The following is a 144,179-nucleotide window of genomic DNA, read 5'->3' on the forward strand; positions in this document are numbered from 1 at the left end:
TTTTATGGTTTAACCTTTTTAATTACATTTAATTAATCATGCCAGTCTGCTCCCAGTGCCGCCATGCAGCTTCACTGCTGCGGTGAGGACATGTAGTGACGCCATGAGAGCGGTCATGGAAGCTAGAGGTCGCAAGCAGCAGAGTTTATGTGATGCTGGAGCAACGCTTGCCCCCTCATTGTGCGGCCCTGCAACAGTGTCAGCTTAAAGTTTTAAAATGTGAAGCACAGCTTCTGTCACTCACCTATAATAACCCACCCCTCCCCTCCCAAAAAAAAAATGTTTTCACCTTGATATTAAAGTGTTTTGTTAACTCTAATTTAAAATGCAGCTGGCTCCAATTTTGGCATAAAAAGCAGGAGAGAATTGCGAAAGCCTAAAGGAATGGTGTTGTGTATACATTTACATTTCAGGGAATTGCAGTGGTCATGATGCACCAAGGCGTGACTTTTCCGTGTGCCTAATTTCCACAGTAAAACACTGTGTTGTCTGTCCTTTTTCATTTGGATCACAGACGTCAGCCATGCTCTATGTTCAAAGTTATTATCAGGATGGTCTGGCTGCGTTGTGCCACTGCAACAGTATAGTCTGTTGAGCATAGTTATAGTTATATGATTAATATTGTTGTAATACCCCCCCTCCACCCACCCACCCGCTTTAGGCTTTTCTCCCTGCACCAAACATTTCCCTGCTTACAAGCCATCATTTATTACAGTCTGCGTCCAGCAGGGGGCAGGACAACTGCAAGTTTGGTCATAAGATACATGCATGCACACATGGATGCACACTGCTGCCCCCAAAAAAGTGTAAACCCAGGTGGGCTTTCTGAAAGAGTCTACTGTCCCCACTGCCTTTGATCCTGACAGGAAGGACAAGTTCCTTCACCTTGCAGAAATCCACAGCAAGTTCTTGAGCTTTATGCACGTTAAGCGCAAGAAAGTGGCACTCACTGCATGCCTCGCAGTCAGCGATCCTGCATTCATCATCAGCTCCCTGCAGTGATAGATCCAACCACAGGAGCCGTCAGAAAATGTGTCCTTGAGGTTGGAGCAGAGTCATTTAGGTGCTAAAAGGCAATCCTGCAGTCTGCATTTAATGATCTGTCCCAAAGAACTGTTTTGTATGTATTCTAATGCTTTTCTTCGTTTGCCTATGTAAAGCACTTTGAGTGGCCTCTGTGTTTGAAATGTGCTATATAAATAGAGCTGCCTTGCCTATAACCCCTTTATAACCACCAAGGCTGCCACTGTACGGCAAGACCTTTTTTTTTAAATTAAATTAAATTCTCATGTGAACAAGTCGGCCACTTGCCAAGGCCTATAGAAGCACTTTCCTTGAGTGCAGCAATGGTTCATTGTCAAAATTTTTCATAATTTCGGACAGCACCTGAAGGCAGCAGTGTTGAGTTCACGCCCCTCGAAACCCCTCCTTCCACTGAAACTTTAAATATGTGGAGTATGTGGCATTGCAGCGTCAGTGTAGTAAAATCTTCCTCTGAACCACAGCAGAGCCGTCTGGATACACAGTGGACGCACTCAGCCGGAGCTTAGCCATTTTCACAGACCATAGCTGTTGTTTTTTTTATTCTTTTTTTTTTTTTTAAATCTACGTTAAGGTAACTTTTTTTATTCTATCACACTGTGCTGAAACTGGATGCTGTTCTGAGTTCAGACTAGTTTACCGACAAGCAACAGGTTGTCTACTTTTAATAACTGAATACATTACATGTATTATATTGGTGTCTGTGCGAATGTAACGTTAGCTAGTGTTTCTTATAGGTTTACAAACTAGCGTAGGGCAACTTTTGCGCAGTTACCTTAGCCGCAGGTCCGAAGTGATTTTTTTTACTGTTGCAATGCCTAATTTGAGAAACGTTTCTAATTTGAATACTGTTGTTTTTTTAATTTTTCATTTAACGTTAGCTATAGCCGAGGAAAATTAAGTTGAAAAGTTAGCTAAAACACTAGTTTTTCATTAGCTCTTAAAGCTTAAATGATCAAGCTAGCAAGTCGGACTGTGCCGGAGAAACTAAAGGGTAACGTTAGCGTAAAAAAAACAAACATGCTAGCCTGAATAAATGCATATTTACAATGTTATAACGGTGCTTTGTGTTTTTATTGTGATTCCAACGTTATATCTAACGTCAGGGGTGACTCACTGTACCCACTGACATGCTATACAGCACAGTGGCAGAACAACATAATACAACGTTTTTATTATAACACTTAGTCAGCTTCCTAAACAATTAAAGACACTGAGGAAAGTGTGACCAGCAGCCACTGTTGGTTCAATATGCCTTCAAGGGTCAGAGAGGTTACTTACTTAAGTTATGTCACAAGTGCCAGGAAAAAAAAAAAAGGACTTCAATTAAAAATCAGATATAAGTTCATTTAATGTCAGTAATGTATTCCAGAGTTTCCACATTAAAAGGGTTCAGTGAATCACTCTGACTTGAAGAGTTCAGCGACTATAAAATGTCATTGATCGTGGTTGAGTGGAACATTGCGCTTGTCCAACAATGATCTCAAAGCTGTTTCAGGGTACTGAATGAAATCTGCCAAATTTAAAGACATTGAATGTCAGCACGAGTGTCTGCCTCTGGCAACTTCAGTCTAAAAAGTATCATCAAGGAATCAAAGACACACATCTGAATCCTAAACCTCGGTGAAGCTCCGTGAAACAACGAAGAGAAATCTCTGTCTAAATACACATCAGCCCGCTTGTTGGTCTGTGCACTTCAACACCGACCTTCTCATCGCACCCGACCCCTGAGGGCAATGTAATGGTAATGTTAGTGGCCTTTTGATCCCCCTCTCGTGCTCAGGCCTGTTCCACAGTCTCTAATCCAGCTGGGACCAGGGTTTAGTGACTGGCGAGATGAATAGTGCATGATATCACAGCAGGCTTGCTTTGCGGTGGTACACGAGGAGAGTCTTAACATATTAAATCTGTCCCTTATGGAACCTCATCAACGCCCTCTTGACACATTTTTAAAGGGGGGGGGGGGGGGGGGGGGGGGTCTGTAATTACAGACAGATGCACCGTGTGAATCAGGGAGGGAATGGGTGCGTCATGTGGGCCCTGTGTGTGTGTGACAACAGTGTTTACTATGTGCTCACACTTCTTCTGTGCTGTTTGTATCCTGCGGCCACGGCCCATCAGACAACAGAAGGTCTAAGGCACGGCGCCCCGAGACATTCCTTTGGGTATTAGTCTGCCCTGTTGTTTAGGCCCACCTCTTTTGCATTGTTTTTTTTGTTTGTTTTTTTCTCAGGGTGGCAATTGTGGCCTGGAGCAGTGGTTTTCATGCTACATTAGAAATCCAGCTATACAGGTTCTCAAAGGCAGATGTGGTTATTACAATATGGTGCAAGCAGCTGTGTGCTTTAAATATGACAAGTACACGCTGAGCTTTCAAAGAAAGGGTATTAAAGCAGCAAATACACCGTCAAAACCTACCCTATCATGTGCTGTGGTCATGGTTACACACATCCTCCAGGTGGAAATGTGTGTTACAATGAATGAAGAACGAATGCATGAAACGCATTTATGCTCAATTCCGTGGTCACCTTTCTTTTGTGAGCAAAGACTGAAAAAGTCCTGTGTTTCCAAAGCTCAGATGAGGACATTGTCAGAGCGAGTAGACGAGGGACGAGACCAAGATGCTTCAGATGCTTCACGCTCTCATATCGCCTCTATATCTCTTCTCAGAACAATGCCAAACTGGGGAGGAGGCAACAAGTGTGCAGCGTGCCGTGGGACGGTATACCACGCTGAGGAAGTGCAGTGTGACGGGAAGAGCTTCCACAAATGCTGTTTTCTCTGCAGTAAGTTCAGCTCTGACACCTAGTTATTTACAGGACCATAGCAGTGTTTTAACCCATGAAGTAGAGATTGACTACATGTTATGACACTCCTAACCATTTGCATAATAATGATAATTTTTTATTGTATAGTTTATTTGTATAGCTCTAACAATAAAATACACAGTAACAGTGAATAAACAGGCAGGCATAATCAAGGATAAATTAAACTTAAAATAGAGCAGTGCAAGACTTAGGTGCAACGTCAAGAATAAAGTACAGTGTAACGCACTGTAGGAATGAAATAAACTTCAAAAATAAGTCTTCAAAAGTGATTTAAAAGATGATATTGCCGAAGCAAGCCGGACTTCCTCAGGCAGGCCGTTCCACAGCCGAGGTGGAAACAGTTAGCAGGGTCCGGCCTGAGGATCTCAGGCTGCGCGCCGGTTGATGTCTTCTGCGGCTGTGCTGGAGCTGTCCAACATCTGAAAAATAACCCTGATGAACATAAAACCTGTCTTTACAAGCTGAGGACATGGAGTTTGAGAGACGTGGGCATTTACCAGGGACGGGTGGTCCAAAAGAGGCAGTCGGGTTGCATTATGGAAAATGTAGGATTGCGTGTTTTTGGAGCTGGGTGGTATGCTGCAGGATATCTGCAGCCCCAACTCTATGAAAGTGCGACACTAAATCACCGGAGTGCCCCTTTAATAATGCAAGTGATGCATGAGTGAAGAGAGACTGTTTTGACATCTCTTTATGCAGTTTTACTTTGGAGAATTGACTTTTGAAAAGCTTCTCATCCACAAGCCATGTCCTCAGAAAAATGAAACCTGGCAGACGAACATTGAGAGAAACTTTTTGAACTGAAAATATGTGAGAGCCAACTCTTTAAGTCTCCGAAGTCTGCGTTTTCCCTTGAACACTGAGACAAACATATTTGTTTTTTTGCTATGAATAAAAAGTCTCAGACAGCTCAGACATTTTAGGAGCTGTTGCCCAACCGTGCCAAAAGTATAATTATGTCAACGGAAGACCTGCCAAGAGCAGATATTGCATCAACCTGGAACCTGCACATATTATTTGTATCTATAATATAGTAAAGGACATCTGTTTGACTGTTTGTGCTGTGCTATGTCCTTGGATCAAGCTGCAGAGAGCCATGACAGATCAGGGATCAGAGGATGAGTCAGGAGAAAGACTCGTGGCCGCTGATCAAAGGGAGCTCGTCCTGACTTTTCCCTCACTGGTCATCGGAGTTCACACTACGCTATCGGCGGTTTGTTGGATGGGTGGCTTGTCCTGCTCCTGAACCGTCCTTGAAATGTCAGTCAAGATGTTCCAGCAGAGGCCGGGATTGCACAAACGCGTTCATTTAGCTGCTGCTCTCTCGAGAGAAGACCAAAGCAATCTGAGCCACAAAAGAAGAGTTTCTTTTTTTCCCAGCGTTTTCCCAGACAAAGGCAGCTTTGTCTGACACTCCTACTGAGGAGGTGATGAGCAGGGGGGACTTGGTGTCCTTGGCTCTCCTTTGCCCTTTCCTCCAGTTTCTCAGTCTGACACTCTTTGACATTCACCACTTTTCATTTCTGTGTATGAAAGAGCCTCGTATGACTGTCCGTACACTTACTGTGTCTTTATCTACTTGATATGCTCTACGCCGTCGTCACTGCATGAAGACTGACGATCCGACTGTAGTGGAGGGGAACTGGAAATACTATATTGCACCAAACAGTTGCAAAAAATATGAGGATTTTGGTTGGACACGCAGAAATCTTCTAACAAGCTGGCCAAGCTTTCATTTTGAAAGCGTCGGACAGAGACGTGTCATGGAGACGTTTGTCTAGACAGTTGTGTGAAATCTTAAACCAGTATCAGACGGTCACACGGTGCAAGCCAGTGTGGGAAGAATTCAACTAATCCCAACAGACAGTGTGCAGTCTTAAGCCACTGCAATGCTTATGTTTTTTCAAACAATGCATTTTTTTACTCTGCCCAAACCTGCCAAAAATAGATTTCTCCAACAGCTGCGGAGTGCTATTGGTGTTAAATCGAACAAGTCCTGCCCTGTTGTCGGAACAACTAGCTATGATGAAAATCTGGATCAAAAGGGAACGTTACAATTTTTAGCATTTTATTTTCCTACAAGACTTCCACTTCACCTTGATCACCACCACAACTCACACCTCAGCTTGACATTTCAACTCCTTTCAGTGCATGACGCTCCACCGAATAAAATCTCCTTTGGCGCACGCTCTTGAATTGACACTTCAGTGCTCACACTTTTAGTCCTTCCTTCATTTTAACTGCCAGAAAGTGTATTTCAGCCGCCACTTCAACTCCTCACATGCAAATCTTGGGCAGTGAGCAGATGTAAATTTTGCCTTTTGTAGTCAATGTAATAATTTGACCCTTGTCTCTGAGAACGTTTCATCCTGAGCACAGGAAGATGCTGTATGGCTTATGTAACTGCTCCTCTCTGTGCGTCCTCAGTGGTCTGCAGGAAGGGCTTGGACAGCACCACACTGGCCATTCACGACCAGGAGATCTACTGCAAGTCGTGCTACGGGAAGAAGTACGGCCCGAAAGGCTACGGCTACGGCCAGGGGGCGGGGACGCTCAACATGGACCGAGGAGAGCGGCTGGGAATCAAACACGAAGAGTAAGGCGGGCTGCACGCCCTGAATGTTACATAATGTGTTTTAGCTGCAGATGCGCACGTTCGAGTCAGTTTGACTAATCGTTATGATAATCATGATCAATAGGATTATTTCAGCCAGCATGATTTTTCATATCCGTCGTTACTGAGTTGAGCTGTGCCTCGGTCTCCCTGTGTTACTCGCTGTGCTTCGTCGGAGCTGTGTTGACAGGGTTAGCGAGTTCAGTGCCGCGCTCTAATGATGTTTATATGCTGTGGCTGCTGACTCTGACAGTGCCATTGTCTCCAAACGGCATGCATTCATGGGGCTGAACTTGAAGTTGTTTCCCAAACACATGAACTTGAAAAAAAGGGACCTGAGAGAGACCTGAAGATAGTGTTAGACTCCGTATACACACATGACGTGAAAGCACCATAAACAGGCAGAAAAAAACAGACACACCCACCCAGAATGTTTACTCCTGCCTCAGACGTCAGGTGATGTCTGTTATGAGAGAGTTTATTATGTAACCAGCAGGATCCTCTCTGTCCTCTGCCACAAAGAGCTTCATTCAGGGGCCACTGGGGCTGGCAGTCACCCTCCGATAAGCACCGATCCGGGGCCCCAGTGTGCCCTTCTCACTTTCCCACCACTGGCTGAGGACAGAGAGGGAGACGGTTGTGTGCCAGGTTGAATGCTGGTTATCGCAATCATTTATAAAGTTATCAGACAACAGATATGAATGAACTCAAGAATTAATGTTTAACTGATAACTAACTGAGGTATTTATTACTGCACGTCAGTGTTTTGGGTCATACTCGCTTCACTATTAGTGAATGAGTAAATGTTTTGACAAGAGGAGGTTCTGGTAGAGCCAGAGTTTCATTCTGAAATCAGAAATCCACCGCCGTGCATTTACATGCTTTTTTTTCACCCTCCTCAGGACACAGACTCACAGACCGACCACCAACCCCAACCCATCCAAATTTGCCCAGAAGTTTGGAGGTTCAGAGAAATGTGCCCGGTGTGGAGACTCTGTGTACGCAGCCGAGAAGATCATGGGGGCAGGCAAGGTGAGAGTGTAAACGTTAAAGCAAAAGTACTCAAATCTGAAATGTCCCAACATCTATTTAATGCATTGCCATGCAATTTGGTACAGACATTCATGCCCCCCCCCCCCAGTACAGTCAGAAAGATGTGTTTGCAGAATAAAAAACCCACTGTCAGGCTGCAAGTTGAGCCATCTGCCAAGATATTAGCCAAGTCAACTGTTTGGCTTCCACTGGCGGAGCCAAGTTGCGAGAATGATGACTCTTGGCTGAGGGGAGGGTGCATTTATTGTCGTGACAACACTGACGTCAGACAGACCGATCATTATGTTCAGTTTCAGCATCGACGGCCCCAACGCAAATCAAACCTCGAACCCAAGCAGCGCCGGGTTTCCGTGAACTCCGCAGGGCCACGGCGTACGTCACAGACCGCGGAGGGCTGAAACTTGTTCGACTCGATTGAACGCACATGTTTTTTTCGTGCCGGACCGCATGCAGCCGGTTTGGTGTGGTCTCTCCTAATGAGAGAACACAAATCCCGCGTTGGAGCTTCCTAACAGCTGGCGTTAATCGTGCGAGGCCGCCTGCACACCGGGGCTCTGGCAGATGTCGTTGTTGACGCACACATTTACAGTAGATGAAGTCACGAGGCCCACGCTCTCGAGGTGCGTCGGCAGGAAGTTTTGTCTTGAAGAAGATAATCAACGAGTCCCAGGGAAAGTAAACCTGTCCACAGAGGAGCAAAGATTTCTGTTTCGCTGATCACATGCGGATTCTCACCGATTTATAGCAGGTGATGTCATCGGGCGGAGAGTTGTTAATGTGTTTCCTGATGGGGGGAAAGCTGTGTGAGGCTCCACTCATTGGCCAGGCCTGTAATTTTCTGTATAATGAAGACATTCAGAGATGGGCTGCTGGAAAACCGAGGAGCTTTGATGGGATTTGATGAAGGAAATGATGACACACGCTCCGACATGTGTCCAATTATCAGCCGCAAATAACTACAAACTACAAAAGTCTTTTTTTTTGGTTTGTTTTAACACTGTAGACGACGGCTGCCACTGCTGGTGTACAAACTGAAATGCTCTCCTTCCCCCCACAGCCGTGGCATAAGAACTGCTTCCGCTGTGCAAAATGCGGCAAGAGCCTGGAGTCGACCACTCAGACGGAGAAAGACGGAGAGATCTACTGCAAAGGTGAGGAATAAAAACAAACAAACAGACCGTGTGTGATGTTTGACGACAGCATTAACAACACAGTGTTGCCCTGGTGGATTACTGTCATTACAATAATACAAAGTAAAGATGATCCGCCACGCAGAGAGGGATCCAGCAGCAACAAAGGCTCCCACTTAAACATCCATTGATGAGTAACGTGCTCAGTTAGTTGGTGCGATCACTGACCTGACGGCCCTGAATGCACTCAGGCTGTAGTTACTCCGCAGAAAGACGGCGGAGACGGAGCAAACTGCCGTCTGATGAAGGTCAGCAGGTACAACAGACGGGGGAATTGTTGCCGCAGCAACACGTTACCACAAATCAAACGGCAGTGAAATGTTGGCAGACATAGCCACAGACAGACAGACACACACACACACAGACGTCAGCAGATGGATGTTTGCTGAATGTCATAATGAAACCTTGTACTGATGAGGAGGAATGTTGCATCTCAGCTCCAAACCCAAACAGGCCAGAAGACTCTGCTGCTGCTATCAATCAGTGGTTTTGTCTGTTTAGTTGTTTTTCTAAAAATCGCTTGCTGTTTGCACCTCTTTGCCCTGTACATGCACCAATTAAACCTTCAAACAAACAAGAAATAAGGTAAACATAAAACAGCTCTGAGTGTTGGAAGTAGGAAACTGTCCCTACACACACACACACACACACAGGTGTTTTGTATTCTGGCAGTTTGGGGGGGGGGGGCATTTTGACATGAGGAGGAGCAGGAAAAGCATTCCATTTGGCTGCTTCAGTTTCAGGGTCCTGGTGTGATTTGGTGAAGTTTGGAAAGCACCAGAACTCCAAAGAACCAAACTCAAGTCAAAAATTCAAGTGAAATTAGTTCAATAGAAGATACGTGTAATATTGATATTTAAGGATTTTTATTTGGGATGAAAAGATAAACAATTGTCTGTCAAATGTGTTAAAACCCAAAGTTGCCTACATTTAGGATGCTAAGATGACGTCGTGCGTCATTTATCTAAGACGGACAGTTCTGTGTGTGCCCAAGGTTGAGATCTGGTGTTTTACCACCCTGTATTTCAAAAGTCTGGAAGAAGAAAAGCAGATTTGTTCAATTTGCCATCTCACTGATATCGAAAATGAGTTTCATGTTTTCATTTTCCGTTGGCAACCCTGCAATACTTTTAGTAGATTAAAAACAGACTTTTTTTTCTTTTCTTTTTTTTTTTTTATGTGGCTGATTCATAAAGACCGAGTTGGCTGATCACATACGAAACATGTTAAGTCAGCCAGACACATGAAGAAAGCCTTTTAACAGCGTTAACTTTAGGCTTGTAGCAATTCTGTTCTGTCTTCTGCTGTTCAAATTTGACATTTTGCACATAAACATGTTAGCTATGTTATTCTTTTGGTTTTATGAGTTGGTTTTATTCACACGCTGTTGAGGTTGACTCAGCAGACCTTCAGTCCTTTTCTTCCTCGTGAGTTCATCGTCCTGCCGTGGGCAGCTTTCTGGCATCACCTTCCAACATTTACCCAGTTTTTAAATGATGGTTTGCAGTAATATAAGGATGCAGCTCTCGGAACAGTAAATTCTGCAGCTTGTTAACGTTTATTCTTTCCTCTCGTTGCCTCCACAGCGTGTTACGCCAAGAACTTCGGGCCCAAAGGGTTCGGTTACGGCCAAGGAGCCGGCGCTCTGGTTCACGCTCAGTGACGGCCGGAAGACGGTCACACCTTCATACATTCCTCTGTCCAACAGAAACACCGGCCGGCCCTTTTCTCGTGTTTTCTCCCTCAAATGCTTTAATGCTGAAATGACGTGCTCGTGGTACAAATAAAAAACTTTAACAAACCACATGTTCACATTTGACTGTATTTTATTATTAAAGCCATTAAAACTGAACCATGCCCATATGTTTACATCTGAAGCGGAGTTACAGTGATGTCTGAAGGTGGGCAGAGAGGCACTGGAAATGATTATGTGCTTTATCTTTTTTTTAATTTTTTTTATGCATTTTATTATCCCACATGGTGAGGCGCGAGGGGAGACAGAACAGAAACTTCTTTAGGCTGCTGGAAGAACTAGTGAGGACTGAGATGGCTTTGAATTCATGTCCTGGATGAGCTGGGAGGGCTGAACTCTGCCCTAAAAACACAAGCCCACGTTTACCTCCTGTGGCTTGAAAAGGCATTAATAGAACGCGAGTGGTTAGTTACGGGTACCGATATGAAATCTACAGCCAAGTCGTGACCTTTGACCTTTAAAAGCACACCAAAAGTAGCTGCTGTGTGTTGCCTTTCTAGGGCAGAAGTGACATCAGTGGTTGGCTAGCGAGATTCTGGGGGTGGGGGTGGGGGGGTGAAACTTGGAATGATGACATAACCGTCCCCCTTCTGATGATGCAAACATGAGGCCCAAAAAGTTTCCGGAGGCCTTTTAATGTAATATAACCTCTCTCTATCCTTAAAACTATTGCATGATCACATTTCAGCTTTTAGAAAACAAAAGAAAAAAAAATTGGCGTCTGCCTTAGTTCTCTAGTGTCTTTGCTTTACAATTTGTACATCCAGTGGTATAACAAACCCAGCGGTATATGACATAGAAATTTGAAAAAAAAATACAATAAAACTTTAGGATGACTACAGAGTCCACAAGCATGGAACATTCAAATATATTACACACTTGCACAGGAGGGCCCGACTGCATATCTGGCGACCTGAAAGAAAACTTCCACTAAACACACTGGATTTGAGAAGGAAACTAATAAAAACAAACAAACAAAACCAAACGGACAAATGAATGTAATGCAGAAAAGTACTTGCAAATACTTAACATTCACTATATACAGACACGTGGCTTGCCGGGCTGTCGCCATGGTGATGACGATGGGGTCAGGGGGGGGTCGGGGGGCGAGAGCCCAGCTGTCCCAAGCATCGTACATGCAGTGGAGTTTCTTGGCAGGGGAAATTTAGGGGTATTCAGGGGTTAAAATGCCTATAGACAGCAGTGTCGGACATCACTAAAAGCTACAGTCATACACTTGAGAGTATAGTCACTTGACTTTCTTCTTTCCGATTGGTTGAGAAGAAATCCCCCAGACTCAAAAAATAAAAAATAAAATAAAAAACAAAAAAGGTCTCCAGGAGCACCTTCAACTAACACTGACGAAAAGAAAAAAAAAAAAAAAAAAAGATAGTTTATGTACAGATGCACATTCTTTACACTTCAGTCCATCCTGCTGCTGCTGAGCCGACTGTGCAGGGTCTCTGTGTGTGTGTGTGTGTGTGTGTGTGTGTGTGTGTGTGTGTGTGTGTGTGTGTGTGTGGGGGGGAAGGTCCAGACAGGAAGTGATGGGAGTTGGCCATGTCTGATGGGCCCCTCCTCCTCCTCTTCCTCCTCTCTGTAAACAATGGAAGCGTCGGTGTGAAGCGGCGCTGCTGGGCCCATGTGTTCAGTAACGGCCAAAAAAAAAAAATCACTAAAAAAAAGATCAGTGCAATGTTGTAGGCAGACAAAAGACAAACAAAAAAAAAACACATAAGACTTAACAGCTCGTCTGAGAAAAACACACATGGAATGAACCTTTCTTGTAAACTCGTCTGTCCTTCTGCTGCGTCCTCCTTCTCTCCACTCTGCTGTTAATAAATACACTCCCTGTACCTGCAGCTCCGTACAGCTTTACGGTTAATGCTCCCAAACAGCTACAGGTACTACTAATCATTTTCTCATAAAAACCTACTCAGTTAAAATGATGTGAAATGTATAATAAAAAAAATGATGGCGCTAGAACATAGTTACTTTATCTATAAATAGTTTTAAAATAAATATACCTGTATCACATTGTCTGTAGGATATTTTCTGTCACGCCTACAGCCGCCGCCGCGGGAGGAGTCCCGATTCATGCGCTTAATCCTGCATTAATACTGCACGGGAACTGTTTTCAGGTTATTACTTTGCGGGGGCGGCAGCTTTATTTCTGCAGGTGAGAAGCTGGGACTCCTCCAGCGGCTCCGCCTGTAACCCAGACACTTTCCTCTGATGAAGTTCAACTATGTTGGCAAATCCTCATCAGCTTCACTCAAAACTCATCGCGGTGCAAAACCAAGACCTTAAAAAGACATTCCCTTCTCTCTGTCATAGTCTGAAACAAATAAAAAGAAGAAAAAAAAACAACAACTTTCCTTTTCAGCTTCCCTGGCCACCACAGTTAATCATCGCAGGATGTTCCTGAACCAATCAAGAACTAAAAAAAAAAGAAAAAAATACATACAGGGCACATCAACAGGGACACCATAAATAAGGATATAAAGTGGGGAGGGAGAAGAACCATACTGCCACTTTATGGCGCTGCTGTCTCTTGCAGCGTCGCGTCTCCGGTACAAACGGAAGGGCTTTTATTTTGGAATTCCTCTCGTCCGTCGGCCTCTCTCCACTCCGCTCGTGCCTGGCAGCAACGCACCGTCCAAAGGGCTCGGGAGAAGAGACGAGGTGGAGGGGTCTGGTAGCGGTGTCGGGAAGGGGGGGTACAGTAATGAAGTCTGATGTTGTAGAATAGTAGTAGTAGTAATAGTAGTAAAGGTGGCGGGGGGAGGGAGAGGGCGGGGTGTGGGTGTGGTGTTGCCCTGTAACAGCATGCTTGTCCTGGCTGATTTTTTTTTTTTCTTCTCCAAAAGTCTTTTGATCGGTGAGGGAGAGATGGTCCACAAAAAGCAAGCGCTCCCGAGAACAGCATCGCTCTGATATGAACGCCGGGGGTGTGGTGGATGGGGGTAGGGGGTGGGGAGGGTAATCCTTCCAAACTTTCTTTCAGCCGGCGATGCTTGACTCCCCCCTGCTTCCATGCCACCCCCCCCCCCTCCTCTTCTTCGTCCTCTACACCAGCTGGTAGCCCGAGCCAGATGTCTGGTCGTATTCTATTGTGTACTGCGTGGTCCAGTCCACCGCCACGGGCCGGATCAGACCGCAGCAGCGGATCTCGAAGAAATCTATGAGATTCCTGAAGCAGCCGTGGCTGGAGGGAGAGAGGGAGAGAGGGGGGGAGATGAGTGTGAGGAAACAGACACTGGAAGGCTAATAACTTCATATTATATTGTCCTTTTTATTCCACATACTCTTCCTCCTTGTCAAAACCTGGCGCCTACATTACCCACAATGCAATGCTCAACTGCCAACAGTCCGGTCTGAGATTCAGATGTGTAATGTAATGCGTGCTAATGTAGCCTCGAGCTGCTAGCCTCAGGCAGATATGAGGTGCAGGCTACAGAGGTCTTTAAGCTCCACACCTCCAGATTTTATTCACCTTCAAACCTGTAGTCTTAAAGGTCCCATATTGTAGAAAGTGAGATGTCCATGTCTTGTTTGATTATAAAGCAGCTCTAGGTGCTGTATAAATACTGGGAAGGTATCAAAACGCTCAGTCCACGGAAATATGCACACAGCCCGTATTCAGACACTTTAAACGCGCCGTCAGGACTTCAGTAAGGTTGTGATTGTCACCACACTCAGCCACGCCCCCCCAGCAGGTCATCTTCTCCAATCACGGCACCACCCACCAAGTACAGGGACGCTCGTCCACCCGCTCAGTCTGTCTGAGTTATCGGAGCGCTCTGCTCAGGAACTACTCTTCAAGTGTTTGGAGGTTGTTCAGTTTGTCTCAAACGGCTTGTTTCAGACAGAGGAGGGGGGGGGGGGAGCTGAGGGGCTGCATGAAGGGCCAGAGGAAGATAAAGAAGGACTTTTATGAACTGTGAATCATGCAAAGCTACTCTAGTAAAGTCCCAGAATAAAAACAGAGCTGAAGTGAGCACAATATGGGACCTTACAATATGGGACCTTTAAGACCCAACGTCACGCAGCTCCCTCTGGAGCCGCAAAAGGCTTCATGCTACTTTTTTCACATGAACAGTAGTACTCTAACCTGAAAACCAATAGTCATCTCCAAAATAACATTATTACAGAGGTTTGGGGTCAAAACCTTCCATTTTTCCTAACTTTTCAAATTTTGAGAATTTAACAGCAACATCAAGATAATGTACATCAAACACCGAGCAGTTTTGATAGGGACTGTTTCCCTGTTAGAATGTAGTTCTGGTGAAAACTGTCCAGAGCATTGTTACTGGTAAGAGGCGATGCTGTTAATTGTTTTTTTTTAATGCGATGAGCCCCATTTGAAATGAAATGCCAGTCTCTGTAATGTGGAGGAAGCAGAGCTCTCAGAGGCCGATATTTTAAAACCAGGGGCAACCAAATTAAAACCATCCGCACCAGAGGTACGCGAGAACATCTGTTTTCTCCTAGTGTGGGTGAACCAACCCTTTAATGTTATTACTGGAACCCAGCTGAAATGATGGGATTCAGCCCTCTGTAGTAAACAAATAAGAGGAGATCATTTACTTGAATGGGCTCTCGATGGACGTGGCTGTGACTTTAAAGTGCTTGTATCTCCGAGCGTTCATCCTCTCGTTGGTGGTGATTCCCAAAGCCGCGATCTACGGGAGATAAAAGCAAAGAGGTCGGCCAACATTTCACAGAGATTAGAGAGCGTCACAAGACATAAACATCGAGTGAAATTCAAACAGATGATAGTGATTATCGGTTCAGGTTTTGTACATTGTAAATCCTAGTTCTCAGTAACGTTTTCAATGTGTCTTATCGGATGCGGAACCCAGACCTGGTAGAGCTGACACATGATGAGCACGGCCACCCACATGAAGTGGAAGATGCTGTTGAGGAACATCCAGAACATCCAGGGGGAGCAGGAGGCGATCTGGGTCAGGTAGAGCCAGAAACCGTCCTTGGCATAGCTGGTGGCGCAGTGGATCCTCCAGTCTGAGGAGGGAAGGGGAGAGAAGTTAAAGAGGGCGGCGGAGAAAAAGAACGAGGGGAAAGACTTCTGAAGAGAGGCTCTTGCACTCACAGGAAATGCAGCCGTATATCATCCAGCAGATCATGCAGAGCAGGAAGAACAGGTAACCCATGAAGTAGCGGTGATTCCCGCTTCCTGTAGAGGAGAAACAAACGCGTCACGTCCCGCTCTCACCGCCAAGTTTGCTGCTGTGGTTCTCGGCCGAACAGTGGATGTGACGTTTAGCGAACGTTCACCACGTTCAATAGAGTAACTATTCAATATACAAATGCATGCCGACGAGTGCAAATGAAGGGGCTTAACAGCAGCAGAGGCAGGAGAGGATAACTGCTGACGTGACTCAGTGGCTGCAAGTCTAAAAGACATTTAATGCATTTTTTTTTTGTTCATTTAAGATCAGTTTAAACATGGAAAAAAAAATAAATAACATGAAGTCCATTTCGCAATGAAAATACAAGGAAGAAGACGACCGCTAGATAGCAAACATGGACGAAAACTGATGAAAAATGTTTCATGAGGAAGGAGACACACAAGGGGTTTTGGTGAGGAACACTGAAGGTAAACTTTTGTTCGTTTACGAGGAAACTTCACAGGGACCTTTAACTGTTGAGGGACCGTCCTGATTAAACAGATCGGTCGCACACTGCGCTGTATATTTATCCTCTAAAACATGACAGAAACCCGTAACTGCGTCATGAACTATTGTGTTCATTATATTTCAATGCTTCTGAAGGACTTTTTGAATCTTTTTCCAGGCCCCTGGTCCCGATTGTCACGAGGGAGGGCTTGTTGTTTGTTCAGACAGTTTCCACACTTTTAAAGCTCTTTCCTGACCACCTGCTTTCAAAACGGAAGTGCTACAACCCCCCCCCCCCGCGCTCCTACCATCCCCACTGTCTCCGGTCTGCTTCACGGACGCCATCTGACTCAATCCTGGACACACTCGCTTCCCTTACAGCTTCGTTTTCCCCGTCTTCATGTCCTGCATCTCGTCATTATTGTAGGATGTTTTGTAGAAGCCACTTGATTCTTTATTGTTATAAAGGTCGTATTTTATAACCAACCAACTAATTACCCACTTTCTTTGTTTTAGATCATTACATTTCCCTTGACATGTTTCTCTGTTGTGTACCAGAGCCAGAATGAATTGAGAGCAAGACACATGTTGCGTCTTAAAGTGGAATCTGGAAGTGATAAAACAATAAAAAGCCACAAGTGTCAGCGTGAGGATGAGAATAATGAGCAGCCGGTTGTTTTGGGAGCACACGTGCTCCTCGTGGTGTTGCTGACGTACCGACACAGTTCCCCACCCAGGGACAGTGGTGGTCAAACTTGGCAATGCAGCGGTTGCACACGGCGCAGTGTTTGGACCTGATGGGCTTCCGTATCTGTGAGGAAAGCAGTAAAAAATTGTCTTATTGTTGCTATTATCCTCTGTATGCATCATCAAGGTCTTGCAAGAGAGGAGTCAAGACTTTACCAAGCAGGTGCTGCAGAATATGCTCAGATCCAGGCTGCCCGTCTCTGCCAGCTCCACAATTGTCTGGAGGAAGGAAACAAGAAACAAAAGCGGGATTTAGCAGACAAGGACATGAATAAACAAAGAAAAATGAATGAACAACTGAGAAATTCATCTCGCCGAGGTCTATTTGGCACTGCAACAAAAGACCTACTGACAGTATACAAGCTGAGGCTGGGATTTCCAGCTCAACAATCATACGGGTGAACTGGGACAACAATCACTCTGGGATTTACCGTTTCATTCAGCCATTAGTTTGTTGTCTGTTTTCAAAGGCAAAATAGTTATCATACGGGGGTTGTTTTCATCTAACCTGCAGAAATACGTTTTTTCTGCTTTTTTCAGCTTATCCTTATGCAAATAAACAAAAGATACAAAACAATCCTAATCTACAACAACCTGGGAGGACAAACATGAGGTGGGAAGGGGATCCTCTGCAGAGAGAGGAAGGCTTTGAACCCTCTGATCCGAGATGGCCGCCTAGCTTAAACAGTGGCGAGTCCTGCGCAGCGCTAACAATGCAGGGTAAATTTAGCTCTTCGTCAATCACAGGGCCTGGTGAGAGGCAGAGCCTCTGTTGTCCTCCATTAGAGTGTGATAATGGGGGACGGAGAGGCTGAGAGGGGGCGACGACTCTGGGCAGCAGGGACAGGAAATCAGGATTTGGAATTTTCATAGCTGATGTAACATCCCACGTGATGTGGGGGGGAAAAGTTCACATTAAAACAAACATGTCCAACAAGCACCTACATCAACATTTAGTAAAGTGAAATACGACAAAGATTAAAAAAAATCAAACCATTCAGAAGGAAATACTTCATCAGGAAGTAGGGACTCAAACATTTCTTTCCTACGATACCTTTTTCTTCTGCTCCTCTGATGCTTTGATGATTCCTGGGTCAGACTTCCAGGACTTGCCAAAGTTGTAGAACAAAGCCAGGGTGTTTATCAGGAAGGGCACGTGGACGGTGGCAAAGGGGAGATGTGCAGCGAGGTTAAGGAAGACTGTGGACAAAGCTTTTTCTGACAGGTTCATCGACTGCTGTCTTTTTTTTACCACAATCAAATCCTGTTCAGTTTAACCACGGGGCTACTGCCAGAGGAGTGATGATACAAAGCAGGAAACCTTAGTTCATTTCATGACACATGAACTGCAGCAAAGCAGCTCTTGAAACTGAAGTGTGAACCTTTAAAAACATCTCGTTTCTGTCACAATTCAGCTTATATTTCAAAACTCTTTAAAAAATGAGACTATGATTCACATTAAAAAGGAGCAGTTTGACATTTTGGGAAATATGCTCATTCGCTTTCTCGCTGAGAGTTAGATAAGAAGGTAGATGCCACTGAATATGAAGGTAGAGCCAGGAGACGTTAGCTTAACAGCCTCTTGAAGGCGTCAATTAGCAAGAATGTTATAGGCTAACAAAAAAATGAAGCCCACAGCTAACTCACTGACTCCATGGCAACATTGTACTTCCTGTTCCAGGAAAAAAAAACAAACACCTGGCTTCTCATGAAGACTGAAAGCAAGGGGGGCACAGACAGCCTGGCTCTGTCCAATGGTAGCAAGCATGTTTCATGTCATTCAAAAATTCTCAGGACAACACTCGGCCTGTCATTTTGTTCTGGAAACACTTTTAAACAAACGTCAATAAAACAACTTCCTGTATGTTTCCCACAACGTCAGCTCACTAACAGGACTAACAGGCCTCTCCACTCACCCAGGTCATTTCAGCAGTCTTGTGTACGACCATGGAGAGATAAGACGCGCACCATGCGACAGCTGGCGAAGACTGTAACTGATTGGCGGCAGAGTCAGTCGTGCAGGTGTGCGTGAGTCAGCCGAATCCCACAGGAAAGCAGCCAAGTGACACCGAGAGGCACAGACTGGGGAAGCCTCAACACTATATGCTGATGTGCGGCTGAAACCTTCGGAGTGGGAGGCACTGAATGACTCCTTAACACACACAAGAGTAGTCGTTTTCAGCTCATACAGTGGACATTATGTTAGAGGGGCCATTTTAAAATACCCTCTTCAGGGTAACTCCACAAAGGTGGCTATGCTGCCTCTTTGTGGATAAAATATTTATAATTCAAAAATGGACATTCCACCAATTTACATGTTCCTTTTTGCATCTTGTAAAATGTTCATATTCTTGCAATTTTCATACTCTTTCAACAAAGGATTGGAGAGGAGTAGCTGGCAGTCGACATGCTGGTTCACTTCTACACCGCCATCATAGAGTCCATCCTCACCTCCTCCATCACCGTCTGGTACGCTGCTGCCTCCACCAAGGACAGACGCAGACTGCAGCGTATCATCCGCTCTGCAGAGAGGGTGATCGGCTGCAACCTCCCATCTCTTCAGGACCTGTACTCCTCCAGGACCCTGAGGAGAGCAGGGAAGATCGCTGCCGACCCCTCCCACCCCGGACACCATCTGTTCGACCCCCTCCCCTCTGGCAGGAGGCTGCGGTCCATCAGGACCAAAACCTCCCGCCACAAAAACAGTTTCTTCCCCTCTGCAGTCAACCTGACAAACTCTCACTGACCCCCCCCCCCCCAGAACACAAACACAATATACGTTATATTAACGTACATCACCCCTGTCCCCACTGCGTTACATTAACGCACCCACCCCCTACTGGACACTTTATCTGGACACTTTACTTTATTCTGGTCACTGCACTGTTGTTATTTATCTTATCTTATTTTTATTTTTATTCTTATTGTTATTTTAGCTTTTATATTCTACTTATTTGTTATCAAAACAATAGCACCTTCAGACCACAGCAAATTCCTTGTAATGTATGTTACTTGGCAATAAACAGTTTCTGATTCTGATTCTGATTCTAACATGCTCACAATGGCGACGCCAACATGCTGACGTTCGGGGTGTTAGCGTCCTAACATTCATTAATTAGCAGTAAACACAATGTACAGCTGAGGTTGATGGGGGTGTCATTAGTTTTGCAGGGCGTTTGCTCATAAACCAAATTTTGACCTGATCATGGCACTAAAAGCCATCACAAAGTATTTTAAGTCTGGACCAAAGTGTTGGAGCGACTGACCAGCAGCAGACCTGTGCTCCTAGCGTGGCTAAAACAGTAGGCTGTTTGCTGGACACCTAAACCTAAATGACCGCAACAACGATTTCTCTTATCATCTCCAACCACAACTGGATCGTCCTCTGAATCATACAGGCCAAGGCATGCTATTTCAGTTTATACTACACGCTCGCTTTCATTCAGACTGAACTCTGGGATCTGTATTGTCAAAACACATTCCATGTGAACACTAGCCGCGAAGAAGTTACACCAAATCCACCATAACAGGTGATACTGAGCTGCCCTGAGGCCTTAACAAGGGTTTAATTAACAATAGCTTTTGTGGACATCCCTCCAGCACACTTGTGACTTCACTGATAAGCACTTTTCCCAGCACTGACAGAGTGAGAGAGGCCTCAACAAGTCTCTAAAGACCACATGAAGCCATTGATCTTTGTAAGTGTCTCCATAAAGAAGTAGTTGTTGACATTATCCCCTCCTGAAATGGCCTGATGAGTAAAACCCTCTCCAGAGCGCCTCGGGTTCAATGCTTCCTCTGGGAGAGACGGGTCAGCACCTCCCGTTAGCACCCATTTATCTTTTCAAAGGCTGAGTGGTGAGGGGTATTTGACGAGGTCCCCCTAGCAGCCGATAGTCAGAGACGGGTTTATCGGTGTGGTATTTGAAAAACAAAATGTATGCTGAAATTGAAACTCTTATTTCATTCCCAACATCATCGTTCAGTTATTTTTCAGACGCTCACCTGCTGGAAATGCATTCATGAGCTAAATCTATTGAGGAAAATATGATCCGAGTCTGGGACAAAAAAGACAAAAAGGGTACCGTCACTCAGCTCCACCCTTGTCATTTGATCTGATTTCAACCACAGGCCTGAGGAGGATAATGAGCTCAGAAAGTGGGTCAGAACTGGTGGACAAATCGGGTTCAGCTGGCACAACAAAGGTTTGCAGAAGACTGGGCTGTAGAACTACACTGCCTAACAGAAATGTGGAACATCAAAATCAAAACAGTAATCTCCCATTTCTGCCTCCAGGCTGCATTTGCTTACCAGAAGTCATTTAATGAAAAGGTCATCCAAGACAGTAAAAAGTGAAATGAGATAATCAGGCCGGGACATTTCAAACCAGATGTTGGAATCTTTTAGCTCATGACACAAATGAAAAGGTTTATATTCTCATCCTCAAATCCAAGTTCAATAAATGTTTAACTGCAGACTCGCACAAAATGGAGAACTCACACCAGCGACCCATGCTGGGCCTCAGGTCCACAGGTTATGTAACCGGGCTCTGAACCCCTGACACCACACACTGGAAAATACAAAGGAGGACATCAGAGGAGGTTCAAGGCGTCAGTATGCTTCAAACGAAGCACTTGTTGGATGCTCGAACATCTTTCGGAAAACCTCTGCCCTCGCAGCTATCTTTCGATCTGCCATGACATCCAAATTTAGCACAATTTTCAGAAAATCTGCAAAAAAAAATGCAAACAAACAAACAAACGTTTCTGCCACTTTTGGTGAGTACAAACAAGATTGTCAAACCATTATTCCCACATTTGAACAATCATTGAGCCCTCTCTCTCTCTCTCTATAACAGCCGGCAGCCTCACTCATAGGTTAGCTTTAAATGTATTATTAACTTCTAGTTAAAACAAGCAGCAAACCATCCAGCCCAACAGTGCCCCTCATTTGCAAATCACTGGATATGCATAAATAAATGCAATGAAAAAAAGGTACTAATTTGTATGTAACTAGGCAACTGGACAAGAACCAACTGTCCACCTGAGTGAATGCAACGCTGCAGGAGAAAAGCATTAGTCCCTGTGCTGTCAGGAACATGAAACAGCACGTCTTTCAACTGAAAAGGCGGGCCAAAGATTACTGGAAAGAGATTCATGGCTTTATGACAGCCCCTCATAGCTGGAGGGCAAAAGAGAAGCCTGAAAGAACTCCTTTTTTGTCTTCGCACAAGAAAGAGCCTGCCTGTAGTCAAAGGGTCAACTTCCAATCCACGTACCAACAGACATTTACCAGAGTACAGGACGTTAAGGCCACCAAACCTTTGCTCTTTGAGGAGGAATTTTGTGTAGCGCAGACACACCATGCATCCAGAACATGCTCAAAACATCTCCAGCTGCATTTTAAAAATAACTGAAAAGACCTTGGAGCACAGTTTTCTTTTTCAATAAGCTCAGGCCAAAGACATCTTGCTCTCCCTTCCCATTAGTGGGGCAGTGAGGCAGAAAATTAAATGCCTTCCACAAACGAGAACTCCCCTTTCACCTCCTGCAATTAGCAGCTTCCGAACAGAAAGGCAATTCTTCCATGAACCAAAAAACAAAAAACGTGGCTAACAGAAACTTTTTGGAGCCGCAGTGTTGTGTTTCAACCAGCAGCTGTTACACACTGAACTCTCTGTTCACAATCTAACAGCAACAAAGGCTGAAGACTAAGCGGCTTGTTTACTTAGACACAGCGTATTCTACTTTTTTTTACTACCTCCTTCTGCTCTTTACATTAACCTCTCTGAAACTGGCCTGTAACCTAATCTCACTGACGCCCCAGCCATCCAACACAAGTACTTTTCCTGGTAATCTTCTCTCTTATTCATCCAAAATGCATCACAGGAAAGCTGTAAAAATGGATTTTTACAAGTCCACATTTTATTGAGATCCTCCCTGCCTGGAGGTCCTGTTTGCCAAATTTACAAACTGGCTTAACAGATTCATAAAAGCTCTTGGCTTATGTTGCATTACTTGTTCAATTGCTAAAAAGGAAAGAATAAATAGCCCATTCCAACCAGCATGTGACACGACTGCAAGGCACTGAATGGGTGTCTTTCCAGTAAACAGTGCGTCCCAGGTCTCGGGGGTCTGATTGTGGGTGAATAGAGCAAAGCCTCATGGGAAGTCATCCCCATTTAGTTTTCTCTTATTTTTGCTGATATACTGTGTATTGACTGCAAAGTTTTAGTCTCTAGTTTTCTAATGGAGACCACCTCAGAATTTGGGAAATATGCTTATTTTGCAAAGAACAGTGACTTCCTTGAGTGTTCGCTGGTTGCCTGGCAACTGCAAGAAACAGTGTGGCACGTATTCCCCCGTTAAAATCACAACGTGATGTTGTGACTTTGGTTTTTGTATTTAACAAACAGGATATAACGTGTTTATTAGTGAGCTTTAGAGGTGGAGGCAGATGTGGACAGAGCCAGGCTAGCGGTTTCCCTTTGTTTACAGTCTTTATGCTAAGCTAAGCTAATTGGCTGCTGAATGTAGCGTCATGTTTCAGGTACAGATATGAGATCTTCTAACTCCCAGCAAGATAAAGGGGATTTCCACAAAATGTCAGACAGAAAAGGATATCGTTCCAGAACCAGTAGAACCAGGTGGCGTACATCCAGAACTTGGTGGCCAGGTAGATTCCCAGAGGAAGAGCACTGTGCATGGAGTGGTCGAAGAAAGCCCTGCAGAGAAAGAGAGGAGAGGAGGAGGGTTGGAGTAATCAGCATATGTTTCTTAAAATAGTCATCTGTTAAGTTCTGTACCCCCCCCCCCCCCCCACCCCCCTCCTTATGCATTCAATACATCAAGGCGCTCCTCCTTCTCACTGTAGCACATACGGACATATGTGAACCTGAGTCTTTGATCTGAATCCTGCAGTGAGACAGCTGCAAAAATAAACCAAACCCTGATGATGACACGCTGCAGTTGGACTCAACAGCACTCGTATTCACAAGTTAGCACTCCAAGAATGTCCGTAACTATAAAGCTAACACACTGAGTAATGTGTGTACAAACTACACCAGCAGGACCAGGTGGCAGTGGTAATGGGGTTTAAGCAGGGGGTACAGAGTGTGTGTGTGTGTGTGTGTGTGTGTGTGTGTGTGTGTGTGTTTAAGGGAGTATTTGTCACTGCATGGTGTGGAATGTTGGAAATGACATGTGTGTTTGCACTCAAGTATATATGTGAATGTACAGTGTAGGTGTTGGTGATACATAAACTGTGTGTGTGGTGTCAGGACATCTAAATCCCACAAATCTGACCAAACCAGCCTGTGACTAAATTAACATAGTGAAGTATTTAGATAATAGATGTCAGGAGAAAGTGTGTGTGTGTGTATATCTGTGGTATTTATGCAACTGAGACGTACTTGGAGAGGAACTGCACGGCGACCCAGACGCCGGCGTACATGAGGCCCTTGATCAGCCAGGAGTCGATGTCTAAGTCAGCGATGAAACCAACTAGCCAGATGACCAGGAAGGGTGTCCCCAGCATCACCTTCTGCCTGAACTCCTGCAGAGGGAGGAGAGGAGGGAGACAGATGGATGCAGATGGCAAATAAGGGGAGATAGATAGGAAAAAAAACAGGAAGGTAGGGCATGTAGAAGGAGAGATGTAATAAACATGGTGATAAAGAAGGCATGGAAAGGAGGAGATCGGTGGGAAAAAGATTGAAAGAGAGGACAAAGTATTGGGAACATGAGATGGATGGAGATAATGTAGAGAAAGAAATGAAGATTGATAAGCACGCTGGACAATAGAAACAACACAAAGAATTTTGTAACTATAAAGGGTTTTTAAAATCTGTTGTAATGACCAGATGCAGTACCCATGTCCAATAGTTTGAAGCTAGAGTGCAGACAAATCGCGGCTAAAGATGCAAATGTTCCTGGTTAAAAACAAGCAACTTTAGCTTTTATGTTCTTAATTACAATAGACACTGCACAATAAACAGCAGACATGGCATAGATTTATATTTGTTGATGAAGTCAAAATGCCAGGTTATAAAGAGTGAAGTGTTTCTTTTATATAGCTGTTTGTATTTTTACACATTTGGCTCTCTAAGCTGTGGAGACACACAGAGAGGAAGGGAAGCAGCAATCCCAAGCAAGTTCGATGAATTCCACAATTCTACAAATGGCCTGTGAAGCTCTACTCACTACAGCACTGGGCCTGACACTAGGAGATCTGGCCTAAAGCCGAGACAAACCTCAGACCTCAGTGTGGTCTATTTGAGTGTAAACTTACTGTCTAGTTACTAAAATTTACCTTAATCAACTAATAACGTCCCAGCAGACGAGTGGAAAGACAACAACACATGTAAGCAGAGTTAAAACAGAGTTATAGGTAGAAACAAGTTCATGCACGCTGGCAGGTAATACAAATACATATATAGTAAATGCCCCCTCCTGTCTTTGATTTCGAAAAAAACAAACAAAAAAAAGTGTGTTCAAGTTTCAAAGCTTGAGTGGAAGATGTTATTTATCGAGACACATGTGATTTACCGCCCACTGTGGACAGACTGGACGCCGTAAAAGTTACTTTGTCCCTGCATTTTCCGGTAGTTGCATTGTTAAAAGTAACCCGTCATTTAAAGAGTCGCCTCCTTCCTGTCAGACTGTCGGATCGGGGCGTTGAAAAGCAGTAAACTGCTGGCAGCTTCAGACTGAAAGATAATCACAACTGAGCATGTCTGTTTGAACTGAGACAGAGGTGGGCGGTCAAACAGGGAGCCGCACTTTACAGCAGAGAAATTAACTAAATGAACTACCAAATTTCAGCAGTAGCCCATAATTCCCATCGCTTGATGGTTTTTCTACTCTCTGACTGCCTGCTCTTGTCTTTTGATGTATAATGTAATGTATTTGAGCGTGTGTGTGTGTGTGCATACCTTGTCCATCTTCAGTCTCTTCAGGTAGGACGGGCTGTCGTAGCCTTTGGCCTGCCGCGCTTCCTGTAAGTGATTGATCATCCAAACGTTCTTCCTTTGCTTTGCAAGATCTAGCGGTGTTTCGCCCTAAATAAAAACAACAACAACAACAGACCGGTCCGTATTGAGCGTCACAAAATACAAAGAATATGGCAGAGCAGGGACACGAAGACGGAGGATCAAGCCATGACGAAGGCGTTACCTTGATGTTCTGTGCGTCGACGTTAGCGTTGGCGTCCAGCAGCAGGCTGATGACAGTGGTGTTGCCGGCCAGCACGGCCCAGTGCAGCGCGGTGTTCTTGTGATATTTGTCGCCCAGGTTGACCGACACGTTGAAGGTCAGAAGCAGCCGGGTGGGATCCACACTGACGTACAGAGGGGGGCGATGGGGGGAGAAAAAAATCAAGTCAAATGAGTTGGACACCCACCTGACAAACAGGCTCGTCACGAGGAGGAAGAAGGACAAAGACGACATGAAGGTGATTAACAGAAACAGGACAGCTGCTGGCTCATATTTAGCACTTTATAACAGAACACCATTCACTTAAACTAGGTCAATAAAATGTCATAAAATAATGCAAAAATGCCTGTTATAATTTCCCACAGCCATGGGAGGACATCTTTAAATGCCTTGTTTTATTTGACCAACAGTCCAAAGCCCAAAGGTATTCACTTTACTATCATGTATGACAACAAAAAAATGCTTGAACCAGATATTTTTGGGCACAGCAACACACTTTAACTGCTAGAAAGCCATCAATGTCATAAGAAAATGATCCATTACCATTATCATAGTACTATTATCCACACAACTTCTTAATCATTACCCCTCTCCTCGTCATGCTACAACTCTCAGCAAACCTGCTTACCAGGGAATATTCAGATGAAGCTGAGCAGCAATATTGGGACTTGTTTCCCTGTGTTAGCAGTCTGTCTGATGAATGATGGCTCATTTATACTCGAGGAAGCTCCGTGTGTGGCTGCGGCCGGCAGAAACATGCTCTAGCTTGTAGGTGGGTTTTAGTGCACTTCTACACAAGTGTCACTGTTTCAGACTTTTGTTTCTAGCATTGGCTCCTTGATTTGAGGGTGGAATTTATTCTAACATTTAGCTTAACCGTGTCAGTAAGAACTCTTGTCAGGACAGTAATTCATTGTAAAGCTGTAGCAGCAACATATTACAAAGATAACACACCTGTGTGTCCTGTAAGCTGCCCACATCAGAGGAGTCATGCCGTTTTGGTCCATCATGTCCACATCCTGATACAGAGGAAAGATACAATACAAGAACTGAAGGAGTTGAAGGAGAATTGAGAGGTGGGGGAAAAAAAAAAGAATAGGGCTCCCCCTTATGGAGAGCATTGGTACAAAAGTGTCCACAAGTGGCTGACAAAACCCAAATGACAGACACCAACAGGAAAAAGAGATGATAAAGCAATGGACTATAGTAATCACACTAAACATCTCCTGTCAGACAAACACATTAGCTGTTGTGAAAATGTAAAAAACATTTTAAGCATTATGTTCTTTTCCAGACAAATCAGCTGCAGTTGTTGGGGTTTCCCCACCTGTCCTTTGGCGATAAGGTAGGCCACAATAGAGGTGTGGCCGAACTGGGCGGCCAGATGACCGCAGCTGCAGCCCTCGCCGTCGATCAAGGACGGGTCTGCGCCGTATTTCATGAGCTGCACCACCATGGACAGATGGCCTTGTCTGGAGAAGACAAACACAGAACAGACATCATGTTAAAAAGAGATACAGAAATTCCCCCACGGTGCCTTATTCCGACATCTTATTCCTCACCATTGTTTGCAGTTGGGTGAAAATAGCCAGTAATATGCAGGAACAAATGACTCAAGTCTTTTAGAGGTTTGGGGGGGAAGAAGGGCAAAGCCATTCTCATTTGACCAGGATAAACATTTAATCCCACTGACGCAGCCTCATATGCTGGTGCGATATTGAGAGAGCGATTCCCTGCCTGCTCTTTATCATTTCATGTTTGTCTCCGCGGTGTAGCAGGGGATTCGTTACATGCTTTTATTGCATACACTATATTGAGGTGTTTTTTTTTTTTTTTTTTACATGTGTTTGTATTACTAACCCTGTCTGCAACCCTGTCTTCCCCCCACAGGACAATAAATATTTGAAAGACTGAATTGGCGAGAGAACTGTGTACTGACACTTTTTCACTGCACAAAAACGTGACAGTTATTTGCTGTGTGTAAACCTGAGCAGACAAAGCCTGTGGCACCCAGCACTTAGCTCCAGCGTGTGTCTAAACGGCTGAATACAGACAGGAGGGGGCTTTTTAAAAAGGTCACTGGCCGGTTGGTGGTGGTGGTGGTTTGGGGTGGAGGTGGAGGGTGATACAGGACTCCTGAGTGTCTGCGTACCAGCGATGGTGCGGATGCCTGTTGTCAAACCCATCAATAATTCAGGACGAGAGCGCTTCATGCTTGGGAGAAGAAGGGAAGGGGGGTTCGTGTGACCTGTCCCTTCTCACTAGTTACAGCATGACTGAGTGATCATTACAATGAGGAGGGAGGACATAGAAGTTGAGATGGAGGATCCAGTCGTAAACTAACAGTGCTGACGAGCTATGAATAATAAAATACTCATAAAGCAGATGATGGTGAACAGTCCGAGAAGTTCACAAACGTGTGTTCGTAGGGGTGGTTTAGACACTGAGGTAGATGGCCTCATCTCCTCAGGCAAGGCGGCCCCTGGATTTTGGTACAATTGACCTTGCCGTGCTTGATAATCTCATCTCTGGTATGTACAGTGCAATAATAACTGTAAAATGTACAGGCAACCAGAAGCTCTTTGACTCTGTTGTTTTCTGTTGTAACAGAAATTTGAAGGAATGAAAAGAAACACTGTATTTTTGGCTCCGTGGATTAAAATATGTCCACCAAAATGGCAGACATGTCATCTGTGGTGAGTGTGCGTTACCTGGTGGCCCAGTGCAGAGGTGTGGAGTTGAGGTCTCCTCCCAGCTGGTCCACGATGGCTCCCTTTGATATGTAGTACCTGCACACACAAACGCCATCATCAGGTGAAACTTCATACTGCGTCTACCCATGAATCTGACCTCTTGTTGCTGATCTAATCCAGGAGGAGGCTGGTAATAACTGGTAATTCAATAACTGGTAATTAACTAATTCAACAACAATCGATTCATAGTTTCAGTCAAAAAACCCCAAACATAACCGGGTTCCAGCTTTGGTTTTAGGTCGTTGGATGGAATGGAATATATTTGGGTTATGGGCAGGATCGGATAATACGAGCAATGTGAACACGTCATTTTGAGCTCTAAGAAAATGTGACATTTTATTTGAGAAAATAATGAATTATTAATGACAATAATCCTTGGTTGCAGTCCTACACATGGGGGTCAGCTGTGCAGCACGATAGGCTCTTCATTTGACACCATATATGGAAGTCTGTCTCCCCAACCAAAGTGAAATATGCTCATAGTTAATTGATTGATAATACTGTAACTTTAACTGCAGACAATTAATAATGAATATCCACAAGTCTTGTACCGCATTCATGTGGGAACAAATGATATAGTATGTTATGAGTGGAGAACAATAACAAATGAAAATGTTTCCATATGCAGCGGTATGAATCGTGTACCATGTCGGCCATCTGCATATCACATATGATATTGAAATGATTCTGGTGGTGGTTTAACTTCTGTTATATGAATATATAGAATATGTTGCAGGACTGTGTTTGACTGGGGAGCTAAATATTGGCTCCTGACCCCTGAAATCCTGCAACTTTAAGCAGTAAATAAAGAAAAGTACAAGAGGGGCTGGAGCGGTCCAGACACTGTCAGCAGTATTTACAGAGGAGGAGAACATTTATTTTGTCTTCCACGCCCGTAACATCAGCCATACGTTAACCCCTTTTTCTCTGAGCAACCTGAATCATGGTAGGTGTGTGGCTAAAAGCAGGTCAACTCTTGGTTGATGGTAAAGAGCTCAGTGCAAAAGGGTTATTAAAGCCGTGCAAGCAAAGAAAATGGAGAAATGCAGCTGCCACATTTATTTTTGCCCATACCATCTTATATTTATGGCAAGCTGGCTGAGCACACTTTTCCCAGTGATCTTCTCTGGCATCTAAGCTCACGTCTCTAACCTCTTCACCACCAACTTCATACAAAACATGACTGGACTCACTTGACCAAGTCTATCCTGTTGTTGATGGCGGCCCAGTGGAGCAGTGTTACGTTTTCTTTGTCTGGCTGCCGAACATCGAAGCCCGCCTCCACCAACTCCCTGCAGCGCTCGAAGATGCCGTACCTGAGGAAGGGGGGAGGGCCGGAGAGGGATTAATGTTTCCTCACACACCAATAACCGTGCAAACACAGATAAACACAGGGTCAAACACATACAACCCAGACACACTGACAAAATGCACACATACACAAAAAGTGACAACTTAAAAAACAGATAAACGACCATGCTGTGGCATAACTTGGCACGAGCTGTCTTGAAACGGATATTGCTAACCTCAAAACAAAACAACGTAAATCTGTAGTTGTCAGATGTGACAACCTCCCAGACCAAGCTGTTATCTTATCAGGCACATTTCTCCTCTTCCTCCCTACGTTCCCTCATCATATTCTGAGCTTGTCAATGACTTCTTTGGAATGTGCTGAATGAGTAAACCACAGTTGAAAACATGGCGGTGTTAGCTCCGGATTTAAAATCTGTGGCATCTTGATAACAGAGAGAGAGACTCTTACCCTTCAGTATAGCCTTTATATTTTCCTGTATGGTGTCATACAACTGCACTAACTCTGTGTCTTCAGTAGACAGTGAGACGAGGTTGTACAGTTGACGCCCTTTTGTGGCGCCTCAACTGCCTCGATCAGCACAGGCTCCTCCTCAATTTCTACTTCTTAGCTTAGTCTACTGATAGGTCAATAGGTCAAGCAGATAGTGAATTTTAAGAGCACACATTTTGAATTCGAACAGGTCATTACAGTTCATTTTTTTCTCCCAGGTTCAAATATGGAATAAAAAGTGACACATGAGACAACAACATGCATTTTATCCACTCACTGTGTGGCTTTGACAATGTCCCAGGTGCTGTAGTCATCCACATGGTTTTTACGACTGACATTCTCACTGTAGCCGTGGTTGTAATGACTCTGGGGTTTGATTTCCTGAAAAGAAAGAGACAGACACAGAGGTGAGGGTCATGCTGCTTTCAAAATACGCTGGTGGTGGTGGTGGTGTGTGGGGGGGTTAGGTAACATACATCAAATCTTCTATTGTAGCATATATTGTTTGTTTATATAATTGTTTTCACAATATTGATGGAAATTCAATTGCAAATGTGTTTACATAAAAACCCTGTAAGTCCTATAATGCCATAAAGCAGACCTGCTGGATGATATGCAACATTTCCCATAATGGTTATATACACCTAGACCTGCCACAATTAGAAAATGTATTGGCAAGATAATAATTAATCAATGATTATTGTATGAACGTTGAAATATTTTTCTTTCTCACACGACAGTAAATTGAATATCTCCATCTTTCATGGACAAAACGCTGAATCGAGAAAATGATCAGCAGATTAAACGATAAGGAAAGTGATCATTAGTTACAGCCCTAAACCCAGAGATATTAAAAGGAGATAGGTACCAAAGTATAAACAGTAAGGCAAAATCTCTGACAGTAGACAAGTCTCAGTATACCCTTCTACAGAACATCATATGAGAGGTTTAAGGAGAGGATGACATATTCTGTGTGTGTGACTGAGATCAAAGACACCGCACATTTCCATCGCATGTCAAGAAAAGTCAGAATTGTCAAGCGTGACATGGGTATGATAGGAAATCAAGTTCAATGCCTCCCTGCAATATCAAACATGTAAAAAATGTCAACACTGGGGAGGCAAACTGGGAAGTCGCTGTAGGTTTACATCTTCAAGACACTGCGAAAATGTTCACTGATCGAGGCAACTTCTGCTTGGCTTTGTCTACCATGGCTGAGGAGACCTCCAGTCAGGCTGCGCTGTTGCTGCTGACGATCTCATCTGTCACACAGATGTTTGGCGGCTGTGCTACTGACATTCAATTAGCCTCCATAGTAACGCCAAGGAAACCACAATTAGCCTCCATCACCCGGAAACGAGGGCTGCATCTGGTAAACACGGAGCACCCACATTGGCTTTTTCCATTCTGACTCTTCACTTTGTGAATGAGAAGCTAATGTTAAACCACATTAAGTCGCTTCTAATTTACCGTCACAGAGAAACACTAGTAATTGAATTTAGTTTTATTGCTAAAACATCCCAAAATTGACAGGTAGACACAGAGATAACAATTTTGGAAAACTGTGATGCCTTTAGTGACACCAACCTTGACATAAAAAAATCGTGGTATTTCAACATCACCACCACCTTAAAAAGCTCAATATTTAGTTTTCAAGCCTCCAAACCTTTTTGGCTGTGCTGCTGTTGCATGCATATAACGCTGAGGTGTGGGGGGGGGGGGGGGGGGGGGGGGGGGGCTTGTGCAGAGCTGCTGGGTAGCCTGAGGCGAGAGGGCCACAGAGACTTAGAGCTGTACCATGACCATCTCTCCTGACTTCAGTTTGGGCTTCCCTACAAAGCTGAAAAGGATGTGCTGAGCCAGCATTTCTGCCACCACGGGGAATCGTGTTGGAGAAACAAGATGGAGAGGGTGTATGAGGAAAAACTGAGAGATTTTGTTTTACACTGACTCAGTGGGGCTGAACAATTTCAGGAAGTTATATAATTCTCATTTCTTCTGACCAATATTGTGGCCGCCAATTGAAATTGTGATTATCTCCTGTAAATTGAACTAAAAGGCCTGTATTTGTGGTCTACATAGCATTAAACAAGATATGACGGTGCCAAGCATGATCACAAAACACTGACCAATAGGCTTTTTTTTATGTCACAGTAGGAAAAACACAGGTGAAACTAACGAAATGGAAGATGGCTCAGTTCCATTTGGCTGCTTCGGTGTCAGGGTCCTGCTATGGTGCATGCTGACTCACTGTTACTATAGTGGAGCCGTCGTTCATGTCATTAGTAACACCTGCGCTTTTCAAGTCATGACAAAAAGCCCAATTAAGCTCACATTTACTCTTTTACATTAGTGGTATACTTAATGTTACTCAATAATATTAAAATATAACAGGGACATGGCATTATATTCATTGATAATTGGCCAGTTATGGTAATCAAGACAAACTGCTGACAAGTCAAGTCTGACACATAGATCATTTATGTGAAAAAAAACACAGCACAATCCTTTTTAAACATCAAAAATGATGGAGTGGTGAGTCGTTTCCCACAAAGCCATCTTTGGCCATGTGTGAATGTAGAGACACTGGCATTCAATTTGCATATTTACCAGACAACAGCCAAGATTTCCTCTATCTTTTTTTGCTAACTCGCAGAACTAATGGAAATCTGCTACAGCTGAGTAAACGTGCCACCGACAGTTGTCATTCTAGCCGGTGAAAATGACAGTAGCAGACTTAAAGATGCCCTGTGGAGTTTTCTTGTAAACCAAGAAAGGTTATGTTTACATTCAGTGTCACTCACAGACCTTGAGGTCTAAACTAAACGCGGCGAATGCATTTATGCTAATAAAACATTCTGCAATTGTTCATGTTTGAAACCTGCATTGTTTACATCCACGTTTACTAGCAAGCAGTCTTCTTCTTTCATGCCTTTGTTGGCGCACTGCTGCGCTTCCTGGTGCATTACCCCCGCCTGTAGATCAGTGGAATAGTGAAGACACCATTGGCACTAGACAAACAAAAAGGGGATCTCAGAAAAACTGCTCCATAGCACTACTAGAGGTCAAAACCCACAGCTCTTGCAATTTCAATGTAAAAAAATTACTCTCATATGTAATAATATAAATAAACTCCATTTATCCATATCATCACATACGGGCACACATGGGTAAATAAAGTGCAACAAATCTACAGTTCTTTTTTACTTTAAATTCTGGAGAACTGTATTTTTTGTTGCTTCTTTACTTGGTGAGTATAAAAAATGTAGCCAAACTAAAAATATGTTCACGCAATCTTCCCGGTATATTCATAACAGTTCCTGTCTGAGTCGTGTGGTGTCTCAATATCCTGTTTTCACAAGAAAGTTTGTGAAATGACACAACACAAAACTGAACTATGGTTTTCTTGGGGCTTTAAATAAATACAGCCACATTAGACGTATAACCAGCAACCACGTCTGGATATACATCACACATGCCTACAGCGATGTGATAATGTCAGACCCCAAAACCCACCTCTAAATGACACCAACATGTCACAGTAAAATTAATTAAACAAACCTGGTCATAGATATACATCCTCTTCACATTTTCTTGTGCTTTTATCCAAACATAATGCATTTACTTTAAAAGCACATTATGGTTTATTTAGGTGTGACAGAGGGGATATGATGGTGACCATTTCATATTTTTATTCCTGTATTTTTCAAGTGTCAAAGCCGCAAGGAGGCATTTCACTGCCAACTTTTGGTCATTTACAAATACTCCATCCATCCATACGATCTGTTTCAACTTCCCCCAGAGGGTGAGAGTCACTCAATTGTGATCGTGACTGTCCTGAGCCCCCCCCCCCCACAACGGACTGACAGAAGCCCAGGAAAAAATATCCTTCATCTGGATATTGAATTGAGGGAAAGTGCTCACAATTCCTCTGCAATCCCTACCGTCAGTCGAGGGACAAGCGGGGAAGAGGGCCTGCCTCTAAATCCTCAGACACCATATGTTAAATAACTTTCTCCATCTCAACTTTCCATGGAGATAACCTTTGACCCCCTTTACCAGTCGCAGCAGCCCCTCTCTTCATTCCCTCCTGCCATCTAAAAAGCTGATGATGGCATTTGTAACTGTGGTGATAATTGCAGCCTGCGCATTTTTTCACCTCTTAATTATGTACCTGCTCACTGGTGATGCATGCAGCAACTAGTCAGGCAGCAGTGATGATATTGTCAATTAAAACATATTTTCCATTTCACTCTAACCATTGATTTTTAGGCTGGAATGTCATCTGTTTGGTGAGGCAGCAGGCTTGGCTTTAGTCAATGGAGCAGGTCAGGGTGACATATGGCAACCACTCCTTGGGGTGCTGGAGGTCACGTGCCTTGAACTAACATTGTCAAACAGCACCATTTCTGAAAATGCATGTTTACTGGTTTACAGTAGACTCAACAGTAGTAGTAATAGCCACTGCAACAGTACAACAAAGGTGACCAATTCTCAGCTTGGGACCAACATTTAGATTTTAATTGGGAAAACATATAGCAGAAAACAAACAAACCAAAAAAAGGAATAATTGTTTTATTCACTGCCTCTGCAATGACTACTTTGCTGATTGTTATTGTGTTCTTCCTCTTGCTGGCTGTAGTTGTCGCTCACAATCAGATTTTATCTGAAATGAGAGCCATTTAGAGGGACTAATTCAATAGTCATGGCACAATTTATATCCCTGGATCAGGAGGAGGTGGAGGGGAAACGCTATTTTTATGGAGGGAAATAATGGGAATGCTCCAAGGAAAGTGCATTTTTCCACTTTGCACTACATGTGAAATATCAAATCAAGTGGCTGAGCATGTCCTGCTACCTTTATGTGCCTTTTATGGGGGAACGCTCATTTGCATTTTCAAATGAGATCGAAAGCTGAGGACATTTATCCCTTACATTCCTCAAGAGGAAATGTTTGGATTCGACATGTTGAACTGGTTCAAAGAGGGAAAAAAAAGGTGCATGGCCCCTCTGGGTGAGAAACTAAACTTCCGATGTTCTAACTCAGGTGCCTCATACTTTCAGCATAACTCTGCTCTCACTACAATATACGACATGACCCAGATTCCAACCTCCTGAAAAGAGGAGCAACTTTAAGCCAACCCTGTGTAGGCATACAGGAAAATAAATTGTGCATTTATGATGCTGCTACTGTCAGACATATTCCTTCAATGACAGGTAGGTGTGCAGCCAAAAGGTCATATTGTGAAAACTCCAGTGCAATGATTTAAATGAGCTGGAGGCTGTGGCACCTCTAAAGTCAAGGCAGACAGTTTGCTTGCAAGATTGGAGAAAAATAATGCTGCTACAAAGTGCAAGCACAGTTGTGGGCAACATAATGCCATATACTGTTTCTCTTATGCACAATTCAAGTTTTGATTGACAATAGAGTATTTACTGCATCTCCTGCACAACAGAGGTAAAAACTAAACTTTCCAAGCTCTACCATGCCGTGACATTGGCTGCATTTTCCCCTCTTTCTATCTCTGCCACCAGTGCCAAGCACTGGCTCAGCGTTCCAACACACTCGACTAAGTTGGTCTGAGGTCTCTCAGACTTCCCAGTCACGTCAAGCAGGGACATCCAGAAAAACAAACAAAAGAGGGAATCACTAACAATTCATTGTGTCAAGGGAGCAAAGAACAGAAGGTAATTACATTTCCATGAATTATGGGGACCCTCCCTCTTGTAAACCTGATCTTTCCCAAGTGACAAAGAGGAGAAATCTTCAACAGTCATGAGGACTAACAGCAGGATGATTGTATCAGTCTACACCTGAATGTAATAGTGCCACAGAGAGGAAGCATTTTATCTATAATACAGAAGAAAACAGTGCTGTTTAAATGCAAATTTGTGGACTAGGTGTGCACGTATGTAACAGGAATAACGCAGAGTAAACTGATCAATAAAGGCATTTCAGATTGCATTTTATCCATTTAGGAAGAGCTGACTTGAATGTGTGTTTCTAAAGCCTTTAGAACACACTGCACATTTTGAAGTGTAAAGCCTGTTACTCAAGTCTGTTTGCAGCTTGGAATAAGTCCTCTAGGCCATACAGCTTTCACACAGAAAATGTGCACATAACAGGGTCTTCTAAGCATGTTATGCATGTTCAACTAGTGTTCGACCCAGTCATGACACCGCTGTCACAGTCTTCAACTGTAGCTCCATAAACCCCACTCAAAAAAAATGACATACCAAATACATGTATGTTTCAGTTGTCTCAACACCATCAATCTCATTTCCCCAACTTGCTGGTCTCTGTTTGCATGTCATTATTTTCAGACAAGTCAGATTGTAATGATAACATTAAATCAAATTATCTTTTCTAACAGAGACATTGGTTCAAAGCCAAGTAAAGTCCGACCTTCATTCAACCTAGGTTGGGAGGGGTGTTAGATTCAGATCACCTTATGTGGGCACAAGTGGTATTAACTTTAAATGCAGCAGTTAAGGTAGAAAAATAATCTCAAAAGAAATCTCTAGTCATAATCAACAGGCTTGCTAAATCAAGAGATGGAGGATAACATTACAAACTGCTGTCTTCCTTTACACAAACCAAAACAAAACTGACAAACACAGGATTAACATACAGTATTTGCCTTCACAAATACAACCATTCTGGTTACTTTGACCACATTTTGCCATTATGGGGTCATGTATGAACTGGGATTTGTGGCAATGTGACTACTCAATATGTAACAGCATTACCACAGAAGATGCATATTAGCATAGAGTATAAAGGACTATTACATTCAGTGCTTTAAGTCAACTCTTTTTGGATCACCAGCCAAAATGGCTTCTGGACTTTCAAGACACTCTCACCTTACAATAGCCAATAAATCACTATATCCACTTCAACCTATTCTCACCACGTACACAATTGGGGACTGACTGGACATTAAAGACGGGAATCATTTGGACTGCAAGCTGCCAGGATTAACAGTTACTGGCCAAGCATGAAGGTAAATTAGCCCACTTGACCTGCTGGCTCCAAATCAACAAAAGCAAAAGAAGGCTGCTGAGAGAAAAGCAAGCCAGCTATCATTGTGGCAAACTACTGTGTCTATCAAACGGAGCTCTTCCTGGTGATAAGATTACCTGCCAAACAAAGATGATGGAACAACTAATAACCAGACTGAGTCCAATATGCAACACTATTACTGGCGCACACATGTTTGCTAGTCAGGTGCAGCAATGTATGCCTGATGTAGAATAAAGAAGGACAATAATAGCATGATGTTAACAACCACCCATATAAACTCTATCCTCGTTTAAGTTCCATGTGGCTGTGCTAGCTATAATGTATACAGTGAAGTCAAAATAATGAAGATGGGTGCCTTGGGCTTAAATAGGTTTACAACTGCAAGCTAGCTAGGTAAAGAGAAATACATTAAACAACTATGTTCTCGCCATGTTAGCTACAATGTTTAGCTAACAGTGCTAAAAATGATTTCCAGCTACAATGTCCTTTATTTCTTAAGTCACTGTTGGATAAATATGATTTAGACGTTGTCTTTTTTTTGTTCGTTTATAAAACTAATGTGTTTATCTTGATATTCACAACGTTCTTAATTCAAACATACCAAAACATTTCCAACGATATTAACGTTAGATGACAGAAGCGACGGATGCTAACCTACATGACAAATTGACAGACAACGTTACTGATAATCCCAACAAAGTGGTACTGCTGTGGGTTAGTTAGCTGAGGGGGACTACAAAATGCCATACTCAGAATGGAATATGGTTTTCAAGACAAATAAAGTCGATAGTTTTTATATTCGTGGCTGTTAACATTAAGTTTTTATGCCTGCCGACTGGACTGGACAGCTTAATATACCGATAACGTTATACACTTGACCCCAATTTACATCATCGCAGCTAAACCAGCCAGCACTACCAGTTTAGCAACAAAGCTAACGCCATTTGACTGCAAGGATTAAGCATTAACGTTACATTTCCCATAACATACTTAAACACACCGCTTACAATCTTGTTTGCAAGCTGCACGGCGTCACTACCACGGAAAGCACCACCTAGCTTAGCGTTAACATTTACACGAACATCTGCCCAGCGTTTGCCTGCTATGCAGCAGGAGGAGGAGGGGGCTAGCGTTAGCACCTTTAGCATCGTTAGCTACCTGCCACCCCCCACCGGTGGTTTTGCAGGGGGTATCGGAGTTTCCAAAAAAAAAGCACGGTAAAACCCCACAGCCACCCACACGCAGGCTGGTGTAATATGTTTTGTGTATGTTCATGTGTCAGTGCAAGGGCGTGAAGTCCAAGGACCATACCTCGGGGTGGAGAATAGGGACGCAGCCAGCTTCTTTCTCATATTCCTCCATAGCGTCGGCCATCTTGGTGGTGATGTTCGCTGAGCATTGTGGGTAAGACGAGGTTGTGTAGGGGGGAAACAAACAGAGGAGGAGGAGAGAGGAGCTGTCAAAAAAAAAAAACACAGATGAAGGACAGGCCATATCACACAGAAGGTCACATAATTAAATAACCAGTGAGGGGGGGTTGGACAGCAAAAGACATATAATATCAAATACAGTTACAGTGCATTATTATTACAAACGCTACCTCCAAGGTTTTAGGTAAGAGTACCCTGCTGTATGTCTCTTGCCCCTATGGACAGGCGAATATAATTTGGAAAAGATATATTCCCCAGACTTTCTTAAGCCTCATGGGTCACAACCTTAAAACCTTCATTAGTAGGTGTCCATAATAAGATGTAGAGTTTACACAGATGATCTTGTTTCTCATATTACAGAAAACCAAGCCACTAACACAAGCACATTAGAAATATTAGCATCTGCTATGCCTCGATTACCCACAGTTTTGCTCCTGGGTTAGCTGGTTAATTTGACAACTGTAAAAGTGTTGTCTCCTCTGTTTTCAGGTGTATTGTGTGTCTGTCTTAATTTCATTCCAGGGCCATTATAATTCCAGGGATATTATCTGCAAGCAAAAGCGTAAGCCCAGTTGTTTAACTGCTCTTCTGCGATTATTTATAAGTGTTAACACACCATTAAACCATAAAAATGTGTTGCTCCTATAGTGGCCGGACACGAGACACGTTCAAATACATGTAGGTCTATTTAGTTTTGCTTGAAAGAAAGAATAAGGACAAGATTCCCTTTGCAGACTCAGAGATTTACATCAGAAACCACAAATTTGATTTGTAATTTAAGTAACTCAATTTCTGCCAGCAACCCATCATCCTTTCAAACATCAGCTATTATCAAGTCATTATGCATGCATTGTTTCTTTTTTGTTTGTTTGTTTCAAATCTGGACAGCTTCAGAGCAACTGCATGAGTCGAGTATGCATATTCATACAGCTTGATGATGATTATGTGTACTAAGTAAATATGCATTGTATGCTATGTGTGTGCACAGTGTGTACATGCACAGTGTGCACAGTGTGTGCATGTACTGAAGCTGTTGTAGCAAATATTTTGGGACAAAATGTCCTTATATTTCTTAACATTTACATCACAAAACATTCCCTGTTAGAAAAGGCTCACAACACCAAGACTGATTCAATTATTTAAGGAAGGAAGCTCCACAAGAGGGTATTTTTCTGATAAGAATAAAGAACAGAACAGAATACCATGAATAAAATCGGCCAGGTTCTCCAGTGTATATGGTCATGAGGAAACCTCCACAAATACAAACATGGAGGACTATGACTGGATGATATCTGACATTTCAAAAGAAGGCCAGAAACAGCCAATGGAAAGCATGGACAACATAACAGTTACTCATTCGTGCCTCTAGATGTTCTCCATGTCCTGTCACACGTACACTAAACCTGAACCTCCATCAGCCACTGGATGTCACTCTTTACCCAAGCATGCATGCACCTCCCTGATTGAAGATAATTGTACTGTTTATAAACCTAGAGATTTTACAGTGTGTGTCCAATATTATCATAGTAGTATCATATCAAGTACGTCTATGATAAGATCATACCACATACCTAGAGATAATAGAGCCTATTATAGCAAGTTGACAACAATGACTCCCAGAAGCATGCTAGACATGGTATTTACCCCCACATACACGAATATAATTTTAGCAAACGTGTATTGTATTACACTTAATACTTAAAATTACTTCATTAAATATATGCATTGCATACATAGACCATAATGCCATACGTGACATACATAACTAAATGATTTATCTAATGATCTATTAAAAGATTTTAAGTGTGCAGTTGGACTGCGTTTCGTCTGCGAAAGTGGACTGAACTGATCACATCTTTTCAGTGCCCTGTCCAGCCAGGCAAATCAGATGATCACCGAGCAGAAACAAGGGAGGAAGTCTCCTGACATTGGGTCAAGTTACCCCGTTATAAATCAGACACCGGATATTGAGTGTGTGGCCTTCAAAATAAAGTCAGGACCAGAGCGTTGGTACAAAAATACAACTATATTACTAAACCACTGCCATTAATACTACTACCAAGCATAATAAGAATATATGTTTCATTCATATGTAAGATAATTAATTCAGAATGGGCTTTGTAGGTAGAAAGGGAGAACAATTGAATAAATAGTGACTAAATACTACACCGCTTATACTCAACCACAGTAATATCATATGTAGCAAGACTAAGGAAATAATATTCATACAAACATTGTTCTATTGTATAATAGAGGAAATTTAAGATATGATGGTAAGAAACCCAAATTTTTCAATACGCACAGCAAAAGAAATATCTTGCCACATTTCATATACAAGTTTTATGATTTAGTTTTCTATGTGTGCAAATGTATGTCTCGGTGTGGGGAAAACCTTTGAAGACTTTTGGGTGTTGACACAAAAGGACACTAGTCTGTGGACATTGGAAGGATTTTTAAAGGCAGCCAAAAAAAACAAATTCTTTAAAACCTAACTTTTATCTGTATGATTTAAGATTTAAGACTTTATATATTTTAGACCATTATAATTAAAGACAAGTAATTCATTCAATCAAATAACAATGAAAAGCATTAAATGAAATCATACTATGACTAAAAGTCAGTTACTGTATGAACAGACGGGGAAGATTTTGCTGCCTTTAAATTTGGTATTTTTGTAGCTTTTAGTGTGAAATTTGTAACCGGAAACTTGGTGCATTCCGGCTGCTTTAACCTTTGTCCCCTCAAACCCACAGAATCGTACAGGCGGGCTAATAGCTAACAAGTTGACTGAATGTCGGTGGTGCATAGACAGTAGAAAGCGTAATAGGAATTGTGAAGTAAATTTTCAACTGTCCAAACTTTAATATTGCGCCAACATGACACCGCTGGGCTGAGGAGGACGCGAGCCATTCCTGGAGCAGCGGGTAGCTAGTAATAACCATTAAAACGTCGTCAGCTAACAGTTAGCAGACAGACAAACGTCCCCGAGGACTGCCTAAATATTTACAGCCAGCGTTTCCTTCCGCGAGCCAGTCAGACAACCTACCGGGAGACCCCAACGAATCAAAGGTAAGTGCCACGTAAAAATATATCCCAAAAAATATTTAAAACACAAAATGAACGCCGCTTTCACTTTGCTAATGTTGATTAAACACAGCTAGCTTAATTGCTAATTCGCAGTGTGTGTTTCTGTGACGAGTTGACAGCCGTGACTCTGCAGTCGAGCAGTGCGTACTATTATGTAATAAACCAGGGTTAGCGATAGCTGAGTTGTAAGTCTAGCGGCTCCTCCATCTCCATACGCCTCCCTCAACGTCCTTGCGTTGGTCCCGACTCGTTACTCCGGTGTGAACATTTTGAGGAATAGTCCTCATACAAGTGTGTGTGGTTACCGCTTGTTCGCAGTCGTGCAGTCGGGACGCGGTGTGCTATGCAGCAAAGTGGTGACTGCTAAGGCGTGCTTCATTTTAATTTCCTGAAATCACGCTGGGAGATTGAGGCTTTCGTGTTCTGTGGTATGTTTCAGCTGTGGACATCAGTCCTGAAAATGCTGCCGATTTTCTCACCTTACCACTCCTGCTCTACATATTACTACCCCCCCCCCCCCAATCATACACAAACATACGCTGCCCGTCCAAAGAAAAAGTCGCACATTGTAATATTTCGTTGGACCGCCTTTAGCTTTGAGTACGGCAGGCATTCGCGGTGGCATCGTTTCGATAAGCTTCTGCAATGTCACAACAGTCATTTCCGTCCAGAGTTGCATCAATTTTCCGCCAATATCTCGTATTGATGATGGGAGAGTCGGACCGCTGCGCAAAGTCTTCTCCAGCACATCCCAAAGATTCTCAATGGGGCTGAGGTCTTGATTCTGTGGTGGCCAATCCATGTGTGAAAATGATGTCTCATACTCCCTGAACCACTCATTCACAATGTGAGCCCGATGAATCCTGGCATTGTCATCTTGGAATATGCCCGTGCCATCAGGGAAGAAAAACTCCATTGATGGAAAGACCTGGTCATTCAGTATATTCAGGTAGTCAGCTGACCTCATTCTTTGGGCACATAACGTTGCTGAACCTAACACCTGACCAACTGCAGCAACCCCAGATCATAACACTGCCCCCACAGGCTTGTACGGTAGGCCCTAGGCATGATGGGTGCATCACTTCATCCGCCTCTCTTCTTACCCTGATGCGCCCATCACTCTGGAATAGGGTAAATCTGGACCCATCAGACCACATGACCTTCTTCCATTGCTCCAGAGTCCAATATTTGTGCTCCCCAGCGAATTGAAGCCTTTTTTTCTGATTAGCCTCACTGATCAGTGGTTTTCTTAGGGCTACACAGCTGTTTAGTCCCAATCCCTTGAGTTCCCTTCGCATTGTGCGTGTGGAAATGCTCTTACTTTCACTATTAAACATAGCCATGAGTTCTACTGTTGATTTCTTACGATATGATTTCACCAAACGTTTAAGTGATTTCCGATCACCATCATCCAAGAGTTTGTTAAATAAGTTGTTGCCAGCTGAAACATATTCATCACTACAGTAATTATCCAATGGAAGGCTCTTACCTATTTGCTTAGTTAAATCCAGGTGGCGACTTTTTTTTTGGCCGGGCAGTGTATGATCCTGCTGCAGTGTTGCATGTCTGCTGCCTCCCGAGCCCTGGTTCTCTGTTACCACTTTCACCTGACAAGAGTGAAACAGAAACAGGAGACTGGCCGGCAGTAAGAACTGTTCCTAATTGTGTGAGACAGCTGATGCATCCCGCAGATCCTGGCCTGTTATCAGATATCTGATATCAGCCCATCATGTTATACCCCTAGTTTTCACGGAGCTTGCTCCCTCTATCCTACTTGTATTTGTTTGCATGATTTGTACATTTATGTAGATCGTTTTATAGTAGACGGCTAATTATTTTTTTTGAAGGCCTCGAATATCAGTTTTCCTGCCCTTTAAGTAGGAGAAATGAGAAGCATGAAATTCTGTAAAGTAATTTTTGGCATGACAATGGTCAGATTTAAAGGTGCTGAATAATGGATCTCAAATGTGGGCCAACAACTCTGTTCTTGGTTGTCATTGACAACTGCATATACTGTAACAGTCTAGATCATAGGACTTGCAGTTGACCGCAGGTGATTTGCGTCAACGATGAAAAACACCCGAGAACACTGAGGTCCCACCGCTCACATGCTGTATTTCCATGTTTCCCTTCCTCCACTTATTTGCATGTCAGTCCCAGACTTTCCATGCCAAACTTCTGCTGAGGTGAGGCTCGCAATCCAGGGTCACAAGCGCGACCAGCTTATTTGCTAGCGAAAAGCCAGCTTGTTGCCTGCGTACTGCCTAGCTCTAAACTTGAATGTGGGATCTACTTTGGGAGCACCAGCATTGCTCTATTAATATGCAGTATGACATGCAAAGGAAAACAGCGATAGAAAATTGTAAGAGGGTGTCCTATCCGAATCGAGGGTGTGGTATCTTGTACAGATTGTAAAGCCCCTTGAGGAACCCTCTGTGATATTGGACTATATAAATAAAATTGACTTGACTTGACTGAAGACCGGACTCTAATGTGAAGCTTAAATGAAACACTACCGCACTTTGACAGTGAATATTGAGCAACAGCTTGCCAGTTTAAAATCTTGTGTTTACAGTGAAATCTGTTTGCAACTTCTATTAGAAAGTCTTCATGGAGTTTGTAGAACTATGGCTGTGGAAAATAGGGCTTTGGTGGAACATTTACCTTGGGATGCATGGTTATGTTAATGAATCTGACTAATTATGCCAAATGCTGGGCTGGAGGACTAACTTGTTTAACAAGGCCCTGTCTGCACAAAGCATTTTGAGCGGGTGTTATGTCCCTTTTTTATATAAATAATTCTGCCCCACAATACATGCATACAATTCCAAGCATGGATAAATGAATCTTTTAGCTGTGAGACAGAATACTGGACATCGCCACCTGTTTTTACAGAGCTAGAGGGTGGAGTCTTGTGTCCACAGCAGGCGTCATCTGTTTTATGTGTTTGCACATGCTTGAGAAATCAGATAATGTGGGTGAAATGGGTTGGACAAAATGTGGCAAGCAGGTTAGACTGATTCTTTTATTTATTTATATATTTATTTATTGACTCTTGGTGCGCTGTTGGTGCTTATCTTAGCTGATACGAATAAGGTCTAAGCTAAAAGCCCTGTGAAGTAAAGTCCTTCACAGCAGCCACATTATGAAACAATAAAACAGCAAACTGCAGTCCCTCACTGAGCAAATATTCACCTATCAGCAAGGCACAAGTCCCATAACAGCCTTGTCTCTCTCTGCCTGCAGACTAACACTATTAGGAGCTATAACAAATGCTGGGTTGCTCATGAAGTTATTGAAATGCCAAGGCCAGTGCATCAGCGTGGCGTAATCTGTCCCAGCTGGGACACTCAGGCCACTGGCTGTGGTTTGGCTGATTGAATGCATTTGCTCCGACAAATGCCAGATGTGGTCGAAGTGAGATAGTCGCCTCTCACTTCTTGTCAGCGTGGATTTAACCAGCAGTGTTGCACAAGTCAGGATTCGTTTTGGCCCGCTTTTTCTCAGCATGTAGATCAAATTCCTTTTATTAGCATTCGTGAGAGGGTTTGCGAAGGCTAACCAATGAAAACAGCTGTGTTTATTCCAATGAAACCATATTACTTTCATTATATTGTCTCAGCCTTAATTATTTGGAGAAGCTCGACTGCCTCTGGCTCCCATACGTCAAACAAAACTGAACATGCATTTAATTTCCACCTGTCTCCAGTGATGAAAGGGTTCAGTTAACTGTGGTTTCTTGTGTCGGACTTGCACCAGGTCCACTGCTGTGTGGGATTTGTTATTTGATAAAGGAGCGTGGGCGTGTCAAGCCCTTTATTAATGTCCCAGCCTATTAACTTCAGTGTCCACCCTCGTCAGGCCCCCTGAGCATAGCTTTGGAGGTAGGGAACCTTATTACTGCCCACCTGAACTGCAGCTTCCTCCTGTATCACAGAGAGATCTGCTGGCTTCAAAGCTAAACATAATGTGTACAATCCAAGTACAAACAGCTATAGATGCAGTATTGGCTTAGAATCCCCTGTACTTTAGATTTACAGTAGCATCTCTCCAGTTTTTTATGTCTCGCTGACTCAAACCAATAACAAATTGAGAATTAAATCATGTCAAATGTGCGTCTTCATTCATCTTGAGATTCAAGGACCAACCCTTTGGGAGACTGGTTTAAGTGACCCAGTAGATCACAGCTGATTTGTGATTATGGATCAGTAGTTGTTGTTTTGTTAGAGACTTTAACCATAGAGAGGACGGGTTCGACTGAATCGATCTGAATCCTGCTGATGTAGTTACTAGATGACGTATTAAACAATCCCCTCACTCATTAAACATGTATTTGTGTTTCTGCCATGTCTTGTTTCCCCTGAACCATAAAAAGCCACATATTATATTTCATAATAGTGTAATCAATTCTTACTCTCAGTAACCTTGCTCTGCGCAGTATCGCACTTGTGTGTTTGGTATGCAAGCAGGGTTGGGGTGATATCTGCCTTTTGAATTAAGTAGGAACATTCTTACAAAACAGTCAAGGTCTACATGTTCCTTGGAGATTAATGAATTATTTGTTAACTGTTGAGAGAGATTTCACCTTCTTCATTCAACTTTTTCAATGTGAACTAAGCGAACTAGTTGAATAAATCAAAATTGTTTTTTGCACTTTGGTTTAATCATCATGAGAGTCGTATTTGTTATCCACAAATGGTAATATGAAGATTACCCTCACGGAGGAATCTTGTTTTGCTGCATGACTTGTCATTACCAGCTGCTAGACATGCAGAAGACTCCACTTCCGGTCCACCTCAGAAAACCATTGTGTCTGAGCTCATGAGTTGAGTCATGAAAGCATGGCTGGGGTGTAGCTTTTGGCCACACCTAGCATTGTACTAAGGGCATTTCAGCTGTGCCACAGAATATCTGCAAGAGGAGACAAGAATGCTGAATTGCACTGGTTTTTATGTGCGCAGGTTTTGAGACTCCATATCTGAAGGTAGCATTTGTCCATTTTGTTGGTAATGGATCTGGCGTTGGTGCCAGATGCTGGGTAGCGGTGGTTTGTGAGGTTGACTTATGTGCCTTGAAGGCTGTGAAATATTTTCCTGCAGGAACAAAGGCAATTTACATGTAGTAAACAAAAAGAAGAATCATCTCAAAGAGATGTTTGATCAGAAATGCAGGCCCAGCTATTTTAGGGACTGAACAAGTTGCTGGTTCCCAGTGCACTTGATGTTTTAGTTAACACTCCCAGCGGGTTGCTACATTCCCATTTTTCACAGCGTGTCTTCTTTTTGTCTCTATTTTAGAACAACGTGCAACTATTGTGCATGTCAGACAACCCCGAGAGCTTAGTATGCTTAAAGTTTTCAAAATGAAAAGTGCAAAATATGGCCTTGTTTTTCACAGGTTAGCAATTACCAAACAGCAAAAGTCATGATCACGAACCATTTTTCACTCAGCACGTGCTGTCAGCTGCTTGCTGAAAACACTGGGATGAATCAAAGAAAGGTGGTGCTGGTGGCTGCTCTTTTAGGGGCGTCTAAAATGCACAGTTTTAAAGCCCGGACATGAGCTGGTCGCGGATACTGTTACAGTCTCTACTTGGCTCAGGCTTTGTTGTTAAGCTGAAGGAGTTAACAAGGGCTGTACATGCTCTGCTTTCTCGTGTCTTAATTCACTCATTCAGACTCTGGAGTCCTGTGCACAGCTGCAGCTCTTTGAGGGATGCACAATGCATTGCTTTTGATGAGCCTGTTTGACACAGAGGGATGGTGATGCTTTGTTTTGCTGAGCTCATGCTCAGAGAGAGTCTATAGTGTTCAACAAGGATATAATTTTATGTCATAACCAGAAAGTTACGGTCAACAAAACGGCACCAGCTTTGAGCTTTTTGACGGATCCTGGAGGAAGCTGAACGACTAGATGGCAGTTAGTTCTAGTAAAGTCGGTGGCTGTCCTGTATCCTGTATCAGTGATCATATTACTGATTCCCCTGAAGTGCTGGGATAGCAAATCAAGAGAGACCTTAAGGCATCTTAATTTCCATCAAAGACTTTTCCTCGATCTCTTGGCTGAACACTATTCTAAACTTCTCTTTTGTGATGAGGTGTTTGAGATAAGTTTTACTTTTGTCTTATCATCCATTCTTATCAACATTATCAACATATTGTTTTCTCACAATTCCTTTAACCTGTTTTGTCGCTGTTTAGATAAGTTATCTTTGCGGGCCCATCTCTCCGCCTTGTGTTCAGGTTGGGCAGGCTTTACTGAGTCTCTGGGCCCGGATTTGGGCTGATAATTGCTGTTATTTGTGGAGAAGAATGCCTCTTTCTCCAACAAAGAGATTTTTAACTTTGAGGTATTGTTGGAGAATTAAGCCTTTGGCTATGCTCTGCCCTCCGTCTCATTTAAACTCTAGCAGAACTTGCTCCAAGTGTGTGTCACACTGACTCCACATTACAAGTGTTTGGTCTTTGCCACTGTCTGCATTCTCATTAATCCCCTTGAAGATGACTTTTCATTGCAGTGGGGTAATCTCCTCACACGGTCACAATTTGTGCACCATCCAGCAAGGTCAGACGAGCTTCCCCGGTCTTGCATTCAAAAGCGGATTCGCAGACAGTGAAATGTTAAGAGTAGAAATGAATCTGCGTATCTTTGCAAAACACTTGCTTCTTGAAGCTTGGTGACGTGGTGACCATACTCGCAGGACTAGGTGGTGAACTGCTGTGGCCGACCGCTAACTTGCTAGTCAGCTGGGCTAGCACTAGTCAGCTGCAATAGCTTCCGGAAATTCTCTCTCTTTTTCTTTTTTTTTTGTACTTGGGCCCCTACGAGTGAATCTACTAATCGCAGTGATTCCATTGGAATGAATTGAATTCCCTTGCGAAATGTCGACATTTTAAAGGATGGTGTAACCAGGGTTTTATGCAGGTAACTTGGTTTTAGCAATGTCCTATTGCATTCGAAGACAGACTACTAGTTGACAAATGGGTTTTGGCAGCCTCTAACTTTACAAGCAGGTGCAGTAATCAAGTTACTAGTCCTGACCAGCAATTGCATTTACCCATACCTGATATATTCTGGTTATTTTATGCTATCTTTCTATTAAAGTAACTTGAATCCATTTTTAACTGAGCAACAGTAGTCCTGCATGTATTTCAAGAGATGGGGGTCCATATGCCTTGTGGATTTATATGTTGTCTGCTCTGCAGTCTCAGATTAGCCAGTTAGGCAGTTGCTGCACCCTGCTCAGCAACCTATTTGCCACAGGCAAGCAGATAGGCCAGTCCAGGCTTTGCTCAGACTTGATTATGAAAATGAATTGAAAAATCATGGAACACCTATGCCACAGGTTAACGGTTGTCAGGAAGGGTGACGGGCTCTATTTGCTAAAAAAAACATGATGCATTCCTCATGATGCTGAAAGGTGCTTTTGGTCATTTTATCAGCCTACCTGGTGAGTTCACTGACTCCATGTTTTAGCAGTTGTTGTCTTCATCCAAACGCCCATGGCTATGCAGTGCTATGATATGGTGAATGTTTATTGTGCGCGCGCATGTTTTGTGTAAGTGTGCAGTGTGGAGTCTTTTTCTGGTATTTCTTACACACCAACCTCAGCTCTGACCTGCATGTATTCCCTTAAGGAACGCACTCACAGCTGGGTGCTTTTGTCAGTAGCGTGTTTCCCTTGCAGCTGGATCAGTACATACACACACCAAACTTAATAGTACAGGAACACGTACATCCTGCATGTTGCACACACACTCATACACCATACTCAAGCGAGACAAGCGAACAGACTGCTTGAAGACCGCTCATGGTATTGATCTTAAAATATAAAACAAATGCTACGCTACCACAATGTTCCCACAGAATTCTTCTAAAAGTAGCACCTCTTATGCTGTCAGACTCATCATAAGCATTTTTGCAGATTAGTGCACTTAGTGCCACAACAGAAGAAAGCAACCACCGGGTCAGAGCCTTATAACACTCCTGTGGCCATAGTGACGCACCACAATAATATGGAAGGTTGGAAATAGGACATAAGGGAAAAGATAGGCACAAGATTGAATTACCTGTGAGTTTGGGATAAGCAGCTTCCTGGTGGCTCTGTGAACCTGAATCCACTTAACCAGGAAATTTGAAATCATCACAGTGTGTTGAACAGGGGGCACCGTATGTTGGAGTTTTGTCACTGCCTGTATAATAAACACTGTGGGGAACATAAATGTTTATATCAAATTGTAATTTGGAAAATCGTGACACCTAGTTAATACATAAAGACGTTTTTTTCACATGCCAAAGTCTTAAGCAAATTTCTTCTTTTAATTTCCAGCAGATTAGGCTGCCTCCCGCCAGTTAAAAGTTAAAAACAACAACGCATTTGGTCTTTGCTATCAGAAATGATGTACATGTTTATGTGCATATAGAGCGGGGAAGTGAGATCCGATCACAAGCTGATCACTTGAGACGCATTCTTATGCCAGGTGTGAGCTGTCCACTTGCGATCGGATCACCCAAGATGCCCGTTACTGCCAGGTGTAAACGGTGTCTAATACAGGCCACATCCAGCAGGGAATGCTTATATGCAAAAGCTCACTCCTCTGTCATTGCACACACACAGAGGGAGCTCTCGCTGCTGCTCCGCCGCCGCCGCTGGCAGCCCTGCAGCTCTAGCCTACATTTCAGAGGAGGAGGAAGAAAAATATGGTGATGTCATCTCTGTGTCTCTCTCTCTCTCTCTCTCTCCCTCTCCCTCCCTCTCTCAGAGGCTGTGTTGTGAATGTAATGGTGCTTTCTGCTACCCGAGCTGCATGAGGTAGGTCCTTCATTCACCCCCTCCCCAGCGCTCTCTTGCACATGTGCATGCTGCATCGGTCCAGTTGCCTCCATGCTTCTGTGTTTGTCTGGTAAAATGTACCTGCCCTCGATCTGGATAAGTGTACTCTGTTTATGTGCCTGTGTGTCGAATAATCTCACTCTCGAGGCTTCTTTTGGGTGTTTTTTCACGCTGTGTCTGTGTGTAGGAAGGCTCCGTTTGGGTAACAGATGCTAATACATTGAGGTCACATCACGCGACATCCCGATGATGTGTCCTGATACCCGGCTAGCTACTCAGAATGTGTCTGGTGGTGTCAGACTACAGATAGCTGTTGAAATCCCAGGCTGAGACAAGGAGGTGAATCATATTCATCCAGCTTCAGATCTGATCAGCGCTGATCATGTAGAGATGATGACCATGACCCTGTGTTCCAGCCCCCCCCCCTCTTTTCTTAAAAGGTCATTCTCGGGTCACAGAAATGTTGTCTGCTGCTGCGACCTTTGCGCTTGTTACTTTCTTGTGATGTCTGCAAATCCTTTTACAACATAAAAATATGAATGATGTTTAGGCTAAATGTGCTAGCATCTCAGCCTCACATCTATTTTCCCTTTTCTGTTATGCAAGAGGTATCACACACACACACACAGACAGACACATATTATTCAACTCGGGCTGTGTGCGTCATACACATTTTGCAGCTCTGTAGTGGAGCTGTGGCTCTATTCTCTCTCTGTGATTTTTTTCCCTCTCTGTCTCTGTGGCAGGGATGGTTTTGTGCTGTCCGATGTGAGCCAAGCAGCCGCAGTGTTTCTCCAATAAGGGGACTGAACGCTCTGAGGTCGCCACAGTCTCCTTGACACCACAGGAGTTCAGACTCTTCTCAGCGTCCTCCTCATCATCAGCATTCCCATCCACATGTCGCTCAGATAAATGGATGTTAGGGAGCGCTGAGTCCCCTTGTCGCATTTAAAAGCGTAATACAGTTTTAATTTTGCAAGGTGAAACACTTGCTGCTGGTGCTCCCACAATAAAGGGGGAGGATGTTACAGAAAGAAAAGAGATTCTCTGTCATGTGGGAATTTGCTGTCAGATATGATATTAAAGCACCACAGGAGCACTTTGTTTTTAGCATAAGGAACCAATAATAACACTCATTATATAATTCTGAATCAGGTTTATTTACATGATAATGGTCTTGTCTCTAGTTGAGTAGTGCTCCTTTGGCTGTGCTGGTGTGCTGCACGTTATGTAGTGGCAAGGGAGTGGGAAACCGACTATAATGGACTGCATGTGGCACATGAGTCAATATCACCTTACATGTCTATCAGCTGATGATCAAACAGTGGCCGGAAATGTGGCAGCAGATGCTGTTAGAACAGCTATTATTGAGGATATATATATAGCATCAAGTAGGGAAATATAAACATGTTAAAAGACATGTAGACACATTTATCCTACTGACAGGCATTGTTTGTGTATGTGAAGGCTGATATATCCAATTCCTCTGGGAAATCAGCAACATTTCTTGGTCACACTTATATCCCTATTGGATTTTTTTTTTAAACTCTCCAATATTGATGTCCGTATTGGCCTCAAAAATCAGTATTGATTGGGCTTTTACATTTGGATTCAGTGATGCCAAACAACACGAAAGATATGTGGTTGCTGGTGGGTGCTGAAATTAGATAGATTAGACATCATGCCCATCCAGCACAATCTGGCACAGCGTGAGTCAAGTTTTGGTGGGCAGCCACTGTCTCTCTCAAGGGAGGGGGTGGGGCCAACAGTACTTTTCTAGAAAGTATGGACCTTAAGACTATTTTCCACATTTCTGTTATTTCTGGTCAGATTTGGCATAACTGAAGCCAACGCAAGGCTTCAGAGTGAGTCAACCTGCTTTATAAAGACTGTTTTTATATAATTTGTTGCTTTGGGATGCTCCCAGATGCTTTGATGCGGAGGGGCCAGGAATTATGTAAAGGCATATTGTATTTGTGAAAACAGGAATGAGATTTCATCTGTGCTACAGGAATGGCTGCCAGATAATATTTAATTGTGCAATGCCGCAAGATCAAGTCTTTATTATTTTTCCAAACCAATTGAAAGTGCTCCTGCTTCCTGTTTTTGAGTCTCTGTATTCTTACATCAGAATAGAATCAGAAGAATCAGAAACTGTTTATTGCCAAGTAACATACATTACAAGGAATTTGCCGTGGTCTGATGGTGCTACATTTTTTTTAACATATAATCTGACATGTAAAAATATAAAGGCAAAAGTACATACTGCACAGTACCAGATTTCTATACATTTTTCACAGACATTTATACATTTCTATCTTGATTCTTATTCTGGAGAAACAGTCCTGGGATTCTCTGTGGTCTAGCAAGGCAATCCTCTGCCTCTACTTACATGGTTGATTAATATTCCTCACTCCCTGACCTACATGGATTAATTCTGTTAAAAGATGTCTCCCCCTGAGCACAGCGCCAAACTGGGACAGGCAGAAGATTACATTGGACCAAGTGACTTGAATGTCCCCTCTCCACTCTTTGTTCTGTTGTTTTCATTTCCATAGAGAGCATTTTTGGCCACCAGCCCCTTATTCCTGACAAGCTGACATGTCTAGTAAGTAAGTAAGTAATTTATTTTTTTCCAGAGTGTCATGCACAAAAAAAGTGCCCAGCCCGCATGGGCTTACGAGACACTACAAACAATAACACACAAGAAAAAGGAAAAGGACAGATATAATACACCTCTCTACATGTCAAACAATATCAGGCCAGATTTGAACATAATCCTGTATATCTAGTATAGCCTCGTGTTTGATACAGGAAATTACATCTTTTTTATTGCGAGGTAGTTATTAGCAAACAATGGGGATATTTACAGGTGGTTCAGTTGTATGGACAATATTCAGACAAATAGATGATTTCAGGATTTTTACAGCATCACAAACTGACAAATATATAATATATGTTATGTTATTATTTATGGAAAATTTGCACTTTGCTTATTTAAATGGTCCCTGAACATCTCAACACACCATTGCTATCTGAAGCAAACAACTGTACAGTAGCACATCTTTTCCTTTTCAAACTCTTGAAAAAAGAAGCCTTCGCTGTGAGAGATTCTTATTGGAGATTATCTTAAAGGCTTCATCATCACTTAGCAGGAGTGGAGGCCTTGTTCAGAACTGTCAGAGTGGTTGGCTTTCGTTTCAAGGAGTGTTGATAAAGGAGAGATTGAATCTTCAGACAAAAACATAGAAATGATATACAAATGTCTGTCTGGGCTGTTACAATCTCATCCTTTGCTGCTGTCAGTCATCTAGCATGGTAGCACACCCTATGTCTCACTTAACCACCTGGTAATCATTTCCCAAACACTCAGCAGTGAGAGCAGTGCCTCTATACATCTGCCTCTCGGGCCGTCAGAGAGCTGCCTCCTGTTTTTGAGAGCAACATCACTGCAATCAGCTTAGGATCCTGAAATGATTGCTGTCCTTGCTTGCCCTTGAGCTGAGCTCTACTGTTAATCTTAAAAAAAACCCAATCTAAATCAAAGTATTTCACTGCTGCGGATTCAATCCAAACAAATGTTTTCTGGTTTGCTCTTATTATTTTCAAACCAAGCATTTTCTGTAATGTATGTTTTTGGTGAAAACATCCTGCTTTTAAAAGCAAACTTAGTCAGCGTGCCTCATATTTTGTGATATTTATAATATTTGACAGGTTAGTATCGTGCAGCCCTAATTAAAAGCAAGTTGTCACAATAATTGGATCATAATGGCTCTGCAAGGCAATCAACACCCATTCAGAAAGGTTTATGTGAATATGTTTTTCTGAAGTAGTGTTCAAAGAAGCAAGGTGGAAAGTATCAACTTTCTAGCTTCTTTATCAAAAAGGCTGCGTTGGTTATTGTGGTATTGTCTCATAAATCCACCACTTGGCCATTGTAGCCTTCATCTCGCAAAATATGCAGCTCCAGGAATGGTGAAAAAAGGCTTGGTGTCCATTAGTCAAAGTTTGTTGTAGCACCGGTTTTGTTAACAACATATTGTGTATTTATGCTCTTGAACTGGAGTAGAAAGGAGAAACAACAACAAAAAAACATATTCCCAGAGGTTCCTTGCTATCTTTTGGCTCCGTGGAGAAACCCCTCAGCCAGTGTTTCCGCCTTTTGTTTTGGGGCCACTGCCAAGCCACAAGTTTAGGATTCCCTGTGCGTTTGCCCTCTATCTTTGGCAATGATTCATAGGTCTTAGCTCTCAGACTGCTGTGGTACGTCTGAAACAGATTGTTGTGTGCCAGCTTGTGTGAAGGGGGCAGAGTGTTGGTAAAGTGTGGGAGAAAGGGAAGACAATAGAACCATAGCAGAGTGGATTGTTTGTCACTGGCATTGTTTATTTGTTTTTTTAAGTGAAGTCTCCAACATTTGCCCATAATCAGAGTTTGGTATGGAAAATGAAAAAATCTCAAATAGGCAATAATAATTAGATAATAAAAATCAAGATTAAGAATGTACAGCCACACTAGCGGCAAATTTGGGCTATATAAAATAAATTGATTTGACAACTACAATGTTAATATACTGACGTTTAGCCGGTATAATGTCTTCATTTCGGGTATTACCATGCAAACATTTGCCAAACACAAAGCACAGCGGAGGCTAATGGCTAATAGCTGTGCACGTATTAGACAAATGAAAGTTTTATCCCTGATGGTGACACTACACAAAAAGTTAAGGGATCTCCAAAGTGATTAGAATTCATCCTGAGGGGAACATGAATGTCTGTACTAACATTTGATGGCAATCCATCCCGGCCATGTCTCCATAAGGGTGGCTGCAAATCGAGGGCAGCTTCAGAGCTAATTTGTATTTAGTCATCCAAAAAAATAAGCTGCAGCAGAAGCTGAAGCATATGTTGCACTGAGAGAGTCTCTCTGGTAAAGAGTGTCAACTAAATACTGAAAATGTAAGTCAATGGCAAAAAGCTAACTCTAGACCCAGAGATAAGGTAGGACACCATGTATCCCAGAGGGGAATTCAGTTCTACAACTTGATTTCTGTGTCCCCCCCCCCCCCCCCCCACCTCAGCTTCGTGGCCGCTGCTCCAGGATGAGTCACGGGCTGATTGCTAAAGCCGGTTTTGAGAACGAGTGGAAAGCATCTGTCTCAGTGTGATGGGTCCTTGAGAGTCGAGGCCAGATGAAGTGTGTGTGTGTGTGTGTGTGTGTGTGTGTGTGTGTGTGTGTGTGTGTGTTGGCTGGAGCCAAGAGGCCATTTGGGCGCTGGAGCATTACATTAGTAGAATGACTAGTAGGGGGTGAATTTAGTGACCTTCTCTTTGTCAGGATTGCCTGTCCTCAGTCTGATATTAGGCGCTGTTTGTTTCTTAGCAGTCTAAAGCTGCTTCCATCCTGCTACCTTCTACTACCTTCTTGGCACGATATCGGATCATAGTTTCCCCAAGAAATGGCCTATGTGGGTAATAAAGGTTTTATAGGGGTTGTGTTGAGTGTGTCGAATAGAATTTCATTGAAACACTAAATTGAGTTGAATGATTTCAACCGCAACACCTTTTCTCGAGTGTTGGTTACACAGAATCCTGCTTTCTCTGCTCTGCTTCTCAGTACCAGTCTGTGGCCTTTGTGATTCAAACTTGAACTTTATGTCCCCATAAAGCCGTTATTTACCTCACTGTTTCAGAACTCTGATTGGTCTGGATGAGATTGCCCTTTTCTCATGATCACTGGTCTCTGTGTAGTTGACAAAGGCAAGCAGGGGGGGAAAAATCCACAAATCCATTAAATCCAAAGTCATCTACTTGAGGCCACCGAGTCGTACTAATATATACCTGTCCAAGCCAAGGACAGAGTTTTCTTTTTGTCACACAATCCTTGCATCTGCAGCGTCAACACCCTCAAGTCAATAGCACTGCTTCTTTCTCAAGTGGCCTCTTGTGGCCTCATAGTCTGATAAAGTGTAATCTCAGTCGGGACCACAGGGTTCATACCATTTAAAACATCCACACAAAACAGCAATCAGCGTAAGTGGCTGCCTTCTGTAATTTTGAAAGCATTTTTAGGACAACCACGTGTTGGCAGGCAGCTGCTCCACCCAGAATAATCTCCCCGAAAGCAGCGCAGAGCGTAATTAACAGATGGTCCCACTTGTTCATGAACTCATGTTGAGGATTTAGCTGACAGTGGCATTACATTTGCGAACAGTGGCCTGTATTTTATTGTGTGCAGGTACAGCGGACTGCATTTAAAACAAATAGGTAATTCAAGGCCTTGTTGACAGGTGGGTGGGGCAGGGAATGTTAAAGGATAGGTGCATACAGATTGCTTTTGTGTAGCTCACCTTGGGCCTGTTTACTCTGTTTCCCATAAATCACATGATCATTTTTGTGTTTATTAGTTCATCATATTTGAAAATGTATGACCTTTTTGTTGCATAGTGTTAGTTTTCATCCTTGGTATTAGGGCTACCCTTTTGAACAGCTGTTTTATTTGTTGTTTCTTTGTGCATTAGAGGTTCTGAGTGTCTTCTTGTGTTATCCCTTTGTAGACTTTTGGTCAAACTGATGAGTACATTTCTGAGTCTTAAGGTTTTACCAGTCTTTATTTTTTGAAAAGCAAGGGGGAATGCTGAGCCAGGTTTCTGCTGCATTTAGTGTACAAAGACAGAAATGAGAAATGAGTGCTTCTGTATGGTAAACTGGCTGTTTGTTAGAGATAGTGGGCATGATGTGGGCATGATGTTGCAAATAAGTCTTGCAAACTAGCCGTCCCACATGAGGTTAAAGATCACTTTGAAAAAGTGCTATTCCAAGCTTGCTTTCAAAACGACTCAGATGTTTAGAGGACTGAATTTTGAACACATTGTACACTTAGAACCTGCAAATTACTAATGGAAAAAAAATGGTACACATATCGTCATGAAGTGGTAACACATTGTTTCTCCCTCCCAACAGATATGCAGTCGTCAGAGCAGCGCTGACAGGCCTGACTCTGGATTGAGACGACCATGGAGCCCTCCTCTGAGTCCCAGCAGGAGCCTGAGAAAACTTTGGTGAGTCAACGCACTTCCATGTGTGGGTACAGTCCCCCATGAACATGCATATGAAGACCTCCATCCCAAAACTACGCTATTCCAAAATTGCAATTGGAAAATAATTTGGAATGAAGCAAAAGACTTGCTTTTAAAGGATAAAATGTTACTGAGGTCTTTGTAACTGCAATATTTGAAAGATTCTGACTGATGAACTCAAGAGGACATTTGTTATTGAGCATTTTGGAATGAAACTCTACATATACTGCACACAAAGCATGCACCATATTCTGTATGCTAGATCAAGGAAGTAATCTGAAATCCACCCACCTTGCCTCATTGCCTCTTAGACGCTGATAATTGTCCCTCCTAATTGGTGGTCTTCACTCAACCTCCATGTATAGTCTCATGTCGGAAAGGGTTCCTGTTTCTGTGAAGCTTAATGATTAGCTTAAGGTGCTAATATTGCTAACCTGCCACAGGCTTGTCAGGCTCCCAGTGGCAGTCACTGCACTTTGCTGCCTGTAATTAAACTCGTGTCAGGGTGTGTGTGGGTGTGTGTGTGTGTGTGTGTCAGTAGACAGGCAAGACAGCTAAAGTCACTTCTGCAGACAATTAAAGGTCACACAGAGGTGTGTGTTTTTCAAAGTCCTCTTTCCTTGGAACAGAAATGGTGATGAAAACAGTTCGTTTTGCACTAAAATATAAAGTTTTTGCAACTTCCTGTTGTGTGTTGCAGGTTAACAGTGCCCTACTTGAGGCAAATCTGCCCTCAGAAGTCAATCTTCTCGGATACAATTTGATTGAATAGCCTGTAGTTCCTCATCATTTGAAGATCTCTTTTTGTGTTTTCTGTTGATAGTTTGGTTTATGGTTATACTCCTAACAAACCACACAGCAGGCCTCCTCTCAACCATCTGTTATGGTCATAAGAAGAGTACATGCATTTTGTGTTTCAATTAATTTCATTTATTTGGTGTAAAGCACTGGAAGGCAAGTTCAGTATTTACTCGTGGGGTATCAAGTGGTAGCCAGTACTGAGATCTGGTCTGGTGATCGGTGGTTTTAGATTTGAGAAGCATCAAAACCATATCCTCACTTTGTATCTTATAAAGAAACGTCTACCGAGCAGTGGCACCTTCAGTCACCACACACACACATTCACACACCCAAACATAAAATACCAGTTCCCTCCTCTCAGCTCCCAGGATTGTGATTCTGCCCTTTCATTTCACCTTAATCATAATCCTCAGTAGCCTTTTTTTTTTCTTCGCAGCGAGCTGGAGGGCAATTATAATTGCAGATAACTGAGGTGATAACGTTGCCGGCCATCTCTCCCACGGGCCTCCACACACAATGACATACAGTGGGATTGTATGGGAGCAGCGCTAACATCCCTCTCTTGCTTCTTTTGAGTCTTTCCTAGAGTGGGAGTTTTAATAACACTCCATATCTGTGGTGTAGTGCAAGCTAATTTCTCACCCCGCCTTCTCCAGAGCCTATTTCAGTGGCTGCATAATTAAACTGCCGATGCATAAATGGGTTTGAAAGCCACGTCGGTGTATTTACTGTTTCTTTTGAATGCTTTCTTTTGGAATTGAATTCAATTTGATGAGCGCGTACCTCTCTGCGATTTAGCAATAAATCGTAGAGGCTCCAGGGCAGTGTGTTATCCCTTGATCACACATTATGAGCAGTGCCAGGATGGTGTGAGACTTCGACTGCGGGACGATATTGTGTTGCTGGCACGTCCTGCTGTTCACTGAAAAGAAGGGCCCGTTTGGTGGAGAGGATGGCTCCCAACGTGAGATGAAAGGCTCTGGGACGCACGCCAGGTGTCTGCCACTTCTCCCCTCGCTCTTACATCCTCACAGTCAGGAGACGCTTCAGGAAGGTTTATGGCAACCAACCCCCCCCACCACCACCATTCAGTCTGCTGTCATTTGCATTGTACATACTGTAATGAAAGAGCTGGTGACCTGCTGTTCAGAATAGGCAGCAATGAAAAGGCACATGGACAGCCATTATGCACTTGAACAATGGTTTTGAGGTAGCTTAGAGGTAAGAGAAGAGGATCTGTGAGTAGAAGATCACTGACTGGGGGGATTTGAGCAGCTGAAATGAATGAGAAAAAAAAAAGTATCCTCTGTGGCTGTTGAATTGTCCTTTGGCAAGGCACCTCACCCCCCAGTTGTTCCAAAAGAGCTTTACAGTTGCCAACAGTACAAGACTGGTCCCAGGTGTGAATGCAAGGCAGGATATTGATAAGTGTAATTGTCTTTCATAAAAGTAAAAAAGTGTATAATAGTTGTCATTCCCATCTAGAGCAGCCTGACATTCTCGCCACAAGATGGTTCAGAACTTGAGTTTGATAGTCCGGTATTAACGAGAAAATAAGTCGAGGATTCTTGCCCAAGTGTGCATCTGTTCTTGTTTACTGCACGTTAAGACCTACATTGACCGTCTGGAGGCCAAGATTACTTTCATAATAAAATTCGACAAATGGTGTAACCGCTTTATATCTCAGTGAATCATCAACATGAAAATCCAAACCGATATGAAAGATTGCTGAGTCTAATGTTTGCCCAGATTAATGGAGTCAAGTGTATTCAAAGAGCACTTTAACTTTAAGGGCACTTTTCAGCCACACTGGTGGTGTGGGTCTAGGGGTGGCAATGTTGGTCCACCGCTGTGGTCCAGACTTAAGTATCTCAGCAACTACTGGATGGATTGCCATTCATCCTTTCCTCTGTCATCATCCCCCTTATTGCTAATGTGGGTTCACTGGCCTGGCGGGTACTGCTGATAGAAAGAGTGTGGGCTGCTGTCTATAAGTCTACAGAAATGTGCTACATTTGAAGATATGTGGCTAACCTGGAGTCTGAAGGAGAGTTTGTTTGTAACAAATCATTCAATTTTATTGTGAATCAAAGTAGATTTCATGTGACTTTTTTTGTATACTGATCAACAGGAAAATACTTTTTAATATCAAAGTGAAAACTGATCTCTTCAAAGTGATACCTCTGCTTCAAGTAGTGTTTTCCTACATTTCCTAGAATGCTGTTTGAAAACATCAAGAGAGTGGGCATGGACGTGTTGCTTTCAGTGGGTTACTGAATGGCCATATCATTTTATTGAATCTGACCATTTAGCTAGCCGTTGCTAGCTTTAATGTGGACCACACCCCTTACTTAATGTCTTGCGGCTGCATTGCATTATGGTCAATTGAGACGTCTGTTGTGGAGAAGCTTATGTCTGTTTCCTACTGTAATTGATGTGTCCTTGTGGTACAGAATATAAAAAAACTAAGCAAGCTCACCACTGATGTCATAGATGACATATGATGACTAACGAAAAAAGTATGCAATGCAGATATATCTTCATGTAACTTTTAATATTTCTGTATTAATTCATCTTGAATTCTTTTTTTCTTGTTAAGAACGAGCTAGGTACAGGGTCTTGGTTCTTAGACCTACAATGCTACATCATGTGACAGGAATAAGCTACAGGAGGCTGCAACAAGCCAGAGTTATTGGCTTCAGGCTGCTCTTAGGGAGTGAGAAAACGATGCAGTATCAGCTTCCGTACATTTGCGGTCGGACTCCGGGCACTGTTGACAGAACCGAGCTGACAACCTAGGCTGATGAGACGCGTTCTCACCACTAAAGTAAATAGGTTACAGTAAACAGGAAAAAGCAAGCTCATCCTCCATGGCTTTAGTTTGGCCTCCGATGCGGGAAAAACTGCAAGTGAAAGTCTGAAAATATACAGTGGGTTTCAAAAGACTTGAGAAAGTGAACTTGAGATGATGTGGGGGAAGTTGCAGATGTCAACATTAAGGATTGAAGTCAGTGCACTGCAGTGTCTCCTGCCAAGATTTGTTCAGTCCTGACAGAAAAATCAGTCTTTTAGCTGGGCCGAGGTTGTGGGTGGGCTGTTGATTTGAAGGCAGTAGTTAGGTCAGTACGAATTTATTAACACACATTACAGACTGGATGATTGGTAGAAACGCTGTGTGTGTGTGTGTGTGTGTGTGTGTGTGTGTGTGTGTGTGTGTGTGTGTGTGTGTTACCAAAGTAGTGCTTTTAGGGACCCATAGGACCCTTCAAGAATTGTTCAAAACTCATTTAGCTTTTTGTTTTTTCGCTGGTGTGAATTGATCAGTGCACACATGAACTGACTGGTATACACACACACCCACACACACACACACACACACACACACACACACATCCCTCTTGGAGTATCCAGTTCTTCTGGCTCGAGGAGGGTAATATACTGTGTGTCAGATCACTGGCTGCAATTATGATGTATGTTTTCTGCTGGCTTCAACACAGAGAAGAAAGAGGAGTGGCCGCCATTCCTCGCAATCTCTTGTGACATCATGTATTGTGCGTGTCCCCTTTCACAAATGTGTCCTGTAGCTATTATGCACGGGCACTGTTGTATACAGTCTTACATACAGTGATGCCCATTGTTGAAGTCATTCAAGCATTCATGAATTTATCCTCCATTTTGTACAAAGTATACCGAATGACAAATGCTATAGAAGCTCTAGAATAACGTACCTTTTCTTTCAAAATGACTGAATTGCAGCATTTTCTCAAGAAAACAGAAAGTAAACCCAAATTACTGCTCAGGTTTTTTTTATGCTGCTGCCACAGTCACTACCACAAATGGGTGCTTTGCTATTCCGTCTTCTTTGAGAAAACATTGTCAAAGTCACAGGCTGAATCACACGCGGCATGACACACGAGGAGTTTCCTGTCTGCAGCTGAGCTCTTGTGTCTCATTACAATGACCAGTGTTCTATTGCAAATGAGCTTTACATTTCTGAATGTGATTGATACAGTTCGTTTGTATGGTTGATTCTACTTTTTCAGTCTCCTTGGAGGAAGTTTTGTGTTGTTTTCCTTCCTTGTCCACCGCAGTACATGTGAGGAACAAGGAACAGGCATTTGTTTTTGTCAAGATATAAATATGTTCTCTCATCTAACCCCATGATGTGAATCATGGGCATCTCTCTCAGCAGATTAGATGTAGTCTGCTTCGTTACAGCTCTTCTTTTGTACACCTATTAAGAAAGAATTAGCCAATTTCCTCTATCAGGACAGAGCATGTAGTTGTTTTTTCACATGTATCACGGCCACAGTTACCTCCTTCCCGGTGACATCATGCGTGTGACAGCAAGACGCCAAGCTATGATTGGTCGGGGACCAACGCCATTTATTTGCTTTCTTGCCAAGAGTTAGATGATCTGTCCGTCCAAAGCTACAGCCAACAGCCGGTCAGCTTAGTTTAGCATAAAGACTGAAAGCAGGGGTAAACGGCTAGCCCGGCTCTGACCGGAGCTAACAAAACCCGCCTATTAGCAACTCTTTACACACTATGTCCTTTTTGTTTAATCCAAAGTACAAAAACAGGTTGTGGTTTTATAGTGGGGTTGTGTGCCAGACTATTTCTTGGCCATCCTTAGTCACTTTGTGGAGTCTAGCCTGGTTGCCTGGCATCCTCGCGCTGATGACAAGACCCCAAAGAAATAGTCTGGCACATTAGCATATTCCCAAAATGTCTAACTATTGTTTGAAAGAATTTTCCTGGCAACGGACACATTCATGTATCTACTAACTGTGTCAAAGCAGGCGATGGCTTTAAACTGACTTGCCAGGGAGGTTTTTTCACAGTACATTGTACTGTCACCGACCTTCTTATCAAGTGCTAAATCATATTTCTAGCAAGCTGGTGTCAAATTTGGTGAGACCCACAGCAAGCTGCAGTCATGTAGTGCCATTTCTTTGAGCTGTTATTGTTGAATGTAGAACTACTTCATTGCCTGAGGAGACTAAATGTGTTCGTTGATGACATCGAAAGCCTTTGGCTTGTTCGTTGAGTCTTGTTTTGCAGATGATTTACTCTCATGGACGATGAGACTAAACTCTGATTGAATCCTGTGTGTTGCTACATCCACAAACAACCTTTGGTTAATGCTACGTATATGTTACATGTGGCATTGTATCTTTAAATGGCCTCCGTGCTGTGGTGTGTGGAAAACAGTTAAGCAGGTTAATGGAAACGGCAGCACAGGAGACTGCATTAAGGCTTGCGTTATTGGGATCATAATAAGTAGGGGGGGGGTTGTCGTCCTCTGGGGTGATTTTCCACGTGGCCGGGGAGACTGCTCGGTCGCTTTGGTTTATTGGTGCAGAAGGGCCTCAGTCAACAAGAGCACGAGGAAGAGCCGTGTGGTTACAGTAGCTGCGCTCGAGGGCGTACACGGAGCTCTGACTTGCACTAATAACTGCCTCAATGACACTAGATTCAGCCCTTTAGAAACAGCCTACTTCCTTGTTTTGTGGCGTTGTGGTGCTGGTTTGTGTGTCAGATGATGTTTGTCTGAAAAAGAGCTTTTTTAAAAGAGCTGTGTTGTAGTCAAAATGCCTGATAGGGGGATCATAGAGAGAGAACACTTAGATGAAGGAAAAGAAGGAGTGAGATGGATGGATGGGGAGATAGCGACAGGGGGAGATCATGAGTGAGCTTTGAGGCCAGATAAAAGCAGAGGAAGAGTAAACACATACTAGTGACGTAACAAATTTACAGAGTAAGACAGCAAGGAAATTACTGAAGTGGAGAAGAAGAAGAAAAAGAGCAGGAAAGAGAAGAGAGAGCACATTAGAGAGACAGAGGGAGGCTCAAAGCCTCTCGTTCTTTCTGCCTTGTCTCCTCCCTTCAGTGTTTAATGTGTGTGTGTGTGTGTCAGAGAGACAGGGCTGAGCTCAGTGGCTTGTCGTACCAGGTTTAGTCTGACCAAGAAGCGGCAGCCACGGCGACGAGCTCACCTCCCTCGACTGACTGCCACATGGTACGCATTTCCTCTCTCACTGTAAGTAAGTGAACCTTAACACTGTCAAAACGGGAAACGGGAGTGGGCGGATTAGAGAGAATGTCAGGCTGGGTTCAAGTTGATCGCACGGTGTGCTGTCAAGAAGAATTTCTGTTCTGCAATAAGACGTAGACATGTTCAAAAACCTGGCTATCAGTCTTAGAACATATGTTGTCATATGGTGTTGCCGTAAAAGTTTTTTAAGCTTTAGACTCATCTTCGTGATGAGGTTTCACACTTGGACACAGAGTCTCCTGTGTCGTTTCCTCTCCATCTCGTCGTTTGCTCAGTTATGTTGTCACTGAAAGAAGGCCAACACTCACTGCCACGTTTTTGCTCAAGGGCTATGTGTACGGCTAATACAGATCACGCTGCTTGCTCAGTATTTGTTCTGTATTTCTTCAGAGAGATCCTTGCATGTATCTGAACCGGGCGATAGCCAAAGCATGGATCCAGTCGAGGCTAATGACAGAGCGGGGGGGGGGTCTCTGGTCTCTGGTTGCTCGCAACCGAGGAAGGAGAGACAGTATAGAAACATGATAGCTCCTTAATGAAATGCTCTCAAGTCCAGTTAAAATCCTGATGAAGCTTTCAAGTACAGTTTTACAGTAGTACAGTAATCAAGATTCCTATTGCTACCTAAATGTCTGACCATGTGCGTAGCTCGTTTGAATGAGGGCAAATCAACCAATTATCTATTGCTGGGATGCAGTTACGTAACAACAGTTTTCCAGGATTGTTGTTGTTTTGTTTTTCATTAACCCCCCCCCCATAAAAGAGGCAGGAATCTTGGATGCGGCACAGGGTTGGCAGGCAGCTGGGCCGGGGTGAGTGTAATCAGGTTGGTAGTACTAGCCGAGGCCTGTGTTCATTCATTCTGAACAGCTGCTGGTGTCTGGAGTTTAGCTTGATGCGGCTTCCTACAACAGGACAAGGGAATCAAGCATTCAAATGGTATTACACAGCAAGACTTGCAAAACACTCATGTGTAATTATATGAATTCATTATAGCCACATAATCACATGAATTGCCATTTTGTTTTCATTTCATTATTCAGTCTGATATTGTGTTCATGTTGGCTGTTTTCAGTGGGTGAAGAAGTATTGAAATCCTTAAGTAGCAAAAGATTAATGAAAAAATACTCCATTATGAGTAAAAGTCCTGCATTGCGTGTTATATTATTGGATCATTGTTAGTGATCCAATGATTATGATAATAATTAGCATGTTATGGTACTGGTTTAGGTGATGTTAATCTCAATTTATATACAACATATGTGTTTTGTTGTCATTTTCAGTTTACACTGAAGTTTACACGCGGAGTGTCAGGAGCATTTCAATTACTGTTTGTCCTATCTGTTGTAGAAACATGTCGATTTAAGAGTTGCTATTTCTTTAAGTCGAGTTACAAAAAGTACAGCTGCGTCTATCTCACCCACGCCTTAGTTCCCGATGAAATACGAGGTATACAGCTTTTAATATTTCAGCAGCTATCCAGGAGCTCTTGCAAGGAAACGGCACCAAACTCCGTCTCATGCCCTGATGAATTAACACACACAGTTGTTGTTAGGAGTCCGCATACAACACCTCAACTCAAACCCTTAAAAATGTAGTGACATTTTTCCAGTTTGAACCTCCTGCTGGACACTTCAGCTATCTAAATCCCCTAAACAAGAAAGAAATCCGGCTGTGATCAGCCAGCAGTTCAATTTCCTCACTGTTGAGCCAATCCTCGATGGTGGTGTGAGGTTTAAATTTCAGACGGCTAATGGCCTAGCTCACAGCTTTGCCATGCTGAGACCGGGCCAAATAGCGTCTGCACTGCTTTAATCAATAGGTATTGTACTGATATTATGAAGGCCAGCTCATTCCCACTTTGCCTGTACTAAGAATGTATTCACTGACACTATTGTGAGGTGCTTTGAATGAAAATAATCACAAAATAGCATTTGACTCTGTTATTCTGTAGTTAGTAAGTTTAGTACTGCATCTTCAATATTGCTACCACCCTTCCTCTTAAGGAAATGTACCTTGTCACCTCCATGCTGTCCCTGAGTCCCCCCGCAGCGATGAAACCGAGACTCCCCTCTATGGGAGGCCCATGGACCCACCCAGCTAACTCCCCACCCCCCTCTTTTTTGGAGGCTGACGTGCTGAAATGTTGTAGTGTAATGAAATGCTGTCTGCAGCCGGTGTGAGGTCGAGCCGAAGCCCCCCTCCTGCTCCCTCCTCATGAAAGCTAAAACATGCACCAGACACAATTGTTCAAACCACAGAAGACGCTAAAACCAGCAGGTTTAATCAACTTGGTTTCCCAGTGGCCTGTGAGGTGACATCATTAGGTTTCATGTTAGCAATGGAGAGAGAGAGAGAGAGGATGACAAACAGAAATCCTTTGGGTACGCTCCTGCTACTCTAGTATCTGAATATGCCCTGCTGCTGAGAATTATGTCTTTATGGATTTCCTGTCAGGCCAGACAAGGACTCCGATTTCCCTTCTGTCCTCCTCCACCCGTATCTGCAGCAGAAGTTAAATACTTGTACAGTCAATTTGTTGGGAAATGCTGGACTACAATTAAATGTAATGTTGCTCTCAGTGTGACAGTATTTTCTTTTTTTTTACTTTGATGTCCATCAATAAACGTCTATAAATCAGCTTAGAAATCATAGAAGAAACTTATTATAACTCCAGAACTTGCCTGAGAATCATCAGATTTTTAAGTTTTCTTCAGTATCAAAGTAATCCAGTGATAGTTGTTTGTACACCCATGGGTGCATTTCAAAGAGGAACTGCTATTGGCTAATTCGGCATACTTAATGGTGCAATGGCGAAATTTACTTCCTGTTTACATCTCCATAGTTCCAAAACTTAAAGCATGATCATCCCCCAATTAGAAGTAAGAAAAAGAATAATAATAGGTGTGACAATATCCATTAATGTCCCTATGGCATTGACATTTATCAGACTTCGACCTGTATCAGTCTGGTTAGACTTTAAGGCAGCAGACTAATATAGGGACTGACACTATTATAACACACGTTCAGTGCAGCAGGTTCATTAACAGAAGCTGTTTTTGAGCTCACTGTCAGATGGCACACTGCTTCAGCTCCTCAGTGATGGCGCCATGTTCTCCACACCTGCTCCCCAGCACAGTGGTGAAAAGCTCCACGGAATTCACTAATTCTTAGATTGTATTAGTGAGACTGCCATTGTATCCCAGTGTTCATTGCACATCCATCAATGTATATGCCCACAGGAGGAATAAATGGCAATACTTTGGCCATGCTTAACAAGTGCAGACGTGGTGCTTGTTGTCTCTCTATATAGTCAACACAGACACTTGAAAACACAAAACACTTACAGGCTGCTCATTCTGATAGATTAAAGATTGTAGCTCCTACCTTTCTGCCTACTTGTCAAATGAATGAATACCTTGGGTCTCACAGTGACTAGTGTTTACTGCCTTGGCTCAGGTCTTAGTCAGAATAGTGTCTTGGCCAACTGAGTCAGCTCTGGCCACACTCTCTGGGCCCATATGATTAGACATTTTATTTATGGTGCGTGCTGCAGTCCCACTCCAGCTGTAAATCTGCCACCATATGGGCAGCTCCCAAGATGTGCAACTCATGCAGTAGCTCCCCGCCTGCCTAAACTCAGGCTTTGACCACGGACCTGCCTTGTGCTGACAGATGTGTCAGTTCTTTGATGGATAAAGCCACTGTGACACTACCGCATGCTGGGCCGGACTCTGTGTTTTCACACTCGGCTGGTGCTGCAGAGGAGGATGGTTTGGGAGATGGTGGATTGCAGTGCCATGGCTGTTTGGCAAACACTGTAGAAATGGCTGCACAATTTTGTATTACCTTATTTTCCAAAGTATTCTTGTGTTTATCTTCAAAATTCTTTTTATTTTAACAAAACAAGCCAAAATATGAGGGTGTCAGATTTTGTCTTCACACAAATGGCTGTACAAGAAGTAAGAAGACTAAATTGAGTTTAAAACAAACAAAATTTGGATTTAAATCAGTTTACAGGGTGTGTTTGTGTAGAGGTCGTCATTCGATTTGATGTCAGTTCTTAGAATAATCATGTGTTATTCTTGGGGGTCGGAAGAGCCTTTGCAAATTCTCTCTAATCAGAAACATTGCTCTTACCATAGAAACCTGACATTAGCTTTTAACTGGTTGTTACCTGAACTCGGCTCAGTTTAATTCTACAATTACTGAAGATGACTATGAATGCCCCCCTATTGCTGTGCTGTAACCAGTGGAAGTTCCTATCTGCCTTGTTGTGATGTAAGGAGTTTACAGTTAGTGCTTATCTTCATGCAGGAAAGCTACATTTTTCAGATATTTGTAGCTTGCATACACAAGACAGTCCATTCCATTAGACCAGTATTTAGGTTTTGCCTTCATAACAATCTGTTTTGATCGTAAGCTGAATAAATGGCGAAAGGTGCCCTTCAGATATAGAAAAAAGGAAAACAAGCTGTTGTTATCGCTTCTTTCCCTGCTACTAAAAAGAAACTGGGTCAGGAATCTGCTGCGAGTGATGTTTAAACATTATGTAATATGTCATGGCATTTTATCCTGCGTAAGCACTCTTTATATTTTCAGGGGCAGAGAGAGCGGTCTGTGTTTGAGGCAGTGTTTCCTGTAGAGCTTTGGAAGCTTTGAAGGGGATGGGGGTAATTTCTGTTACAGCATGTGTTTCAGTAGAAACATATATATATATATATATCATTTTTGTGGTAATTACTTTATATAGATTGGCTAAAGACTAAATTATGGATCCTCAGTATACTGCACTAAAGCAAGTGTGGAAATATGGAAATAATACCAGTTCAAGCCAAGCAGTTGAATCTAACTACTGGAAAATGTATGAATGCTGTGTACGTTTATACACAGTTATAATTTACATTTTATTATATATTTTCTACCAACTGTAACTTTCACACCTGGCAGCTACTCCGTATAAAGGAAGTGAAATCAATTAAAGTCAATGGGATCAGGGAATTCACTCGTGGGGGTCAAGTAAATCTACAATTTCTTTGTGTTGAGTTCACTTTTGTGAACTTTTTACCTGGAAATTTACACTGTTGACCAACAGCAAGCTGTCTGGCGGTGCTGATCCTTGAGGGAACAGAGAGCCTGGGGAGTCCAAAATGGAGGAAGCTATTGTAGCTTATTATCAGAGTATAAACAGCGCAACAATATGGAATAGTTTTTAGACAGTTAGCAGACAGGTGTCGATAGTGCAAACATGTCTTTTGAATACTTTGAATGAACTGGTTGAATTTACTGTCCCAATTGCGATAAAGCAACTAGCAGGCAGTTAGCACGCTTGTCAGCTCAGATGGCTTCTTCCCCTCTTCAGTTAAAACTCTTTATTGAATGAAATATGTATATCGAGTACAAAGAAAATAGAAAGATGCCGTGGGGGTGATAGTGACTAACCAGCGCTAGCATGTTCCCTGCTGGCTAGCATGTTAGTGGTTAGCTCGTCAGCCACAGTTGTTCACTAACTTGCCCCACGAGCAGTCACTACGTCACCAATGATTTGCACGGTGCCAAACAGAAGCAAAGCAGGAACAAAATGGCTATAAAATATGATGATAAAAACAGCAAATTTGCTGTTTGTGCAGGTAAAATAAAAAAAAATATATAAAACCTCCCAAGTGTCCCACAAAATCAGCTTCTCTCGAAAGGGAAAAAAAAGAAAACGGTTTTGCACCATTACTCCCCTCTCTGCTTTTGCTTTATGTCCCTGCTTCAGAAGAACTTGAAATATTTCTCCCCTACTGTCCTTGTATATCATCTTATCGACACAGCAGGCAGCTGGCTTTTGTCTGAAAGCCACATAAAAGATCCCCTCAAACTCAGACAGCAAAATTTCACCTTGTCCTAAAATACAGCTTTTCCCTCTTAAGGAGAACTGGACACTACACCTTTGAGATGATGGTGACATTGGTCTGTCATTGGTCTGGGAAGGTTGTCTGAAATCCATGCCATGATACACACATTCGACTCGAGGTGGAGAGGTGATGCAATAATTGCAAAGGTATATGAATAGATCTGCAGTCAAGGTGGAATTATGGGCCTTAAATTACATATCTATTAGGTTTTGTCCTTCATGGTAGAACAGACCACTCGTGTGAGCCGTCATGGTGAGTCTATTTGCTTTGAGTCATATCATATCACATTGCCCTAATCAAACACATTAGGCTAAGGGTTGCTCACAGCCCTCCACAATAACACCTGCTGTGTCCAGCCTTCTTTTCTGTAGTTCCAGTTGTTTATATCACTTTGGAGTCTGACAGTCGTACATGTATATCTTTCTGTGGTCATGTTCACTAACATCCTGGTATCATTGATCACTCAAGCCCTCTGGGTTATCTAAGATTTGCTGTTTGGTTTACACTTAAATGAAAACTGGCTCACACTACCTACAGGTAGTAGAAGTCCAACTGCTGTCTAACAAAAGAATGTGGTTGTATTGGGCAGCTCACGGAAATTCATCTAGATCTAAAACAAACAACGCGGTTGTCGGCTGTCATCTTTCCCAGTGTCTGTCACCAGCTTGCTTGCTTGCTTGCTTGTGTGTGTGTGTGTGTGTGTGTGTGTGTGTGTGTGTGTGTGTGTGTGTGTGTGTGTGTGTGTGTGTGTGTGTGTGTGTGTGTGTGTGTGTGTGTGTGTGTGTGTGTCTTGGCAAAGTCATATTGGATCCACCTTTGTACCAGAGTTAGTGCAAAGACGATATGGGAGGCAGCTCTCAGTACATGTGTTTAATTAAAAGTGTATTTGCGTAGGCACTGCATTGGACTCTGCCCTTCAACATGGTTCGCATTGATTTCATTACTGTCAGAGGAAACAATCATGACTTGATTTGCATTAAAAGACATAGCAGGTTTCCATGATGTATATTTACTTCAAACTACAAAAATGGAACAGTGTAGGCTGGGACATATGATAATATATTTTTTTTTAGGAAACTTAATTTGATGAGTTTAGAGAACACTCAGTAGTACATTAATTCAAATCATTATTTCAGGTCACTAGACTTCAAGTTCAAGTTCTGAAATGGGTCTGAAAATGAAAACTAGAAATTTTGGAAACATTTCCAACTGTCTTCTCTTAACAAGCCCCGTTGCGTCTAACCACCTTTTTATCCCGTCCATGCAGGATGTAACGTACCAGGACTGGCACTGAAAATGCATAAAATGCTTCAAAGGCCTGTTCATAGATGACAGCTTTGCCTCATTGATCAACTCTCGGGGGGGGTAACCTGCCAACTGGCCCATTTCTTTAGATATTTACAGATCAGACACTTTGTGCAATCTCAAATATCCGGCTTTCACAAGTTATCTGACACCAATTTTATCAATCTGGTCTATGCCTTCAATCCATTAACCATAGGATCAGTATCGGTTCTTTAGGACTTAATATCAGGCCTGAAATGTTTCCCTTTAATCAAACTAAAGGCAGCTTTGGTGCTCAATATAGGCCACTCCCTCTTTGACGACATATCAAATGACATTTCCAAGCAGGTGCACTCATTAATTAAATTTAATATAGTCTACAGAGCCCACACCAAGACAAATGATCTAAAATGTATCCCGAAGTCAACCATAGCTGCAATAAATGTAAGGGTGCTAATGCGTCATCGATCACAGAATGATTAAAAAATGAGAAGCGATGAAGAAGAGATCAGAATGACCAGCGGATAAGCAACACATTTTTTCCCATGGGTGTTTCTTGGACATGTCTGCAAGTGTTGAATAAGTCCAACTTAAGCCAGAAAGGACACCTTTTGATTGGTCTGTCATGCATTTAGATCCACTCCTCCACCCCTACAGCTGAGTCACCCACCAGCCTCCACTGCTTGATTGTCGAAAGCCTTTCAAATGCTAATACAGGCCTGCCACATGTAGCGATCTAACTGTGTCTACTAATGAAACTCTTCTCAGGCTTCCTGTCACAATTTAGATTTTTTCTTAGTGACACTTTGAGATTATTCATAGCGTTCACTTTGTCTTTCTGTCACTCTCCACCCCACCCCACCCCCCCACACTCATCTCCATAATTAATCAGCACTTATCATCAGGTGAGGCTTTTTATAAAGAGCATCCATGCCAGGCTCATGCGGCAGTCTGTCAGTCAAGAAACCTGACGACAGTTGCCGTGAGTTTACCTCTTGTTGAACCAAACAGAGAATATGATCTAGACGATGATTGATGGTGGGAAAAACAGAAGATTGTTGATTTGAATTCTTGGACTATTTAGGAGGAACCATCTGGGAATCCTCCCAGACTTCCTATCCCAAATTCCTCTAACCGCCATGCCCCCGTGGCTGAAGGTCAGTGTTTTGCAACCCAGGGGGAGTGGCCAAAGTGTAACTGTGCTTTCCCACTGTGAGACAATGAGCTGAGCCAAGATTAAATTAGAAAACCACTCTGTTGATGCCTCTCCACAAAGCCTTGTTAATCGACCTCTGACGTTCAGTGACAGTTTCCTAATCCATTTGCCTTATTATTGTAAGCAGCTCTTAGTGTTGTCTATCCTCTCAGATAGAGGCTCTACAATTTCGAACCAATCAGAACTTAGTGACTTGATTTCCCCTTCCTGATTAACTGAGCAACATCCAATCAGGGGCATTGTTTTCTTTGTCTTTCTCCTCACTGAGCCGCCTGTGGTTGTGATTCGCCTGACTGGGGATTAGGTGCAATCCGGCGTCGTTCCAGGTACGACCGTGACGTCAGTTTACCATGCTATCCACTGCAGCCGTACGGATTGCCATCATGTGTTAAATGGGCAATTCGGCGTAAACCTTTTATGAGAGCCAAATGTTCTCCTAATGGTGGGGAGATTAGGAAAAGTCTGCAATGTGTTGACGTTTTGTGTGCCTGAAGGATGACTGAAGCAGTGTGGTTACTGCTTAACTTGCAGGATAGAGGATAGCCGCAGTGAGCAAACGTGATTGGAGCCCGTTTTTTGGCTAGCTGTTAGGTGCGTCCACCCTCTGCTGTGCACAGGAACAGGTGGAGGGAATTGTGTGTCGTGCCAGAGGTCAACATCTGGTTAATGAGAGCACCTATTGCTGCCCTGTGGGTTGGACTTAATACATTTTTAGGTGACACTGTGCTCTTTACACCTCTTTAAATTAAATGAGTTTATACATATAGAAAATGAAAAGGACAAGTTAAAGTAATTTATGTTGCTTTCTTGTATTACCCAACCCCCTATGTTATCCCTGCCATTGCCCTGATATGTTGCCAGCTATGTGTCAAGTTTTGTCCTCCGTTAACATTTTGGTTAAACTAATGTCTGTTTTTTTTCTTTTGTTTTCTGTCTCTTGTCTCCTCTTTTTCTTTTTTTATTATTTGTTGTCGTCCTGTGTGGCTGCGGCTTCTCCCACTGATGCTGCTGTTGCTGATGCTGCCACTATCGCCCATCCTGCTGCACGCAAACCTACCACTACCAACACCTGGCCAACAACACATGGTGGACGCTCCTCTCCCTCCCCTCCTTTTGATCTTTATCCAAAATCTCTCTGAGACACCTCTCACTCTCTGTTCCTGCTTCTCTCTGTGTTCCCCCACTATCACCTTTTGTTTTTCCTCCATCTCGTACTTTTTCTTTTTTCTGTCTCCACCCTTTTTCCCCTGATAGCACCATGCAGAGTTGAGAGAGCACCATGCCACCTCCGGTAAGCCAGTGACCTTTGAGAGGAAGGGCTAAGGGCAGTGCACACAGTCAGGGGAAGGGCCAGCGCTGGTATTTAGGGGTCGATGGAAGATGAGGGAGTGTTTGTTTAAAATAGGGCAAAAACTGAAAGTAATGCACACAATTTCCTCTAACAAATGCTCTTTTAACTGTGTTTATTTTTCAATGGCATTGTGTACTTAAACTGTCCTTAGGCTCCTAATAGTTATTTCAATTGCTCTGCCAGCACCTTACTTTATCCAGCAAAGGTCCACCCTCATTAATAAACCATTAACTGCAGTTTGTCATGGAGCAAAATTTGCATAGTCTCTTTGACTTTCATTTAGCTTGAAGCTTTCTTTGTACTTGCAGCCTTTTCAAGTTGTATAGTCTGTCTGTAGCACTGCTGCCTCCTTAAAAAACGCCTAGTACCTTCTCTTAAGTGTTTTTACCAACTGATATCTTTAAATTAAATAATTCCAATCTTTAAACTCCACTGTGACACGTGTGAGTTAGCAGTGTATCTTGGGAAAAGTGTGTCACCATGTACAGGATATGCGGCTACATGTGCGTTTCTGTCTCCATGGTTCTTTCTCGAGCACTGTCCGTTTTGCTACCGTCACCGCCAGTCAGTCTGGTGTCTGTTGATAAAGTGTGTTAGCATTTATATACTGTAGGGTGTAGCCATACCCACAAGAGCACACATGAATGTACACAGCTGCATTTACACTACACGTCACGTCCACACACACACAACTCAACTGCTTTAGGCACGCTGCAGTCTGATAGGATGGACACGCACTGACACACTCACTGGATTATCATCTGGATTATATAGTATCTTTGTCACCATATGTGTTTGTGTATTTACACAGTATACACATTTGTGTAAACACACAAATGATAGAAGTTGAAGCTATGTGAGACTGATCTTTAGTATATTTATTATCACAGGAAGCACAATAAACCAAATGCACAGGACAGGCCACCAAACTGTCTTCACTTGTGGGAAACTTTTTCATGTTCTGGCTACTTGATAAACCCATGTCAAAAAATAATTCTCCTCTCAGCTCACTGTCGATGTTTTCATACAAACGTGAGCTGTGTTGAGATATCTGTGGAGTGCTATTAGGAGACAGTGTAAAAGAAAATCAGAGTGTCTCATTCAACAAAGATAAAAGTTTTAATTTCATACATTTATTTTGGTCCTCTGCCAACCAAAGTGTGCTCCCATTGCCTAGGAATAACATGCCTGCTTGCTTCATTAGCATCAGGTAAATAAGGTGGCGTGATAAGGGACAAGCACACATATTGATGTTACCTGAACTCAATCAATTCCAATCATAAGACATGTATGAAAACAAATGTTATATAAATTCTCAAAATGTGTTATGAAACAGAAGGCTGCACCTGGCAGATTCTCCACAAGGGGGCTGTCTGTAGATCTGATCTGAAGTAAGATGGCAACATGTCTGATCTGTCCTCTCCTCTCCACCTGTAGCTGCCGTAGTGTGCGGTGATGACACCGTCCTTCTGACCCCAGGCAGGATGAGCCAGCGCCAGGTGAAGGAGCGGGACAAGGAGAGGGAGAAGGAGGCAGGCCTCCAAACGCCCAACAGGGAGCACGTCGCCACCCCCTCTACCCTGAGCCCGGGGGTCAGCTACAGCCACGGTAAGAAGATTCAGACTTCCTTCGCACTCCACGTTTACGCGGGAAAAACGTCAGCGAGTGAGGGAGGAAGGAATACGAGGTTGCCGAATTATACTCAGTAACCTAATTTATTATTAGAGGACCTGTTTTCCTAATTTCCCTGTTTTGTATTTGTTTATCCTCTTTTCTCATTCACTCTCATTTGCCTTGTTAATTTTCCTTTGTTCCACTGTTCAGGCAGAATCAGTACTTCCTCCATGTTTACCTGCGGTTGTGGTAAATTGAGCATAGTATGTACATATCCACAGCATTTTTTACATACATACAATAACTTCGTCATCAAACACTCCACTGCTCTTGCAGCTGCAGCAGCAGCCACGCTGCTAAACTCCCACCTGCTCACTGAATGTGTGTCGCTCCAGATAAGAACACTAGCTACATGCCTAAAATGTAAAGACCCAAACACACACTTACATACACACTTACTCACCATATGCACCACTGAACTCTAAACAGACTCACATGTATGCTCATATATGTCGAGCCTCTTAACTCTTGTGATCCTGCTTCCTTTTATCTTTCTTTTCTTTGGTTCATGTTTTTTTTCAGATTTAAGCCAATTAAAAGTGTACTAGTGACATCGGACGTTTCTGGCCTCAGGACAGCTGTCAGTGTTATGTTAAGCCGTTACCTTTCCTGGACTCTCCTGGTGGAGAAACAATGACTCATACTCTCTTGATGAGTGGTTCTCAGCCTGCCTGTCTACTGATGTGCAGCCATAAACCTGCAGGGTGATCGGGTTTATATCCTCTCTTTTTGTGCTGCTTTTGCAATTCTGCGATATTGAATTTTTTATATGCAGTAAATCACTTTGTGACAGACCCAGATGAATTATAGCTGCTGTGTGTATAATACGGAAACCTTTTAAATTTCCTTTTAATATCCATTTTAATGTTTTTATGCCTTTTTTCTTTATTTTCTTATGTTTTTAATGCATCATGTAAAGCACTTTTGAATTGCCTTTGTGTATGAAATGTGCTATCCAAATAAACAGACCAGGTTAGCTGCCTGATCCTCAGGCTCTTGATGTTGCTCTACAAAAGCCTCAATGTTTGAGCGCTGTCATTTTAAGAAGTCATCAGAATCTGGCTGTATTGTTGTAAATGGTCTCATTTTGTTTTATTGACAACTCATTGTGGTCTAATGGCAGTCATACTGCTGGAGATCCGCAGACCGTAGATTCGGAACAAATCAAATAGAGGATTTGTAACCGTGGAGAAAGAAGCTCAAGGGTAGATCTGGTTAGGGTCTTCGTCCTGCTTCTACCCTGGTCTTGTGTTATAGCCCCCTCTTGTGGATTGTCTGCTGCGGTTAGTGAACTGCATGATTTTGATGCACATCTTCTCAGTATCCGTTTTGTTCAAAGATTCCTGTAGTTAGGTTTTGTTTTAGATAGAAATATTGATTCTTGTGATGGCAGGGCAAGAAGCTTCATAGCTTTAAAACAGCTCACCATCTGGGTTTTAACATTTTAACCAAGCAGCCAGTATCACAGGTCGCATGTCTTTTGTTTTGATTTGATGAACCATGGGAATGTTGCAGTTTTGCAAATACATGACCTAATAATCAAAGTGTGTCATTGCAAACATGCAGCTCATCAATACTCGATTGTTGCCTTTTACATTTGATTGCTCAACTGTTGGGGAGCTCAAGTATTCCCATTTAATTGTCACAAGAGGCTGAATCCATGTGCATGAATACATTTGAGACAGCTCAGTGAGTTTTTTGTAAGCCTACTTCTCACCACAAGAGGGAGTAAGCATAACATGGAAATAAATACACATCCCTCTTTTTTGACCTCCACACAACATAAAACACACATTATTCTGTTTGACTCCCCATCACACATTTGTAAGTGTGATATGTGTTTGTGCATACAACAACATCAACAATCTCTTGTGATAGCTTCTGTAAAATCTTGTTCTGCTTAACTGCTGGCTTCTGGGCATATGGTGTATCAGACTTCTGTGTGTGTAGTTATTTTTGTTCATGTCTATTTATCAAGAATAAGACATGTCGTCATGCACTCTACACAGACAGAGCTGTCGAAAGCCGACTTTGTGCACACTGTTTTGTCCAGTTGAATCATGTTAGTATAATGAAATTAAAAACTTCATTTTTTTTTCTTCATTCCTTGGCAAATAGCATCCAGAGAGCATGTTCTGTTAGCAGCAAACCGACAAGCATAAGAGGCTATTCTCTGACCAGCCTCCTAACCAGAACTGCGTCTGTGAAGCAGGAGTCAGTAAGAAAGCATGAAAGCTTTTTTTCTGACCCTCGAATCCCTGCAGCCCAAAATTGGTATCCATGGCAACTGATTTTACTTCGACTAGCCCTTGGTCTTGCGTCAAAGTGATGACAGTCTATGCCTTGATGTGTTTTATCTTGACCGTTGTTTAAAGATCCAGTCATTTCTTTTTTGTTTTTAGTTTGAAGGCTTCAGTCATAAATTATGAGACGTTTAATGTGCCGTTCAGTCGTATGTTTCACTAAGAAGCACAGACTCCAGAGTCACAAGGTGATGACTGTTGCAGTGACATAGAAGATTGTGGGAGTGTGAAAATTCACAGCTAAGGTGTGAAGATTGATTATGATGTGTTATTTTCTCCTAGTAATTTTCCATAGCAAGTTTTTTTTGTTGTTTTTTTTAATTGAAGCTCATGAATTCTGTTTGGAACATAATTACATTTGATTGAACCCCAGGAGTGAAGTGTCTCACCTCTGACTGACCAGTTTGCTATATTTATGCACAAGTAATCACTCTCTGAAACCCTTGTTTACATGGAGTTTGGTCAGTAATCAGATTCTCTCCAAAGAAGGACCTGACATCTTCATTATCAGGTTTGCACATAAAGAAAAAAGGGGAGGTGTAGAACCCAAATTGTGATTCTCATATCTGCAAAGGCGTTTCAATATACCATTTAGCGCATCAACTCTTTCTGACAGGCTCAAGCAGGTGCAAAAACTTAATTGCGCAATTGAGGAAGCTTTATCGAATTTTGCCGTCCATACAGCTTTTCTAATGCTGCACTTCAAAATGCACATAAAAATATCTTTATGGAAACAAGGCTACTCACAGGACACACAGACACAGACAACCATTCACGCTTGCATCCACACCTGCATGTCTTTTGACTGTGGGAGGAAACCAGAGCACCCAGAGGAAACGGCGAGAACATGCAAACTCCACACAGAAAGGCCCAAGCAGGTTCGAACCCCAGAACCCTCTTGCTGTGAGTGCTAACCACAGCACCATATAACTCTTAAAATGTCCCGCTCAGTACATATGTTGGTCACAAATCTGTAATAACCAAATAATTATGGCATTACATCATTATCAGATTTTCTTTTAACTCTCAAATATCATTGGCCTCAAAAATCCAGCATCCAGTTCTCTAACAGAGAGTAACAAAATGTATAATAAAATGTTGTATATTATAAGTTTCTGACTCAGACTGCTTTCATAATGTCGTGTTGTTTGGATTATTTAGTTTAATCGGAGTTTTGTTGCATCATCACATACACGCAGACAAACTCCGGTGTCCGTGGTCTGGCTGCCAAGTGAGCCTTCTTTTCTTTATGACTCACCGAGAACAAAAATAAACCCGGGAGGTTGTTTGACAAGGCTTCTTCAATCGGCTTTGAAGCCACTCTCACTTTAACTGCCTTTCACTCACTTACCGTCCTCTTTCCAGGTAAACAGAAAGTCTGTCTGTACTGGAGAGTGACAGAGCGGTGGAGAGTGATGTAATGAAGAGGATAAGAGTGAGATTAAAAACAAAGAAATGAAGGGAGGACGGGGAGGTGAAGAATATATACTGTAAATGGAAGGGAGTTGAACGGAAGGGAGAGACGGAAAGCAAGGGAGTGCAAGAGCGAGAGAGCAGGTGGGGTCAGCATGGATTTAAGCTCAGCCGCAGGGATTATACTCCGTCAGACGGGGTTAACAACATGGAGGGGGCAGGTCTTATCTGCACCCTCAGCCACTGCCAATCCAGTGTTCCTCCTTCCGCCCACGCTCTCATCCAATGAGTGGATGAGTCCCGGGAGGCCCGAGCGCTAAGAGGGACGAGGCTTGACAGCGGAGATATGCACTGTAGATAGCGGAGAGTCTGTGGAAGTAAAGGACGAAGGTGATGGAGGATATCCTGGCCTTGGGGCCTGAGCTCTGCTCGGACAGCCGAAGGCCTGTCTGGACTAACACAACCTGGATCTAAAGCTGGGGGGTTTGTAGCATGATTTGGGCGATAAGTGTCCTGTCGACACTTGACCTTGGTACATTTTTCTTAAAGTTTTAGCCTGAAGGAAAGCAAGGTACAGTATGAAGTAGTACCAGTTGACATGGTAGCGCTTGTTAGTGTTTCAGCTTGACATCTCTGTTGTCCTAGTTGTCCCTGCTCACATGAACCCCCCCCCCCCAACGATTTACAACCAGTGCTGTCTCATGGCTTTCTGTATTGTGCTTTTGTATGTCTGCATTGTCTTGCGTGAGGTGCCTCTCATGAGGACAGAATGAAGATCACGCCAACATAAAATGGCTTTTACTCGCCAAAGTTGTCATGTGGACAGAAACAAGACCATTGATTCTTCTAGTCAAGTGCGTGACTGTGAGACTGGGACGAGAAGGATACAGCAGAAGATGCCTGTAGGCCAGGGTTCAAAAAGCCTCTTTGTTGCGGAGCTAATCCCAGGTTTACAGGGTCTCCTTGTAGCCTTTATGTAAGACTAGATATGCCTGTCTGCATGTGACCTGCTGTCTGCAGTGGATGTATCACTTGCACTGCATGGTGTCAGATGTATCGCAGCCCGTGGGTTACTGTGTCAAAGTTTGTCTGCAGTGTTGACGTGGTTTATTCTTGCCTGACACGTGACTTTTAAGGCAGTTTCCTTGAGCTTCGCTGTTCTGTGGAAAGTATTTTATTCACTCTAAATTTTATGAAGCAGGATTATCGTCTGTTCTGACCTTCATGTTCCCATCGGTGCGATGAAAAGGTTTCTTGCTGATATCATCTGAAAATGAACAAAACAGAGTATCAGGTCAGAAAGCTTTGTTTGGTTTTCATGTCTGTGGTGGTATCTTTTCTTAAGAGAATTCACATCTGTAATTTATTTAGGTAGTAGCAAGTTTATTGGATAAATAAGTCCTGCTCGTGGCATTGCTGAGGCTCAACTTGGGCACAGCAATGCTTTGAGCCAAATGCTAACGTGCTCACCATCTTAACTTAGCATGGTAGCATGCTAACATTTGCTAATTAGCCCTCAACAAATAGTACAGCTGAGGCTGATGAGAATGTCCATTAATTTTACAGGTATTTGGACAGAAAGCAAAGTATTGGATAAATGAATTAAAATTGCGACCTCACGATCGCGCTAGATGGGAAGCGAAGATCTTCAAAGTTTTTACAATAAATCCTCAGGGGAACATGAATGTCAATACCAAATTTCATGGCAATCCATCCAATAGTTGTCGAGACATTCCACCACAAAACCACAAATGTTAAACTCATGGTGGCACTAGAGGAAAAATGAGTAAGTCATTAGGATTCATCTTCTGGTCACCATGGATATCTGAAGCAAATTTCAGTAATCCAGTAGTAGTCTAGGTATTTTGTAGTGAGGCAGTCTCAGATCATGCCGTCTTTGAGGATGCAAATCTGGCAATAACAATAACTTTGGCCCCTTCAGTGAGAGTCAACGCCTGTGTTGGGTTACTACTCCACAGGGCAGCTTTAGATCACTTCACCTCACTGTCCTGGCCTGTTTGGCATTGCAGCACCCCCTATACCTGACACCAGCTCACCTGATACTTGCGAGACATAAAGTGCTGGAGCAGTTAGACGTGATGCACGAGTAACTCCATCCGGCCAGTCAAGCCAAGGAGCTGATATTCAAACAATGCTCACATTTATACGCTTAATAGTTCTGCACGTCCCTGTGACAGGAATGCTTTCTAGAGAAGGGTGGTTAAAACTTGAAAATGTGTTGTTAGAGTCAGTGTTTTTATTTGTGCCTGTTTGAAACATATATGTGAAGCATATATTAACCAGGAATGCAGGAGTTTGTAGGAAGACAAGAGGCAGGGCTGAATGTTTACAGTGGCTTAAAGCCATGGTTGAATATGGATTAGCTCTATTTGCCAGAATCAGTACTCTGTAACAATAGTCAGTCCTTGCTTTACTGGAAATAACTTGGAAAATGACCCAGATGATGACTATACTTAGCAAATGTTTCTTAAGTGCCTCTCAAATGCCATTGGACCAGCAGAAATTGACTTTTCCTCTGCAAGCGGGTTAATTAGGTCTGGGATGTGAATTATACATCCAGAACATCCTAATTACCTGTGTTAATTAAAGCACATTTGAGTCAGGCCGGCAGAGCTGCAGATCTATCAGTTTTTAAGATTCATCACTTAGCTCAGGGACAGTTGTTTTGGAGGGGATTACGCTGCTTACTTCTCCAAGCGATCTCGGATGACATGTCTCCATGGACAGTTGGCAAGCAAGGTTTGGTATGATGTCAGCAGAATGCCTAAGTGTTTTGAAGGGCTGAAATGAAAGAGTAATACAGGACAGGTCAGCTGAAAGGAAGATGAAGATGCCAGCGGACTGTGGAGGGATCAACAGCAGACAATGTGCCTCGCAGATTGGCTTTCAAAGATGAGGCCCAATGCCAAACCTATTCATTTCTGCAGAGATACAGTAATCGCTAGTGCCCTTGCAGAATCCTTTTTCAAGGCACACTATGTTGTCACCTGGCATGAACCTTTCTGATTACCTTAATCATCTTTTACGCCCTTCAGCATAGCAAATAGACAATTTTTATCCAAAACTACATAACAAGGCTACTTACAGCAGGCGAAAGAACCCCATTTCTGCAGGGGATCTGAAAAATATCACAATACATCAGCTTTTCCTCTGGTCCATGCCACATTTGTTCCCGAAAATACAGTTGGATTTGCACCATTGAGTTAACATTTCTAGCAAACAAGTGTCCGATGTCTGCTGGCAAAGCAATTTGCACTCAGTGTACACCACCGCTACACTGGAGCATTTTCCATCTGACACTTTGTGAATCTGAATTCTGACTCTCCAGCTGTAAAAGCTGAACATAGTAAAATATGACAATATGTAGATGTAAATATTGGATTCAATTACAATTTTGATTGATCAACTTTCCTGTAGTTGTTTGTTGGTCTGATCAGTAGCCTGTGAAAGTCATCGGATTTTCTTGGTTCATGTCTGGGGAAAATAGTAATACATACTGGTGTGACACTTCCTTCTGTCCTCAATAGAGCTTACCTTTTGTGGTTGTATGTGCTTGTGTGTGTGTGTGTGTGTGTGCAGTCAGTTTACAAGCTGTATTAACTGAGTGATGAGGACAAGAGAAAAGCATGATTACAAAGAGGGAGAGCATGCACATACAATGTCTTAAAGGGACATTTCACAGCTATTAATGTGGATATTCATGAACAACTTGTGATCTATGTAGGCCATTAACACAACAACCTCTTAAGAGCCTTTCAGATTGATGGATTGGTCAGAATTCTTCTGTACAGAGCTTAAACCACATTGCCTACATGTACCAGTATGTATTGAAAGCTCTGCCTTTCTACTCCCAATGGCTGTACTGTTGCCACACTAGCTGGCAGTTGGGCAGTCCACTGGACAGCCACACTAGCTGCTACCTGGCTGTGTTAGCCACTCGCTGGAAGGCAGGGATATCAGTAGCAGCTTGAGCTTATGCCTCTGCTTGTTGCATTTACTCATCGGTTTCATCTGTTTTAGACTCTGACAAGTGCTGTGGTTATGTTTACTACATGTGAAAATTTGGAATTTGTTTTTGTCCAAAATGTGGTTTTCAATTTCTATAGCTGTTGTGAGAGAATAAAAAGATATTTATCTTAGTCAAGTCCTCCCCTTATTTTTTCCATCATCTACTGTTGTCACAGTGAAACAAAATCTGCCCGGAGCAATATTTAGACAATATTAACAGGTGTCGTAGACGCCATAGACATGCCAGCCCAATGACTAATCCATTCAAATATGTTTGAAAAGCTGTGAAGTGTTCCTTTGAAACTAAAATCATGAATTAAAAATGTAGCTGACGTAGAGACCGAGCAGAAGAGAAAACTGAGATGTGGAACATAAGTGCTATTTTCAAGCTAAGATGCAGCTCTCCCACCCATCCGGAGGAGAGGGAGTAGGAGGGGCTCAGCTTATTCGTTATTAAGTACTTACAGGCTGCTGCTTACATACACACTCGCCGAGCAGAGACTGAGAGTGTGTGAGCGTGAGGGAGGAAGGGAGCAGTCGGCTGAAGGAAGCGTAGAGGAAAGCAGCATACTGCACTGGTTCAATGCCTGTTGTCTGAGCTACTCTGTGTGTGTGTTGGTTTTATTCGCTTGGCTCCCTAGCTGCGTGGGACGGATCGGACTGTTTCACGACCCCCCCTCGACCTTCTGCCCTTGAGTTACCTTACCACTCCCCCCAACCCACTCCCTCCTTCCCTCCCACACACCAAGGGAGCTCCCGTCGGCCCCATGATGAAGGAGGAGGGCCTGCTAAGTCGTCGCCGTTTCTCCACGTGCGGCGGGACAGCATCGCTTCGACCTCCACACCCGGACGGACGCAAACTCATCCGCAATGCCTCCTTCGGGGGCTATAACGAGCTGTCACCCATCTCACTGCCAGGTGGGTTTATGATGGTGTGGAGACAGTGTTTTGTGGACCTCCATACTGGGAAGTGTTGCTGGCCCGTTAGTAGACCCTGTAGTTTCACCTCGTGATTGACTCGTACTTCTGTAGCAGTGGATGTAAAAAGTGAGCTCATGTAAAGTTTGGACTGATAGGCTGGGAAGAAGATGTGTCAGATAGTTCTCTGCTGTGGCGACTACGTTTTGTTCAGATGCACTGTTGTCCATCAGTAGCTTGCATTTGAGTTCTTGTCATCAGTATACTGTAAGCTTGTTTGGACTGATTCGTGTCTGCTCAGTCTTTCTTGGGCTTCAGTGAATGGATTCAGACTGGGTTTGGATGAGATGACTAACATGTTTCACTACTCTTAAGCTTCTGCAACAAAAAGGACAAATTCTTCACGTTTACAGAGAGAAAGGAACATAAAGAATGTTTATTTGTGTGCATTGCTGTCATAAACTCAGCCGATGGTCAACTTTCTCTTACTGTAGGTATTCTGTATACAATGTGATAATTTCTTACAGATACACACACACAGAAGTAATTGTGAAATAGTCATTTAAAGTCAAACTTAAATATAAATTCTCCTCACAATGATACTCCTGCTATTATGCATAATTTTCCCTTTTTTTTTTTCAAAAGAGGATTAAATCGTTTTGGACATATTTTTGGAAACAGTGTCTAAGCTTCAAGCCTCTGGGTGGGAGTTTCTCATGGCAGCTGTTGAGTGACATCTAACAAGCCCACAATGTTGCCATCAAGTGTGGTTTAAGACATCTGTTCCACTCCAGCATCCAACATTTGGGTACTGTTGAGTTTGTCTTCTCGGAAAGTGCAAGCTGGCAAGTAGGCTAGCTTGTTGACCTTAGAACTGATTCTCACTTTTCGTTCATGGTATTTCAACATCTACTGAGTCATCAGCAGCTGTGGTTACACATTACAGAAAGGAGGGGCTTTTAGCGCCCACCCACAAAAATATTGCACCAATCAAATTATGGTACTGACATTGTTACTTGCCACCAAAAAGATAATGCCTGCAGGAGAACATTAATGTAAGTATAACAGCAGGAAAAAAAAACATTCAAATTCCTTCTAACAGCTAAAAGTCAGAACAAAGAGAGGATATATGTACTGATTCTTTAGCAAAACTAAATTTGAATTTTCAACTTTAAGTAAAAGAAACTGGCCATTTGTTAAATGTCATATCAATATAAAGAATCTCAAGCAACAGGATATGTAACAACGATATCAGTTTTAAATGCTTTAAGTCAGGAAACATACTGTATCTGTGTCTAAATCTAAATCTAAGTGCATATATATTTCTTTGGAGAATTTTGCTTAGTCACAGCTGTGATATGTTTATTAGTGACTCCTGACTTCAAGGGCTCTCTCTCCTCTTGTCCCACAATTGCAGAACAAAAGAACCTGTCAGAGTTTTAACAGGCCTGGTGCAGACTAATGAATCAGGGAAGGCTGGGGCCTCGGCTCAGCCGGCTTGTTTTTAACTCCGGTTCCGATGATACCCATATGAGAGTGCAGTGATGATTTTCGTTTTTAGAAGTACACCAAATCCCGCGGAACATTTAGGATTAAATCAGTCTAGTGTTCATTTGTAAAATCCCTCCCTCTGATCTTCCCTTTGTCTGTCCTGCTGGAAAGGACGCAAACCTGGAGGCAGACAGCTGGCAGCCACTGGAGCTTTGGGAGAGTGGATGTTCTCTGTTCCACCTTCGCAGATGACTGTTTTTTAACCTTTATTAATCTGACTATGGCTGATTGTGCACTAACACTGCAACACTTTCATGCCGTAATTCAGGTTTGTGCAACCTAGTACAACCTCAGTGCGCTGCTATTTGCCAACGAGCAGCGCAGTCAGCTAAGTGCCTTTCTCGAGGGCATCTTAACAGCAGCTGCTGAGGGGAGGGAGATTGTTCGTCATACTCTTTCTCTCCTCAGACCAGGCTGGTGACCTTTTGGCCACAAGCCCAGTTCTTTCCCCTCTAAACTAGCACCTACTCCAGCAATACAAATAACTTGAGCCGCGAGACATGGTCTGAGTCATGGTGTTTTTCTCTTTTTTCACTTCTCAGTCTTGGCTCCATTCATCCTTATTTTAGACGTTCTGCGAACATGCACCAGCTTTAAAAAAGAATGTAGGAGGCAGCTGGCACAGTCGGGTTGCACTTACTCACTTAGTTCATAGTTTGTCTATGTCCCTGGTTTTTTTTTACATCCACATCGGCTCCACAGTGGAGTCTGCTGACACTGATTGTGCCTACTGGTCTTGCGTAGCTTAAAACATTCAGGATTTGTACTTTTTGAGACTTTGTCTCATTGAAACCAGCCTCACATGGATGGTCGATTACTCAGTTTTTGTTCGTATGCTGGCAATATGTATCGTGTCAGGAGCTCTACTTTGTGGTTATGATTGCCAGTCAACAAATTTTCTTGAGCTATTTAATTTCCTATTGTGCTTGGGGCTGGGTATCTTTTACAATTTTCATTACTAGTGCAGATACAATCAATGTTCTCCAGGAGGCAATGCCTTTCTGTACCAATATCCAAGTTTTTCTGCTACCTTACTAGAGAAATATAGACTTTTCACTATCAAAAGCAGCACTAAGATCCAATAGTACCAACACAGAACGCTCTTCCTGCGTCACCGTGCATCACAAGATCATTTGAGACCCTGACCAGACTGAAACTTGTGTTGTTTGTGTTGTCCCCGTCTAAGACAGCTGTAAGCTGCTTAGCAACCACTTTTTTCTAAGACCTTAGCTATAAAAGGTAATAGGTTATAGTTGTGGGGCAAAGAAAGGTCAAGATTTGTTTGAAAAAAGCTTTGACATGACCAGATGTCAAATAATTATTATTGAGATGATAATGAGAGGACACAAGGACCAATGGAGCCAATGACGCTTTTAAGCCGAGACATCACCTTGGAATCTGGGAAACCGAGATGAACGTTTTTGCATCTAGTTGCAGCTCTACTCAGCGCTACTCTGTCTCTGTTTTGGCCGGTACAAAAGAGTGTTAAGGTTCTCTACCAGGCTACTAATTGTGCCAAAAAGGAATCAGTACCATACTGTCTTTCAGTGTGTAAAATACATTTCACTTGAACTGCTTCGATGGCCAATCATTTTCTGGTGTCATTTTCTTAGAACATCTCTTAAAACATTGCTGTTTGGCTCTCTTAAACCTTCCTCTAAATATCAGAAGATGGGACACCGGGTCATTGCCTGCAGTTTCTACCAAGGGCCAAGGAACAGGCCAGCATCTGACTGTGCTCATGAACTCGGGTAATACAACCTGCCTAATGCCCTCCACTCTCATCCAGACACATCCTGTTTGAAATATCACCGTGTTTTTGTCTGGTCAAGCTGCCTGCGTGCAGACAGAGTAAAAAGTACAACCCTTTTAATGTGGATTGGTCTGCTTCATCTCAGCAATTTTGTTTTGACACGCTGCATAAGGAAACAGGTTTGAAGGCCAAGAACAAAGCCTCAGAAACGTTGATACCCCTACAAACTACTTTTATAACCCACAAATAGGCTTAAGTAATATCATATTATTGTTGTATTGGATTGGATTATTGTTAATTACTGCCTAATATTGACTGGATGCACCCTTTCATGTAGACCGGCCACTTTCCCCTGTGTTGTTTGCTGTTGCTTTCTCTGTAGCCAGGGACTAAGTGTGCGGGAAATTGATTTGGAGGTTGAAAATGGGACTTTTTATGAGGCTAATTCGAGAGTGGAAAAAGCTGTACCCTTGTGGTCAATAATTAGATGGGATCATGGCTCATCTTGAGGTCAGCATGACTTAGCATAGTGCATGTTGGAACATTCAGTGCAGTCTCTGACCATAAAGATAATGTAAGATGATTTGATTAGCAAAAGCAAAACACAGGAGAGTTTACATTGGATAAGAAGTACCTAAAGGGATGTTTAAGTATCTGAAATAATGTTTAAACATTTTTTAAAGTTTTCTTTTACACACGAGGATCAGTTTACTGATCTCACAGAGTACTGTTCAACCTATGAAAACAGTTGGATAATGTCTTCTGTGGCTGTGGAGGAGCTTTCTGAAGTCTAAGAAAGGATATTTTTGACCAAAAAGTTATATTACTGTGTCCAAAATAGGCAGAATAAGATGTAGTCTCAAAATCAACCTCGTCTTTACTTGTACAACTCGTGCAAGCTTTTTCTTTTCGGTAGATGTTTGAAAGATTATCCAAACTATCCAAGCTGCTCTGCAGAGGTTACACTCCACACTTGACACTTGAAACAAATTGTTTTCCTTCACTCTGCATCCATTCAAATTTGGGGAAACCATATTGCTGCTTTGGTGCGGCATTCCCTTATCCTACATTCAGTCCGAGTAGCAAAAGAGTTGTGTCGGCAACTAATGAATTAAGAAAAACAACTCATCAACAACAAATCCCTGTGCCAATGACCCCACAACAAATATCTGTACTTTGTTTATACTTGACAGACAAAGTACAAATACTGTGTTACTTTAAGTAGATGGACGCTGCTGAGTTTGATATAGGCTACTAAATGGATAGACATCTGAAATCAAAGAGTATGGATTAAATGTTCCCATTTGTATCTCTTTTCCCTTCGGCGCTCTGGCCACCTTCCAGTTTTCATGATTTTTGAGCCAAAATAGTAGAGACACTGTTGCCATGGCAAGTTTTTCACAGTAGCAAACACTCAGGCAATTTGCTTCCTAAAATTGATGTATTCTGAAGAGTAACTGGGCTGACAGCTTTTCCCTCCATTTTGTTGCTCTCGGGTCGCCTGTTGCCATGGTAGCCTTCACATTTCCTACAAATTATAGCAGCATAATTAAGAGTTATACAATTTGCTTTTGAATCATGTTTTAAATTAAAGCATAGTGTTCTACATAGCTACGTTATTTATCTAGTTTCCCTAATATGGGCTTTGAATAAACTTGCCTTTAATGAACACTGCGTTGGGTGGAGAGGCAGCTTCAGTGTTGCATTAATCATGATTGGGATGAGATGGTTTCAGGGTCGAGGCGCAGAATGTCTAAAATGCCACAACCGCAGATCATGTTTCTACCGTTGACCGTGAGCCATGATTATTTCAGTGCTTTCTGCGGTTATCCCAGCAGAGGCACTGGCTCAACCAATCTCCATGGGCATGAATATGATAAAGACCATTCTCCCTTGCCTAGCAATAGATTTGCTCCACATTGAAACGTCACATAGTTCTTGCCATTTTTGAGACTGAGTAGCAGAGACGGTCAGTAAAAGGAAATCTGACGTCCTGTTATACCTCAGTGTTTGAGGTATATGTCCCTTCTTAGAATATGTGCTTTGTATAGCAATGAATTGAATGGAGTGTTGTCCTCATATTTCTTTCCCTTACTTTCACTTTCTTTTGTTGTGTCCAAGGCAGTTTATTGTAATGCTTTGGGTGATCTAGACTGTATTCATTTTGTGAGGAGGAGCGTTAATGTGAAAAGACATTCAGTGTAGCAGCGTACAGCTCTTCCTCTCTCAGTCTCTCCACTCTCTCCAGTTCTCTTCCTCTCTCCTGTCTATGATCTTTGATGCAGAGTGAGATCACTGCAGCTCTAGTTTTTTTTCTTTTTTTTTTTGTCTGTCTGCAGTGGCGCGTGAGTCTTGTACAACTTCAGCTATACACAAACACGCACTAACTGACTTAGGTTTGGCAGATTTGCAAGCTGAATGTTGTGAAACGATGTACTGTAAATTTGTGCCATCTAAAAAAAAAAAAAGAAAAAGAGATCAAATTAAAATAGACTCGTCCTGTAAATAACTTAATTTGCTTTGATCCAGTGAAATCTACCAAAGGATGTTCACTAAGCAATCTTACATAGACTTGTTTCATGTTGAAATTCTCATTGATCTTCATTCCTTTGGACTTCCTTATTCATTTTCTTCCAAATTAAGTGGTATCTTTTTACCTTTTTTCATATATTTGTCGGCTTTCCATTTTAGAGCCATTTCCAAGTCGTTTGCGAGGTTTGGAATAGACGGTATACTAACTGGATAGGGTCTTTTTACTGCCACACTTCGGCTGCAAAGATGGTTGTATTACAACAAAATGATGCATTTTGCAGCTTTTTAACAGTGCAACCGTGTGGCAGAGCTCTTGACTTCTCACATAAAAAAAGGTTGCTATATTATTTGTGCATAGGAGTGTCGGGTAAATGCCAAAAATGTAAAACATGACATGAATAATTTAATTCATAGGTTACATAAATTACAAGCATTCATCACCAGCTGTGGGCAAAAAGAGACGTCCACCCCTCGTCTCTACAAGGCCACAAAAATAAAGCAGATGAGGGGAGCAGCATCCGGGAAGTCTGGAGAGACTGGACTTTGACTGGACTTTGACCTCAGCCAGCCCTGGTGGCATCTGTCAACAGTGTCACCATTATTTTTGTGGCAGATTAACAACTAAAAAAACTAAAAATCTTTGCCAGCTGATCTTTGCTCCTCCTAGTCATTCCTTGAAGAAAGAAAAACATATTCCTGCTTTTTATAAATCATAGCATTCTCAAGCACTTTTATGTGAAATTCACACCATAAAAACCCTCTCTACCTTAAATCTCCTGGTGGTGCCACGCAATGATTGCTTCCCTGCTCTGCCATTGTTCTTAGCGGAGGTGACGCAAAATATTCTGTAACCCATTTCTAAGCCTAGCCATTGTCTTTAACAGTTTGCATAATCCAGAAATTTACCAAAAAGGTTTGTGTGGATTAAGATGACACGTGAAAGATGCCACATACCCAGGTGGATTATTTTAGGAACTAACCTTTTCTAGTAATGAAAGAGAGGTTTAGCCTGAGCCCTTCCAAAAAGGGGCATCTGTTGATAAACGTGATAAAAGCGACACCTGAAATGAGTAATTGCACATGATTCGAGCAAATTATAGTCCTAAAACATCTTTGGATAGCAGTGGCGGCATTAGCACACACAATTTCCTTCCTTATTTTAGACATACTGATAAATTGAGTGTGCTTTGGAAGCTAAATATCCAGCTTCGTTATTTTATTTATTATTGTCACCCAGCCATATTTATTCAACAAGCTGCCTTAAGCCTTACGTCTAGCTCCTCATACTGTAAGACTTTCATTCTTTTATTTCACAAGATTTTACTTTATTTTTTTACTCTGTTTCCTGTTATAGTACAGGAGCTTTTAGAACATGGGAGATGTGTTAAAATTCAGCTTCTCTGTTGCTTTAAGAACAACAGAGCAGAAGGAGATGCATTTATTTATAATGATACATTTAATCAACTCAGTTATTCTATGATGATCATCCAGTTCCCCCCCTATACGTTGAGATCGAGGGAAGGGCATGATGAGTTATGTAACCTTTTGTGGCTCGCCATAGCGGGTGAATTGCCCTCGAGTTGTTTTCCAGCTGATGTTGGCATGGAGATGCGCCTGTCAAGTGGACGCAGATGGTCTGGTGGGACATCTAATGTACTGCTGAAACTAGATCCGCATTACAACAAAGGCAGCCCTCGCAAGGCAAGAAAGACAAATGCATGCGCTCCTTTCCTGATGTATATCACTGCAGTTTCAAGCCATTCGAAGTTTGTTTACTTGCTAGTTAAAGGAAATATCCCCCTGAAACACTAAATATGCCTGTGCCTTCCATTTGTAGGTGCATTTTGGTTTGGAGTTTTCCTGCTGTCACAATCATTATTGCTTTATCTGTGTGCACATAATACACTGCCAGCTAGCAGCTAGTGTATAGTGGGTTGTTGAAAGGCATTACTGTAAATTGAAGAGGCAGGGTAGAAGAGGTTAATAGAAAGCGGATATGAACAAAAACATTGCTGCACAAAATCACCCCAGTAATGCCCTAAACATCACGTTGTTGTTATTAAAAGTATCCAAGCGTGGAGTTTGAAACTTGGAATTCAAGATCCATCATGTCCGCAGGACAAAATTAAAGTATGCAGTAAGAATACATAAAAAGGACGCCTATTTCGCCACAAGTACAGACACACAGTGTTTTATTAACACAGATGGCGAGTCAAATAAGATGTGACTCCTTTCCAAATGATACATATCTCATTGGGTAATGAAACTCTGCGGCGCTTCCTTCGTTCTCACGGCTGAATACTGATGGCCTGTGGATAGGAGACGGAAACTATAAAATATTTACAGGCTCTCCGTCACCTTTAGACAGCCAGTATCAGCAACTGCCGGGATCTCAGTGGGGAATCTGTTGCTGAGGAGACACTATTGAACAACAAGTTTCAGTTTGCTTTTGCTTTGGTTTGTCATATATATATATATATATATATATATATTCATTATTGCCCAGTTTCGTTTCTTTGTTTCCAGTGCACTTTCCACACCCACGTTGTCCCAGCCAAACCATGGATTAAAACAGGGAACCTCCTTTCACCTGCCAATTTGATCTAAATTTAGAGCTCAGTTCAGATTAGGGACTTGCGGCGGGCGCCAGCTTGTTGCCATCCAGATTCTGTGGCTTGCTTCCAGTTGCTTTGAAGGACAGCATGCTCCCGTGACCAACATTATGTAAAGAGATTCCTTTTGACTACTTCGACGTTTGGACTTGCAAGCCCCGCGAGTGTTTTCAAACACATCTCGATATCCGACGGCTGGTCGATTTCACCAGTGGAAGCTGGAGGGATCACGAAAGTGGAAACGACAACACCAGGAAACAATCAGCATGAAGCTGTATAGAGCAAACTGGCAATGCAACAAATTTTTTTCATTGTCAACAATCTGATTGGCTATTAATCATTGATAAATTATAAAAGAATAATGAAAAGTGCAGATCATAGGTTCTTTAAGTTGCTTTTTTTGTTCAACTGATACACACTCTGACTTGCGTACAGTGAATTTGTTGAGTGTGAACTACATGGTGACTGTGGTACCAGAATCCAGTCCCGACACCAGATAAAACCAATCGGGCCATTGGGCGTGCTTTGTTTTTTTTTAGCCATGAATCAAGTGTTCATTCATTTACAGATGCAAATACTGATTATTTGCATTATCGATTAATCTGCACTGAAAATGGAAAAAGGTTCCCATCAGTGTCCTAGAGCCCAGGGTGGCATGGCCCTGGGATAACGTAGGTTACCTGGAGAATGATGCTGGTCTGAGCATTTCTTTATGCTGTTGTGTTTTGTTTTTTTTTGGTTACAGGTTTTGAGAGAGGGAAGGAGGATCTTTTGCCTCTGCCTTTGAAAGAGGACTCACATTCCATATCTAAGAGCAAGGTAAGAAGAACCCCTACACTGAGTTGATGTTGGTGGGTAGGATGCTTTGGTGTGTGTGCTGTAATGAGACAAGAGAATATGGGAATTACTGTGCGACTTCTTTCCTTTTCCCAACCTTGCCTCGGGCTTCAGATAGCCTACATTGAGATGACTCACACATCACATACAGTACGCTGTACACCATCAAACGTTTATCAGCCCAAATTCAAACTCAAACCCTCCTTTCATGGGAGCTCAGTGTGGAGGAGGCCCGTCTGGTTTATCTGTCGAGGTCCACATCAAATATGCTTGTGAGTACAAACGTGGGTGTCTGAGTCTCCCTCTGAGTCGCAGCAGAGACGCTTTCATCAGGCAGGAATCCTATTAAATGTCTCTGATGATTTTGTGAAGTATGAAGACGTGTGACAGGATACTCATTTCCGAGACTCAAAAGCTCTCTGTCAGCAAGGCTTCCCAAAACCAAGACGAGATTTTGATGAATCCTTATCTGTGGACTTGGATTGATCTTTAGATATCAAGAACTTCCACCATCTTAGAAAAGCTATGGGCTTGAGCCTTGGCCATGAAACTCTACATGGGTGGCTGAATAGAAGAAGGATTTGAAAGAGAAGATTTTTTTAAGCTTTGGTCCTTGTCATTTTGTACATTCCATGTTTGTCCAACTCTGCTTGTGGGCGTTTAAGGCCTTAAGTAGCCCTACTTTAGGATCGCCACACATCCCCGTCTGTCTCTCCACATTAAATCGCTCCAATTGGCTTGCGAAGGGAGCTGGCAGAGACGCACCTGCACTGGCATTTATAGGCTTCATTCGGCTAACTGAGCTAAGTTTGGGCTACCAGGGAAGCGAACGAGCTTGAGAGGAAAAAAGGAAAAACACTCCAGGATGCCGTTTTCATCACTGATACAAAAAATATAATGTGACGTCCTCATTTCAAGGAACTCTGTCCATTGTATCATTTCATGGGAATAGATTTGTCATTAAGAGGGAACACTTTGTAGCCAAGATTACATGTAGTCATTTAGTGGATGACTTTATTCCGAGCAGCTTACACGGAGTGCAGCGGTAAAACAAGCTGATGATTGTTAAGTAGACCGCACACATTTTGTAACACAAATCCCCACCGGAAAAGCTTTGGCTATAATCATCAGACGTGTTTGAGTGGTGTTTTCTCAGCTCAACATGAACAGATGAATGAATGATGGCTATCATATTTGATATTTTGAAGGTACGAGGTTGAGAAATAATAGAGATGCTGATGTCTTCAGAGATGATATGTATATTTTCTTTTTATATTAAAGCCTACTTTTTTTACCTCCCTGTGTGTTCGCAGTCGGAAACAAAACTGTACAATGGCTCAGACAAGGATGTGTCGGCGTCTGGAGGGAAGCTCACCAAAAAGGAGTCCCTCAAGGTAAGTGAGCTTAAATCAGCTTAAGTCTTGCGTATCCGGACACTAAGTCTCAAGACAGGCAGGAATCTTAAAAATACCCTCATATTGACTGTTACATGTAGCCTGATTGCTGATGCTTAACTTATATCACTTGGTGAGTCAATAGGCATGAAATACTGTGTATTAGGTGGGTTGGCTCTTTGGTCTGAAGGTAGCAGGCGTTAAGTTAACAGGTACACCGAGGAGTGCGACTCCAGTCTTATTATTTGCTGCCAAAGGCAATTCAGTGAGAAAAGGCAGGTGTGGAGTATTAATATTCACAGTTGTGTAAATTGGCGATGGTAGCGTTGTCTGTCTCTCTGTGCTCCCTGTAGGTGCAGAAGAAAAACTACAGGGAGGAAAAGAAGAGGGCAACCAAGGAGCTGCTCAGCACCATCACTGATCCCTCTGTCATCGTCATGGCCGACTGGCTGAAGGTGGGAATGTCTTCCGCCCCGCAGTCAACATTTCTCTCTGCTCATGTGTATTTGTTGATTGTACAGTATACTGTATTTTTATTTGACCATCCTTTCAAACGATAGTAGGTAACTGTGTTTACTAGCGTTCCTGACAACCACTCACTAAACCCTCAGTTCAGGGAGCGTGCTCGTCTTTGTGTCATTTCTTATTTACAAGCGTTTTCAAGTTATCAAGAGAAATGCCTCCACAACACACTTTATTTTATATATGCAAATAATTACCTAATGACATCATACATATACAAATCAGCATGTGACGTAATCTGGCAACTTCTGGAGCCTTTTCTGGTAGACTTTAGCTGCTGTACACTGAAAAGAGTTGGCAACACTGTCCCTGTTTTTGTTTTTTCACTCCAAACCACATTACAGTTCAAACAACCCAAACATTTTGTGTAAGCCCTTCAGACTTGTTTACTGCAAATGCATTTCTTTTTTGGGTAATTTGAATCTTCAAGTTCCTCATGCAGCATAATAACAAAGGTCATTTTGGTAAGGTAAGGCCTTTGACTATCCGACATTTGTCTGTATTCCAGATCCGTGGCACTCTGAAGAGCTGGACCAAGCTGTGGTGCGTGCTGAAACCAGGCGTCCTGCTCATCTATAAAACCCACAAAAACGGCCAGTGGGTGGGAACGGTGCTGCTCAACGCCTGCGAGCTCATCGAGAGGCCGTCTAAGAAGGACGGCTTCTGCTTCAAGCTCTTCCACCCGCTGGAGCAGTCCATCTGGGCTGTCAAGGTCGGAATATACCATAAGATACAGGATCTGCTGCCATCAGTGACTCTCTGTCTGGAGTGTTATGGAGTATTTAGGGGGTGCATTCCAGGCTGGTAAATGGGGGGATAGGAGGAATTTGCTGGGAGAATTTGGATATATCTGGGATTTTTACAAATAGCAAATATCCCAAGATTTTTTTTTTGCATTCTTTTTTATATTATTGAATTAGATTTTCTGTGATTTTCAGTTTCAGTGTTAGAGAAAACCAGACACCTGTATAGAAAACATTAACAAACAAGTGAGGACAAATATGCACAGGCAATGCAAGCGGCCTGACTTATAAGAGACAGAAAAGTCATGGAAACCTCAAACTACTTTGAGATGTTTAAGAGGTTGTTGGCGACAGCAGCAGAGGATAGAAGTGTCGGAGTAAAAGGTACTATCATGAATAAATGAGAGGCTTGTAAAGGATCAAGTAGAATAGTAAATGCAAAAAGGAAGCAAGTGGAGAGTGAATTTTGGCTCGCTGTTCAAATGCCCTGCCTGATGTTTAGGTGTCGATGTTAAGGAGAATTTTCACCACTGAAAAGACTTGGCAGCCTCTTCCCCCTCCATAATGCTGTTGAGCCTAATTACACGGCACTATTTTCAGGCTTGTAAAAGTTGCCCGTAATATCCAATTCCAACTTTATATCATGAAACTACAGAGGTTTTCCTCCAAATACAGTATACTGGCATTTTGATATCATATAAAAAGGGTGTTTCCCAATATGTTGAACTATTCCTTTAAATCTGCCGTACATTACCGAATTTATCCTTTATACTGCAGTGGAAAAAGTCTCTGACCTTAAAATCCCATTATTTATCATCATAGAATGTGGAAAGCCAGAGAAGGAGAATACTGCCAAAGGGTTGTTAGGCAGACGGATGAATTTGAATGCAGCCTGATTTTCTCTCCAGTGATGAACAAAAACATAATGAACACAAATGGATAATCAGGGGGAAAAGGAGCTTCCATTAAAAACAAAATCCTTTGTCCCCTGCATTTAAAACAAATGGTTCACCAGATGTGGATGTTAACTGTATAATTAAGAGCTCATCTTTGTTTAATTCAGGCCATTTTCATATTTAGCAGCGCACATTTTCCATTTGTTCCTGTGTTTGTTCAGCTCCGTTCAGTCGTCCACTCCAACTGTGATTTGGTATTCATCGCTGACCTCGCATTGCAAGTGTTTTCCCTTTTGTTTGCGCCATGAGAAAGCTTGAATCACAACAAGCGGCCTGTGTTTTACATTACAGCGCTCCAGCTCTCCACATTGTCCCTCTCCACTATGGAAATAAACACTTCACTCAGTCAGCTTCTGTCCCCTCTCATAGCTCATTCGCATAATGACGTACTTGGGAGTCTAGATTTCCTCTGTTTGCACACATGAAATGATTAAAAACTGGGGAAAAAAAGAAATACAAACTCTGTGGCTGAAATGAGGAAACCACAAAAAAAAAAACCCGCCTCAAATGAAAAGAAGCAAAGATCAAAACGACTAATGACTCAAAATAACACCTACCTGAACCTTAAACGCTGAATTTGATGTGTAACGTGTATTTCCTCCCTTTTATATCTTCTTGTCTTCAGGGTCCTAAAGGAGAAGCAGTTGGCTCCATCACGCAGCCATTACCCAGCAGCCACCTCATCTTCCGTGCTGCCTCTGAGTCTGACGGTAAGCGACAGACTGTCAGTCACACTTGTCAGTAGCAACATACACTGAGTGATAAAGATGAATCCATAAATTGGCATCACGTTGGTGTCAGCTTCATAAAGCGGTATCAGAATTGGTTCAACTACTTTTGGGTGTAGTATTTGGCCTTTTGAGGAAGTGACACGAACCCTAATCCTTGTGATTTTAAACCAATTCATTATCTTAATATAGGCATGTCTGAACAACCTGACCTATTTTACAGCTGCGCTCTTATAAGCCGATATTGGTGGGAAAATATCAGACATTCACACGTCAGAAAACCATACTAACACATCTCTACTGAGTGCATAGGTGTTTTCTAGGTCATTTGGACAGCCGAAATGGAAACTTGTGACTTTTCAGTCACCCTGTGCACCTGCTTGATTGTCTCCGCCGACTGATACACTATAAACTAAACAGTGTTAACTTTACATGGCAGTGCCTGGGCACAGCTGGTAAAATGTAATTAAGAAGAAAGTTTTCGTTTTTAAAAGCTTTCTTGCTTTTCTCGCTTTCTCTGATGCTAGCGTGGCTATCTTGCTAGCCTAATCTTTTTTAGTTATTTCAGCTTTTTTTGTTAGTAATTTCCCCCCAGTACTGGTAATGGCTAATCAGTTTATGCAGGAGCTGGAGACATGACTTTGTTAAAGAACCACTGGTATAATCCGTTACACAGAATTATCCACATAGTGAGGGAATCGTGAACCAGGTTTTAGCCACAGCCCGTCTTGCTCTGTGTCTCTGTCCATGGTGCTGAAACATCCAATCCAGTCTCTCCCTCTCCGAGTGTCTGTCCAAAATGTGTTTTCTACCCTAGTGTACAATATATACTTTCCTCTGTTTTATTTCAGGGTATATTGTGCCACCAGAAACCTATTTCTTTCTGGGGGGGGTTTAAGTTACAACACAGTTGGCCCTCTGTAATGATATAAACATCCAAAATTAGAAGGTCTTTAAAATGTTGCACTTCAACTAATCCTGGTATGGGGGTGGTTGTGGGTACAAGAACCAATATTACTGAAAAAAAAATAATTCTATAATGCAGTTTTTGCTCAATAGAAGGATAATTAACTCACAGCCTGAAAATATATGCTGCAGCTTTTCCTGATCAGTCTAAATCTCTTCACCAGGTCGATGCTGGATGGACGCCTTGGAGCTGGCCCTGAAGTGCTCCAGCCTGCTGAAGAGGACCATGATCCGCGAGGGGAAAGAGGACATGAGCACAGTAGCCACTGGTGGAGAACACTCCATTAATTTCTACAGCCTCCTCCGGGCCCACAACATCCACGGTTTCCAGTGAGTAGCCAAATATAACCCAAGCTACAGCTCTATTTGTTGTAAACATCTTTACCACACAGTCCACCCTTCTTCCAGGTTCAACGACAGTGACCATTTGAAAGACCCAGACCTGTACTCGGACAAGTCTGACAGGGAAGGCGAACAGGACCATGAGGAGTCGGACCCAGAGGGCCTGGAGAAGAGCGAGGAGAGCGACAGCGACACGTCGGAGCGTCAAGACGACTCGTACATCGACCTGGACCCCAATGAACACCTGCGGGAAACCCCGTACCTGGAACAGTCGCATGAGGAACTTGGCGAGGTAGGGGACAACGAGTTTGATTCAAGTCCACCGTTTTCATACAGCAGCATTACACCATGTTCTCAGATGATTTCCAGCAACCATTTTCATCTTTAGTTGAGTTAAAACTCCAGCTAAAAGCTTTTTTTTCTTCTTTTTTTTTTCCCTTTCGTTCCTGTATAATGAGGAGAAATGTTCCTTTGCTGGGGCGATTAAGAAAGCTGTTAACATGGACAGGCTTTGATCACAGCCTGTGTGGGCGTCTGCAAGAGACTGTAGTGGTGTGACGCCAAGTGTGAAAGTACTTGTATGCATTTCCATACTGATGTACTGAGTTTGACAGCTCACTAATTAAACACCTACTGAAGCTGAGGCAAAATGTTTACAGTTAAAAGCTAATTAAAACCTCCTTTTGCAAACAGTCGCATAAAACCTTGAAGCACGTGGGGACTCTGTGTAAATCCTTCTGTTTGAGATGTCTGCAGTATTATTGCCGGCCACATGTAATAAAGATACGTAACATCTCTACCCTTGTGTGTGTCTCCTCCCCCAGGCTGGCGAGGCTGCCCAGACAGAGACGGTGTCGGAGGAGAATAAATCCCTGATCTGGACTCTGCTGAAGCAGGTGCGACCTGGCATGGATCTGTCCAAGGTGGTGCTGCCCACCTTCATCCTGGAGCCAAGGTCCTTTCTGGACAAACTCTCCGACTACTACTACCATGCCGACTTCCTGTCCGAGTAAGCCCTTCTCTCCTTGCCAAGAGTTAGATGACAGTCAGATCTTTGTGATTAAAAATGAAGTTAGAGCTAGCAGGCTATTGACTTAGTCTAGCATAGACTGGAAACTGGGGGAAACAGCTAGCCTGGCTCTGTCCAAAGTTCTAAAGCCCGCCCCTCGAAATTTGACTAATTAATAAATGTCTTGTTTGACTTCCTGAAGGTGTGTTGCCTCTTTAGGTAGAGAACTCATACCACTGAGGTGTCTAGCGTCTGTAAGGACAGAACATAAAGCCGTTAGGATAGCAAAGGAAACTTGACAAGGTCCAACAAGTACTTAGAAATGGGGGGGGGGGTACAGACAGATATTTGCAACTTTTTGCAAAATATTTAATGAAAGAAACATTTTTCATATAATTGTGTATGATGTGGTCCTTTTTTCTTCCTCAGCAATGAAATAATTAGGTATTTTCTAATGTGTCCCCAGTCGTTTATTTAGTATTTAACATCATTTGGACACTTTCATTGAACGTGAAAGCAAAAGATGTTAGAATATGTAGATAAAGAATACGGGTGTCTTGAGCTTTTTGTTTGTTTCTGTTTGTTTAATTCTCAGGGCTGCAATCGAAGAGAACGCCTACAACCGGATGAAGAAGGTGGTGAAGTGGTACATCTCTGGATTTTACAAAAAGCCAAAGGTAAGGAGAATAAACGTGCACAACCGACTTCATGTTGATGAGCTGCATAGAGTAAACATGCTCCTCTGTGTGCGGCATATCATGCGTCATGCTGGTGTTTCATCCACAGGGGTTGAAGAAGCCTTACAACCCCATTATTGGAGAGACGTACCGCTGCATGTGGCTCCACCAGAAGACCAACAGCAAGACCTTCTACATTGCAGAACAGGTAACAGGATTGGTCAAGAGCTCATCACACCTTTATCAGATAACTCCCATGAAGCAAGTAGCTTTGGGTTGGGTCATTTGAATACATCGGTTATCTGTGATATATAAATATATGGCCGATGGTTGTTGCTTTGACACATTTAAAATCACCAAAATAAGTTCCACTGTATTTCCTCCTTAGTAGGATTCAAGCTGACTTCATCAGTGTGTGTTTTCCTTCAGGTATCCCATCATCCTCCGGTGTCAGCCTTCTATGTCAGCAACAGGAAGGACGGATTCTGCCTCAGTGGCAGCATCCTCGCCAAGTCCAAGTTCTATGGTACGCATTCGCTCGCATGCCTCCGATGTCACCCACAGGCAAAGCTACAATTTATTCTGCCGTTGTTGCACATCCGTCCACTCACTGCTGCTGTTTACATTTCAGGAAACTCCCTGTCGGCCATATTAGACGGGGAGGCTCGGCTCACTTTTCTCAACCGAGGAGAGGACTATGTGATGAACATGCCCTACGCTCACTGTAAAGGTACGGGGGCCAACCTGCTCTGTCTCACACTCGTGTGTGAATGTGTGAACTCTGTTGCAGCATCGATCACTGCGAGTTTGATCCACTGTCCACCATATCAAACTCTCTTGTGCTTTTTCCTATGGTAAGGCATCCTGTATGGGACCATGACTCTGGAGCTGGGAGGTCAGATCACCATTGCGTGTGAGAAAACAGGCTACAGCGCTCAGCTTGAGTTCAAACTGAAGGTAGGGCTGTGTTTTCTAGTGTAAAATAAAGGCACTTATTTAAGAGGAGTGGATCATTTCGAGCTTGTAAACGTCTTACGAGAGAACTCCTCAAACCCTTCGCAGATAAAGTTTCTCACGTGACTTTTCTGAATCTCTCACTCCCCCCACGCCATCACCCACTCCACCATTCCACCATTCCACCACCCCCCACCCTTACCCCCCTGAAAAACATCCCATCCGCCACACCATAATTCACACCAATCGACTGCATCATCCTATCGTGAACTAGCGACAGGTACATGTCAACAGGGGAATCAATACATTTCCATTTAAAATGCAGATCATGATAGGTGCCTCTATGTTCACCATTCAGTGGTTTCTTTTTGCCACATCTAGATTAGTGGAGAGAATGAGTACTATTGAAATGCAGTGCACAAGTTCAGAGGTTGATGGTGGTTGCTAGCTTAATATTTCTCTTGTCTTAAATGATGTAGCATTAAAACGCTTTTTAAAACGTTGAACCAAACAAACCACACCACACTACACCGTCCTGTTTTAAATTACTACAGAAACACATGCAGATACCATGACACAAAATAAACCTCAGTATTATTTTTGCAATTGCAGCAAGTAAACTGTGCGTGCGTGTATCTCTCCTTCCTTGCCCCCCCCCCTCCACGGTCTCCTCACCTCTATCCTTCTACACCTTTCTTTATATTTCCCTTGCTGCCCTATCCTGCTCTTTTCTTTCCCGTCCTTTTGTCCTTTCCTTTCCTTTCCTTTCCTACTCTTTCCTCACCTCTTCCTCCCCTTCCGTCTCTCCTCTCTCCTCCCTTCCGTCTCCCTGCCCCTCCTTTCTCTCTTCTCTCTCCTCCAGCCATTCCTGGGCAGCAGTGACAGCGTCAATCAGGTCTCCGGAAAGATCAAGCTGGGAAAGGAGGTGTTAGCTACGCTAGAAGGACACTGGGTAAGACACGTTCTTCTGATGACTGCTCGTTGTATAATAGCCCTTGATGTACATACAATATGCAACATGCAGCGTTCAATTCATGCCTAGCACCTGTGTTACATTTTATATTTGTTTCACTGTTGCTTGTAGGTTTTTTTGTTGTTTTGCTAATAGGGCAGTTATCCCAGACCAGCATTGTAAATGAAAAAAAAAAATAAAAATTTTCACAATAAATAGTTTTTGTTTCATGTGGTATAAATGCATCAGACGTCCTACGGTGTTGTTCATCAAAATGTTGTCAAGTTCATACTGTTAAGCTTCATATCGATAGTCATACGGTGCGCTGTCTTTAGGCAAATTAAGGAGAGCTTTTTGACCCCCCCCCCCCCCCCCCCCCCCCACAGGACAGTGAGATCTTCATCAACGACAAGAAGACGGGGACGTCGGACACTTTCTGGAACCCGACACCAGACCTCAGGCAGAGTCGATTGACCCGCTGCACCGTCCCTCCAGAGGAGCAGGGGGATTCTGAATCAGAAAGGTGGTTATTTATGTATATTTTGATTTAGTTTCAATGCTCAGATTTACCTCTGTCACCCTGGATATATCATTACTCCCATAGAATGTCTTCTTTCTTTCCCTTTTGTGAGTGCAACTAAGCTTCATGACTTCCTCTCTATCCGTCAGGCTGTGGCAGCACGTGACCCGGGCCATCAACAACAAGGACCAGACAGAGGCCACCAACGAGAAGTTCCTCCTGGAGGAGGTTCAGAGGAAGTCTGCCCGCGAACGAAAAGCCAAATGTGAGGAGTGGATCCCCGCCCTGTTCGAGCAGGACCCCGTCACCGGAGAGTGGCATTACAGATATGCCGAGTAAGTGACCCCTCCGCTGCCTGTGAGCTCATGTGATTAGAGTACAGTGACAGGCAAAAATAAGGTGGTGACACGTGGCAATATAATTTGCGTGCTCATAATGTTCAATGTTATTAGCCTTCCTATTCATTGGTCATGCTCCACCAACATGTAGGAAACAAATTAACATTCAATTATTACAAAAAAAGAGTGAAACTAAATTAAGTTTTACTGGATATCCAACTGTTTTTAGCCCTTGAATGATCATAAAATGGATAGTAGAAGAAGCTCATGTTGGTGGTTTTTGTCAAACATTTTAAAGAAAACATTGTGCTTGTTTTTGGTGAACAAACAACAAAACTTAAATGTCAGGTGATAATGTCAAAAAGCATATAAAAAGTGTAGCTGCCTTAAGCAGAATAAAACGTGCTAATATGAGGCTGTTTAGTTTAAAACGTCCCCCATTTGCTCCCCCATCTTGCGTGTTGAATTGTCCTATGTGACAGGGTGCCATCTAGTGTTGATTCCCTGTAACTGCAGGAGTGACGTGTGAAGATCAATGGATTCTGCGAACAGCTTTTAATGTGTTGTGTAATGGACAGGACAGTCCTCTGGGTGGCAGAATGTGATGAATGATAATGGTTGTCACTGGTAAAAATTGTCTGTTGTCTTCCTTCTTCTTACTTCCGTCGTCTGCTTCATTCTTTATCTGCCTCTCCATTTCACATGTGTTTCATTAATGTATTTCTTTGTCCCCCCCACCAGCACAAGGCCGTGGGATCCGCTCAACGACCTGATCCAGTTTGAGAAAGACGGCTGTATCCAGACCAAGGTCCGACACCGCACCCCTATGGTACGTTCTGGCAGTCTTATTAGTCTGAGTAACCAGGGGCCGCGGAGGGACAATTGCAAGTGCCAGGTAGGTTGTCCCGATCGAAAAACGCAAAAAAATGCAGCTCGCCGCCTCAGCCACCTTCCACGCAGCACCCGGTGCACCGTCTTCATTGTCGCTTCTTCTCTGTGTGTCGTCGTCGCTGTGCCGCCATCGCCATTGTCGCGTCTGCTCCTCTTTTGTCTTTTTCTTTCTCTTTGTCTCTTGTTTTTTTTTTTTTTGTTGTTTTTTTTTTTCTCTTCCCACCCCAGCACCTGCTGTTCTCTCTGTATGGGAGTAAGGATAAACAGGTCCTCTCCTTCCTTTTCTTGCCTTGTCAAGAGGAGAAGGAGTAAGGTGTTACACAGGTCTGATTTGGAAATGTTGTTTTCCTGCTGCAGCAAGGACAAGAACTTCTACACAAAGTTTTCAAACATTTGGGCGAGTGTGTGTATGCTGCACTCAATTTACTGTGATTTACCACTCATTCACACCTTGTAGAACACAAATTGAAACAATCTTTATGAGTAAATGCACATTATTTAACTCTGATTTTGCCGTTTGAAATGTATTGAAATGATTTAGAATTAAATTAGATACAGATAGCCGTATGCAACATTTGTTTTTTGCACTTTATTTCGTTCTCTCCCATACAATGTCTGAAAGAGAGAACAGCTGCATCCATCACATCAACACACCATCAGGGTGCTTCAGGGTGTCCGCCCTCGCCCTCCTCACCCACCACTTCAACTGTCCTCGTCTTCACTTTGTTCGTTTTTTATGTTATGTCTTGTTCAAGTCATGTTGAGAAGCTAAAGTCTGCTGTGGTGCAGTCGGTGTGATTGCTCCTATATGTCTGTTAAACTGTTTTGTGTGTATGTGTGTGTGTTCAAAGTAACCACCTGCCAAGTGCCCATGTTAGTGAAGTCCCAGTATCTGTCACCATGAACATCATCATTTCAGCTCCTTTCTCGATAAATTATTTGTGCACTTTTTACATTTTGAACATCCGGTCTTTGTCAGGCAAAATCTGAGATGTATTTTTTTGTGCTGCCAACCTCAAATCCACCTTTTTAAAGCTGTTTTGCCTGACAGAGACTCCAGGCCTGAAACATTTCATCACATTAAATAAAGCATTAAGAATAAGAGCTGTAATCCAGTCAGTTTAATCCCTTTGAACTAAATTATTTTAATGTGCCAGCTCTTGGCGGGTTTGGTTAATTTCGGATGCTGGTTGTGTGTCATTGTTGAGTGTTTTTAAATGGATTTTGCTGACTGATGTACCAGCATGCCAACGCCGACTAGCATGTTTGTGTGGGAGTGTGCTTTTGGGTGGAACTCTTGCATCATAACGCCATTTTGTTGTACTGATGTGTATGTTAACAGCTCTGTTTATTTTCTGTTTTGCATCTCGTAGTCTGTACTGGATGCTAAGAAATGTTTGTGTGGCCTCTTTGTTTGACCTGTTTTTCTTTGTGTGTGCACTTATGTGTGTGTCCGTGCGTGCGTGCGTGCGTGTGTGTGTGTGTGTGTGTGTATATATAGGTAACGGTGCCAAAGAGGAAACACAAGAGCGACAAGCCCAAGAGCCCGGAGAGTGGCTGCTCTTCACCCGAACCCGACCGCCAAGACTCGTCTGGCAGCGAACGTGAGTCACACTCGTGTACACTCGCATACAACTGCACACACTCACACACAGAAGCTAACATGAGGAAAACAGGCTATTTTGCTGAAAGATTGGTAGCATTGTTAGCACATTTGGTTATACTGACTCAAAATTTCAGATACTGTACAATGTTATTATTACAGATACACAACAGCCCAATAAGCAGGTAAAAACTGGGATAAAGCCAATAGATCACCATATATTATATATATAAAAACATATAAAAATGCTGTTGAAACACTGGTTATATGTGACCAAGTTTAACCCAGTTTTAACCTAGTTGTATAGATTTGCAAAACACATAACGAGGGCTTAGACTACACTGAACAACCTCTCAAGTCACCAGCTGTAAAATGGTGCACGTCAGTAAACAGCACACTCTGGTGGTGTCACGTATTTCTTCTGTTTGTTGTGGGGGTGATGGTGCAGGAACTCGTCCCGCAGTGTGAGACGATAAGTAGAATCGGTATGATAAAGTTATAACGTTCTACATCTCTGAACTGAAGTGAGACCGGTGGGACAGTGGATCAGGAGCACAGGAGGCTGTTGAATCCTTTTTTTGTGGAATCTGCAGTCGGTGCCATAAAACCTTTAGCATACACCTAAAACCTCCTCCTAACTTCTGTTGCTGATCTAGGTCCAGGTCCTGTAAAGATTATATTACTGGGAATTGTTGTTCTATACGGCTGGGAAGCACTGACGAAAATATGATATAAATGTCAATAAATGAACGTGCTTAATAAATAATTGTAGGCCTCATTTTCCCTGCTGGTTTTCCCTCATTAAACCACGTTTAACACGCTTTTTTTGCAGGACACAAAAGCAAACATAACAGTCGGATGAGGAAAAAAGGAGCAGACCTCAGTGAACTTCAAAGTGCCATTGAATCTATAAAGCAGACGCAGGAGGACATTAACAGGTGAGAAGGGCACTAGCCACACTGTACCGTGAGCGGGATGCGATGCCTACCTTTTTGAGCGTCTACACATAATTCCTGTGTGTTTGCAGGAACATCAGCGTGCTGCGGAGTCGCGCGGCAGGCCGGGCGGAGGGCGGCTCTTTCCTCCAGCAGCGCGACTACGTCATCATTGTTTTCCTCATCCTCCTTCAGGTCCTAATCAACTACGTCTTCAAGTAGCAGCCATACCCACACACACACACACAGACACACACAAACACACACTCACACACTCTCTGAACATTAGGCGTCACAGCGACGTGAACTTTGACCTCTCACAACAAGTGACTACAACTCTCTTCTTCTCTGTCTTTATTACATCCAACGACACACACACACGTCCAGAAATGTGGAGACTGCCACACAAAAAGAGACTTTCTTTTCTTCTTTTTTTTTTAAAGAAACTCTTGTTTATTTTTAACCAGTCCATTCCAAAACTCTGGGGAGATCCACAGATTTCAAAGCGGAGAGGAGCGGCGATAAGGAGAAGTTGTTGGAGGTGAGATTTTGGTGCGAAGAAGTCTCGACTGCCACTCTGGAGCTTATTGATTTGCCTTGATGTAAGAGGCAAAGACAGCAGCCATTTTTAGCTGTTGATTGTTTTTGTTTTTTTCTACTCTGTCGATCCACATTTCACCTCAAACGACAGGGAACCTTTTAACATGGAGCCGAGCACCACGACTCGATATAAAAAAAACAAAAACCTTTAATTTTAATGTTTTTTTTATTGTTTTGGTTTGTTTTTTTTTGCTTGGTGTGTCCTACGTGAATAGTGAATCTGCTTGGAACAAAAAGCGGTGATAAGGGAGGGAAAAAGTGGTCCAATCTATGTGACTTTTATTTTTTTATTATCAGATACTTTCCTACCGGCTGGGGTTTCCACACGTGGAAATGGACGAGGACGATAAATAAAACAAGTGATATTGTCAACAGGAACAGAAGCTATAATTTCTGCTGTATAATAAAACTTCACCTTTTGCATACAAAAGTCAACGTTTAAAGAAAAAAATAATCCGATGTTTGACACAACGTCATTGTATACTGTAGGTAGCATGTACAGACAGAGGAGCGTTATTAGGACATTAGCCCTTTGTACAGTATTTTGTCTTAAGGCACAAATGCACTGGAAACATCAGATGTTTGTTAATACAGTCATTATTTGTATCAGTTCAACTTGTGAACTTTGACATTTCTGCTCTGAGGAGGTTTGGAGAATCATCAGAGGGTCAAAAAAAAAGATGTTTTTTTGTGATTTTTCATGAACGTCAGTGACCACTGCTGTAGTCTCTGGCAGTCCTTCCAGGAGTTGGTATGTTTTTAATCCAAGTCAGCAAAGAGAAGTGATGTAGTCTGAAGACGGCCTTCTTAGACCTAATGGCAAGTTAAAGGAATAGGAATAGGAAATACCCTTATTTGCTTTCTTAGCTAGATGAGAAGATTGACACCACTCCTAACCTATATATGTGCGTTCACTACAGCCAGCAGGTAGTTATTTTAGCTTAGCATAAAGACTGGAAATTGAGAAAAACAGCTAGCCTGGCTCTGTCCAAAGGTAACAAAATCAGCCCACCAGCACGCCTAAGGCTTATTTAACAAACAGGACACAACAATGTGTTAATCAGTGAGCTTGAGAGGTGCTGGTAGGTGGATTTTGTTACCCGTTGGACAGAGCCAGGCTAGATCTTTAGAATCTATATGCTAAGCTAAACGGCTGACGTCTTTAGCTTCATATTTATTGTACAGACAGACTGGTATCAGTCTTCTCATCTATCTTACGACAAGACAGTGAGTAAGTGTATTTCCCCAAATAAACTCTGATTGTTCCTTTGAAAATTTCTTTTGCAGAGTTAAGTTGGGCAGCCATATAGACTTGCTGGTCTAAAGAATGGTCTCCAAATATGAAAACAGACTCCCGACCAAGACGTGGAAGAGAAAACCTTTCACACTCCCCCTCATGGTAAAGTCAAATTTAGAGCATCACTCATCGCTTCCAGTGCCTTTGCGCCTCAGGTGAAAACTAGAATAGACACTTTAGTAAGCCATTAGTGGGAGGAGAAGATAGACTTTTTCTTATTACTTCTGTCACCATAGTAAACCATTCCAAATGTACGCAAGTACCAGCCAAACTCAGTGTGTAGAGTAGGAGTCGGCCCTGTTCACTGTGTAAATATCCAACGGGACGACTCGTTCCTCGCGTGTAGCGCGTGGCGTTTCAACACCAAGGTTCGCAATACAGACACTTCCGCGCTCTGTGCACAAGCCAGTCTTTTCAACCTTGTGTGTCTTTCTGTCCACTGCTCTGTAGATACACATGGACGTGGGCGAAAAAAAAAAAAAAACCCAGATAAGTGGGGTACACAATTAGATTCCCAGCGATAATTTCTCCAGACGGCCTCCAGAAGTTGCTGTTACTCAGCTGTAGTTGCAGCATTAAAATACTGGATTTTAATTGGAAATTTGGAATAATGGAATTGTTGCCTTCCTCTTTGGAAACGTGAAACTAATAAATGAAACTATTTGTTTTCAGTATCAACCAAGGATGAAGGCAGCATATCAGAACCCATACCTGCCCCTTTTACCACACAGTCTGTCAGGATTTTATCCTACGGTGCAAGTAGCCTGATTGAGGCAACAATTCAAAAGATCTAAACCACTTATGGACCATATCTGAACATTGATTTTTGTATATCTCTTCGCCTGTCATGATGTTAGCCTTGTCGACGTTTACACATCCGATTGCCTCCGCCGTCAGCAGACTGTTCAGCGATGAAAACTTTGTAACGCTAACACAGGTATTAAAAGAAAGATTGGTAGCATCGTCGGGAGACAGCTGTACCCCCATAAGTTACCCGGCTGGCCCGTGTGTATCTGTACGTGTATTTTTGTGTATCCTCATTGCCTCGATTGCTCATCTTAAATAGAGAAACCAGATGTTAGAATGTGGAGAAATAAGTATATACCAGTGCCTTCTAGAGTCGGACTGGGGAGGGGGTAGATAGGGGCTTTAGCGGAGGTGATAGGAGGTCGGCGGGGATGTCGGGGGGGGGGTGTGGTGTGGAGCATACAAACGTAGCCAAGTCTCAAGGTGAACCAATAATGAAGGGAATGATCCGTGATTGGTGGGACGTGGACTTGGGACCCTGGCGATGGCTGCAGTCACCGTAGTGTTTTTAGAGCGGACGTGCCATACGAAGCCTTAGAAACGAGTCTCGACTCCGGCCCCACAGCTCACCGCCCCGGCCAGCTCCCGCCTCCCCTCCTGAAGCGTCGCCATAGTAACTCGCCCGTAGGTTTCCAGATGCTGATTCCTGCCACAGGAGAGGGAGGGAGGGAGAGAGACCGCTCCTCTCCATTGTCGTCCTTGTCCCTCTCTCGCTCTCTCGCACACCAAATTCAGAGGGAAATAAACATCTCTGCTGTCTGTTGTTGTTGCTGTATCTGTAAAAGAATACGTTTTATTTATTCCTCTTTTGTATGTGGGTTTATGTTTGGGTTTTTTTTTCTGCTTGTAGCATTAGATCACTGTTCTCTTTTCTCGTTGAACGTTTTTTCAAGGCTGATTTTAAAGTCACACACAGTTGGTTTTACTCCACTCCTCGTTACTTGACGTCACACACAAGCGACTGTCCTCAACTTGTGCACACTGTCAATGTCAAACAGACCCTAACCCCCACCCCCACCCTTACCCTTACCCTTCTCCCTATCTGAGTACCTGAATATATTTACTGTATCTCCATGGCAACTATAACTTCCTAGAAGTTTATGGTCACATGTAACATAACACAGAATAAAAACAAATGACATCCTGGGGGTCTTCTGTCGGTGTTTGGTGTAAAAACCATTGTCCAAAGCAACTGTAATTTTCTGTATTTAATGATGCTGTACGAGGGGGTGGTGACTGTCATCACTGTTTGAACGATCTGTCCGAAACAAGTGTCCATTACAGTTGTGTGTGTGCTTTTGTAGCTGCAAAGAGGTGTAACATGGATTCAAATCTAGACCACAACGTGAGCAAGGTATCATTATGCAAATTGCAACAAAGTGTAGGTGAGGTCAAAGCAATTGCAGATGGAAACATGTCACTCTGAGAATCAAACACAAGTCCGAATCCGGGCAGAGGCTCAGCCGGATGGGGAGAAAAGAATCTAAATAACATCAGAAAAACCAAATGGAGGAAAATAAATGAATAGCAATAAGATGAAATGAAAATCGATTGAAACAGCCCGGATACGTGGAATGAAATTGTAGTGTGAATGAGAGAGAGAAATGGGGAAGAGAATTGGTTGAGGTTTTTTATAGATTTCAATCTTAAATTTATTTAAGTTTGTTTGGAATCGTTTACTTGGTTGCCATCTTCTCATCAAATAAACAACTTCATACATTTCCAGTTAAAAAGTAACTGGAGATTTTTTATCTTTCATTTTGACTTTTTTTTTTCCCCCCAGCCATAACAAACCACATTTCACTTCCAGCTGATAAGCTCGTGCACAGTAATTAACATGAAAAATCAAATAAGTCTTACATTTCTTTCCCCTCTTTTGATGCAGATGGTCCGATGTATAAAACTAATTTTAATAACACCGGAAAGGCCTTGAAGCGACCATTTTGAATGTTACAACTGAACCAACTTTCATTCATCGTTTGTCAGAGATCTACTCCTGCACTAAAGGATTCAAAGGTGTAGTTATCATATAAATACGTACATGTATATATATATATATATATATAAATGCGAGGTGGCATACTCTTAAGGCTATGCTAAAAGACTAGTGTGCAATGAATGATAATAATTGGAACAACAATTAAAAAAAATAAGAATTAGAAACAAGAAATATAAGGGATAAAAGTCATAAATGAAAAATTCTAAATGTATGTAACGTGAGTATTAAAAACTGTGTGTATATTGGCCCCAATAATTATATATTGACCCCAATAAGCTAGTGTTATTAAAGTATTCAAATCACCAAATGAAATAATGGTTATAATTTCATTCGCGGTTGGCATTTCAAGTGATGAAACCACTATGAAAAAGTGATCATTTCATTGTTTGAAGACATTTGGCTCACTGTAAAACAGCTCAACCGCCATTAGAGGGCGATATAGAGTCTTCTTCAAGCTTAGCAGCAGTTTGAGCTGATTAGACCTGTCACTGTGACTTCCTGAACCACACATATACCCCAGCTGTGACCCCATAAGTCACCATTTTTTTCCCCCCTGATAATCTGACGCTTCCTAGGTAGCCTGGAGGTTACAGAGGGTTGAGGCTGGACTATTGCGGGGTCATATCCATGGAGGAGCCCCCCAGCGACTGTTAAAGCGCCCCTGAGCAAGGTGCCTAACCCCCAGCTGTGCAAGAGGTAGAAGACTGTGGTTGTGCTGCAGCAACATTAAGGTAAGAAAGATATTGAAGGCTTCTCATGAAATATATCTTTAATTCAGTACCACAGAGGACAGAATGGAAGATTAAGATATAGATAATTACAAGAGACAGGAGGACACTTGGCCTGTTAAGGATTGCAATATCTATGAAGTTCTCTCATAATTCCTCAAAAAAGTATGGATATTTATTCAAAGGTTTTTCCCAAGAATGAATCCTGAATTTAGGAAAACCAGGAATAACACCCAATTTCACCAGACTGCACCGAGAGAGGCTCGTGATGCCCCAGTGAGCTCGAGCAGTCTACCCAGACAGCTGTCTGAATCCATTGGCCCGGCATCCCCAGTGTTATTTTCCTCAGCCAAGGACGTTGACGAAGGTTGATAGAGCCGAACAGTCCTTCCTGTCCATCTCGGATAACGGCACAACATCTGATATCAATCCCCACTCTGTCCCTTCTCTACTTTGCTCCGCTGCTTTGCGTCAACACCCCGGTGCTGCTGTGGAGGGGGGGGAAGGGGGAGGGAAAGGAGAGAGTATGAAAAGGGAAGACAGGAGGGATAGAAAGTGATTGGCAAGACAAATAAAAGGCAGAGGAAGCAAACAGGAGGAGGAAGTAGCCAATCCTCTCGGGGTACATTATAGTCAAATCGTCCTGGAGAGAAACTCTGCTTTCCTGAGACTGCACAAGAGGACAGTCTCCCATCATCAGACAGGATGAGACGGGGATTTGCAGTATCAGGATCAGCGTAGTGCTGGACCCTCTTTAGTTCGGCATCAGCACACAGCTTTTTCATCTCTTGACTGAGTGGCTCTCTCCGTTGAGCCACAGCTCTCCACACTCGCATGATGAGTAGTCTCTGACCTTTTTTCCAGTGTGTGTGTGTGTGTGTGTGTGTGTGTGTGTGTGTGTGGAGCAGGGTTCAAGGGCGGGAAGCTTTGGAGGAGCTGGAAGTGTTCTTCAGCGTTTCTCCCTATCAGCTTTCCACTTCCAGCTCTTTGATGACACTTTCAGCCTTTTTCCTCTTGTTGTTTCCGCTTTTTGTTCGATCATATCAATGAGCTCAGCCAGCCCTCTCATAACAGACTGAATCAGTGAAGACCCGGACGCTGAGCTTCACTGACTGTTTGATCTCCCGAATCTTCAGTCGTCTCTTCCTGGATCATCTGCTGAACTTCAGCCTCTGTCTTCCCAAGCTTAGCTTTCTTACCTTCATATTCATCTTTCAAAGGAACAACTGACACACACACACACACACATCTGGTCAGTCTTGGAGAACAGCAATGCTTCTTACACATCCTGCCTTCAAGGTCCTTCACGGGATCAAACAGCTCATGTCTTTACAGGCCTGTGATTCTCTGTTGAGGCTCCAGGTGAGTCTCACAGCAGGAGGCCAGACACACCAGACATGACCTCGGGGCCTTCGGTTTGGTTTCAGTGCAGACATCACAGAGAACTTCTCCTGGTTTGGCTCGTTGTTGCTCTGAGCTCCTGGTGATTTCCGTCACACCTGGCTGTCTGGACTGAGCAGCCACCTCGGATATGAAAGTGTTGATGTACGGCTTCAGTCAAAACGCTGGCAGCGGACGCTCTGTGATGCAGCTCTTGCACAAGTTGTGTCCGCAACACCAGAACTGATCCGCACACTGAGAACAAAAGTAAAAGTGTGAAAAAATATATATATGTATATATAAATTTAGCATGTATTTAAATACAATATATTAGAGTTTGACGAATATGAGACAAAATCATCTTGAATAGTATAGCAAGTTACATTGAACCTCGAACGTGTTGAAAATGAAAACAACTTCCTTTTTAGATACAGCTCCGTTTTATTCAAATAGAGAAAATATCGTTGCTCTACTCTCAAGTGTATATTGTTGAGAAAGTCCAAATGAATGTTTTCTACTTTCAATTTCACTTGAGTGAATTGATGAAAACTCTTCACCTCTTACTGAAGTCATGTTTTGTGGTCTCTCCCACGGGTTTGGTGATGATTACAGAGAGCAAGTCAGTATTTCACACTTAAATTACAAAATAGAGTTTCAGTTTGTCCAAAAATGTTGGCGCAGTGTTGAAAGAGATCATCCTTCAGGGTTCATTCCACTTGTTTATTCATAAGGACAACACACATTAATCATCATTTCTGTAAATATGCCAGCGTTAGCCAGCCCGCTAACTTTCAGCTGCGGCCCCAGCCACGTCGCAAAATCAGTGAAGTGGACAGTTTAAGAAATGCAGGCATGAGGCGATGAGTGACAACAAATGCAACAAATCATGCAGAGCAGGAAGCAGCTCGACACTGATGCAGCAATACAACGGCCGCATCCACTATTCAGTCCATGTGGCCATGCAAAGCCATGCAAAGCAACAGCACTTTATAAAATCTAAATGGATAAATGGTGCATTTATTTTTATTTCAGTTGGTGAGGGATTTCACATTTGAGAAGCTCTTACAGAGAGGTAAGACTGGGTATTAGAGCCGGTCTTGTAGGGGATTACACAACCCCCTCTAAGAGCAGACCTAGTAGGCCCGTTGTCGTGGGAATTTTAGGAAAAACAGCAGACTGGCAACAAGGGCGTTGTTCCTGTGGTTTATTCACGTCTGCAGACGGACGGCCCCCGACAGCAACTCCGGCGCCCCTGCCCGGCTGACCGTACTGCATCTCAGAGTGGTCCGCTTTTATACAGCATGTACAGCAAAGAATGTGAACGCTAGTAAGACATACGTCACTCTCTTTGACAGTCGTCACCTTGTAAGGATCAGCTGAAAAATGCACCACTGAGAACATGCAGAAAAGGCTACGGTTCCTTGCTAGGGTCAAAAGGGCACCACAGCAAATACCTGTGACCTAAAATAAGCTCTTCAGGGTGTGAAAGGGATGTGTTGTATTTTCCCACTACACCCGCTGTTTGAGCTTTTCTGCTTAAGAAAGTGGTGGGGGAGCTTTGCCATCTAAAATCTTAAACATCAGGCAGGCATCAAAGTATTTCATAAGGTTTTCCAAATGAAGGATGCCATGTTTGCTAGGAACACTTCCAACCGCAAACGTCCACTCTGATGAAGTATTCTCACCAAGGTGCTGAATCCACATTGGGTCCAGAGGTTCTGTTGCTGACCTCAGGAACCAGGGAGGCGAAAATGGATTTCACTCGTCTTTTTCTGCAGTATTTATGTCTTTTTTTTCATCAGTGAGGCTGTTCAGACAGCACCAGCCGGAAAGAGATATGAGCTAACACAGCTTTCACTCAATATGTATCGACGTAGCTTTTGCCTTGCGTTCCTTTTCGAACATCTCCAGAAAGAGACATTTTCTTTTAGACGGATCTGAACTTGACGCGTCGTTCGAATGAGTCTTGGGCGGCCTCTTGTTCGTACTCAGAGAACGTGATGCCGTTAGTCGTGAGGAAACTTCAGAGGTCTTTATCCCTCGGCCATCGTTACACGCTTTTGTTTTGGAACGCGTGGACAAGGTCTCCAGAAATCCATGCAGCGCAGTTAGTGTTTGTTGTTTAAATGAATGCTGTGTGATTGACGTTAGGTACAAACTGTACAATTAAAAAAAAGAAAAGGGAAAAAAATGTCTGGTATCAGCTGATGGGTATTACTGTTCCTCACCCCTTTTCTTCCTCCCACTTTGCCCAATCACAATCTCTCTCCTCTTCATCCAAAAATTAAATTTGGTTCATCCTGATGCTGAATGGGCAGAATGTCGCTGTTGCTAGGATACATCATCCCGACGACTGGCTGGCTTTCCTTCAAGGCTGGAGAGGAACGAGGGAGGAGGGAGGAGGGAACGAGGAGGGAGACGGGGAGGGGCGGACGGAGGGTATGAAGCGGGGAGGGATATAACAAGAAAGGGAGTGGAAGGAAGTGAACAAGTATGTTGAAAGCGAGGGAGGGAGGAAGAGAAGAGAAGGTGAGAAGCAGATAAGGGCAAAGGGAGGAAGGAGAGGGTGGGGAAGGAAAGAAGGTGGAAGGGAAGAAGGAGGAAGAAAGGAAGGGTAGGAGTGTGAGGAAAGGTAAAAAAAAAGAGATGACAGGGACGAGTGAGTGAAAGGAGGAAGGAAGGATCAATAAAAGAGAGAATGGACATTGAGACAGAAAGGAGAAAAAAAGAAGAAGATGAGCAGATAGAAAAGGAAAGGAAAGAAGGAAGGAGAGAGAAAGTGAAGGACGTAGCAGACGAGAAGGGAACCACCTCATGTTTTGTTTATCATCACGCAATCTGCCCTCCTCGCTGTGTTCCCGTCGTCCTTTTTCCGCGGACCCCTCCCCCTTGGCATCGTCCTGGCAACGGGCCGCCAGACGTGATGTTGCCGGGGCGCGACTCCACGGCAATGCTTTGCATCAGTGGACACTGAGCGCCGTGTTACACTGTATTAAAGACAGTCAGTTGAAAATGCTGGCACGTTGACACACACCGACTCTGATCAGCATGCACATTGCTTTTGTTTCACATGAAGACGGTGTGCGTTTCTTCACCCAAGGTTTTTATTTATTTATTAGAGGAGGCTGTTAATATTTACAGCATATATACTGTGGTTGCATGAGTTGTTAGTAACCCTGCAGCCCGAATCACTGTGTGGAGGTGATTCAGTGATGGACTAGACACAAATGACAGACCTGATATGACCAATATTTGGCTGGCACTCTCCAGAGTACGTCACCTCATTGCACGCTCTTCTTCTGCAAATGGTTTTGCTGGACCCTCTTTAGGAAGGGGTTTCTCTTCACGCTCGTTATTCATTTGTATCCCTTCCCATACAACACAACATCCCATAAATGTCATGAGTTAAGGACGTGATAGCGAGGCTTTAATGTGTCATAAATCTCCCGTTGTATCATATGACGGCCATCTTGGCTGTGTGAGAAAAGAGAACAATTCTGGCTGGAAATTGTGAGATGAACAGAGAAGACTTGAGGTGTAGGTGGTAGCATTATTAGTAAAAGTTAGTTTTAACATTGGAGGTTTAACACCAGACAAGATTCTATATATCTTTATTGTATATATATATATATATATATATATATTGATATATTGATAATAAATGCTGTAATTTAACATCTTTGAGCAGCTAGAAACATTTTGGGTCACAGCTCCACTTAACAGAACTGTAGGTGAAGAGTGGAGGACCTCCAGCATGGCCGACAGAGGGGGTGTGTGTGTAGCCCTCTGCCCACTTTGGCATCTGTAGTCGCCAGTAGGCTTAAATGGGTTAACGGACATAAAAAATGAGGTAATCCGCAGTTCTTGCAGTGCAGCGGGGTTGGTGAGGTTGCGCTGGGTGCTGGCTCAGCGTTGTGTTTATCTCCCAGTGGAATCGACAGAGCATAAAAGAACTGCTGCAGCGAGCCGCTCTCATTCACGGCCGGATTAGTGGAGCATTTAGTCGTCTTTTTATCACGATTTTTCTTTTTTTTTCTTTTCTTTTTTTCCCCTCTCTCCCCGCCCGCCCCCCTAGACAACACAGACTCGAAACACACCGTCGAGCCACCTAGCTGACTCTCAGGGCAGCGTCCATGTATCCAGCTCTTTGCACTCCATCCCTGCCTTCTGTTCTCCTCCGTCCTAACATCTGGGTCAGAGATAAGGAAAGCGTGACATGTAATTTGGGCAGTGCCTCCAAAGTACAATACAAGAGCGAAAGCGCCGTCACCATCATTTTCTTTGGGGACATTCTTTGGTCTAGGTTATTTCTCAAGTATATATATGGTGGTGAATTTGTCTCTCTTTCTTGGATATTTTATGACCATCAAACATTGTGTGAGCTTTAGTTTAATGAAATGGATTTCACAACATGCCCCTCTCCCTCTCCCTCTCTCTCTCTCTCTCTCTCTCTCTTCATTTGAATGCATGCCTTGGATCCTGATGGGGTTTTTTTTTTTTTTGTCCAGGTTGGCAGAGCTGCAGCTATTTTTAGAAAGAGGAATTGCTTTGGGGAACCCCTATAAGTACAGCTGCCTGCCTCTCTGTCTCTCCCCCTCTCATGCACACCTTAAATACAGACGTGCCGCTGCTCAGGGCAACCCTGTTTTCCTGGGGCTGTGGTGCTTATGCAGCTAGAATCCCGTGAAAATGTCCATTTTCTCTTGAAAAAAATAGAACGGGAAACGTGTGGCCAGTGCAAGCAGGTGTGTCGGTTTGGGGAAACATATGCGTCGCCTGAGGACCGTCTGTTCGCAAGCACAGACGATGTTTATCCTTTGAATGTGACATTTTGAGCTGACATTAGCTGAGACAGCTGACGAGGGAGTGTGTCACTCCGACGTTTGCACTCGGCACGTGGCTGCTGACGGACACGCGGGATGCTGTTGTTGCTCTGACATTCATGTCGGCTGCTCGCTCAAATGGTATTGGACTGCAAAATAGCTAATATCATGTAGATGCCCCAGCATTTCATTCACATGCCAGTGTGTGTGTGTGTGTGTGTGTGTGTGTGTGTGTGTGTGTGTGTGTGTGTGTATGCAGTTCCATCTGGTTTTGGCCAACGTACGTATGCGATTGTGACTGTTATATTACCACTGACAAACAAAACCAATCCTAATTAACCAACTGAGACTAAGAGTCTGCAGCCACGCTAGCGCTTGTCTGCCATGTTCGCCATCTTTGTTATGCTCGCTAATTAGCGCGCAACACAAAGTATGGCCAATGCGAATGTATTGGAGAAATGAAGGTTTTGACCCGACGGTGGCGCTGGATGAAAAGATATTGGGATCACCAAATTACAACTCATCGTGAGGCCAACATGAATATCTGTGCAAAATATGCACAGATGTAATGTCAGTCCAAGTTTTGACCTGCTGTTGGTGCTGGATGAAAAGTCAGGGGATCACCAAAACCCTCTGGGGTTCATGAATGTCTTTTCTTAGATTTCGTGGCAATCCATCCACAAAGTTGTGGAGATATTTATGTCTGCTCCAAAGTGGTGGACGGGCCGGCATTACCATTCCTAGGGCCACTAGCTAAAAGCCCTTCCATAGTCAAGAGTGGACAAGTTATTGCATACATTGCCCCTCTCTGTTTCATTAATAGACTCCCAGGCCCTGTCTCAGGTTTCCTTCATTTGGCTTTGCGTCGCCATAAAAACAAAAGCCGATCTAAAGGTGGCGCAACACAGCACGCTTTGTTCAGATACAGTTTCACCACAGCAGCGTTTTCAACAGAGGACTCAGACAATAAGTGCCGTGGGTCTGTGCGCCAAAGGTTTGACGACCTTTGACCTCTGAAGGATGGTGGAGATCCACACAGACTAGAGTGTGTTCGAAATCGCACACTAACCCACTGCGTACTCACGCTCACACTCAGCATGTTCTGCGTACTGCGCACTAAAAGAGATCCGGTGGGTCTGTTTTCTATGAAAGATGCTCAGAACCAAATTAGAGTTACCGCCAACACTATAGTTGGGAAATATTAGTCCCACGTAAACAACCTCTCTCTGCCTCTCTCCCTTTATCGTCTGTCTTTTCACTTGGCAGTCTCAGGCTGCATCACTGGAGCGTGCCGCTATAAATAGAGGAATCACTTTCACACGGGCGAAAACTGATTCCTTTTGTGTTGGAGTGTGTTGGACGTCTTTTTGGTCCGTTTTGTGATCGCGATTGGGATTTTTTTTGTGTGTGTGTGTGTGTGTGTGTGTGTGTCTCACCTGCACTGATCTCACCTCCTGTATCATCTCTTATTATTCAGCAAATAATCTAAACCTTCCAAAAAAAACCTGTCCTGTGATTTCACATTCAGCTCTTTTTTGTCGTCATGTGACCACGGATGTAAAGACCGCCACATCCTTGCTCCCATCAAATCCCCAGTTTGACCCCCCCGTCCACTCTCTACCCGCTAATGAAACTGAAGGGTCCTAACTGCTGTATTTGCATGTGCCGCCGCTGAGGCTGATGGCTGAAACGACAGAGGAGAAGGAGAAGTGGTGCCGCCGCTGGTGAAGGAGGGCAGCAAACCGAAGCGAGCCAGGCGATGACTCAGAGATTTTGAAGCGCTGCCTCCTGCCTGTCTGTGTGGCCGACAAACTGCTGACTCCTCAGCTCCTTATCAGACACCTCTGTTGGTCTCTGCTCGGTCTGGTTACGCTCTGTCCTGACCCAGACAAAAACATGTCTCGAGGATTGGCATTTGGGCCGGTTTTAGGTGACAGGCTTACTCTGTTGCTTTAAATACAGGAACACGTTGTTTATATTTTTATCATGCATCGGAAATTCACAGTTCATTTAGCCCCTCCTTAAATGGAAACGTCGGGAGGTGACGCATTTTAGACATTTTTGCGCTTCAACCAAGAGTGACATTTAAGAGTCTCCTGAGCAACATTAAGTACATGCCTCATCTAGACAAAGCGGATTTGCTTTGCTCCTCTCATCTGTTTTCGGTTTTCGCTACTATAAAGCACCACTGAGCCACCTATGTGCAGCGCGCAAGAACAACTTAAAGGAATGGCTTGGCATTTTGGGAAATATGCATATTCGCTTAGCTTAGCATAAAGACTGGAAGCAGGGAGGAGCTAGCCAGCTAGCCTAGCTATTTCCAAAGTATAAAAATACAGCGGTTTGCAGGGACTACCTGGAGTCCTTACTTTTGCCAGGCCAGCTGTTTCTTCCTGCTTGCAGTCTTTATGCTAAGCTAGGCTAACCGTCTCCTGGCTCTTGCTCCACATTTAACATGAGTGGCATCGATTTTCCCATCTGGCTCCAAGGACGCGCCAAGGAAGCGAAATGAGTGTTTTTCCCAAAACGATTCCTGCAATTGTAACTTTATTATTACACAAGCCAGCATGGCTGAGGCCATTTGGGAAGGTGCAGTTCTTCTGTTGGCCTCTCGATGCTAGCTCCAAGGAACTGCACATGTATTTAACTGAAATGGTGAACTCCTAGTCTGCCTAGTCTGTTCCACTGGACATTTGGACAACGACGCATTAGGTCCAATGTAGAAATTTCTCGCAAATGTATGATTTTCCAATCTCTGAGAATATTCAAGGTCACTGTCACTAACAGAGTTATGTTGTCATATCCAGCTTTGTTTTTCTGACCAAGCTGACAACCTGTGAAGGCAGGAAATGGTGTGATTCTCAGCTCTGGACTGAGGTGTGCCTCCATCTGAGGATTTCATTCCATTCTGCCGTCTGTGCTATTCAACAACAAACAACAACAACAACAAACCAGCCTGGCTCTGAAATCATCGCTATTTTAGATACGTGACTGATCAAGCGACAGGGAAAAGGCAGTAGGTAGAAATGAGTGGAAAACGTGTCCGCCAGTAACTCCTGCGGTAGAACCATAGTGCCCGCCTCCTGTTGCAAACGTGACGCAGGGTGATGCTGCGAAAGAGAAAAGTCTTAACTTAGCTTTCCTTTGATTCAACTTTTGTGTTCGTGTTAGAAGTGGGTTGAAAGAACACGGCTTTTGCTCTCTGACGCTCTGCAAATCCGGTGATGTCTTCATGCAATGTGATGACAACGCTGGAGAAGTAAGAGAAGACAAGACGTGTGAGAAATGAAGACCCTCGAAAAAACAGTCCACAAATGAAAGCGAGGGTGGGAAAAAAAGGACTTTGAACTCATCTTTGTCACATCCACTGATGTGTCGCTTGTGTATTATTAGCAGCAGACAACACCGCCTTAGAAACTTTGGGGCCAAACAATTTAAAATGAGTCAAATTGTGGACTCACATTTAAAGCCCTGGCTCTTGGCAGTAATTACCTTTACATTATTATGATAGTCACATTGTTTATTCAGCGTAATAAACACACGTCAAACAAGCAACTTTAAATATTCTTATAATATATATAATAAATAATATCAATAAATAGCAGGTATTTGTAACTCGCAACTAGCCTACAGCCATAGACAGATGAGGCCCCCCACCCCTCCTATAGGGGCTAGACACCCAGACTGAAAAACCAGCATTTTCTGTCTCTTTGTGGTCCTTTTGTGTCATTTTGTTAACAGTCCCTTCATACAGAGGCTCTGGTCCTTGGCCTGTACCTAGTAGACCCGTTCAGTAATCTATCTATGATAACAAGCCAACTACGCGTCACCTTCTGACTCTCACATTACGGACTAGATCTCTATATTGTTGAGGTTTTGCGTAGGTCACACAGCAGGATTAAGTTTATTTCCACATACAAATGATAAATGCAATAAAGGACAATGCACTTCTGGATAAACACGCAGCCAGCCCCGTGCCTCAAATGCGGCAGCAAAATAGCATGGCAAAGACAGGGAGTGTCGGATGACAAGAAATCGGACGAGGACCGAAATGCATCTTGATGCTGCAGACGGATAAACAGATGTGATGTAAGATGCAGAAGGCTCTGCCGTTGCCAGTGGAGCACTGAAAGCTAACAATCAATGGCAGGATGACTCAGAGAGAGTGGACTCCGTGTGTGGGAGGAAAGGTTAAGAGAGGACGCTGCTGAGAGCTTTCGGACTGGTGGGGGGGGGGGGGGGGGGGGGGGGGGCTTTTCATTACCGAAGCTCCAGATGCTTCTGTGGTCCCGTGGAGCGCAGTGGCTAGATGCTGCAGTGCCGGTGTCGGGATTAAAGAAACAGAAGATTATTTTTGATTGAACTGTGCCTTCGTTAGACCACGGTTGGTGGAGACCGTCAGGAAATATGGTTCGATAGATTGAGGTTCCAGGTTTCCATATTGCCGCCCCAAAGGAAGAACTGATTAGAGGAAAGGTGATCTTCCCCTGTGAGAGAGAGAGCATAGACCCCAAAACCATTCATGTGTCCCCACGGGACGGTTGGCTCTGCTGATTCACTCAACACAGCATACGTTATGTTCAATATGCCAAAAAAAACAGGTAGCAGAAGCTCCAGGAGGTAGAGATACAAAAATGGCATTGTGTTTTGGAATTGCAGGGACTATTTTTGAGGTAGTGGGTGATGAGTGCGCAGCTAAAACTCCCTTTGTTGCAGATGAATACGTGGGTTCTCGGCTGAAAGAGCTCCGGAAATCAACATACCTGCTTCTATTATATTGATTTAATGGTTGTGTACTCCACACCAATGATAACGGTGATGAACGCCCTCTCAGGTGTTGTTTTTCATAAAAGAAAAAGCCTTGGTGGACAGCGGTGCCATCTGTGACTCATTTTTTTTTTCCCCACTCTGACACTGGCCTGAGATCTGCATCACTGCCTGCGTTATGTCGCTTTATTGTTCGCGGTGTAACTTTATTCTGTTTTACTACGCCCTGCTTGATACACCGTCCCGCGGCCTGCGGGTTTGCAGTGTTCAGCAGGGGCTCTGGATGTAGCGTGAGAGCCAACCACATGCCTGCAAACGGCCCCCTGACAATGACCTCGCTCTACCCAAACCAGCCGATGTGGCGCTTTTCATTGAACCTGAGGATTAGGAGCCCCCCCCCCCCCCCCCCATCCTCGTCTCCTCAGAGGCCCAGCCCCGCTCTCCCCGTGGACAACTGCTCACACGCCGACATTCAATGTTGCAATGTTGCAGTTCATTTCAGTTCACAGTTGTATTCGTCGAGTGAGGGGAAAGGGTCAAAAGCTTGACGTACAGTTCTACCAAGAATAAGAGTGTATACTGAGTCACTGACAGGTACATCTGCGTAGAAATACCACAAAAGTAGCTCATTTAGGCTAATTGGGTGATGTAGCGAAACAAAGTAGCGCTGGCATGGCTAAAAAGTCAATAAGATGTAGTCTGGCGTTTTCCCAATTTTCAAAGCTTTGCGTCCTTTTGCTTTCATGTTTGCTCATATTTGTCGCGGACGAGATGACGACGTGATCCGCGAATTAGCCGCAGCCAGGTTAAAACAGCCCAGCTGCTTGTTGTCATTGTCTGGGAGGTTATGAATGGATTCATGTGCCTGTGAAGCTGCTCATAGATGAGCCTTGGCACTCCACCGTTCGCGGCTAACGGATTCACGAGTGGCTCCGTAAATAGGCCGGGGCCGTGAATAATGCATGGGGGGGAAAATCAAAAAAAAAAAAGACTTCCGGCTTCAAGGAAAGGCTTCACTGAAACTCAGCCGCTTTTTGGAGGAAGTCAGAGGCAGATCCTCAAGGTTTTCACGAGGGCCGGAATAGTTCTGCTCCGCCCGTCCTTCAAAGCCCTTCTGTCTTAAAGCAGTTTGTGCAACATGCCTCCCTGGGTCGTGCCGTCAACAAATTATTCCTGGCTTAATTTTACTCCTGTTCTTTATTTACACTGATGCGTGAGGGCTTCAGGGAGTGACAGTCGTCTGGAGACTGAACCTCCAGAGCTTTTTTTTTTTTTTTTTTAATCCTCCCTGAATATTTGTGACTCAACGGTTCTGTTACATCTCCACAGCGCTGATACATTTTATGCATCACATTAAATGAAATGTATTCTCATTTCCCTTGTCATTTTGGGGATCTAAAGCGGTTGTAGAATGTTTTCATCGTGTTCTATTCTTGACGTCCTGTGGGCTGTGTTCACACTGCAGCTGGAAATATCCCAACCCCCCCCCCCCCCCCCCTCGTTTTTCAATTCCTAACTTTGGAAGTCAATTCGTAACATGCGCACACGTATTTTTAGGCATAATATTTCCAGAGTCCTCCTGGTCAACTTGTGTCACAGATTACTGTCAGCGGAGCCGGGCTGGGGGGAGGGGGGGGGGGGGGGTTTAGGGGAGGGAGCAAGCGGGGCCTGTTATTCCACTGCCCAGCGAGTGTGGCGACACATTGTAGTGACAGTGGTGAATAGGATTACAGAGCAGCTTGACGGCACAAACCAGAGCTCTGGAAGAGAGGCTTTTTCATTTCACTGTAGAGCTATTTTTAAGCACCGTCAAACCTGCCTGCAGAGAGAGAGAGAGGAGTATTTTAATGATAATGGAAACGCCATCGTTTGTTTTTTTCCTCATATAGTCAATCTCTGCATATAGAGAAATCACATAAACAAGTGTTTTTCCCTCTCATTAAGTCAGTTGGAGTCTGTAGCAGGGCTCCTGTGGAGTATCTATATCCACTTTAGGGCCTACAATGAAACCTGATGTCATCTTAAAACACAAAATAGAGGCCCTGTTACCTATTTGTCGCCCAACAACTTCAGCTCTGTGACGCCCTCTGCGAGATGCCATATCTTTAAGGTTTCAGTTGAACGGAGTAATTCAGCTTAAATGTTCATTCTTAGCCCTGGAAACAGAAAGAGAGTCGGAGAGTTGATAAGGCAAACAGTTAGCATTAGCAGGCGGTGGCCTAGTTACACATCCAGCAGATGTGGGCAAAGTATTCTCTCTCCTTTTAGCTCCACCAACTGAGCTGAGGCAAATATCGAACTCTCTAGCTGCTAAATGGCCGACTAGCTTCGCCTACCTCGTGGCTAACTGTGCCTCTGCCATTTATACGGAGCAGTTTATCAGAGCTTCTTCACGGAGTGCAACTACCTGTTGCTGCAGGAATTGAGAGTGATGAGAGCTGTAAGAGTGGCCCAACACTCCATCCTTTTGTGATTGAGTGGTTGCAGCAAGTAGTAGCTTGTGCTCTGTCTCTGGATACAAGTTTTGTTGGCATTAAAAAAAGAATCATTTTCTATTTCTCATTTAATATCTAGTGATAGTTTCCTCTACTTATTTTAAACCAGTCTTCACCTCTCTACCAAACTCAATCTCTTCTTCCTTGTCAGTTTGCCAAAGAAGAGATTGCAATGAGTTGACGTTGACGTCTCTGAAATACCTTATCATTTTGGATCCAAGCCACTTCATTACACTCTCCTGTCTCTCGTAAAAAAAAAACCCAAAACCCTACTTTTCATGCTCGAGAGAATTGGATGGCACATCATCCAGCAACGAACATGAGGCTGTGACACAACACCAGAATAATATCCAGAAGATCACAGCTGGAAGCTCCGCACTGACACAGACAGAGGGAGGAGGGAGGAGGGGGGCGGGGGGGGTGGGGGGCTGGGGGTGTCACACAGTCGCTGTAGCCCCAGATACCAATACCACCCGGCCCCCTCCGACCTGCACCCCACCATCAGCCTCCCAAGCCTTATTCACTGCCTGTTACGCAACAGGAGTTTATGCCATGTGCTACAGGCTAGTTAAGTATTTATCAGGCCTCTTGTGTAAGCTGGGGATGGCAGGCGGCTGCCAGTTGCCTCTCCCTCTTTCTCTCTCTCTCTCTCTCTCCCCTGCCAAGCTTGATCTATTTTTCCTCCCATTTACCGTGTGTGTGTGTGTGTGTGTGTGTGCTCACAGGATACCGAGATGTCACGGCCGATCCTTGTGATTCAGCCGCCACGTGTGTGTACGTGCGTGTGCGAAGCTTCAGACATGATGTTTGTTTTTGTTTTTTTGGCGATAATGCTCAATTCTGATGCAGCATCATACCTTAAGCTCCCGTTGTCCCCTGAGTTTATGTGCCACGCTCCTCCTTTCTTGGAATGAAAGAATACGAGCGCGCCTCCAGTCGTACATCACGCCGGGACAAGCAAGGGGCCGAGACAGAAAATCAAACAGTGCAGTGATTGAGCTCCTCCGCAGCCACAAGTCACTGTCACAAGTTTTACAGCGGCGCTTTGTGACAAAAATCCCATCTGGCAGATCAAACTGAAATTCCCATTATGCTCTGCGGTGGCAGACAGAGAGCGCGGGCCGGGATCCAGTCTGTCAGGGGCCCGGTGGATTACACCCATCACAGTCTTGTCAGCAGAGCCATTTGCAGGAGGACAGAGCAGTGAGTGAAAAGGTAACTCGTTGCCTGGGCTCTCTCCGTTTGTTGTTGCAGCAGCAGCAGCAGCAGCAGCGTAGGCTAAGTACGAGCTGTCAAGATGAGAGAGGACAAACGTTGTCTTAAAGGACAGATTCTGGAAATAAGTAATTATATTCCACTGAAGAAATAGGAAATAGCATGGGTGGGGTTGTGGACATAAAACTGTGGGAGCTGGCGTGGCTAGCATGCTAACAACAGCAAAGTTGTTAATCATATGACGTTTTATCAAACACTTCACTGTCAGTAGCTGCAGACAGCATCCCTTCTTCTCTTGCTGCTTGTATTATTTCGCCGCTGAGTATTTCCTGAATGAGAGAATCAGATTTCTGCGCTAAGTGGAAGAGGCGGGTCAACTGGCGAACGTGTCTTGAATGGGAAGCAGATTTCAGCAGTCGGACTGCGACATTACAGCGGAGTGTCCCGGTACCCCCCCCCCCCCGGTTGGCTAATGATGCACACAAAATGAACTTGTGACATGCTAGGTTGGACTTTGACCTTGGGCCGTCTGTTCAAATCATTAAGGGCTTATAGTAAAGCCTCCTCACAGGTGTTTTCACTTATTTCACCCGATTGGAGCTCTTTGTGGGCGCGTACAGACTGTGTTTGATTGACATCTCCCTCGCTCTCCTGTTTCGTTTTTGTTGCACCTCCGAGGGCGGGACAATGCTGGTAGCCACCTTCAACCTGAGGAGAGGTCTAATCAGCCAGAGCAAGCGAAAAACACCCCGTGTGGGTGCGCAGGAACTTTAAAAGAGCTAAAACTTATGATTGAACTCATTTTAACATTTGAATTAGATAGGCTGCTGCTGGCGGCCAGTGACGGTCCAGATGTTGTGAGGAATGTGTTCAGATTGGTACTTGCAGAACATAATGAATACTGTTTCATGTTATCCTGAGCCATAAAGGTTCCTTAACCCCTTAAAGTTATAATTCTTGAGATTTTCATGAAATCAAACAAATGGTTGGCATTTTTTTCAGCAATAGCCATTCAATGTATTCACATTCTGTAATTACTTCTATGTGTTAATTTCCATTGTTTGTGGCGGAGTCCGCCGTTCTCGGTTCAAATTGCCTTCACGGATTTCGAAGGAAACGATGCGTGTATGTAATCCAGTGTTACTGTTTTTCATTTGATCTCATTGATGTCAGCCTCAAGTTGTTGTTGTTATTACTACTATTACTACTATTTGCACAATGCACAGCATGAAATACAGCTGCAGTTATTTTTGGCTTCTTTATTACTTTATTTTTTAACTCAACGAGCGTTTGCTGTAGTATTAAAATGCACTCGCTGTTACCAGGGTAACCACGGGTCACCTGCCGGCAGGTCATAACAGTAACTGACCTTCTGTGCATTTTGAGATGTCTCCTAGGGCACCATCCAGTTGATACAGAATATGTATGATGCTATTGAAAGCTTATTGATGGGGAAAAGGGGGGAAAAGTGGATCCTGCATCCCAAAGCCACACAAAGAAATTCAGGAATATTGGAGAATTTAGGGTTATCAAATGTATCATTAATGTTTAATCAGAAAAAATGCATGTCATTATTGCAGCTTTGATTATATAATAGTTCAGTCTGCTCCAGAAGCTTGATCAACTGGTTTAAAGATCATTTCTCCAGAAATTTCACAGGATGTTCTGTTTGTCAGATGTTACTTGTCTCCTTTTTTTTTTTCTTTTTTTTTTGAAGCCTTCCTTATATTATTGGACTGCAGCTGAGCCAACATCAGCCCTGGTGCTAATTTTAGCGGTAGCACTGAGTCACTGAGACGAGACATTGCTCTCACTCCTCGTCACCTCCCCACTGTGTTCACTCAGACATCACTCAGAGGTTTGCCGTCACCCGTGTAATAATCCTTTTTTTTTCTGGGTGGAGAGGAGGGGAGCGAAGGGTTAAAGGAAGCAGGTAGCTGTCATTAATATTTAAATTTGGCACCTCGGTCAGCCATCTCTCCTTACAGCTTCTAAGAAGATGTCGAGTCACATCTTTGCAGTTGTTGACAGTGTTGCCATCAGTTCCGGCCAGCAGAGCCGAAGAGCAGAAACCACTGACTGTGAGAATTACGACCTCAGATGTTAGCCCGTGCTGGTGCCGAAGAGGTTGGTATGTAATCCATAGGCATGACCTTTGACCTTGAAGGCTGTGAAATCATGTTATCTCAATCAGCTTCTTATATGGTTCAGCTATGGGGTCCTACTGTACACGAAGACACAATTTTCTGCCAAAGAACAAATAGTCTGGGTTATTTCACAAGACAGATTTATTAAGTTGCCGGACGCTGTCAATCAAAACGGATCAAGACGCATCCACATAGCCCTGAAGTAGCAGATTAGCTGTCTTGCTAGCAGCAAGCCTCTCGGGGTGGCGGTGTTGGCCGGTCCACCACTTTGGTCCAAACTGAAATATCAAGTGCCAAATGGATTGCCATGAAATTTTGTACAGACATTCATTGTCCCCAGAGGGCACTGACTCTGGTCAGATACTCTGACCTTTCCTCTAGTGCCACCATGAGGTTGAGAGAAATTGTTGGATGGATTCCCATTAAAACTGGAATAGACATTTATGCTCTTCACGTGGATGAATTGTAACACATTTGGTAATCTCCTGAATGTTCATTCTAGTGCCACCGTCAGGTTCATGACCGAATACATACAGCTGATCTGTACTTTGTGTTTAGTGCTAATTAGCAAGTGTTAGCATGCTAACAGGCCAAAATAAGATGATGAACATGGTAAACATGATGCCTCCTAAATATCGACATGTTAACATTTTCATTGTGAGTATGTTAGCACGCTGTTGTCAGCACTTAGCTCAACAGCGCGACGATGCCTAAGTAAGGCCTCACAGAGATGCTAGCACGGCTAGGCTCAGGCCGCATTCAGACCGACTTGAGCCCTGCGTGAATGGGGCCAGTCCATCGGCGCAGGGGGCTTTGGCCAATCACATGCATGCAAGCAGACATTCCTGGGGGATCATTTTGTAATGTGAATGTCATATTTCAGTAGTTTACTTCCTAAATCCTGTGTGTGAGTATTACAACCCGCTGTGCAGTGTTTGGCATCTGATAAGTCTTTAAATGCATGAATCTTTTCCTCAAAATCTTTGATTGTATGTAACCCCCCCCCCCTGCCTTGTCTTAATGGGGGCCTGCTTTCCTGTTTTCCGTCTGAATCCCTGCATGAGACCAAAGGAAGGTTTTTCTTTTCAAATTCTAACTTTGATTTTTGCTTATTTAGTTATTCATATTTTATTGTCACTGAGGAAAACTTTGCACATGGGCTCTGTATGAAGTGTGCATCACAGAGAGGATGAAGGAGGAATAATTTCCCAGGTAAGAGAAATCAGAGGGCAGGAATCTGTGAGCAGATTGTGAGCAGATGGTGGATTGCCGGGACAAGAATTAGCACTGCTAAATATTACAAATGAGAAACAACACACACACACACACACACACACACACACACACACATACACGCACACAGATACAGTTTATTTAGTGCTTGATACATAGCTAGCTACTGAGCTATTGATCAGCTGGGCTGTGAGTCTTCAATTATGGTGGAGTGTGACACAGTGCTTATCAATGTGCAGTAACATCGCTCTGGAGCCAAATGTTATGTCTACTCTTGAATGGAAAATTGCCGAGGTGGAATATTCACCCACACACACGCTCTGAAGCCGAGTGCCTTGCCTGGGCGCCTCAAGAGTCACAACTGAGGTCCCATTAGCATTTGATGGTCTCATTAAACAGCCCATTAGAGAGCCTCGCTGTGCGGATGGGAGGCTCTGTGTGGCAATTTGCAGTTTGACGGCCACGGGATGCGTCGGTGCGCGGCGCTGCCTGGTGCCCTTGAGAAGTGCGTGGCATTTCACTCCCTAATGGAGGCTCCGCAGTTAGTTTTGGGGAACATTGTTTAGTCTGAGGTGTTATTATTGGGCTGCAGTCCTGATGCCACCCAACCCACATGAGTAGATATTTTACTATTCTACACCTATGATCCAACCTGTTGCAGCGTCGTTTCCATAGCGATTCCCACTGACCTCCTCCAAGCTCTGATGCTAAAAAGAGAGATGAACTTTCATAGCGAGGCAAGAGGTTGAGGCCATGCAACACCAACAGATACGGATGGGTTAAGAAATGATCGGGGAAACTTTACATAAGTGTATGAAAATGACATGAATCATATGTTATGGCCTTCACAGCCACCAGATCTCAACATATCTGAACACCTGACATGTTAGGTAGCGCCATCCACTGCCAAACACCCTTTGAGGGAATATATGTTGGGAGAATGTTGTTCACTGAGCTGTATTTAGTTAGTTTGTTCAACTAAAAACTGAATAAATTAAACAAAACTCTCCATTCCTGCTCGAAGTAATTATATCCTGCTCGCTGGCGAGGAATGACGTCATGATTTTTGCACGCTGTCAACACGTTATTCTTTATTTGGCGCTTAATTGGCCGGGGACGCTCGCAGGCGCGTCTCTCCCCTCAGTCGCAGTGTCCTCCGTCTGTTAATAATGCAGAGGGATGGTGAAACTTTAATTTTCAACTTGAATGCACTTGCAGTCACTATCCGGTGTGCATTTCCCCTCCGCTCACCGTCGGGTCACTGTCACCGTGCGCAAACAAAGCGGAACTATTTATGCACTTAAAACTTGATAGCTCTTGTGAATGGCAGTGGCCAATGCGATAGTGGATCCCAGAATCAGACGCCCCCCGGCTGAAATGCTACGCTCGGGGAGGGCTGTGACATTTCCGATTACGTTTAGAGGCCCGCCTGATTTCATGCGAGCAAAGGGTGTGTTTCCAAACTCAGACCACGTAGCAAATTCTAATTTCTTTCCCAATTGCCTCAAGACAACTGCTCTCTTAATGCACCTGACTTGCTCTTTCGTCCGCTAACTCACTGCTTTGCCTCCCAGCATGGCTCCACACAGCGGCTTTAAAGCTAAAATGCTGCTTGGTTACCACGGACACTGGGTTGATACATGGGTACATCAAGAGCTGCTCAGTTTATTTGCTGGTATCGCATGGAAGCGGTTGCTCATGACATGTATTGCATTGCACAACATGTAACTGTATATATGTCATATTTTTTTTGATATGCTAGCTGTCAGTAGGTCGGTCCACCATTTGAAATATCTCAAAAAATATTCCCGTAAAATTTGGTTCAGACATTCATGGTCCCCAAACAACGAATCCTTTCATCTAACCCCCACCACAGATCAGAATTACAATGTGTCCAATATGGAGATGAATACTAATATGAAATGAAAAAAGTTCCCAACTTGTCCTTCTCCTGAAACCCAAATGGCCTAAACTGCTGATTACTTCTAATCAGCTAGAAAATGTGTTTAAATCCTAACTGTGTTCTTTCCCAGTAATTCTAGCTTACCATAAAAGCCAAGCGTCACTGAAATGCCACCCTCTTAAAAAAAAAAAAAGAAAAAGATCATTAACAGAGGCAGTGACAGGGTGTTAACTATGCAGTCAGAGCAGAGTAGAATCCAAGGCAGCATTTCAGATGACACACTCAGACGCCACTGCTAATGGTGAACGGCACCACACAGACAATTCAGGTGACTGTCGCTTTCTAAACTGAAACGTTGGAACTTGGAATAAACCACCACTCATAGATGAATAGTGTCGATGCGGACCGTGAGGGTGGCCTTCAGTACAAACCTTCTGTATGTATCATTTTAGACTCTTTATATCTGTCCGTTTCACGTTATGTCATTTTAAGGTGCAAATCCCACATCTGGAGCACCAAAAAAAAAGTAAATAGTCAAAAGTGAGAATAGAAATATAATGCGGGAATACACGCTATGAAGAATAAAGTTTCCCTGCAGGTTTTCCAGAGTCATTTTCTATTCCTGCGGTCAGGGAGAAAAGGAACAATCAATATCTGTCCAACCAAGCTTTCCCAGTGAAACTGCAGTCTTCCATTGTTGGCCATTATCACCTGTATCACTCTGGGTTAACGTCCCTGCTCTGGTCGTATCTTCTCAGCCTGGGGAGAGGGTTCTTTCATTCACTTCACTTCAAACCGAGGAATAGTTCTCAACAGCAGCGGTGGAGAAGTTGGCGGCAGTGTTTTGGCTCCAGGCACAAGCCTACCTTGGCATTTTTTTTTTGGCGTTTTTAGCGCGCGCTCGCTTCTCGTTCCCATGCAGCTGGGTCTGTCGATGTTACCTCTACATCCTCCCCCGAAACTGCCCTGTGTTCTGTTTGGTGCAAATATCACCCAGACTGTTGCTCATCAGATATCCTGCTGACAGCCCAGGCTGCCTTCCATAAGTGCAAACTCAGTGGGGAGGATTTTGTTTAGAGAGGGAGATTCCTCGTTATTTGACACGTTTAAGTCCAAAAAGTCCACTCCTTGAAAAATAAACTGCTGATCACAAAATGATGGCTGCTGTGTAAATAAAGTACACAGAGGCTACTGCATAAAGCAACTATTTTGCTTACAAAATATACTTTTTTTGTTACGTTATCTTCTGCTTTTTGTACGTCGTGTTTTGGAGTAAAACATGGCTACGGTACAAGTCTCACACGGGATTCATTAATGACAGTTATTAATGTAGGGACTGATCAGGTGTTAGGTAATGTTTCAGTTATAACTCGATGTCAGTGGCAATGAGTCTCTAAGTTAATAGGAAATGACTGGGATTACTATGCTGGCTACAGATGTGAATAAAAAAGACACAAGTTCGTGAATGGGTTTGATGCCAAGTGCCTGACCACTTGGTGATACTCATAGTCAGAAAGCAAAAAACACTTTTTTTCTATTGTGAGATCACCTGTACCTTTGTAAATTTGCAGGGTGTTTTCATGGTTGTTACATTGTACGTCACCTGTCTGTAAAACTGTGTGGGTTGTTACTGTGACACCTTTTTCTGTTTTCTGTTGACACATTTTGAGTAATCTGAGGTAATGTATTTCTTGTAGCCTACAAGTGCTACTAGAAATTGGCCAACCAATGTAAACCTTGAATGAGCGCAAGGTCGAATCACTATTGACAAGTTTATTTGTAAAGCCTAGCCTATAGTCTTTAAACGTACCCAAAAACACATGAAGGAACATGACTATACAGCATGGCTGACACGTAACAGCAGGCTGCTTTCAATTTAGGTGAGCCAGTCCCAGGGCCTTTGTGTTGGACATGCTATGCAAATATCTTACATAACTGACTGTGAAAACTTGCCTTTATGGATACAGACTGAGATTTGACTTGTTTTAGTTAGGAAAACGTCATTTCAAAGTGTACGTTTCTGTGAGCAAACTTCAAAATGGCTTTCTCTCTGTCTTCTTCAGCCACTTCAAGGTGCCCTTGACCAACCTCCCAGCTGGCCCAGTGACGCTGCCTCACCAACCACCAGCATCACACTGGTGACTCTGATGTAACTGTAATGTAAAAGATAGCAGGTCTAGAACCCCCCACCCCCCTACGAATGACTCCAGTTATCTGGTCCTCTGTCTATTCCTGTGCAGCTGGCCGGCATGACTCAGGGAAATATCCACTTACGCGTCTCTCTCTCTACATGGAAGGCACACATGGGAAGGCTTCCTCTCGTGGTAAAGCGTAGGATGACAGATCTGACCTTTGGGTCCGTGCCAGCTACCGCTCAGAGAGAACTGATGCTGAGCAGCGCGCCTGGTGTTAGCAACACTCGGCCCGGTGCTGCCTGACGGATGAATCACCCTGAAATCCTCACAGTCTTTGCCTCTGGCTTGATTCAGGGTCAAAAGAGAGAGAGAGAGAGAGAGAGAGAGAGAGATCTTGTATGAGTCCATCTGTGTTTTGAGAAGCCTCATTACAGAGTCTACTGTTAACTGTAGTCTAGCTCAGGATTCTTTTACATTTATTAACAAATCAGCCTGCTCTCCTGGAAACCTACTGAGGAAATGACCTCATGTATGAGCCATTCAGCAGGTGCACGCTGAGAAAGCTAATCTTAACAAAATGAGGTGAGTCTGGATTGAGGCTCTTATTTAACACTTGTGTTTCTTCACTGGCATTAATACCAGGGAAGAAGGTACATTGTGTGTGCTTGGGATCCCTGCGATTTAAAAGTAATACTAAAAGTCGTAGTTCTGGTGTAATTTGGCTATGGGAGGTGTGGCGGCTTCTCTCATACTGTCAGGACAATGAATCGCTTACTCCCGATAACACTGCAATGGTACAGGGTGCATCTTTTAATCCCGTGGGCCCTTTGACAGGCCCTGTTCATCAGTATAAATATCTGGATGAGTTACAGGGAAATTAAATTAAATGACGCACATTGATGATGTCTAGGCGTAAACATATCTTGGATTTGTAACGTAACTTGAATATTTCATTTGATATCACAGTGATGTCCGTCTGCTGATGAGGTCCATTAGATGTGACTGAAAGCAGCGGGGAATGTCCAGAATCAATAAGGTGTCGCATGATGATGATGATGATGAGGTGATGGCTAAGGGGGTTATGGGTGATGGTGATTATTGAGATGTTAATTTAAATGATGCTGCTATTGCTGACAAAGTGAAGATGGGGATGATGGCTGTAACAATGAGGGTCGCAGTGATGATGATGATGATGATGATGATGATGATGACGACGATGACGATGATGAGGGTGAGCTCTTGTACCAGCCAGTGATGATGAAGAATATGAAAATGTCTGTGGATGATGGGGATGGTGAGATGATCATGATGCTGAACAAGGTGATGATGATTAAGTTTGAAATTGTGAGGAAATTGACGATGAAGAGGGAAGATGATAATGAGGAGGGGGAGGAAGAGGAAGGTGATTATAGTGAAGAGGAAGAAGAAGAAGATGATGATGATGGTGGAGGTGATGATCTCTCATCCCCTGCTCCCCCCTATAGGGGCACCGCCGCCGCTGTGCCCCTCCCATGAACAGCGTTGCTTCGGTGACTGCCGGTCTACGTGATGACGTCGGATGTATATGAGCGCAGGCGGCGGGATCTCTCTCCCCTTTTACCGCCATCGGAGCGGAGTCTCTTTCTTCCCCGGGACCTCTTCGCTGCGCAGCGCCGCTTCACCAGTCCACCCTCCGGCCAGAGAGCGAAGGTAAGGGACAGGACTTAGAAACGGCCCCGGCGCCGACGCACAGAACTTGTGCGTCTTTTCAGAAGTTAAATGTCCAATTCGGCCGCTTTAATGAGCGTTTAACAGCTGCAGAGCAAGACGGCTCCTCTCTGCTAATGCTAGGCAAGTCAGACAGCGGCAGCAGCCATTGAGACTGGCTCCACCATGATGTGTGTTAACGTTACTCGCGATTAAAAAAAATAATAAAACGGTTATCATGTATGCCCGTTTCCCCTGGGTTGTTTTGACAACCATTGCATCGATAGAAACTACAAAACGTCGGATAGTTCCCGTAATTGTCGGCTTTTTTCGACATTTGTTGACACGTGTCTTGTATCTTGTATTTTTGGACTTGACCTTATTTTATTTTTTTTGGAGGATGATACACAGGGTGGGGAACTGTGGACGGGAGTCTGGACTTTAGGTAAACGGCACACGGCGGCGGGTTTAACTGGATAGCCGGTAATATTACATGGCGACAGCTGGTTCAAACATGGTTACCGGATCGTTGGCATCACTTCCTAGCTGGCCCATATTTTCTAGCTACGGGACCGTGTCTGCCGAGACTGTTCCTCCCACTTGCTCAGCCCAAGTAACGTTAGTGCGCATCAAGCTAGCAGCACCCAAGCTAGCTTAAATAGCCAGACACATCGAGGCAGTGCGGTGACAAGACCGGGGCAGGCCGGCTAAAGTTAGCCTGTTTACTAGCCAGGGGTCGGCTTGTTTATGGAGGAAGCTTGTGAACATTTGTGTGGGGGGGGGGGGTTTTGACGTCGGACGGTGAACGTTTCAACAGGTTGGCTGGCCTCGCTCGGTCCAAATGAAGTTGAAAATGTGGCTTCGGAGTGAGCATGCAGGCACCCAGCCCCTGGGCTTTTTGTCAGTCACTGATGGTTTGCTAGACCTGAGCATGCAACACGTGGTCACTGGGCAGGATTAGGAGGAAAAGCCTGTCCCAGAAAGGAAAAGGTTGGACCAACGTTACGCATGTAGTTAATAATGTTCCTACACAGATCTGAAAACATGAATTATCTAGTGGCTATTTGGTATTTCGTTGGCTTTTTGTGACAGGGGTGATAAGGTTAAAAGGGCTGTGTTATATGCTTGATAGTTACATTCCTAAAACTGAACATGGCCTGCTTTTAAAGCTGTGACGTTTGCCAAATATATCAGATATGTCTGATATACCACAAATCACTTGAACAGGTCAGATGCTGTGGTGATGGGTTTTCAGATGATATTGTATATAATATTGCATAGACATAACTAAACATGTGCATGTATTCCAGGAACTTCTACAGTGACACATAAATGCACTCATAGCTCCTGACAGGCATCATCTACTTTCACTTAAAATGCTGAAGCCTTGTCTCCCAGTAGAGCAGGTTGTCCACAACACTTGAAACAATTTTTTAAAAAGCAAGTATTGAACCCAACTTGAAACACCCTGTTATTACATGTTGTGCAGCTACAGTGTTTTAAAATGTGTGCTGCTAAGAGCTTTCTACAGTACTTTCCCATCAATAATTTGGCATAATAGAGAATACAAGATGGCTGGGGTGGTGGGTGTCATCTCACTTTAAATGTTGTATTGTGATGTGGTGCATATGTGCTCTTTTTTATTATTATTCTTGAATGCTTGTGCATTTGTTCATATGGACCGGAGTTGACTAAAAAGTGAAAGCTTTAAAGTGTATCTCCGTATTAAAGAGTGACAGGATGCAGCTCTCGGTTGAGAAATGGGACATGATTAAAGCCGCAGATCAGAGTCAACACAGAGGCTGCTTTCTTCATCAGTTATCCCCTTTATAGAGGAAGAAACAATTTGATCTGCCACGTGAGCTCAGTGAACTGTCACATCAGCTCTGTAGTTGAATGATCATGCCGTATTAGCTGGATGTAGGCCAGCTAATATATAGAGAGAGATGGTGATGATATGATGGCTTTGAAAGGATATCAGTCATGCTCCTTTTTTTGGTTTCAGTTTAAATCGTTCGCCCTCTGAAAACTGTTTTCATCTCAGTGGCTGATTTTTAAATTTTTTGTTTATTTTAATTTCCCTACTCATGTGCGACTCCAGAGGTTCTAAGGTCTGGCCCGTGGGACCCAGAGCCGTGCTGCCATGTAATAAGGGGACTGACTTACACCTGGGATGACGAGTGAATGCAATTAACGACTTGACAGGATGGCAAACCAGCAGGAAAGTGGCAGTCAAAGACCAGGATTAGGAACCTTTTGCCATAGTCTGCACCTTATTGACTGTATATAATTATTATGATATGATACAAAGCAGAGAAGAGGCAAAAGGTAATATTTTACATTTTCAAATATTGTATTATCAAAATTGTTGATCGATGGACTGTTCGATTAGTCAACAAATCGCTTCGGGTCTAAACTGATGTTCAGAGCAATGGACTGCGTGCCACTGTTATGCATGACATGAAACCAAACAGTGTAAATTAAAAGCTGTAGTAACAAACAGAATTAGCTTTGAATCACAGCTTCACTGCTTGCTCAGAATCATTCATTTGGACAGAGGTTTGTAATAAGATAACATAATAAAAATGCTATGAGATGTACAGCTGTCAGTCTTCCAATGGGATATATTTGTAACTCCTTCATGGCCACGCGAGGATATGCCAGCAAAAGGGTGCAAAAATGTAATTTGGATTTAGGGGCTGCACAAAGATCGTATTATTAGGGTTTAAATAATTCTAGAAAATGGATAGCTTGAAAACATTAAATATTGAATACTATACTGGAAAATGAGTAGCATCCTGCTTGTAAGAGGTCCAGGGTGTGCCAGTGAGGTAGATGAGACATGAGGTAGTGTCGCTAGGTCTTCTTCATGGTTGTCCTTGTCTTCCATGTAGTCACTCCAGGGTTTGATATTATCTCACTGTACTGTTGCTGGACCAGTTTGAAGGGAGTGACGAACCTCCTGGTTTGCGGATATCATTTCCATGCAGGAGAGATGGGTGGGGCAGCTGCAATGTTTATTACAATACAAAATGTACTATGAGGCCTGTGCACAACTTAATACACATCAGGTGCTTTGTCATTTCAACGTTAATCAGTAATGACCTGAAATTGAATGACCAATATTGAACATTTCCACTTCCTCAAATGACCTGCACACATGGCTGTTACATTTTAAAAATCCATTTTCTCCCCCGTCCCACAAGGCTTTGGGTTTGAGTTACAGCCTCCATAGTGATTGTGAGCTTCAACACCGTTATCACTTCCAGGTCATGATCTATTTACTAACTGTCTTATGGGCACCGATCGCCTGTTCAACTCTACCCTATCTGCCCCTCCGAAAAGAACACCATGGTAATCCATCTCTCTAAAGGGAAGAAGGCTCTGGGAAGCGGTGAGGGGTGACTGAGTCACAGCCAGGGTTGATCAAGTCTGGACCCAGAAGTGGACTTCTTTCATTAACATGTGAATTATCCAGATCCAGAGTTTAATAAAAATGCTTTGTCCACTGAAAGCAGGAAGTTTGTTTCAAAGCATGTGATAAACAGTGTACACTCTGTGTACACTACTCATTATTTGGGAATTGATATGATGGGGGTAGAAAATTTAGACAAATATGGCTCACTGTGTGCTGCTTGTGCAGAAATTGGGGCAGGGGGTAACATTAGTAGATGCCCACTTTTGCAGTTCATAAACTTATTCATTAGTCATTGTGAAATTACTGGTCTCTGGTCTTACCTTAAAGAATGGAATGATGGCACTCAACCATGACTTTCTACTCTACCACCCATTGGTAATACACTTTTTTAATAAACCCCAAAATTCTAGGGAGACCTTTGCATTGGAACAGAGTTTGCATTCCTTTATAGCAATGGGTTTTATAGAAATGAAAATCACTGATGTCAACAGCACAGTTTGTCAAGATAATCCCAATGAGTATCTTTTTCCTGTGCTAGAAAAAAGAAAAGGCTTTGCTGTGATCTTTCATTGGATACAGGCTGTGTGTTGTTGACTGCTGCATAGGGTTCCTTTTTTAATATGCATTAATGGATGGGGGTAGTGCACAAACAGTAGTATTTTGCATGAGTAGGATTTCTTTTAATGCTAGTTTTCATTTTATTTCGATCAAAATGGATCGGGATGGAGAGACTTTAAAACCTTTTATGTAAAAATCTAGGTTACATAAAAAAATCATGTAAAGTGTCTGTTCTGGTAACGGGGTTTTTCTGGCGCAGAAGCGCAGTGGATTGCCACATATGTAAATGTAAAGTGTGACACACTGAAATGTTTATGGCAATCAGTTGGCCACTGAAATCTAGTAATCAGCTGTTGTAGTAGCTTTAAATGTCTGAAGGTCTGTGTGACCACAATGCATGAAAACATTTTTGGCCCTAATCCGAATCATTTTAATATTGAGTATCTGCTGTTACCAAGTTTTGTACAAGCTACTTGATCCAAATACGGGAGGTTCTGGTTCGAAGATCTTAAATTTATAAGCTTAAATTATTGATTTGAATGAAAGATTAACGTGACTGAAGTTATTGGAACTAAGCCCCTCTGATCTGTTCAGTGTTGCAGAAAAGAAGTTCTTCCCTCACAGTCTTTGACGAATACAAACACCCAAATCCACAACAGCCAAGTGTCATTTTGTCACTCACGGACTATATGACCTGTCGGAAAGCACCGCCTTAGCGAATCAGTCAGAACAGTCTTTCACTGGTGATCAAATCATGTTTCATATTTACACGCTCTCATTTTCACTATATGCAGTGAAATGCTGCACTGTAGAGCCCGACGGTTGTAAAGGAGAGCAGCACTGCAACACCAGCAGGCTGAGGTGGACAAACAGCCGAGTACAGTAAAGAAAGGATCGACTTTGGGTCTGCTTTATTTTAACTGATACCGATCCATTCAAATATGCCCGGATCAGCCCTGATACCGATCCTCGGCTCGGGACATCGCTAAAGTGAACAGAAAAGAAAAAATGTAACATGACAATAATCAACAAAACTTTGAGGCAGGTCAAAGAAATGCTTGCAGTCGTAATGGCTCAGTTGTATTATTATTATTTTGAATACGCTAAACTATAAAACATTCTGTGGCTGTTTTTCATTATGTGTTGCTGCACCCCTGGAGTATGCTAAGCAGCTTAAAATTGGCATCAGGAGTTATTTGCCAATGCTGTTTGACCCAGATCTGGTGACAGGCAAATGTTAGTCAAAATTAATTAGTTTGTGTCCTCCAGTATTTCTAAACTAATTACTTTCTCTCCTCTCTCTTTAGCATCACTTGAGACTCGGCTAAGATGGCAGACATCGACAAGTGAGTACAACTTCCACCAGTGTTACTCTGTATCAAACACTTGGCCTCTCTGCCACTTGCCTCCTCTTTCGGTGCCTGAAGTGGACTCCAGGAGTCTTGGACAGTTAAAAGGAAAACACCTGCTGTGACCGATTCGGGCGTGGTCAGATATACAACACGATTTAACCCGTAGAGGGCAGTGCAGCTGGCTCTCCCTCGACGAGCCCCAATGAAAACAGTTGTTTATTAAGGCTGGGGCTGTTTGGGACGCCACGCCGGGGCTCAGGTTCCATCGTCACAGTTTGACACACACATCCAAGGCACCCCACAACATTTGAGAGATGGGCCTTAACATCATTCCAACAGCAGTGATGCTCCAGTGGTTGTCGCACAACACAGGGATGAATTCCGTCTCCCTCTCACACATTCCTTGTCCAGTGTTAGTCATTGATTTTCACCATGTGCTGCAGACTGACAGGAGGATGATAGGCCATGCTGGTGACGCTGTGCTGTGTTCAGTATTGAGCTCTCCTGCACTGCATCTTTAAAGTAGGGTGTCATGTTTCAGTGCGTGGATCCAGTTTTGATTACTGCTGGAGTCTTTTTAGAGCTACACAAGACCCGATGGTTTAAACAGCAGAGAATTGTATATTGTCTGGGCAGGGAATATTTGTGAGCTTAATTCCTGCTTCGCTCAATTACCATCAAATGTGCCTTTGAGCAAGGCATGTAAGCAGGACTGCTGCTATCGCTTATATTCATGTACTCCACCGATCATTCTCAAGGTTCAGGTGTGAAATTTTGTGAGTAGTGTAACCTAGCTTATTTGAGTTTCACCAATCACTCATGCCTTTGGAATAAAAAAAGGAGCTCAATATTTGGTTTCCCACTGAAGCAGCTGGCAGGGTGGCCAAAGTCACTGGCAGCCTCACCCTAAACACGCCAGAAGTGGTTTGGTGGCTGATGTTAATTCTGTGCACTCATAGACAGTCTGAAGTGTGTGTGTGTGTGTGTGTGTGTGCGCATTGGCTGACCTTCCCTTCTGCCTCCCTCCCCCTTTGTGTCTCCTCGAGCAGCAAAGACCAGGCTGAGATGGATCCGGCAGATATGGAGGATGTGGAGGAAGTGGAAGAAGAGGAGACGGGAGAAGATGAAAACAGCAAAGGTAAGTCTCTGCAAAAAATGCTACAGCGCAGAGTTTTGACAGTGTAATTGCTATTAGTGTAAGTATAGTTATTGACGGTCTGTGCCTTTTTTAAAATGCAAATTAAACTGTTAATGGCACTTTTGCAGACAACACGTAGAATACATTGTTTAAAAGGTAATGAAAAATAATAATCAAATAAAAAATCAAAGTGTTTTTTTTAATCGTTCAGGTGTATAACGATGTATTTCCAGTCTGAACCCTGTGTACCTCTGCCTGGTATTTTACATGACTTGATTTTGAATTGAAGTTAAGAGATGGAGGCACTAATCCGTTTTATTTTGGTATCTTGATGCTGTTTATGCATCCTTTGATGCTCAATAAATGATTCACACAGTTTATCTTATATTAGCCTACTCCAGGCTCATTGTGGATAGATATAGATGGCTGTTTGGCCTCGTCTATTTATAGCAAGTTTGAATAGTCTTTTAAAAGCCAGACTTGAAAGAAGGCTCATTCTGGCTGCATATGACTGATCTGTCACAGCGACCACACTGGAAGGAAAGCCTTACTTGAGACCTGGAAGCTGAAGGGAGATTATAAATGCATGAGTAATACACAGTTACAGCTTGCCAATGTTAACATGCAGTGCAAACTCTAGTTAAGAAACC

The 144,179-nt window shown here is 43.3% G+C and overlaps 4 protein-coding genes across 8 annotated transcripts in view; 3 read left to right on the plus strand and 1 right to left on the minus strand.

Moving 5' to 3' along the window:
* Positions 1-1,486: 1,486 nt before the first annotated feature.
* Positions 1,487-10,530, plus strand: csrp2 (cysteine and glycine-rich protein 2). 2 transcript variants are annotated; one of them, XM_070929323.1, is made up of 6 exons: positions 1,487-1,615; positions 3,712-3,827; positions 6,297-6,465; positions 7,386-7,515; positions 8,594-8,687; positions 10,313-10,530. In XM_070929323.1, the coding sequence occupies exons 2-6, from the start codon at positions 3,716-3,718 to the stop codon at positions 10,387-10,389; spliced, it is 582 nt and encodes a 193-aa protein (XP_070785424.1). In that variant the 5' UTR covers positions 1,487-1,615; positions 3,712-3,715; the 3' UTR covers positions 10,390-10,530. The 2 variants fall into 2 exon arrangements, with proteins under 2 accessions (XP_070785424.1, XP_070785423.1); XM_070929322.1 differs by lacking the exon at positions 8,594-8,687.
* Positions 10,531-13,548: 3,018 nt separating this feature from the next.
* Positions 13,549-39,032, minus strand: zdhhc17 (zinc finger DHHC-type palmitoyltransferase 17). Its single transcript, XM_070929321.1, has 17 exons — positions 38,970-39,032; positions 30,912-31,015; positions 30,024-30,146; positions 28,789-28,866; positions 27,405-27,549; positions 27,032-27,096; positions 26,039-26,201; positions 25,798-25,923; positions 24,277-24,419; positions 23,489-23,589; positions 17,920-18,044; positions 17,022-17,084; positions 16,836-16,929; positions 15,593-15,676; positions 15,347-15,504; positions 15,070-15,164; positions 13,549-13,687 (listed from the first exon to the last, which is right to left on the minus strand). Exons 1-17 carry the CDS (start codon positions 39,030-39,032, stop codon positions 13,549-13,551), a joined length of 1,869 nt encoding a protein of 622 aa, XP_070785422.1.
* A 3,047-nt stretch (positions 39,033-42,079) lies between these two features.
* osbpl8 (oxysterol binding protein-like 8) lies at positions 42,080-108,244 on the plus strand. Of its 2 annotated transcripts, XM_070928877.1 has the most exons (24): positions 42,080-42,157; positions 57,971-58,068; positions 74,600-74,636; positions 76,134-76,304; positions 94,227-94,300; positions 95,632-95,712; positions 96,066-96,167; positions 96,743-96,946; positions 98,559-98,643; positions 99,792-99,957; positions 100,036-100,261; positions 100,794-100,978; positions 101,574-101,655; positions 101,765-101,863; positions 102,085-102,181; positions 102,287-102,385; positions 102,515-102,612; positions 103,472-103,561; positions 103,948-104,084; positions 104,231-104,416; positions 105,161-105,248; positions 106,812-106,914; positions 107,746-107,851; positions 107,941-108,244. In XM_070928877.1, the coding sequence occupies exons 2-24, from the start codon at positions 58,024-58,026 to the stop codon at positions 108,068-108,070; spliced, it is 2,691 nt and encodes an 896-aa protein (XP_070784978.1). In that variant the 5' UTR covers positions 42,080-42,157; positions 57,971-58,023; the 3' UTR covers positions 108,071-108,244. The 2 variants fall into 2 exon arrangements, with proteins under 2 accessions (XP_070784978.1, XP_070784979.1); XM_070928878.1 differs by lacking the exons at positions 42,080-42,157; positions 57,971-58,068; positions 74,600-74,636; positions 76,134-76,304 and adding an exon at positions 84,883-85,033.
* A 28,732-nt stretch (positions 108,245-136,976) lies between these two features.
* nap1l1 (nucleosome assembly protein 1-like 1) overlaps positions 136,977-144,179 on the plus strand; it is a 21,418-nt gene continuing 14,215 nt past the window's right edge. For all 3 annotated transcript variants that reach the window (XM_070928763.1, XM_070928764.1, XM_070928765.1), the window contains exons 1-3: positions 136,977-137,066; positions 142,347-142,385; positions 143,441-143,529. In XM_070928763.1, coding sequence (XP_070784864.1) covers positions 142,369-142,385; positions 143,441-143,529 — 106 coding nt within the window. In that variant the 5' untranslated portion in view covers positions 136,977-137,066; positions 142,347-142,368. The remainder of the gene's footprint in view (positions 137,067-142,346; positions 142,386-143,440; positions 143,530-144,179) is intronic.

Source organism: Enoplosus armatus, chromosome 22, assembly GCF_043641665.1.
Source record: "Enoplosus armatus isolate fEnoArm2 chromosome 22, fEnoArm2.hap1, whole genome shotgun sequence".
In the NCBI taxonomy this organism is placed as follows: Eukaryota; Metazoa; Chordata; class Actinopteri; order Centrarchiformes; family Enoplosidae; genus Enoplosus; species Enoplosus armatus.

Coding starts and splice junctions, on each gene's coding strand:
- csrp2 (XM_070929322.1), top strand. CDS start 3,716: ATGCCAAACTGGGGAGGAGGCAACAAGTGTGCAGCGTGCCGTGGGACG. Junction 3,828..6,296: donor CAAATGCTGTTTTCTCTGCA/GTAAGTTCAGCT, acceptor GTGCGTCCTCAG/TGGTCTGCAGGAAGGGCTTG. Junction 6,466..7,385: donor CTGGGAATCAAACACGAAGA/GTAAGGCGGGCT, acceptor CACCCTCCTCAG/GACACAGACTCACAGACCGA.
- zdhhc17 (XM_070929321.1), bottom strand. CDS start 39,032: ATGGCCGACGCTATGGAGGAATATGAGAAAGAAGCTGGCTGCGTCCCT. Junction 16,930..17,021: donor TATTCTGCAGCACCTGCTTG/GTAAAGTCTTGA, acceptor CTTTCCTCACAG/ATACGGAAGCCCATCAGGTC. Junction 15,165..15,346: donor TCATGTGTCAGCTCTACCAG/GTCTGGGTTCCG, acceptor TATCTCCCGTAG/ATCGCGGCTTTGGGAATCAC.
- osbpl8 (XM_070928877.1), top strand. CDS start 58,024: ATGGAGCCCTCCTCTGAGTCCCAGCAGGAGCCTGAGAAAACTTTG. Junction 96,168..96,742: donor TCATGGCCGACTGGCTGAAG/GTGGGAATGTCT, acceptor TCTGTATTCCAG/ATCCGTGGCACTCTGAAGAG. Junction 105,249..106,811: donor TCCGACACCGCACCCCTATG/GTACGTTCTGGC, acceptor GTGTATATATAG/GTAACGGTGCCAAAGAGGAA.